This window comes from Sylvia atricapilla, chromosome Z (assembly GCF_009819655.1).
Source record: "Sylvia atricapilla isolate bSylAtr1 chromosome Z, bSylAtr1.pri, whole genome shotgun sequence".
NCBI classification, from domain to species: domain Eukaryota; kingdom Metazoa; phylum Chordata; class Aves; order Passeriformes; family Sylviidae; genus Sylvia; species Sylvia atricapilla.
Genome location: NC_089174.1, coordinates 36,026,397 through 36,148,292, shown reverse-complemented (window position 1 = coordinate 36,148,292; position 121,896 = coordinate 36,026,397). Strand labels below are relative to the sequence as shown.

Below are 121,896 nucleotides of genomic sequence, written 5' to 3'. Positions count from 1 at the left end.
ATGAATGATGTTCCTTTAAAGAAATACATGTCTTCACTACCTTAATAGGTTATATTTCATGAAAAGGCTTCTCTGTTTTGCAGGTAGCTTTCAGTGTGTATTTTGTGTGACACTGAGTGAGTGGATGTTGCTGATGAGATAGCCCCGCCTTTTGGTTAATTCTTCATTGAAATTATACTTACGACCATTTTTTCTGGAAATTACGCTCCATGCTGTGTGTTGTGAGTGCAAGTCTGTGTTGGAATATCTTTATGTCTTGGGCTTGGTGTGACAAGATGATCTCCTTTCCTATTGAATATCAAGATAATTTTAAGACATTGTTCCTGATGTTTCAGTTCACTACTGTGATTGTTTTTTATGCTAGTATAAATTAAGCAAAATACATTTTTTTAAGTTTCACTAAAAAAAAAAAATTTCTGTTCTACTTTTTAAAAAAAGTGTGGAAATTATCTCAAACCAAGGAGTAGTCCTGGTGAGTGAACCGACATCTGATACATGTTATGTGAAGCAATACCTGATCTCAGGCTTAGCTTTCAGTTCAGGTGTTGAAGGTGGCAGTACTTGTATTTTAATTCGCATGTTCAAGAAGTTCATAGATTATTTTCCAAACTGAAATTTTTGAGCTTGAAAAATATTCAGTTGTACTGGCAGAAGATTTATATTAGTTATTTTACTGCTGCTAGGAGCAACTTCCCTGAAACTGCGTGTAGTAAGAAGCTACATGTAGAGAGAAAAAGAAGGGCTTGCTGAAGTCCTTTTAGCTTACAGAACGAGTTTGCTATTTCACCCTGTGTTTAGGTTTTAGTTTAAGAAAGACATCCAGCATTTCACCCAGCAGCTTGTCAGCAGTGTGTCTCATGATTAGAAGCTTTGCAGTCTTTAAAATTCATGGTGATACTCTGACAGACATAGTTGGGGATCACCTGTTTTTTGCCTCTTGATATGTTACTTGAAACGTCTCTTTGAATTCCAGTATCTGTGAGCTGCGTGCTCTTAGGAGATTGCTCCTGTGAGACGAATTGCAAATGTCCAAAAGCACTGAGTGCTATTCAAGCCGCCCTGGCTCTGGAGTATACCTGTAGTAATTGAAGTACTGAAACTCCTTAAAGAACTTAGAGGGGAAGTTAGGTTTCTGGGAATGAGCGTCAGTGCCAAACAAGGCAGCTGCCTGTGTGAGTGCTTAGGAGAGATTGGTAACAGCAGTGTATCTCTGGGTATGCTTTCAGGCCCTACCACTATCCGCAGCTTAACTATGCTAAGCATCAGGAAGATTATGAACTATCCAGTTTGTGTGTCCTGGACACATGGATGATTCAGTATGGTTTACATTTGGAAATGCAGAAACCATAGAAAGACTGGAAGTAGCACAGAGGAGGGAGCACCTAAACATACTTCCTTTCTTTTGCGACTGCTGCAGAGGCAACAGTCCTGAAAACGTCACTCTTAAGATATTTAGTATGCTACAAGTCACATAAAAAATTCCACTACATCTTTTAGAAAAGTTAAAATTTCTGAGAGACAGGGTGTTCAGGGGTTTGCATACCTGAGGTACGTAATACTGTTTTAATTTTTCCAAGTGCAATTCATAAGCAAAATGGTATAAGTCAACATTTTGAAAGTGAGAACAGTTGCTGAGAGTATTCTGAGTGTTATGACTGTGTTTCTGCACACCGGTGAGGTTGAAGGGTTTGAAGTATTTTTGAGTGGATAAATCTTCAACATGGAGCCCACGGATCTTTTCCTTTTTTTAAATCTGGATTAAAACCAGGATTGAGGGTTTGCTTTACTCAGTTTGTGAAGTTTGTGAACTAGGAAGTGTAGATCTTTGCGTTGATTTTTTTACAGACCGACTTTTACTATCAAGGCAGTGTAACCCAGAGGAACAATCACTGGGCTAGGTGCTAGAAAGCACCTCTGGCATTGTTTATCTATATATACATATATTTCCGTGTTTTGCTTTGTATCCAAAGCTTGGTGCAGCCCAAAACATTTTCAAAGCCAAAGCTCAGACTTCACTTTTGATTATCACTAACATTGCTAACATTGACATTTACGACTGTATTAAGCTTTTCCAAGAGCTGGCAAAAGTTGCTAGGTTTCCAGTTCTTGTTAATTTCTTGGTGTAGGGAAATACTTCATTTCTGCTGTGGTTGTCCTTCTGGCTATTTTTATTGCTTCCTCCTCCCTCTGTGTGCCATTCACCTTCTATCTCATCAAAGGGTTATGCTGGCTGGGTAAGAAGTAGCTGACTTTTGCAGTATTTCTGGCAGCTTAAATCACACAAGTTTTGAAGGTGATACTATGTGACCCTGATGACAGCAAGTTTGTCATATCTTGAAGTAACCCTATGCTTGCAATGCCAGTAACTTTCTAGGAGCTTCCTTCCAGGCAAGAAATAAAGTATTGGTGTTTTATTCTGCTCCTTTCCCAACAAATGCTTTTCTTGCTTGCTTGCCTGGTTTTTTTGGTTGCTTTTGTCAGACTTTGTTTTTATAGTCAAGAAGACTGGTGGTAATGGCTGCATGACATAGTTGGCAGCCTGCTGTAAAAGACTTCGGTGCTTCAGTCATCTGTGAAGTTTTATAGATGTAATTTTGAATGTCTGATTATATGCTGCAGTTTATCTAGTCACATCAAAAAATTGGCACTTTGCTATAATGCAGCAATGCGTGAGCTAATCAGCTGACTTTTTTGTTCCCTACTATAAATATTTATAGCAAATGGCATAAGGGAAAGGCAAAATATTCTGATTATATATATATATATATATCAGCAAATAACTGATTTTCAAAAGTATTTCTTCTTTGTGAAAACCTTCCTCTCTAGTGAAGGTTGTTAGCCTTTTCATTTTGTTTTAGGTTTACAAATTACACTCTCTTTCACTAAAAACTTCTATTTTTTTTTTTTTCTTGGAGGAGTTGGGTAGTCATTAGGTAAGGGATTAGTTTTTGCATTTGCACATAAAGTTGTAAAATTACATCTGGAAGAAAAATATCTCTAGTTTTTCTACTACCTTGAACAAACCTTTTCTCATGGAAAAATACTGCTGAGGTACTTTAGGTGTATTATAATACTTTGATGGCACTACAGCATTTTTTACTGCTATATATTAAAGTCTTAGGAAGAGATAGCTGTTCGGTGTGTACTCAATGCCATTCCATCCTATTTTACAATTCAATTAAAAACCAGCTGGTCCTGATAATTGACTCTCTCGGGGCTATTGACTAAGACTGTAATTGCTATGAAACACAGTGTAAGATTCGGCGTGGAGAGGGAAGTCTCTGTTTTTGTTTTCTGGTGCTTGTAAAAGTTCAGGGCTAGAAACAGTCAACTTTAGGAAACACATTCTCACTACCACATTAATTATCATTCTTTATATATATGGTTCTGTTTACTGGATTGTGATTGAGTACAATGTAGTGTTTGCCATCTTAATTGTGAAGCTTGAAGGATTTCCCCAGAGTTTTAGGATGGTTTATAGGTAACCAAAGCTTTTATGGATTTTTCCATGGATTGAGCTTTTAGGATATAATGCAGTTTGTACAAATAACTCTGACATTTCCAAATAGTTTATGAGATTTTTTTTTTACCAAATATTAGGTGTCATGTTTTTTATTAAGGAAATTGTTCCCATGCAATAACTTTGCTAGTTTGTATGGCATTAAAATAGAGCTGCATTCTTGGGGGGAAAAAAAAATAAACAACCTGCAACCAACCATTTTTTCAAAAAGGTTGTTGTATAAGTTGTCATTTGAGACACAGAACTGGAAAACAATATGTTAGGTATGAAAGAGTAAAGGGTTAAGTAGACAAAGGAGCTATTTAAGGTATAATTGCTGAAACTTTTGCAAATGGGGGGTCCTCTTTATGGTGCAAGAGAATGAGATGGGGGAGACTGCACCACTGTATTAATAGCAGTGGCTATTTCTTACTGCTTTCGGGTATACTCTGTCTCTCTAGGTGTTCTAACGTCTCCCCAGAGCCTTCTCATCTCCAGGGTGAAGAATCCCAACTCTTGCAGCCTTTCTTTTTATAGGAGAATTGTTCCATCACTCCAGTCATTTTTATTGGCCCCTTCTTGACTTGCTTCAGCAAGTCCACATCCTTTTTACGTTGGGAGTCACAGAACTTGTGTCAATAAAATCTCCTCTGAATCCTGTTATGACATCTGACCAGAACTCTTGTTGCCTTGGAGAGGCTGAATATCTTGATATTCTTATAGTACATATGTATATATCAACTTAGTATTCAAGAGGATGGAGTTTGTACAAGTCCTCTGTGGGCACTCCCTTTAAAGCCTAATAGAAGTGCCTGAATATGACGTTTGAATGAAACAGTGTGAGTTCATTTCTTTAGCCCATTGTTTTGAATAAAGGAAAATTGCTTTGTGATTTGCCAAATCCTTGCCGCTTGGTAGAGTAGTTTTGTAATTAGAGTATTTATCCAAGAGCTAGGAGTTCAATGGATTACATGTTATTCTTAGATTTTGGCAAATGCCAAAATTTCATATGAAAGGTAAATACTTGGAGGGGATATGCTCTTCGCTTTTGCATGAACTTTGTCAGTGTCAAATTTTTAGGGTGTTGAAAAGCTGAATCAGCAAAGAAGGTGACTCAGTGGTTCAGTGACTAAGAGTTCACCAAGGAGTGAGGTAAATACGTGCTTTTCTGACAAGGAAGGAAAATGTGAAAATTTTATATAACTCCATACAGGCCATTTATTTTGTTGTATTGTTGATAGCCTTATTACAGCAGTTACTACAGTGCAGCTTTCTGATCTTGTGAAGACTTCCTGTTTCCCCTGTCCAAATGGGAGGATGGATGAGATAACATCTCACCAGCAAACACCAGCAAGGTGAAGAGGCAAAGGGAGATTGCAGAGAATCCATCATTTATTGGCTTGGAGTTTTACTTAGTCAGCACTTCTTGCTCTCCTCTGCTTCCCTTCAACTTGAAGTGTTTTCATTCAGTTGCTGTTGGTCCTTTACAAACAGAACTGATGCTAATTTTTTTGTCTGCTCTGCTATCACTGAAAGGCAACTGGTATTATTTAAAATGTGTGTAAATTCATTCACCTTCTGCCTTTAGCTTTCGATCAAGTGTTTATTCAAAATAAGGATACTATTAAAAGTTTAAAATCAAATTGGAAGTTGTTTTTTGCATTACATAGTCAAATGTTAAAGAGATTTTTTTTTTTTTAATTTTAGTATGTATAGATGACCCACCACAACTCTCTGGATTACTCTGTGAGCATTTCTATTTCCATTTTTTCCCTGTTCCTTCTTATCTGTTGTTAGTTTTGCTGGTTTTTTTGTTTTGTTTTGTTTTGCTTTGTTCTTGTGCTTTTTCCTTTTTACTTGACTTTTCCTCTTGACCTGGAGCATCAGCAAGCACTTTAGTGCTTACTGAAATACTTTGTGCTGAATTTAGGCAAACAAAGACTTTGCAGTTCAAGATGGTTCAGCTCAGTAGCTGTCTCCACTTGTACAGCAATTCAGTACACAATAATATACAGACAAGATTGGCGCTGGCAGACAGTTCATCATCTGCATGACAGCAGGTCCTACTTTTGCTGCAAGCAAAACAGCTCTTGGTTACTTGAATCCAAGGGTCTGATTTCCACCCAGTAAGACCTGCAACCTTGTTGAGATAATTCAGACTTTATAATTCATGAAGTTGTCAGTAATGTGGGGGACACAGCTCTTCTCTTGTAACTATTTACTTTGTTTAAAGGATTTCAAGATAGTTTACACCTGAAGGGCACTTGGACAAAGCTAGGACACATGTCAACTTGAGTCAAGCTGGAATTCTTGTTAAGTATTTTCTTCCTGGCTGCTGGGAGAAGACTCTGCTTTCAGGTAAGTCTGGAAATAAACCTATCTCATACTTCATCTGCTTTAGGCTTTTAGCAGTGGAGGGGAATTTACTTGTAATAAAAACCTGATTATTTTTTACATGTTTGAACAATAAGGATTTTTGAGAGGCTTTACACGTTTCTTTGGGGAGAAGAGGATGGGGAGGGGGGTGGGCAGCTATTCGTGTGTAGTTGGCTGAATTTCTTGCCTGTATTTCCCAAGAAGAGAGTGCTTTATCTTATTCGTTCTCAGCACCCATACCTTTGAACATCCATTTTGCTCTCTTCTCTTTGTCCTACCTTTAAATAAACCACGCTGCTCTTGGAAAATAGTTTTTTTTCATAGTAGGAGTATTAGTCTGTCATTCATAGTAGATCTCAGATGGAATACTGGTGTTCAGTTAATGGTCCTGTAGACTGCAACCTTAATTGCTTGGAGGCACCATTTGAGGAAGCGGTGTGCCCTGAGGACACTATGTCCTTAGATGGATAGGAAAATTGAGTCCTTGGCACGATATGGTTTCTGTCCAAGGAATGTATTGAGGTCTTGCTTAAATAAGAACACCAAATACTCCATGTTTCTCACTGTGCCTCTGGCCTTAGTTATTCTGTAGATTCGTAAAATAGTAGTCAGAAACCAGTATGTTGTGGCATCTCATGGTATTGTTAAGAAAGTTGAAAAAGTGTATTTACTGGCTTCAGCAAAAAACTTTCATTGATAAAATTCTGTCACTGACAGGAGAATAGTGTATAGTAAATGACTGGTACAAGTTTCTGTTTTATTGTAATCAGACTTTCTGAACTTTTATAGGCCTAAATTATAATGCAGAATCATACGCTGTACTAAAAATGCAATAGTTTATTTAAAAAGCTGGTTCAAATAGTGTGAAGGGAGAAGAGCTTGTGACAGTGTGGAAAAGTGCAATCAGTGTGAATTAACTTAATTTAGCATTTCTAGTGAAGGGACATTCGGTATGGTGGCAGCATTTCTTCTCTAAAGAACAAAAGATGTCAATAATATATTCCTGTTTAATATCTTCCAGGTTGTCAGAGATGGTGATTTGAAGAATCATATTTCCGATATGAACAAAGCAAAAACATCTTGTGAAAAAAGGTAAATTTAAAACTACAGTCACCTCTTGACATCAAGCTATTTGACATTTGTGAAAAAACAGTCTTTATCTTAGTAAGAATACCTTTATCTTCTTAGTAGGAATATCTTTATCTTAGTAAGACAATAAATAAAATACACATTGTGGGTCTTGAATAGGGGTGTGCAAGTTAGTGTCCTGGAACACTGAGGGAGTCAGTATTGATTAACACAAATTACCTTCATATTTAATAAATGTATTTTTAATCTAAATTTTCAGTTAGTGTTAGACATGTTCAAATATAAAATATATATTAAATTTAATGGAAAATTTAATTTATTTCATAATTTTATGCACGTATTGGCAAAACACAAAGTTATTTCTACAGAAGGAATTATAGAAGTTTATAATACTGCATAAGACGCCATTAATTTGTCATAAGATGTGTGTCATCCTGCAACAATCTTGCAATCCAACACATAGCTAGGACAAGCCAGATGTGGGATGCAGAGGATGTCAGGTTGAAAAGCTGTGTTTGTTATTATCATGTGAATTTGTCTTAGCTAGTATTTGAGAAATTTGTGAAAAAATCATCTGGAAGGCTGTTAAGCATCAGGAAACTATTTAAAGGCTTTCATTCTTACTTTTTTCTTAAGGTAGCACAGATTAAGCCACGTTAAATCAAACTATCTCATCAGATAAAAAAATTAAAGTCAGCAAAACTGGATATTTGGGCTTCAGTCTTAGTTTTCTGAACTACCAGTTATTTTCTGTGTGAGGAGGTTAATTTTCATGAAGAACATGCTCTACTATGAATTATCTTTGTATCTTGGTATCTAATTAAAATTGGACTTTGAATTCTTGTATGTAGAATCATCCTTACTTTTGCTGAACTTTTGTAGAACAGGGTTAGGGTTGATACCATACTGGTTTTTACTGGTTTTATGAGGGGTAGATCAAAAGAAATGGTAAAAAAGCTCTTTATGTTTTGTTCCTGTGGTAGACTAGGCCCTTAGGCATTATGAAAAGCAAAGCAAGCTCTCTATCAGGAATAAGTATTCATGAAAATACTACAAATATAATATAATGCATAAAATATACTGTCACAAAGAATATTAGCTGTTTGCAGAGTTGCTACTTAAGTGCCATTTATTCTTCTTTACTTAGAGACAAAATGAAAGTTTCCATCTCTGTAATTCAAAGCAGTTGTTCCCTAAGTCATAAGTTATAGTGTACAAGGATAGCTACAAACTAATCAGGAGTGTCAGCTCTCTAATGATTACTTGGTAACTGTGGTTGAGAAAAAAAAACATAGTTTGAAATTATTTGTGTTGGAATAAGATACGAACAAACTCATGAGAAACCTGCCTGTTTTAAAATAGGTTTAAAGACTCATGGTAACGTGCCAAAATACAGATCTGTTTACTGTGGGGGAAGAAGGAACTCCCTAATACTTCTGTGTGCTGGCTGACTGTAAACATGAGTTTCAGAGGAAATACGTACAATTGAGAAACTGATGACATTCTTCATTTGACTGTTATATTTTGTAAGGCTTCTTGCAAGGTGAATAGGCAGAAACCATTCTAAGATAGCCGAGTTTTTATGAGCAGCCGTGGCTTAGAGTTACCTTTCTTGTTGTGGGTAGATACATAGAAGCTACAGTGATGTGTTTTAGCATTTGGATGGTGAAGGTGGCATACAGTGAGTAATGGGGCATTAGGAATCTAGCACTTCTTCATGATCAGAGTTAAAATGCTTAAATCTTTTGAAAGTGAAGTATCCCTGTAGTGAGAGATCTTTCTTTGAGATGTTTTCTTGTTGAGGTAGTTCTCTTCCAAGTGTGAAGCCCCGAAGTCCTCTGTTCCTCACTGTCCAGGCATGCTGCCTTATTATCTACTTGTGGTTTTCCTGACCAGAGAAGGAGGAAATCTGCAAAGCCCTCTGGTTAGCTAGAGTCACGTTCTGAGTTTCGGTAACAGTTGACATAAGGACAAGGGCATTTCCTTAATGCAGACAAAGTGGTGGTGTGAGGGGCATTTTGAGCTATAGCATTTGAATGTGGGATAAAGAAAGAGTTTTCTGCCTGTGGAGACATGAACTGTACCGGATCAACTAAGCCTGGTAAACTTCACCTCAGGATGCTTAAAGAAAATGCAAATCTATCAAAGCAAAATAATTATTGGTTATCTTTGGACAGAGTGGAGCACTGACTGGATACCAGATCAGTGGTAGTTGCTGTCAGAAGGAAACGGAGCACAATTTACTTCTGGATGTGCTCTCCATCTTTCTGATTACAGCTAATGGTGAGAAATATTCTGTTTTTTTACTAATGAGCTATAAGAGAGGAAAGTTGTTAAAATTACAGATAACCTGAAGCTCAAAAGATCTGCGAAACTACTGGAGCACCAAATTATTTCAAAATATTCTTGTGGAATGCAGAAAATGGTTAAGAATATTTGATGGAAATATGTGCAAGGTACTGTGCTTAAAGAGGTCACTGGAACAGATAAAGGACAGTCATATTTATAGTAAAAAGTGCCTGAAATGACAATATTAAACTTCAGGGAGAATGCCTTTCAAATGAACGGATACAAAGAATGAGATTGCCTTTGGTTATCGAATGATTTTTGCAGATCATCACGGACTGGTTTGGCACATATATGTCATGAAGAGCAGCTCTGGTGTTTATCCATATCTGAAGAGAAGGGTTTTTATGGTGTTAAGAAGTTTCTTCTGGTGCTCTTCAGTCATGTTTTTTAATAACTAAAGGTAATAGAGACTCTCTGTAACACTCAGTGACAGACTGCTATTATGAGAAGGCTTTAGAATGGTTGGGGTGCAAAATGTCACTCCTAATAAAAAGAAGGTTCTTCACCGTATGGGAACATTAGTGTCTTACAGTTTCTGCTGCCCTCCAGCATCAGTGATGAGCTCAGGCACTCCCTGTAGCTGGAGACTCGCACAGCTGGATGTTGGTGTGTGAGGTCAGTCTGAGTCATCCCATTCCTTCTGATAGTGACTTTTGACTGAGTAGAAACCATATTTAATTGTCTTCTAGTTTGGTGGGTGATGACCCAAATCTATATTGGATACTCCAGTCAGAATTCTTGAGACTGGTCTGCGTTGCGTTTGTACCAGTTTGATCCCAGGTTTCCCTTTGCAATGTCTCGTTCTACAAACCAGTTTAGTCATGGTGCAGTGAAACAGAAACATCTCAAGTTGGTGCCTCCTAGGAGCAACCACCAACAAAAGAACCCCATGGCTGCTTTTATGCCTTCACAGTCCAAGCACGGGAAAGTCTCAGCTCTTCCTCCTGGGTCTTGGGCTCCTGCTGTTGTCTCTGTGTCTGGTCAGCATGAAAGTCTGGCCACAGCCTTCAGGGTATTCATTTGAGGTTCTGCAATGTTGGCAGCTTGAGAGAAAACATACCTTTGACAGGACAGAGTTCATTCTGTTTCTCGTTGTAGGATTGAAAATACTGAATTTCGTGGTGCTTCTCAGTTTTGGAGAACTGTCTTGTAGATTTGGGTGCTGAATGGTTTCAGTAGTCAAAACATACGTGTTTACATTACAAGTATGAGAGAGTTTCATTACAACTTGTGCTTTTGTTTTCTTCTGAGGTCAGATGGGGTGGTCACAGCAATATTAGTGACTGCTGCTGTATGTCTGGCTGGCTGCTGTAATTCTTGTCCTATGGTCTTTTTGATGTACTGTGCAGGCATTGAGAACTGTCAAATAGTTTTTTAACCACTATGCAGATTAGTGCAGAATATTGGTAAATAAAAGTGTAATTCTTGTTTTAAGAAGAAAACTCAGCCATAACTAAGAGGAAATCAGTATTTTATTTGTATTTCAGCATCGGCTTGTGTTATTTTTTTAAAATGATGCTTTATTGTGTATGCTGAAGACATGAGACATAGTTGTATTTATGTTGGAAAACTTTATACAAGATTAATAGCCTAAAATAATTTTAAAGATATCTCTGCTGTAATAAGCACTTATTGCTGTTGATAGAGACTCTGTGCCCAGGGGGAGATTATAACTCTAAATTTTAGAACTTAAGTTGTTATACTACTCAGTACTGAGAATTACTTACCCTACCTAAACATTTAAAGCTTTTATTAACTGTGGAGGAATTATGTTAGATGCCAGCTTCCTGTACATGGTAAATTGCTTCCATGTGTCAGTGTTGTGTGAATTTTCCGGGCTGCAGCAGTCAAAAATCAGGTTTGCTCTGACATTTTAATGCCTATGAATAAATTTTATTTTTGCAAAAACTTTTTTAAAAAATGTTGTTGTTAGTATTGTTATTGTTACTGCTATTATTACTAATCCTACTACTTCTACTACTACTACAATTATTATTCCTACTGAGCATCAGCTTTATTTTCTTGGCTTGTTTTCAGCTTCCAAACTACATTAATTTCATTGTGGGACCAGGGGTTTGCCTCAGTAGAGGTGATACACAGACACGGGAAGCAGCAGCACTCTTACACATTGGCTTTTATGTGGGCTGGCTGGACTCTTACTTGTTTTGGTTGTGGAGCTGAACATAACATCCTGAACAAGTTGGTCAGTTTGTGTATCGGATCAACAGAGCTTGTGGATTTCATTACAGTGTTGGGTCAATTCTGGAGCATTTCAAGTTCAGTGGATAAATAGAGAAGCAGAAATAAACAAAAGAAAGCTTATGCAAATAATAATGGCTTTGTACTATTCTCCATGATGTTAGATGATGAGAAAGGATTGGAGTGATTATGCTTTACTTACATGAGGAAATTAATGTTTCAGCACCCAAGACAGATTTAATTTAGATTTAAAAATGACTAAAGATTCTAAATTAAATTTTAATAATTAAAATTTTTATAATTAAATTTTTTTTTTTTTTTAAATCAAAGTCTGGCAAATGCCTGTGAAGGTGATAGGCTTACTTCACAATATAAAATTACTTTCATTTAAGAGCTATAATTCATATAAAAATTCATTGTTCCTTTTGTTATCAGCTTCTAAGTATCGTCTGTAATTCGAAATTAATTTTTGGTTATGCTTCTTATTTAGATGTCAGTGTGGAAAAGTGAGAGTGGTTGAAGCAGTTTCCTGTGCAACTCTTATATCAGTTTGCTTTCTTGGCTGTATAACTTTTGCCCTTGATTTTAACATTTTAGTAGCGTTAATCTAAGTGTGAAACCTTTACACAGATGTATGATATAAATCAAGGAGTAATAATTCCTCATTGTTGTAAACAAAACTGACTGTATTCAGAAAGCTAGTATTGTAGACTTTAGTTTTATTGTAGATAGAGTGATGTGTGTGTAGAATGAATTATTGTTGATTATTGTAGGATTCTAGTGTCATGAATGAAAAGCCAAGGTAGTTAATTCATGGAAGTCATAGTTTCTTGTAGTTAATTGCATGACTACAATGCAATTGAATGTTAAACATCTGTTTAAAAATTACTGTTATGTAGGAATGTGAATCTCAAAACTATTCTGAGTAATTGTTACAATCTAAAAGTATAGAACAAAGAAAACAGTTTATATACTGACTCTGTTTAAAATAAACACTTAGAGCAATTTTTTCTTTGTAATCTACTTATCTATATGAATGCCTGGACTGAAGTGGCATCTTACACTAAAATACATTTTCAAGGCAATGTTTTGTTTTTGGCAGGAGTGTTGGGTTTGCTGGTTTTGATAGCATAGGGGTGGCTGCAGGGCACCCCTTCTGTGAGAAGCTGCTGGAAGCTTCCTCCATGTCCAGCAGAGCAAATCCCTGGTGGCTCCAAGATGGACATACTGCTGGCCAAGGCTAGGAAGGTCAGAAGAAAGATAAGAAAGTGATTGTGCAGATGCAATTGTGGCTAGAGAAGAGTAGTGTGAGAATGTGTGAGAGGAGCAACTCTGCAGGCACTGGAGCTGAGATTCCCTTGCAGCCCATGGTGCAAACCATGGTGAGGCAGCTGTGCCCCTGCAGTCCATGGAGGTTCATGGGGGTGCAGAGATGGTGGAGGAGAGCTGCAGCTGGTGGAGAGACCCACACCAGAGCAGATGGATGCAGAAGGGAGTCTGTGAACCCAAGGGTGGCCCTGTGCTGGAGCAGTCTGTCCTTGAAGGACTGTACCCTGTGGAGCAGTGACCCAGGCTGCAGCAGTTTTGGGAGGACTGCTGCCCATGGGATGGACTCACACTGCAGCAGGTCACTGAGAGCTGTTCCAGTGAGATGGACCCACACTGGAGAAGTTCATGGAGAACTTTCTCCTGTGGGAGGGACCCCACAGTGCAGCAGGGAAACCCCTCCTCCCTGAACAGTGGGAGAAGCCTTGGGTGATGAGCTGACCATTACCCCACTCTCTGTCTCCCTGTGCTGCTGGGGTAGGAGGCAGAGTTGGAAGGAGACAGGGGTGGCAGGAAGCTGTTTTTAAGGGATTCTTTTACTTTTCATTGTCCTGCTCTGATTTTGTCAGTAATAAATTGGCTTTGTATCTCTAAGCTGAGCCTGATTTCCCCTAACAGTATTTGGTGGGTGATCTCTCCCAGTCCTTATCTCAACCCACAAACCTTTTGCTAAAATTTCTTTCCTCTGTCAGCTGCAGAGGGGAGTGAGTGAGTGAGTCAATGAGTGAGTGAGTGGCTTTGCTGGGTGCCTGGCCTGTGGCCAGCATAAACGCACAACAGCAGGCCTAAATACTCTTGTATTCAAAATTAATCCAAACTTGGGTGATAATTTTGGAAACCTTTCTAAGTTTTTTTCTTCAAAATGGTGTTCTTTTTCTTCAGCTGGTGTATGCTAGTTTGCTCACTTCATGAATGATATTATTTTCTTCCTTTTCTGAAATGCCATCCTGTGAGACAAGCAGTCTTTTGGACTGTTTGTAGCCAGTTTTTCCTTGATGGCAGGTTTGATAGGGTATCCTGTCACTTAACAGAAATTATTAAATATAAGTCACTCTGGATGACATAGATGAACAACATTTGTACCTATAACTGCATTTTGCTTGTTGCAAGTGATTTCCCTGTTCACAGTTGCTCTTGGAGATGCTGTTACATACAGTTTGTCTGTTGCAGTGCAGGCTTTGCAAAATCTGTAAATTTGCCAGAATTGAGAATTAAGACTGTTTTCCAATCCAGATAAAATTTGCCAGTGAATTAGCCACACTCATTATTCTGGTTGAGTTTCTGTTGTTAGAAGCTTTTTTGCGCTTTGATTTAGATGGAAAAATCCTGTCTTTCTTTTAGTGTTTCTGCCAATTCTCGAACTATAGCCCTGCTGTCACAGCTGGAGAAGATCAATTTGGACTCTGTAGTAGGAGAATCAGACCATGCCAGACATGTTACCTCAAAGATCCTTCATCTGGTGCAGAGTCAAGGTAATTATCTAAGCTTTGTGGTTTTACTAGTTTCCCTTTTGACCCTTGCTTCTTGTATGTCCTTGATTGACTTAAATTTATGTTTAGTGAATTTGATTGTCCATCTGTTTTTCTCACTTATTGTTGAAAACGTTTGTTTAAGACCATGTTTAATGTAACTAGTATAGTATTGGTAGTTCTGAGTCCATTTGGTGTTGCTAAATACCTGTAATTTAAATAATAATTCACTTCATATGTATAGATGTCTGTGTATATATGTATGAAAAGTAGAAGTATCTGGAAGGCAGCTTTGTTACTTTTCTTTACTTTTTTCCTAGACCATCACAATATTGTTGAACAATTGAAAACAAAAAATAGTTTTAAAATTCCTTAAGTCTTTTACCTAGTTCTATTTACATATATGCATTTTTAATAAGTTTTATTATTGGCAGTGTAAATTTTCATGTCAATTTGTAGAGGATAATATCTTTTTTTTCTGCAAGCCACTATTAATCTTTTTCTTTGACAGAAAAAACCAAGAAGGAGATGACTTCTAAGGGTTCCACTGGAATAGAAGTTATCCTGTCAACCCTAGAGGTAGTTTTTTTAGTTGTTGTGGTTGTGGGTTCATAGCAGTTTTGCATTTTATCATTATGAAATGTGTATTTATTATTGTATTTGTATTATGAAATATGCTGTGGAGTCTTCAAAACTTATGTTGGTCTGTAATGAATAAATACTGTCTTTAAGTAACCTACTTTTGAATTTCTCTCCCTTATATTTAGATATTCTAAGAAATTGCTTGTCACCTATCAATTCTAATTGATGTGCCATACTACAAAGTGTGTTTTAATTGGTTTTGTGGTTAATTTGGGCTGCATAGTGGGATAGTTGCTAACTGGGTACATCCAGAGCTCTACTTGATTTTGTGATGGCAATTCCTCCTAGCCTTAAGTATCCAAACTGTTTTATTAGACTGCTGTGTTAAACATAAAACTCTCTTTTTTGTTGCAGAATACAAGAGATCCTCAAACTATTCTAAATATATTGAATATTCTCATTGAGGTAGTCTCAGTTGGTAAGGTTTCATTAAGGAATAATATATGATTTTATTTATGCTTTATTTTTCAGATTTTTTTGTTTGTTTTGCCTAATTACTTTTTGTTGTTGTTGGGTTTTTGTAAATTATCATTATTTTGGTTTTCATTTTTTGTTGTTTGCTGAATCATATGCAGAATTGAAAGAATGTACCAACTGAAGTTACCTTTCCTTTCTAATAACCCTACACAATAGTTTATGTTGCTGAAAGTCTAGCATGTTCTTGCATAGTGCAGTCACATGTAAAGAAAATATTGCTGTTCTAAAGACTAACTTCACAATAACTGTATCTTAGATATTTAATTGTTCTTTGGCTTTAGATGTGTCAGTTCAATTTTAATTTCTAGGTGGTGGTCGGAGAGCAAGTGTGTTAGTCACCAAAGGAGGAACACAGATCTTGTTACAGCTGCTTTTGACTGCCAGTAAAGACTCTCCACCAAATGAAGAGCTAATGATGCTTCTTCATACTCTTCTTGCAAAAATTGGTCCAAAAGGTGATATTATGGCTTACTAATTACAGTTTTATAATTGAAACGTAATAATTTTTATTTGGTTATTGTGTAAGCGTCCACATACTCAGAATTGGTAGAGAAGGAAAAAAAAAGAGTAAATTAGAGGGGAGGAAAGAATGGTGGAAAGTAGATAAGCAAAGTTGACATTAGTAGAAAGAATTTAATTCTTTTATTTCTAATGAAAGTCATTTAACTTTAATTTTTTTAACAATTTCAAAATTAGTGTGATTGGTCTTGTATTTCTTTGATGTTAGACAAGAAGATTGGTATGAAAGCAAGAATAAATGGTGCCCTAAACATATCATTGAATTTAGTGAAGCATAATTTGCAGAACCACAGGCTAGTATTGCCATGTCTTCAAGTATTAAGAGTTTATTCAACCAACTGTAAGTATTGCAGACAATTATTTTCTTTCCTGTGTGAATAAAGCTTTTTATCTAGATAAGGTTAAAATATCAACTCTGAGTGCTTGTTTCATGTTAGTTATTTAAACTATGTTTTTTCTCTGAGAATTTTCTCTTTAGTCCTGAAAATGCTTAAATTCTAGAAAAGTAATTTTTTGATCAGTGCTATTGGATGTGTGGAATTTTGAGCCATTGGATTTGCATAAGTGCTGATGTTTAAAGCTATAAACAAGCGAGATATTTAAAGCTCTAAGCAAAGTTTTTGCTTGCAGAAGCACTAAGAGTTAAATAATTATTCTCTTTATTCATTTTCATGTTTTTTATTTCTGATATTTTATTAGTTTCTTTATTACCAATTTTAAACTGGGTTAACACAGAAAATATTTCAATTTAACCTAATTATTTTTTAATTTAACCTTTTTCTTACATTTTGTTCAAGAGCTCCACTATAGCACTAACATTCTTCCACAAGAGCCTAGTTGTTTGAGCAGGCAGCAGAAAGTTGATGAAAATAGTGTGGTTCTTTCTATATCTCTGCTGATAGTTAGATGCTCTTAATTTTTTTCACTTGAGCTTGTAATGCTTGTTAATCTTCTTATTTAAGTGCAAGAAATCAAAACTGTGGCCGTGTTCCCCCTAGAGAACTGACTTGATAATCTGTAAGATTATGTTTTCAGGTCATTCACATGAGCAGCTGTAATTCATAAAGCCATAATATTTTTAAAATGTGGAAGCTTTAGCTGTCTGTTTAGCTGTCTGACATTGAGGTAAAATGCTTTTAAAATGAGGTCTAATACAGATAGTTACATTTGTTACATTGCTTATCTGAAAACTTACTTCATCCTGAAAACGGGACTACTCTCTAATTTGACATCTTAAATCGGTTGTATTTTTCTATATTCCTCACTCTTTATGAAAAGAGAAATTAGTAGTTTGTAATATTCTGATGAGTAGTACTTCTACAAGTTTGTGTACAGTTACTATTAGAATAAGTCCTAACTTTACTTAGATTCTGGTATGATATTGCTGCTAATGATAATGAAATTTCCCCTTGGGTTCATGTGCTAAATTCTGCCATGATAACAGCATATATTGAAGTAAATTCTTAGCTGCTCTTTTCCTAGTTTGTTAGGAGAACAAACTAGGAAATTTTGCCGAACTCACTCAGGAATGGAATTTCTGCGCCTGTGTCAGCAGTTTGTATTTTCAGCTGGTTGTTGGACTTCATACATATACTTTAAGCACATATGTCTCCAGAATAGGTCTTAGCGTAATTTCTTTTCCTTTGCTCACTTCCAAATAGATTACTTTTATAATTTTTTTTCTGAGAACATATATTCATGACATGTATTTCAGGAAAGCTGTACCAATTGGCATTTTTAAGTTTTATAGTAGACTGTTTTATTTCAAATCCTGCTGAATATACCTGTTTGTCCAAATACTGAAGGGTAGAAGGAAATGATAGGACCTGAAATTTTAGAAAACCTGCTTTTTCAATAAACTGTGAATTTCTATAAAGAAATTTCTTTTAGTGTTGTATCTTACTAACAAAGAAAGCAGAATCCTGCATTGGAAGTAGTACCTAGTTTTATTTGTAAAGCAATAATTAATTTTTCTTCTTTTCCAAGTTTTATCAGGATTGGATCATCATGCTAATTATGTGCAGAGTAGTGTCCGCTTGTCACTGTCTTAAAGGCCAAAAACGTCCAGCATTTTCTGTACTTCAGAATTAACTTATGTGAATTTTAGTTTCGAGTATATTATCTTTTTCTTTTGCCTTTCTTACTACGTTATATTAAAATAGACTGCTTTTAACTTTCAGCTGTGAATGCAGTATCTCTGGGAAAGAATGGAGTAGTAGAACTGATGTTTAAGATCATTGGCCCTTTTAGTAAAAGGAACACTAGCCTTATGAAGTAAGTAAGATTTCTTTAATATACTGTATGGTAAAACCTTGTATGTTTTTTCAAAACTTACATGAAAATGAAAAACAATATTGGTGAACTCAAATACAATTAATATTTGAAGATTAAAGTGAAGGGAGATGGGATGGAGTATCACAAATATGAGACATTTTAATTTTCCCCAGTACAGTTACACAAAATACTTGAATGTCTAGTTGCAGTACGAGACATTCAATAATGTAGTAGACATTCAGTAATGAAGTAGAATAATATACATTGTGTTTTTATCTCTAACATTCCTGCATGGAAACTGTACAGTGGTTAACCCCAAGTCATAACAAGTAGATTGAGACAATCCCATCGTTTCCACAGCACCAAGCCTGTCAGTGTTCAGGAGCATTTGGACAATGCTCTGAGGCACAAGGTATGACTCTTGGTGGTGGTGCTGTGCAGGGCCAGGAATTGGACTTGATGATCCTTGTGTGCCTCTTCCAGTTCAGCTTATTCTGTGATCTGTTTTGTGCTTTTAGTGTGACACTGTCCCTTTTTATTTCCATTTTTCTGAAAAGCAAGTAGACATCTGGAACAAGAACAAGACATAGAATAGCAAGCTCCAGCAATATCTGCCTAGTGGGCTATTGGTTAAAAAAAAATTAAAAATCACTATGTAGGTGAATGAAGCGAGTTTAGATTCCTTCTCTAGTGGTGGTTGTAGATTTTGGGGTTTTTTGTTTAGTTGGGTTTTTCGATTTGGTGTGGAGGTTGTAGTGAATGTAGGGTTAAGAAAATAGCTAAATGGATGTAACTGAAGATAATCCTTTGTTTAGATACTCCACCTTTTTGAACTACATACTAGTGGAAAACTATATTTTTCATCTGATTAGCAAAGTATTAATCTCATATTCTGCATACTCTACTTTGTTACAAAAGAAATAGCGTTATGTGATCAAAATCTGGTATTCGTGGTCACAGAAGTAGTGTTCAAAACACATGTCCTGTTCTTTAAGGCTCAGCTAAAATTCCATGTATGAACATACTATTCTGTGGTGTGACTAATCATGATATCCTTGTTTATGGTGTAAGATCAGATGCATCAAGTCTGTCTTCACAAAGGGGGGAAAATAAGTATATACATTCTGTAGTTGCTCAGTTGAATTGAGAGAAGATGCTGGGGTACAAGAAAAATCTCATGCTAACCATCTTGTGTTGTAGTACAGATTGACGGGTATTGCTCCTGAGTATATTAACATATACTGCCAGTATTGACCTACAGTTTTCTAAAATCATATCCTTTACTTTGTCGAAGTACTTGTTCTGCTGCTAACAAAGACACAAATATCAGAATATCACAACCAGTGAGTGTCAGTCATAAGCATTATATTGTCACAATGTTTTTGCAAAAGCTAGAAGTTTGTATAGATATTGCGTTGATATTTTTAAGTTTTGTCATCAGACTTAAGATACAGCAGATACACATGATCTCCTAGTAAAGTAAAACATAAACATGAGGTCTGTGCTACAGTGCAGCCAGGAAAACATGAACTTAGACTCTTTATAAGTCTGTAAGTAGTAAATATTTTGTATAGTTTTACAGTGTTGTAGATTAAGCTTACTGGTTGGTTGCTGTTTTGACTTTTCTTGTTATGTTGACAGGGTTGCTTTAGACACACTTGCTGCATTGCTAAAATCAAGTAAGTGTTTGACTACAAGAAAATGTCTGCTTGAGCTGTAATGGGTGTGTGTGTATATATCAGCACAGCAAAACTAAACATTAAGTCAGTGGCGAGAAGAAAAATAAGGCTAGGAAACCTAGAAATCAGTTTCATCTTCAGTTTCTGGTGCTTTATTTATGTTGTATATACATGTATGTTTAATACTTGGTTACTGTTTCATCAGTTATGCAGCAAAAAGGCTGCACTGCTTCTGCAGAACTGATCTGGATTCCAAGGTGGACAAGTATTTTTTTACATTCACTCACTTCAGCCATTCAGTATTACGTATCTGTTGCTTAACTCCTGTGCCTCTTTTTTACACAAACATCTGAAAATATCTGTTGGATGGCTAGGGAAAATACAGGTATACTTCAGTAATTAGGACTTGGGTCCCAATAACAAATCTGTCAGTGATGCTCATGAAGTGGAATTAAAGGTAACAAAACCAATGGTGTGTTTCCAGACATCAACTGTCTCAGCCAGCAGCAATTGATCCTCATGAGTGTAATCTTTGCAGATTTTGAACTAGCATTGTAACTAGCAAGGAATTAAAAACTCATTTTCTCCAAAGAGTTGTGTTAAAGCAATAGCATTCATAGTAGTTTTAGTGGAGTTGAATAAGAATTGAGATGTGATGAGATTTGCAGAAAACCATTCCACACAAATGATGGGAAATTTCTGTACCGACTCTCACAGGGGTATTTTTATTGTTTATTCAGTGTGATACCTTGGTCTTACAGGTTTGTGTATTTATAAATCTTGCAATTTCTCCTTAGGAAATTCAGGGAAAGAAGTATTTCCAAATTGTTGCCAGTATTCTATTCTGTAAATTGGCAGTTAAAGTTTAATATTGGGGGGGCGGGGGGGCGATGAAGTGTCCAAAAGATGTGCCTTTAAAGCAGGAGGTCTTGTTCATTTGTTTAGAGATGTTTTCTCATTAGTGGTTTTAACTTGTAACTTCATAAACTTTATGTAAGTAAATCCTTTCATGATGACAGTAGTCTACTATGTATTCCTGCTGTCATACTGATTACCTAGTATTGGGGAGGAGTAGTTTCAGCTTATGAAACTTGAGTGATAGTTGTAAAACTGTATGGATTGAAAGTGAAGTTTGTTTCAAATCTTCCTATCTAGACAGTGTGGGTGGATAGTGATAGATATACTTCATAGAAACATTTCTTTTTTAATTTACTGGATGACAGGATCTTACAATAGCCTTTTAAGTGTAATGCATGCTGTTCTTCTAGTAAACCGTAAAAATTAGATGTAATGTTCTAATAGTGAAGTTTAGGCTACTGATCTCAGTTATCCAGTGATTTCTGTTTAGGTTGATGTCAAACTCTGCTAAGGTGGCTAAAATACAACTCAGATTGAAACAATTCAGTTACTTGGATAAAAAGAATTTTAATATTAAAAGTAAAATTAGAAAGTAATATTGAAGTCACTGCACAATTTTAATATTCTTTCCTAACTTTTTTTTGCAAAGAAACAAATGCCAGGAGAGCAGTAGACAGAGGATACGTGCAGGTGCTTTTAACGATTTATGTTGATTGGCACCGTCATGATAGTCGACACAGATACATGCTGATTCGTAAAGGAGTGTTACAGTGCATTAAAAATGTTACAAACATCAAACTGGGAAGAAAAGCGTTTATTGATGCCAATGGGATGAAAATTCTTTACAACACTTCACAGGTAAGTTTATCCTGATAGGGTTTTTTTATGTTGTTGTTTTTGCCTCTTTGGCTAATGACGTCAGATCTGTCATATTTCTTTTATGAGATTCATGGTCATTCCTCATTATGGGAGTAAGGATTATATTCTGTACCACACTGGAACAATGAAAGCATACAGAATTAAATTTGTACCAGCTGTTATTTTGCTGTGGCTGTCTCTAGGAGGAGTGGTTGAACTTAGTTTTAAAAAAGAGGAGGTGAAAATGCCTTTCTGTTTTGAAGTTTGGATTTTTAAAAAGATTCGAGTTGGTAGAAGTTTTTCTTTCTGTCAAAGAAGACATGAGCCAGTTTATTTGTAAATAGTATATAAATGTATCTCGTCTTTCAATTGGAGAAATATTTTTCTTCATTTTCCTGTTAACAGGAGTGCCTTGCAGTAAGAACTCTTGATCCCCTCGTCAATACATCCAGCCTAATAATGAGAAAATGTTTTCCCAAAAATCGCCTTCCTTTACCAACTATTAAAAGTGCTTTCCATTTCCAACTCCCAGTTATTCCTGCCAGTGGTCCTGTGGCTCAGCTGTACAATTTGCCTCCTGATGGTATGGTGATTTTGTAGTACTATGTCTTTGAGAATGTCTAATTTTGCTTTATGGAAGGTGGAATCAATTGCACTCTTTTGGGTTCTCTGCTGAAAGGACTCTGAGACACTTCTCAACAAGCAAAGGGTCCATGACTGTTAGTGTGAAGCACCAATTTCTGTTGTTAAGATTAAAGTGATAGAAATTTTGTCCAGACACATGTAGTTATGAAATAAAAGAGGAGACAAGGACTAAAAGGTGATGAAGGTGATGTTCATCAGACTCTGAAGTGTAAAGAATAGGCTGTATTCAAACATGAATGATCTCTCCTTTCAAGTCATATCCTGTATACATTCTATGTGAAATGTGTTGTAGTGTACATCCTGTTTTACAGGAGTGTGTATCCCTTTCTTTCTTTTTCTTACTCGGAGAAGTTAGACGTGATGAATTTAGATTAATGTGTGCCATTTGAAGCACTGGCCTTTTATATTTTTGTGGTTATTCCTTCATTTGCATGATGAGAAAGTAGAGCTACTTTCTTGGACTCTTGCAGTCTCTTAGAAGACTCTACTGCAGACCATTTATATGGTTTTTGGTAGGAAATCGACTCATCCCATTGTGAACATCTTTCATTATTTTCAGATAATTAATACATGTTCCAATAAGATGAAACGGCTTCAGACCTGGTAAGCAACTAATGAAGTTGCTGTCAGAGGGTTACTCTTAAAATGAAGGGTCGAAGTCAGCTTATTAGTATTTTTCATTCATGGTATCTCTTGAAACGAAATGTGATCATAGTCTGAAAGAAGTAAGCTATCCTATTGGGATTCATGAGGGTCAGACTCCAGTAGTTCAAAGATGTTTATGTTTTATCCTCAAGTAGAAAATAGATTTAGAAGTGCATTTCAATACCTACAGAAATTAAATCTTTGCTTAATATAGTAGATTGGTAGTATATAGTACTTGTTTAAAAGCATCCCAGTTTACTAAAGTGAACTTTTTTTTTTAATGGGTTTGTTATCTGCTATGAAAAGAAGTGAAAACCCTAAGGAAATAGGGTACATAGTACTTTAAAAGAAGAAAGTTCCCTAAAAGACATGGAATGTTGGGAGGTGGGTAGAGGTCTGGCTTCATTGAAAGTATAGTCTTTTATAGTCAATATTGTAAAAGCAGCACATGTAGTTATTCTGAGTACATTAGAAAATCAGCATAATTTGTAAACCTCTGAATGAGCCTTTTAATGACAAACAGCAAATTTCCTGCATGGGAAACAATATGAGAAAACTTAACAAAACCCCCTCGGCACTAGTTTACTAGTTGGTTTTCACTTCTTTTTTTTCAAGGAGTAAGCTAAGAGGAGGATAAACCTAGAATTGCAGAAAATCTTCTTTGAGCATGTATAATTTGACTGAATGTATAATCTGCCTTACAAAACCTTTTTGTGTTGTAGTGGATGATGTAGTAGATGAAAGTGATGATAACGATGATGTTGAAACAGAATCAGAAATTGAAACTGAAATTGACGATGACAAGGACCAACATTTTAAGGTTGGTAGAGACAAAATCAATAGGTAAAAGTCAGGTATAGCAATTTTTAATATCAGTTGCCATATAATATAACAATATTATATATATATATAAATATATCTGTAACCTATTATAATATATAATAATATATAATCTGGTATATAAATGCGTTTTAAGTTTTAGAAGCAGTTTGAGGAAGTTTTCAGGGCAATTTCTAGAATTAAAAAAGCTTCAGAAACCTAAAGAAGGATCTTGCTGCCTGAAAATAGCAACCATTCTTGTTCAGATTGCTTCAGGATTTTTACCAAAGTTTGTTTGCTTCACTTGATGTATCCAGAGTGCAGTAGAACAGAACCACAGACTCCTTTAGCAGTGTTCTCTTCCCAACTTGTACTTATCTCAGCCTGCTTTTTGCACATAAGCTTGTCCATACATAGGAGCTGCTCTAACCTTTTCCAGCATTCTGGACTGGGATTGACCAGTGTTTGAGCAAGGTAACTGAAGTTCAGCCAGCTGTAGAGGTAAACATCAATCCTCTCCCAGTTATTCCTGCCAGTGGTCCTGTGGCTCAGCTGTACAATTTGCCTCCTGATGGTATGGTGATTTTGTAGTACTATGTCTTTGAGAATGTCTAATTTTGCTTTATGGAAGGTGGAATCAATTGCACTCTTTTGGGTTCTCCGCTGAAAGGACTCTGAGACACTTCTCAACAAGCAAAGGGTCCATGACTGTTAGTGTGAAGCACCAATTTCTGTTGTTAAGATTAAAGTGATAGAAATTTTGTCCAGACACATGTAGTTATGAAATAAAAGAGGAGACAAGGACTAAAAGGTGATGAAGGTGATGTTCATCAGACTCTGAAGTGTAAAGAATAGGCTGTATTCAAACATGAATGATCTCTCCTTTCAAGTCATATCCTGTATACATTCTATGTGAAATGTGTTGTAGTGTACATCCTGTTTTACAGGAGTGTGTATCCCTTTCTTTCTTTTTCTTACTCGGAGAAGTTAGACGTGATGAATTTAGATTAATGTGTGCCACTTAGAGAAGGTATTCTCCTCTTCTCCAGCTGCCAGTTGGGACATGGATGGATATTTGGTCAGAACTGCCTTATTATGTATTTTTTTGTTACATGTATTAGTAGTAGTAATTAGTAGTTAATGGAATTGTCTGTCCATGAACTGGAAAGACATATTTTATTCAAGGATCTCATGAGCCCTGAGGGAGGGAGTATCTTCCATAGAAGCAGTATTGTGTTGTCACTGCTATCAAGTGAGCTCTTCATATTCCAAGTTCCAGTGCTGGGAACATGCATGGATTTCATGTAAAATCTGAGATCTGTGTATAATCAGTTTGGATGAAAGCAAGAAAATGTCGATGTCTGTAATATTGCTGTTGAAATGGAGGATTAGGCATACTAGTAATACTAAGCAGTCTAAATCTTCAAGGTGCAGTTTAGTTAATTTTGAAAAGTGATATTTTATCTTTTAAAGCATGGCTGTGTCAGGAGTGAAGGTGAATGTTTCAGATTAAAGTTGCGGAAGTTCATTAATTTTGGGTGCAAGATTAATTTGTTCTGGTGATCTTTCAGAATGATGATATTGAGACTGATATTAATAAACTGAAACCTAGACAGGAGTTGGGAAGACCCATGGATGAACTGAAAATGTATGAGCAATTTTTCCCAGAACTTTCAGAAAACTTTGAGGTAAAGTATATGATTTCCATGACATTTCTGGCTATGTCACGTTGACTCTGGAATATACTTTGATGTTCTGTTTTTGGTGGATAGTTCCTCTAGCCAAGAATCATGGGTCTGCAGTTCTGGACCTACTTTATCATATGTTATTTAGTTAGATGTTACGATTGCTTCAGTATTACTGAAAAGGGGGTGCTGTGGGTAGATGTAAAGGAAAACTGTTCTCTGATGTCTGATTATTGCATACAGCAGAAAGTAAAATAGTGAAGAAAGATGTGAGATTTCTGAGAGTGCTTCATTGTTTTAGGTATCTCCTTAAATGTTGTGCACCTGCTTAAAATAGGTAGTTAAAATATCTAGGCAATTGCTTTGACTTCATACTTAGTTATTAATGAACTAACTACTTGTTACTGCTTTAAGGCCTTCTTGTAGAAGATGAAACTTCATTGCTCTGATGGTTTATAACAGCTGTCACCTTTTAAATTACATTTAAAACAAGGGAAGAGAAATGTTTCTAATGTACATGAAACCTGAGGACTGTTTACTCTTTTGTTAACAATTCTAAAAATTATTCTTTCACCTTTGTTTTTTAAGGAATGGGACTTAGTTTCCAAGGAACCAAAGCCTTTAGTACCTGATGCAAATTTGAGTGGACCTATTGTTGTTCCTACAGCCAGTGTGGAGCACTCTGCTGAAGTAAACCCATCAACAAAAGGAGTTGCTTTAAAGGAATGCAGTACTTTATTGACAGAGGAATACAATAGAAGGCCAGTGTTTCTGGAACTACCAAAGAAAGATAACACAAAAGACAGTAGTTTACATCAGCAAAATGATCAAAGAAACATGCTTCCCTCATGCCAGTGTCTAAGCCAAGAAATTGTGAAAGGCTTGGACAGAATCAGTCTCCAGAGCAGTGCAAAAAATGATCAATATTATGGTACAGCTTGTGTAGTAAAGAAGGAAAGCAAAACTAGCCTCACCACACTTGCTTGTAGTAAACCCTCTGAGCATGTTTCACCCTGTGGAGGTAGTATTTTTGAAGGATCATCTGTCCAGCTGGGAAAACTCTGCTGCACTGGAGTGGATTCAGAGGAGGAGGAGGATTCCAGATCTAGTTCATCAGGGGAACATGCCATGCTTCAAGTTTCTGATGTATCACCAGTTCATGACTGTGATCTTTATCTTGAAATGGTGAAGAGCACAAAGTCTATTCCGGAATACTCAGAAGTAGCCTATCCAGATTATTTTGGACATATTCCACCCCCATTTAAGGAACCAATTCTGGAAAGGCCATATGGAGTGCAGAGGTGAGTTACCATATCCCTCTTTTTGTTGTTGTTTTCTTTCCCTTTGAGAAACAGCGTCTGGGATGAGATTAACTTCCTGATCTCCAGAGGTCCCACCCAGCCCTAACCATGCTGTGATTAACAAGCAATGTTACACTGATTGCTTATGGCATCTAAAACTGTTTCCAGCAGTTTGAAGGTGAGTAGGCACCAATCAGCACAGAGCCATAAAGAAGAACACAGTCTGGTTCTGTAATTGCTGATTCTGGAATTCAATTTCTAAATGCTAAATTCAGTTTATTTTCAATTTATATTCTCCCTTTCTGCCTTCCCACCATTTCCCATGTAAATTTTGTAGTTTGCAAAATAACAAACCAACCTACAAACACCACTACCAACTAAGCAAAAAAATCTTCACCTGAATGCTCCTTTCAGATCTTAGCCAAGATAGGACATTTAATAATTAAAAGATTCTTCACCTCTTTTCTCTGCTGAACTAAAAATCTGTCTTTCAGGGAAATATGGTGGAAAAAGTTAAAAAATCAATGCACTTAAGTGTTTGAGTTTAGTGTTCACAATATAAGAAAATTTAGAGGCAACAAATGCAGAGGATGCAGTTTGTGTTAGGTCCTGCAGAATAAAATGAAAAAAACCACATCAACACACCCTTTTATTTTTTCACTGAGAGATAATAGAAGATTATGAAGAGTGATGAAATTCTTAATAATAATTTGCAGAAGTGGTATGAAGAGCTGGCTAATATACATAGTGAATTACTGTAAAGACATGTGAGTACACTTGCAGAACATACGGTAGTAGTTATGAGACCTCATCACTTGCCTGATTTCGAGATTGAATGCCTTTGCCTTTATACTCATAACTATAACCAACTTTATATTTAGATATTAAAATGATTAAGAGATTGAGTGTCTTTACATGGTTGAATGAAAATCCTTCCGCTGATTCACACAAGTAATGAAATTACAAGTGCTGAGACACTAATGACATAATGACTGTATTGTTCTACGTTGAAGGAGGAGAATCTTCACTAGCAGGTTATTTATTCGATGGATTCAGCTGATTTAGAAGGAAGATAGTCTTGAGTCAGGAATCAGCTAAGAACTGCATTTAAGCAAGTCTTGCAAATCCTTATGTATGTTTTTATAGTAATTAATAATTCTGAATTTTCCTGAATAAAACTGAGTGAAGTCAGATACAATTTGTCATTCCAATGTTTGTTGATAGATATAAAGCTGTGGAGAAATAAACTTCGTAGGATTGTACGTAAGGCTGATTCCTAGACCGTGGAGATAATTTTAGGGTATATTTTAACTTTAAAATGTTTTATTTTTGTTGTATTTTTTATGTTGAAAGTAACTTTTTGAGGTCTTGTATGAACACGAATGAAATACAAGGTAATATGGCTAAACTTGAATCAAAAATTTTGCATCACATTTTTAAGGAGCACGGTTTTAAGAATTCTGTTTTCTACAAATGACTCAGTCATGTTACTGCAACGTAACAAACTCAAAAGGGAACTTGTTCAAAAATAGCGTAATCTTTTTATGATTTCGTAGTTTCTAGTGGATTGTAACAACTAGTTTGGTAGGGGACATGGAAAACCTTTAAAGTCTTTTACAAAGCTATGTCCAAACTCTCAACATTCAGTGTGACTTATGTTCTCTCTAATGTAAGCACTTAGATACTGCTCATTGTGTAAGTCTTATTTAGAAAATAAGTGGTCACTTTAATCCATCCATGTAATTTGAGAAAATATTGTGTGGGGTCTAAGAGTGTGATTTTATGGATTTTCTTCCTATTTTTATTAGAACTATGTAGGGTTTGGGGTTTTTTTTTTAGTCTTGCAGTGTGCCAGGAGATTAAATGTTTTTGAAATTCTGCTTTGGAGTCGTTTTTCTTTCCCTTTTGAATTTAGTAGCATGCAATTATAACTGAATATCTCACCAATATATTATTGCTTGGATAAATTAAATTGATAATAGCTGAAGTGTTTTATACCACTCTATCTTTTTAGGAAGAAAATTATTGTATAGTAAATTATCCTATAAATTTGGGGGTTAATTTCTACTCTTTTCTATTTCTTAAATATTTTGTTGGTTTGGGTTTTTTTTCTGTGCACTCTAGTGTTTTGTAATCATCAGGATCCATGAAGGAATAATCTCTTAAGCACAGGGCTCACATCAGCAGTGTTGGTTCTAGATTTTTTTTCCTTTAATTGTCTTTAGATAGCTTATCTTCATTTTTTGGAATGTGAAAATGTCAGTTACTACTTTTCCTTCTCATGAGCATCTTGAATACTATTTCTTCATTCATCTACGCTGGTTATTGTAATGGTATTTAAATGCCATTGCTATTTATAAAATACTGACTATGGATTTTCATTGCTGGATTTTGTTTTGGCAAAACTCCTGTGATATTAGGAAATGTTATGGCACTTTAGAGCTGAGGCATGCCAAGATCAAATGAGTTTTCTAAGATCAAGTGTAAGGTCGAAAATTCTGTAATTCTGTCCTGAGCTGAACCTATTCAGATGGGTTTTGTGGTGAGTCAGCCTTGTCACCATGTTCTCAGTACCTTGAACTTGTGACTTCAATTATTTTTCAGTTAATTTCAATATAATAAAATGTGCTGAAGTTGTGCACTTACCTTCTGTTTCTGATTTGTTAACAGTATTTATTTTAATTAAATTGGGAATTTCCAGCCTGAATGTACTTTAGTATTCAGTTTCTGTATTCTTCATTGTTAATCTGCCTCCTTTTCTTCTTATTGCAGGTGCTGTGCAAGCTTTTCCACACAGCTCTGCCACTATATTTCATTCTTGAACTGCAACACATTCTTACTTTTCCAAGACAGGATACTGCCAGATACTGCTAGATACTGCCAGTTGTGCAATGGTTTTATGATCTGGATAAGCACACACCTGACATTTGGCTGACATCACCAAATTCTTTTTTATTTGTTACATAATCGATAAATGAACCTAGATCTCCAGAGGTGAAAAGCTAGTTCACTAACACACTCACTGTACAACCTACTCCCTGAAACCCTTTAATTTTCAATAAAGTAGGATTCATGTAAGTTACTAATGTTATCAAGTGTTGTCATGGATTAAAGCATTAACATAAGTAATGTTTGAGTAATTTCTGCTTCTGTTATAAAGCATAAAACTGCATTTTTTTCCTGCAAATAAAGCCCAATTAGTTGTGTGCTTGAATGCTCAGTTCCTGGGTTCAGTCCGCTGTGAATACAGGTGTTGAAACTTAAGTACACATTGAGTTTGCCACATAAGTGGGGGTGAAGCTAAGGTCTGTCTGTAACATTGTCTTCATGTCAACTTCGTTAGTTTTCTTGTATGGGGCAATTCCTCTTTTGTGATTGGAAACAGTAAGTGACAATTTAAATGCAGACTCTGCTTTTCTTTCTTAGGACAAAAATATCTCAAGATATTGAAAGGCTGATTTATCAAAATGACATTATAGATAGAGTTGTGTATGACCTTGATAATTTGAGGTAAGTTTTTAACCTTTCTGTAAACAATATTCAAGTAATACTCTAAGACCATTCTAACTTCTCTGTGATGTGACTCATAATATTTACAGCAGATTTCATACAAAGTTTCGTCTAACATAACAATGTTTTTGCCATCCAGGCTGTATTGACTCAGAGGTGACCTTATCACTGTCTAAAACTTTCTGAAATGTGGCTGTAGCCTGGTGGGGTTGGTCTCTTTCTCCAGGCAGCAGCTGACAGAATGAGAGGACACAGTCTTAAGCTGCACCAAGAGAAATATAAGTTGGATATTAGGAAGAAGTTTTTCACTGAAAGAGTGATTAAATACTGGAATAGTCTGCCCAGGGGTGATGGAGTCACCATCCCTGGATGTGTTTAAAAAACAATTGGATGTAGCCCTTAGCCCCATGGTTTAGTTAAGGTGTTAGGGCTGGGTTGGACTTGATGATCTTGAAGGTCTCTTCCAGCCTACTCATTCTGTGATTCTGTGGAGGAAGGATCAAAATAGTTTCTGAATTGCCCAATGGGGACGGAAAGAAAGTTAATTGGTTTAGCTAAGATTGTTCTATTAATTTTGATCCCTTTTTCTACTCATAGTTGTTCTCTACCAGAGGAAGCAGATGTTTTGAAGTTTAATTCCAGATTTGAATCTGGAAACCTGCGCAAAGTTATCCAGATCAGAAAGTAAGATATTTCAACTCTACTTTTCATCTGACAGGTGGTTTAGTCTTTTAGTTCTGCTTCTTACAATCATTGACATGTTTTTGTTAATTTTCAGAAATGAGTATGATCTAATTCTGAACTCAGATATAAATAGCAATCATTATCATCAGTGGTTTTACTTTGAAGTCAGTGGAATGAAAACTGGCATTGGTTACCGGTTTAACATCATCAACTGTGAAAAGTCAAACAGTCAGTTCAACTACGGTAAGATATGCTTCCCATACTTAGAAAAGAAATATATAAAAAAAAACCTGTACTAGTCAACTTAGCTGTTTCCTTCCCTCCTCCACAGGATTAGCAGTATTCATATTGTCAGTTTAAATTCTTTATTCTAATAGTACTGCTGGAAAACATTTTGAGAGCTGTAGCTAAAAAGAAGAAATGCATCTTAAACCCAGGGCTGTCAGTTTTTAAAACGAAGTTTTATTGTGAGGCCAAAGCAGAAGAAATTTACTGGTAACTGCAACTACAATTGTCTTAGGACCATTGGGCAAGGGAAGATAACAACAAAACCTGTTGATTCACACTGATCAGGAAGGATGGCAGTTGTCATCATTAATCCATTTCTGCATAGGGCTAGATGTGCATGTAAGTGGAGGCATTCCAGAACAGTTTTGTCGTATTGATGGTAAGTCTACTTTGAAATGCTGGGATTCATTAGTGACCATTGCTGTCTCTAGTAAATAGCATTTGCAGTATGTGCCTCATTTAAAGATTTACAAATGGCTGACTGAAAATACCTTTCTTGCTCTTGTCTGGGAGTGTGCATGTAGTGTGTATGTCACTCAGCATAAAACTGTTCATTTTTTTCGTGCTGTATATTCTGAAATTTGTCTTATAAGAAGGAGGAAATCTCTCCTCCCACCTCCAGCTTCAAACTGTTGTTGCTGAGTAATATTGTATTCTCCTCTGTCTTACATTTTCATCCACATTGATAAAGTCACAGAACACAGGTAGTTTAGTCCAGTTTTAGACCAGTAATAAGATCCATTTAAGTGACTTACTAATCTTCATCAATCAACTTAGATTTTTTTCTATGTTATGCATACTTAATTAATAGTTTCTTTTGATTTTTTAAAAATACACTGAATCAGTCAGCGTGGTTGGCTAATTATCTAATCAATAAATGAAACTCAATTAGTATTACTCTAACTTCATATTAAGTATTCAACTTAAGTTTACTATCAAAAAACCAGACTTTAAAAAGTTAATTGTTTAAAAAAATGTCCACAAACATCAGTTATTTTTCAGTTATCTACACGAATAGATGATAGTATCAACTTTTTGTGTTCTCTGTGAAGCCTTTTTGTAGTGTGAGTTGGATGAGGTGGAACTGAAGACTGCTTGTAGTCTAGCATTCATGCAGACTTCAGCTTTCATTTAACCATTCCATTTTGGTCTTCCATAGGTCTTATTCTTTTCTTTAGTTGTTATTTTCTGAAAATCGTCAATCTTTTGTCACCTGGTTTAAAAAGCACACAGTACAATACCCCAACATTAATGAAAACCCAAATGCACTCTGATAGTAAATAAGTAGAGGTAATTTGTAGCCTTTTACGTAGGTGTTGATGTGGTCCATTACTGCTAATATGTTACTGTTTAAAGGTAAGCATTAAAGTGAGATTAATTTCTTTTTTCAGGTATGCAGCCCCTCATGTATTCTGTTCAGGAAGCACTACGTTCTCGACCATGTTGGACTCGTGTTGGGACAGATATTTGTTACTACAAGTAAGTACACACAAAACCCAAACATACAGCTAATCTTACACTGAAGATTAACATCAGGTACAATTTCTGATGAGAAGTACTTGTTTCTGCATTTGATAGTTCTGTGTTAATCTGTGTTAATCTGAAGAGGGCTTTTTTCTCAGTTACTACAGAGAGTAATATATGTGATTGAAATATATAGGGTCTCATTTTGTAAGCACACTACTAATATTTAGGCTGTTCATATGTTATGGTTTTCTAGAGATTGGACACTGTTTCTGGGAAGCTTCTAAGTGAACGTATATATGCATGCTTACTTGAAATCTTGCTAGTAACTTCCAGTAATACTGACCTTATGGTCTTTGTGATGAGCCTTTTGTAATCTGTGGTGGAATTGTTGTAGAGGATTCTGAAACACAGGATGAGAATGTGCAGCATATTGATATGTAATCCTTCTTGGTTGGTAGCTGTTTGCTTACCTTTTTTGTTTGTTTGATTTTGTTGCTTATTTTTGTTTGCTCACCTTTTATCAGTGTGTTCTATCAGTGTATGAGTGTGTCATAAAGTACTTCTAAAGCTGGTGGGAACCTGTATTTAACCTGTGTGTACATAGAAGAGAAATACAGTCACTAAAAGTCCTTCTGGCTCTTAGAATATGTGTTCAGAAATAATCAGTAGTATGAAAATAAGTACTCTAGTGTGTGTATTACCTTCATTTTTTGATTTAGGAATCACTTTTCAAGAAGTTCAATTGCTGCTGGGGGCCAGAAAGGAAAATCCTATTACACAATTACATTCACAGTGACTTTCCAACATAAAGATGATGTGTGCTACTTTGCTTACCATTATCCATATACGTACTCAACCTTAAAGGTGAGAAGCCTCTAATCTGTTACATAAATGAATATTTACAGTATTAGTATAATATATAGCATTTGTGACTGAATTAATTTTCTTTCTTCTCATGAAGTTCAAATTGTTCCTTACAAGGAAGGATTCTCATTATATTAGTGTTTAGACTGACAAAACGTGTAGGTTGTTCCAATGAACAGTCCCAGGAAAAATAAAATTGATGCTTACAGGCTAAATGGGTTTCCTAGGTATGAAAAAGATTAGTGTGTGACTGGAGCATCTCTCTTATGAGGAAAGACCTCGAGAAGGACCACTGAGAGGGTACCTCATCAATGTCTTGTATTTGTCAATGTATTTGAAGAGGGGGGTTAAGAGAATGGATCCAGGCTCTCCTTGGTGGTGCCAGGAACTGGGACTAGAGGGAACTGGCACAAACCGATGCACAGGAAGTTCCACCTGAACATGAGGAGGAACTTCTTTACTGTGCAGGTGACCAAGCCCTGGAACGGATTGCACAGAGAGGTTGGGGAATCTCCATCCCTGGGGAGTTGAAGCATTGTCTGGACATCTTTGCAATGTGCTATAAGATGACCCTGCTTGAAACAGAAGGTTGGACCAGATGGCCCGCTCTGTCCCTTTCAACCTTACACATTCTGTGATAATTGACTGGTATCAGTGCTTATTTCATGGAGTGTTTGTTTTTGAGGTAAATTACTTGTATCTTGTGGTTATACCTACACTTTTTGGTAATTAAAGCTGCTGTAACTAAGATAATTAGACATCTTCTTAGATTTATGATTTGTCTAAAGAATTCTTCTGAAGCTTTTAATACCAAGCAAAATTAATTTTGCTAGAATGTCTGTTTGCCTCTGTCACAGCCATAAAAACAAATTAGAGGATTTGGTGGCCAGTGTATAGCAGCTTTAAATGCAGCTTTTCACTAAACTGTGCTGGCTTTTTAAAGAAGTACCTGTTAAAAGATGTTATAATCACCTGCTCCTTTCAGTGACTCCTGGTCCTGGAGGTTCCTCCTGCCCAGCTGTTGGAGGCCAGCCAAGGCACCTGGGGGTCTCTGGCCTAGGCTGATGGATGTAGCTGCGGCTTTCCTGTTTGCTTATATATTCACTAGCAAGTCTGTGTCCCAGGGAGAGAAAGAGATCTACACACACTTGTGCATGCCCACTGCCCCCAGGGAGGGCTGGCCACATGGACTGGCACAGACAAGGTGCACCCCTGTGTAATACTACCAAGACTTGTGTAACAGTTACAGACGCCCCATCCTCCTCTGCAGTTGATATGGATTGCTGTTCACTTGTAAAAGTACAAGCCAGCCTACTCTCTGGAATCACAAGCATGTTTGTGGAACACTCATCCATGCCATAGCCCTGCCTTGACCTCAGGTCTCTCTTAGCTGCTCTGCAGGCCTTCATTTTGCAGTCTAGTCCAGCCTGGTGCTCACTGGCAAACAGATGTGTGCCCTTGCACACTTATCTCACAGGCACTCTGCACTTGTGGCTCTGCCCAGATGTCAGCATGGACTGTCTGCCTGCTAGATACCCCTCCCTCCATCTGGGGCCCATACTTGCTGGGTAGTTCACCCTAAAGCTTACTAGCAAGTTTCACATGTGCCCACAGACACACCAGCTGCAGGGAAGATGCATATGCTTGCCCCTGCCATCCCCAGCAGCTGTTACCAGGCACATGGTCTTGTAACCCATGTTCCTGCTTCAGGTGTTGTCACTGAGAAACTCAACCCTTATTGTCCCACCAGATGTGTTTTGGTGGACACACTGTCCTTGCAGTGACTGGACACCAACACCTTTACCCACAGCAGTCACTGGCAGTGAGACATTCCCTTGCTTCTTTGCTGACACCACTGACTGAAGATTATCTACAGTGCCTACAGCTCCAGCTGCTGGAGTCTGCTTTGATTCCATCAGTAGCTGCAACATAGTCTGTGGTACCCACAGAGATGCTCCCAAGAGGTTGGCTTCTCCAACTACTGATGCTGAGACCCTTGTGCATTCCAGCTGTTGACCTCAAATTTACTTACACCTGTCCTTTTAGTTGCACTAATCCAGACAGCACTTGGATGCACAGGGTAGAGAGTAAGGCTGCTCTGAGACATGGCTTGAGGGCATACTGTAGGAATAAGGTTGCTGGAATTCTGTATGGTACCACACCCCCCTCTTGAATGTCCCGAATTTATCCGATTCCTCTTGTTTATCAGGCAACTCTTTCCAAATCTTTGTCTGTAGATTCTCAGTGGCCTGTTCAGTGAGATACTGGTGGCTTTAGTCTTTGCCACGGGTTCCGTTACATCTCAGCTCTCTGTTCCTGTGTCTTGATTCTTCTTTCACTTATTACTTCTTTTTGTGGCAAAAGGTCCCTGATCAGATAAACCTAATGAAGAAGTGGTTTTTACCTTCTGTATAACCTTATAGTACCATCCATATACAATTATTTATCCTCTTTTCCTTCCTCTTTCTGAAAGCAGTTGGAAAACCAGACTCTGTAAAGAGAAGTATTCAATCAGTCAGAGATGTAAAAAATGGTATTTCAAGATCAAAAGTATCCTGGAAACTGGGACATTGTTTAGAACATCTAAAAGACAGATCTGTTAAATAGTACCTTTGAAATATGCTGTCATAAGTGACTGCAAAGGTTTTGAAGTATTTTTCATTATTTTTGGGATGAAGATGCATCTTAGAAAGCTGGAATCTATGCACAACCCTCAACAGATATATTTTCGGCAAGATGTTCTCTGTGAGACCTTGGCTGGCAACAGCTGTCCATTGGTCACAATTACAGCCATGCCAGAGTCCAATTACTATGAACATATCTGTCAGTTCAGTAAGTATAACTCCTCTTTCTTATCAACTGAAAATAATGTAAAATTAGGTATTTGTAGAAAAAAATGTAATCTTAACCACTATGAATGTAAAAATAGCAATGTAAAATAAGGTTAATGAATTTTGTGAAACTAAGAAGGATCAGTATTCAGAATTTGCTTTGTATTTAATAATACTTACTTGTGATAGTCAAACAAAGAAATCTGTATCTTAAAATGTGGAAGTATATATTAATGTATTTTAAATTTTTGCTGCTAGGTTTATACATTACATTTTGAAAACAGCACTTCTTGGAAAAGAATTCTGGAAAAGTAACTTTTTGCTTAAAAAGCTGAAGTTATTTGCTTGTCAAAAAATCTTTTAAAAAGCTAACATCTAGCTACTGTGATTTGAAGTGAGCTTTTTCTGTTTCCTGATTTGTTTGTCCACCTCGGTATTTTTCTTGGCTGTTGGGAAAAAAAGCAATGAAAGTCATATCATAACTGCTAGCTCAAATTATTTGTATAATTGTCTGATCAAATTTAAAGCTCCATTGTGATAGTTCTATAATTAGCAGTCCTTCCAAAAATATTGTGGCAAGCTCTATCAATAATACTCATACTCAGTAAACTCAACTTACAAATGTTTTCTGGAATTCTGGGCTATTGGCTCTTTTTCCAATCGGCTCTTTTTCCAATCAACAAACTGTTTACTTAGCTTAAATCATATTTTGCAATTTCTGTGGATATCTCTTTTAGGGAATCGTCCTTATATATTCCTGTCTGCTCGTGTACATCCTGGAGAGACTAATGCAAGTTGGGTTATGAAAGGAACACTGGAATACCTTATGAGCAATAGTCCAAATGCACAGTGTTTACGAGAATCCTACATTTTCAAAATTATTCCCATGCTCAATCCAGATGGTGTCGTCAATGGAAAGTAAGCATATAAATACTCACAAATATTTAACATGTACTCTAATTCTTTGCATCAAATTTAAAAATTAATAATCTGAAGTAATCATGCAAAGATATGAATGCAGTACTTAATATGATAAAAAGCAACGGACACTTGCAACATTTTTGGCTTCTTAAAAGACAGAGCATTATATTACTTCACAAATTTCAGTTTTACAAGAATAGTTTCAGTTGTTCATGGATGATAGTCATTCCTATGTGATTTGACATGAATTTTAATTGTCTCTCTGTCTTGGATTTGTGTAAGAGTGTTATATGAGACCACACCTGAATTTAGGAAAAGCTAAACAAGTTCATGGTCTACACAAAAAAGAAAAAAGCCTTACATTTGAGATAGCCTTTTAGGTGTGCAAGATAAAGGGTAAGAGAATATCCTGTTTTGATTTATGTTATTAATAGTTACTTCAATTGCTTCGCTTTTCTTAATAAATTTAAAGGGATATTTCACAACCTTTTGAAACTGCTTTGAGTAAACATTGAGCAGTCTACATTTACTTGGTTGCAGGAAATTCATGTGAAATGGAAATTTTGCTATGGTGACTCTACAGTTTCTATTCATCCATTATGGGTACTATTTTAAAAGGTTTTGTGAACAAAATAATAAAAAAACCTAATTAGAGATTTCAGTAGAACCTTGTTTCTATATATGTAAAAGAATGTGTATACTAGAACATGTGTAATTAAATGACTCAGGATACAGGGACAATTAAGAAAGCTGTCCCAGCAGACACAGTCTGAAGGCAGATGTAGTAAAGATCATGATCATGAAATTCTGCAAGTTTGAAAGTTCTTGCTGATAGCTGAGTGAATACAGAGATCATCTTTTTGTTTGCTGGGTTGTTTGGAGGCGTTTTTTGTCCTCGTTTTTCTCACAGCTACATGTGTCCTAACAGTTTCACATTTCAAGTATTAGATTTCTAGTTGACAGAATTTTTTAAATTACAGAAGACACCAAAATTGTAAATATACCATATATATGAAATTCCTGATTTTTTAACTAGAATCTGGATAGAATTGCAAGCCTTCCATTTCAACAGCAAATAAGTAATATTACTGTTGACTTCACATAAGAGGCAACTTCTAATTTACTTTCAGATTTTCTGTAACATAGCTTAAAACATCCCAAACATTTCTATTATTTGGCATGTTAGAAAATTGAAGTTTGTTTCTTGCCAGACTCCTTCCAAAGAAGCAGTAGTGATGAGGAAAACTTGAGGTTGGGGGGAGACTTATTTAAAAGTATAATAATACAGACTACATCATGCGTTTTTCCACCCCCCCCCACAATAGCCACCGTTGCTCTTTAAGTGGAGAAGATTTAAACAGACAGTGGCAAAATCCAAATCCAGATCTGCATCCCACTATTTACCATGCTAAAGGGTTACTGCAATATCTGGCTGCTATAAAACGTTTGCCTTTGGTAAGTATGTGTGTGTAAGCAATTCTGAATATTTTTAACTTTATTTATAGCTAGTCTATAAATTAAACATTTTGACATGGTCTTGTAAACCATGTCACACTTAAATTTAACTTGGAGAACTGGTCTTCTGCAAACCTGTAGATGTAAATCTGTTACACTGGCTAGGCTAGAAGGTTAAACCTTCCTTAGATGAATCACACACTTTTTATCTTAATGGACAAGTTAATTATATAAGGGATTGTGCTGCCTTAATTCTTTGGAACGTTCAACAGTACAAATAAAAAAAATTGTCTTTCTATTACTTTCATGAAGTACTAATTCCATATGTCTTGGGTTTATTTTACCAAATGATTTATTATAGGTCTACTGTGATTATCATGGTCATTCTCGTAAAAAGAATGTATTCATGTATGGCTGCAGCATCAAGGAGACAATGTGGCATACAAGTGTTAATGCTGCCTCTTGTGACCTAATGGAAGACCCTGGTTATAGGGTAAGTTTGACATTTGTACCTTATATTTGGTACGGGTTTGGAACATGGTTTTCAAATAGTATCCTGATCCTGTCCCATGCAAATAATAGCATAAGCAGACTTATTTAAAATTATCTCTTCAGTTTGTGAGTGTAATTCAAAGTACGCTTCATGAAGTGTACTTTGAGCTTTAAACATTGAGTGCTTTATTTTTTTTTTGTCTCTTTAAACCAGTTTTGACTTTTTTTGTGTTTAATATTACTTTTATAGAAAATAGAAAATATGCTTCTGTGAACTTATAATTAATTACCAGATTAAAAAGCAAGTCATTGAAGCGTGGCAATCAACATTTTAGTGACAAGGCAAAAAAGAAACTGAACTGTTCTGAGAATTACTTGTTTTTATACATGGAAGTAGGCATGATTCATTTTTATTTATTCCTTTATATAAAGATGTGTAGTTAAGACATATCCATCTAATTAGGTGTATTTATAATAAACTTGCACAAACACATTCTCTGCGTTCTATAAGCTTATGGTTAAATGTTAAATTTTTATTTAAAATGTTAAAAATTTAGAGAACTACTTGTTTCATGGAGTGTTATCTATTTCTTCTGTGTGTCTCCCTCCACTGCTGCCTCACTGCAAACCTGTGAGACCTATAGACATCCAGGCCCCGTGTTTTTTTGAAAAGATTGAGTTAAGCTTCGAAGGCATATGAATGCGTGTTAAAACATTTGTTATGCATCTTTGAGTGTAAATGAGTACAGATGCTTTCTGATTTCTTTTCCTCTTTAAATCATCCCTCACAAAAAAAAAAAAAAAATCTTGATTACTTTGATAATATTGTGCAGGCTTCTTGATTTTCTTGTATGAGTTCCTGGATGTTGAGCCAGATGCCAATCGTGTCTGCTGCTCTAACACGTTTATGTGTGGTTTTGCCACTTCAGCCTGCACAACTGTAGTGCACAAAAGATAGTAGTCATTAAGGGCTGTTGGAAAAAGCCTTTCATTTTTGAAAAGGTAGAAATGTTTGGGCAAGCTTACACTAATGGGTTATGTATTACTAACTGAAATAATAAATTTGAAGTAGTTGTATTTCGTCTTAACTGGCACAAATAAAAACTGGAAAGAACAGTCATTTAGCATTGGTCAAATATATATTTGTATGATGTTTTCACTGAAGCTGTCAGGTGAACAGTTATACTGAACTTTGATTCATATGCTTGAAGTAAAATATGCACCTAGTAATTTGCGGAATACAAATGAATTTTATGTGTTAAAAAAATAAAACCTGCTTTTATTAGGTCTGTAAATGGGATTTCTGAAAGAGTCTGAAGTTGAATTAAATACTTATGTGGGATGTGTGGTACACTTAATTTCAGCAAACTTAGCTTGATGAGTTAGGAGGGAGGGTGATCAGCTGAAGAATTCTCTTGTATCCTGATCCTTATTCACATAACTAACAATTTTAGTGACTGAACCTGAAACAAAAGGATTTTGAAAACTAGGAAAAGGTCTGAAGACACTCACTTGAACACACAGAGTTTTGAAAACACAAGATGGAGAATTCTTTCTATTTTTTTTTTAATTCAAAATACACCAAATTTTCTGGTAACAGTTTGTGATTACATGGTCCCTTCCATACGGGAACTAAAAGAATCTGTATTTTTCAAATTGCTGTCCTGCAGGCACTCCCTAAGATCCTGAGTCAGACTGCCCCCGCATTCTGCATGGGCAGCTGCAGCTTTGTTGTGGAAAAGTCCAAGGAATCTACAGCACGGGTTGTTGTCTGGAGAGAGATAGGAGTACAAAGGAGCTACACAATGGAAAGCACATTATGTGGATGTGACCAGGGCAAGTATAAAGTAAGAGTATACATCAGTTAAATATTTCTTTCTTTTCAATTTCTTCCCTTTGCATTGGTATCCTATTCTGTAACCCTGCTTGCTCAATTCTTGCTTGCTTTATGCTTCTGAAACCTTTTAAGGTCTGAGTACACTAATGTTAGGATGAAATAATACAATTTTCAATTTTGTAGGTTGCATAGCAATTATGCTTGTGGGCTGTTTTAACAAGATTAACATTAATCATTGCTTGTAACACATGTATACGCATGTAGTTAAAAAAACCCATAACGGTTCTGCCCAACAGATTATTACAGTTGGGTAGTAGTAAATGTGAATACTATAATAAAACTTTCCTTTATATATGGCAGTTTCAGACTTCACCATGGCAGATCATGGTTCTTCAACAGATATTTAGCAGTGTCCCTTACAGAATTTTCCCATACAGCTGGGGAAACAGGCTTATAAATCAAAATACTTTCATATTGGTTTACCAGCACTACAAATTACACATCATCTCTGAACTCACATAGTTGGGTGGCTTCTTGACTTAAAACTTGTTTTCATTTTCTCTGTGTGAAAAGTATTAAAGGGGCTGCATATCTGAAAACAAAAGATAACCCTTTGGTCACGTCTCACTAATAAGACAGCATGCATGGAAGAAGTGGAATTCCTCTGTGTGAAAGTTGAGTTTAGGAATGCTAATCAAGAAAATGATCACAAACCTCAAATAAGGTGCTTGACAGAAAGAGGATCAGAAGGCTGAGTGGGGCATGAACTGAGAGTTGAAACAAGATATATTTAGTATATTATTGTATGCTTCAACTTATATCCCTAGACAGTAGGAAGACAGGTATTTTGTCCAGAATTTCAGTAGGTCTGTAAGTACTACATTTTCTCAATTAACAACAGGTGCATTCCTGCTGTTGTCAAAACATTCCTCAGATGACATCATTATAGAGCTTTAAAAAAGGATAACTCATCCAATTTGCTATTTTTGAAATTTTGAAAATATTCTTAAACATGGACTCTCATGGCTTTAGCAGGGTTGCTTCAGGGAGTGCTTAGGAAAAGTGAATTGAAAACGCTTTGTGAACAAACTTTCAAGATGCTTAAACATCCAAAGCTGTTCTTCAGTAATGAAAGAAAAGAATGGGTGAACTTTGTGGAAGAATCATTTACTCAAGGGAAGAGCACTCTTTTATGTCATATAAACCAGCTGATGAGACTAAATTACTGTTCCACCATTCATTTTATGGAGTAAAGCAGTTTGTGAGCTCTTAGTCATCCTCTGAACATACAGGAAGATTCTTAATTTTTTTCTTCACTATGATAATACTCAGGCTTATTAAGACTCTATATCTAAAAAGTCGAGGACATTTTAGACTGGACTTAAGCAAATAGCTTCATTTCTCCAGTGAGAAGATGAAAGAGATGAAAAGGCTTAAGCTCAGGGGTTTTGGGGGGGCTTCTTTTGTTATGTTTTGTTTATTTTTGGGATTTATTTTGTGGAAGTAGTAGGGTCAGTAAGTCTGTCAATAAACTTGTGGTATAAATTAGATTACATATGCCATAATAAGCTATTTCAAAACACAGAGAAGTTGAGCTATAAAAATTCCCTTCCCTCCTATTTCCCATCTTAAAGGACATGAGAGTTCAGGTCTGAGGGATGGAAACATAAGGATCAGAAACACTTTGCTAGTCTTACTCTGGTTTGACAACCTTGCTGAATTTTATTCAAAGCATGAAGAGGATTACTTAACAATTTGGTTCTTCGTGGAAGGAATACCAAGTCTTTGCCAAAGCTGAACATCATTTTTCTTTTTATTCTAATTTTTTTTTTTTTTTTACTCAGACAATGATGAATCTAGACTATTTCCAGCCAGGAAGCTGTTGAGCTGAAGTTAGCTTATTCTTACCTGAATTTAGGATCTCTGGTGACAGAGTTGTCTCTGGAAGCAATTTTTTTTTTGAGCTGGTCACATGGAATCTTTGTAGTCTGTTCAGAATAAGTGCTGCAAATATAGGTCAATATCTGTGATTCAAGATGTGGAAAAACAAATTTTCAAGTGAAAGGATTCTCCAGGATGTATTATGGAGCATAGTTAAGATGCCAGACAAAAGAAGAATATCTTTCACGCAATCTGAAAACAGAAATCAGTATCTTTCTTGATTAGTGATTAATACATTTGGAAGCATTGCTTGACTTTTAAGTTAATCAAAGAGATTTTGCTGTCTGGCAATCTTACGATGCATATAAAGAGAAGATTTGAGGAAATAAAGATTTGTTAATAAATTTCTTAGTAACCGTGATTTTTCAGTCTCTAGAATGTGAGTTCTCAAAAATTATTATGTCTTTACAACTTCTGCTGAATAAGAAGTCAAAGGACCAGCATGATATTTTACTGTCTAGTTGACTTCCCCGAATCTTTATATGGCTGTTTTCCTTTTATTAAGTACATACTAGTATATCATAAAAATATTTTTCTCCACTCAAGGTCACAGTCTGCTGTGCCTTTGTTTTGTATCTTTGCTTTCAAGTAGCAAATTTAATCAGTGAGATACTCAATTCATATGAAGGTACCTTCATGACATTTAGTTAGGAAGACTTCAGCCCTCCATCTAAAATTTTACTGTCTAGAAGGAAGACAGTTGTATAAGATGAAGAGAAAAATTAAATTTAGTTTTTTAAAAAAGAAGCTACATTAACATGGCTTGAGCTTAAAAGCAATGCCTGTAGCATGTAAGTAACTTTAATGGACCTTAGTTAAAGGTACTAGAACAACAGTTGAAGATCATTAGAAGATAAAGTGTGTAATCAAGGCTTCAGTGAAAATGAAGTTGACCTCAGATCCCTTATTAAGGGCAACTCATGATGATGATGATGATGATGATGATCTCCTGAACCAGACTCTGGATCTTTTTTCATGTGAAAATTTCACTTTCTTCAAGTGAAGATACTTGGCATTTGGCATTTGTGTGATGTTACGTTGTCCCTTATGATTAAAAGATATGAAAGAAGCAAGTAAAGATTTAGCATGAGGCTTTTACCACAATTTTGTAGACCCTTCAGTTTAGTAAGTTCAAAATTTATCCTTCAGGTGTTTCCCAGTTATCCACCTCTAGTCTGATCCATTTACGTCTCTCTTTAGTTACATCCTCTTTCTGCTGTGCTAAAAGTAGCAGCTGCGGAACATGAGCATGCTATTTATCTTTGTAACAATTGTCTTTGCACTTTCCTTCATGCTGTACTCTTGTCCGTTTTCAACTTAGAGACACTCGTGTATAGCCTGACTATAAGGAGCCTGCCAACTAACGATAAATTCTTTAGCAACAAATGCAGATGATAACTGGAAAAGTTTCTCAACCATCGAGTGTTACACATTAGTAATCTGTGTAACAGTGAGATTACTGTTGCCTTTCTCCTTCCTCTTCTACATACTTGTTGCCTCTTGACCTTAATGTTATTTTAATCTCTTTGGGGCAGGGACTGTGTCTTCCTGTGATTAGCGTAGTGGAGCCCCAGCTATGATTGGGGTCTTCGAAAGTTAATGATATGCAAACAAATACAAAACAAAGCCAAAAAATTGGCCTCTGTGGATAAGGTACTGCACTGAGTGAGGAGAACTGATTTCTGTTCCCAGCGGGGTCAGTGACATGCTGTGAGACACTGTGCAAATCGCTTCAACCCTCTCTGCCTCCATTTCTCCATCAGTACAGTGAGGATATTTCTTCCCTTATTAATAGAGTGCTTTGAAACCTACAGCTCAAAAGCATTATAAAAGAGGTAAGTAGTATTACTATTAAGAATAATACTCAAATATTCAACTCTTGTTCACTGCTAACAGGTTTCCGTATCATTTGCCCAGAGCACGGCGCTGTTCAGAATCATGGATATAGCTTTATCTTTCTTGTTACTAAAAAGCACCTTGTTCATGAGTACTACCAAGGCAAAAAACTCAGAAGAAAATCAAACTTTTCTTCTATTAAATATGTTCAGAACAGCATATGGAGAATGTGTGGGCTCTACCATTTCTGGACCAACATACTTTCTTTTCAACCTTGCATTTTAAAGTACAGTGTCAGTGTGGCAACACATACAAAGCTTGTGTGGTTTTCCCCTAGTTTTTGGTAAAAAAAATCCTGCTTCATTCTATTTGCTTCTTTCATACTTGATGACTTATCTTACCTCCAATTCTTATCTCTTCTGTTTCCCTGTTTGTTTTGTCAAAGCTTCATTCTAACTAATCTATGTGTTAATGGCTTAGACCATCCAAGCTAAAATCCTTGTAAATTCTCCAGAGATAGAAAAATTGCAAAGTAGGAAGTTGAGTTGTACCACTGAATTTGCTAGTATACGTGCAATTAGTATTTGCCAATTATGTAACTGTTGGGGCTCGGTCTAGATTACTCTCTTTTCAGGAAGTAGTAGTGGTCAGAGTTAATGTCCCTGTATACTGCACTTCTGGCTAAATTAAAAGTGTAGAATTACCTGATGGGAGGTATATCAGGTATGTAAACTTGGAGAGCATTATGTAAGTTCTACCTTCTAAATAGTCTTTGCACAGGAAAAAGCCTGGCTATAGAAAAGAGCTATGGCGTTTGAGAACTTGTTTGTTAATTTTAATTACTAAATATGTAAATAAATGCTTTCAGAATTAACACATGTAGCCTCTAACTTGTAGGCATGGAAGAGACATCTGTGGTGCAGTAACTGTTGCCTTAGACAGTCTTACCTGTGTGTCAAAATATAGCAGTGAACTTGATCACAGCTATGATAAAAGTTCTCTCCTTTTTTAAATTTTGATTAATGGAATTTATGTTGAGAAATCTTGTATTTTAAATTATTTGTATAAATCTTGTCTGAAGTTTTAAAAAACAATGTATACTTACGAATCTAGGCATTGTCTCTTTTCCAATGCTAATGGGAAAAGATTTATTGATATTGGGGTGCTAGAAGCATAAACTAGGAAGCTCCAGAAAATGTGGATGTATCTGTTCAGCCTTGGAGAAATCATGTAGGTATTCCTGAGTCTTCTCTGATACTCTTTCTAAGTGTTCATTCACCAATTCTGATTTTTTCTGTCTTGAAAGCAAGATAATGTATTAAATAAAGTAAGAAAATACTAACCTAGAGAGTTACTTTGCAGTATGTGTGGGTCCATCTGCATGTACCTATTTTGTATTTTTAAATCTTTTTTTCAAATTAGGGCTTGCAGATAGGTACAAGAGAACTGGAGGAGATGGGAGCAAAGTTCTGTGTTGGCTTGCTGCGTTTAAAAAGAATGTCCTCACCTTTGGAATACAATCTGCCTTCTAGTCTGTTGGATATTGAAAGCGAGCTGATTGAGTCGAGCTGTAAGGTGACAAGGTAGTGCACTTTTATTATATTCACTTTTTCTTAAGGGGAAAAAAATTACAGTTTCTCAAGTGGTGTAAAGATTCTTTTAAAAATATTTTTCCACTCCTCAAAAATGATGCTGGTGTGTTGTGATCTGTTACTGTAACAATAATCTGAATATGTTGGAGACATATTGTGTTAATTCAGTTGCTTCAAGCTTTGAAAGAAAACAATACAGACAGAGTTAGACTATGTGCTGCATTTGTGGCTGTCATGAACACTAGCAATTTTAGTGTCATTTGGGAGTTATTACAAGCCATAAAATTCAGTAATACATCTTAGATCTCAATTATCTCCTTCAAAGTGGTGTTGTTGTTGTTGTTGATGTGTTGGATTTTTTTTTTAACTTGCTGTGATACCAAAATGTGTTTGAAAAGACTTAAAGTATGTGAGTTAAAGCACTATGAACTGTAAGTATTTCTTCCAAACTTTCTTCTTCTTGTTTCTCCTCTGGTGGAGATATATAACAAGACCCGAAGAATTTAAAACATATGAAATAGTTTGGGTCATAAAAGAAATCAGTATGCTCAGTGGCCAGATGACTAAGTTGCCAGTTCTCAAATCTGTGTATAGGCTTGCAAAGGTATGCATACTTTGCATCTTTCCATTCATATAATTCATCACTGAAGTATCCGCATGTGCATGGTAACAAAGGATGAACAGCAAATAAGTTGTTTCAAATGTACAAGCATATTTTTCTGAAAAATGTGGTTGACATACTAATAAAGCTGAGTTCAAGACTTGAAAAAATATTTCATTGGAAAGGAGTAAGATTTACATAGTATAATATTTCTAGTAATGTTGGCTGTAGCTCTGGTTTAGCTAAGGCAATAAAGTGGAATTTGAAGACAAAATGAAATTTGTTACTGCTTTTGGACAGCTGCAACAAGGAAGTACTTGACACTTAGACTTACACTGGATGTAAGATTAATAAGCAATTTGTCTGTAGGCCATGAAAACCTGGCAGAGCTATGGGAGGGCATCTGTGACACCCTGTGACAGAGTAATAGTGTTTATTTCCCTCATTCAGACCCATCAATGTTACTGGAATGTTGAGTATTGAGAGAAATTGGAGCTTGTTCATGCTTACCATATACAGATATTAATGAAAAGTAAAGTACAAGCTAAAAGGTGATAAAAACAATAGAAGTAACAACAGGATGTCTTAGGAAAGTAGTTAGACGTGTATGAATAGTAGCTGTGATATGCTGGCTGCAGTGACGGTTGTATCCCCCCGCTATCATTTGCTCACTAGTTGAACCTCAGGATGTTTGTGATGACTGAATTTTTACTGTCAGAACAAGTTTTGTGCGTGGTTGAAGCTGAGTTAGTGATTCCTGGAAAAGATAGTGTCAGAAAGTGGGTTTGGGGTATTCAAAGAAGAACTTCTGTAAGTGTGTAAGTAATAAAAGAAATTTTATGGCAAATATGAGCCCACAGTTGAATAGGGCAGGAGCCCAGGTGACTCAGGGCATGTAAAAGGCTGAGGTACTGACTGCCTTCATCATCTTAGTTTACTAGAAAGATCGGCTCTTGGTGTGCTAAGGACCCAGACTCAGACAAAGGAAGGATTGGAGCAAGGAAGGCTTAGCTGTGGTGGGAGAGGAACGGGTTGGAGAATACTCAAGCAAGCTGGTCTTACCTAAGTCTGTAGGGTCCTGATGATAAGATGCATCCACAAGTACTAAGGGAGCTCACTGATGTCACTGTGAGGCCGCTCAATAATTTTTGATGAATCATAGTGGCTGGGACAGGTGCTTTTGAAGACTGAAAGAAATCAGATGTCCTACCTGTTTTCAGGAAGAACAAGGAGGAGGATCCAGGGAATTACAGGCTGGTCAGTCTCACTGTGATCCCTGATAAGCTGATCGAACAACTAATCCTGGAAATTATTTCCAGCTGCTTGAAGAGGAGGTGTTCATGAGTAGTCTAGACATGATCATTCCCTCTTCTTAGCACTGGTGAGGCCTGCATACATGGAGGATTCTGTTGTTCAGCACAAGAGTGTCATGGACATGCTGGAGACAGTCCAGTGATGAGCTCCTAAGATGGTAAAGGGACTGATGTGCAGGAGGGAATGCTGGGAGAGTGGGGACTGTTAGTCTGGAGTAGAGAAGGCTCAAGAGGCATATTATCAATGTATACAAATACTTGAACGGAGGTTGTAAGGAAGGTAGAGCCAAGCTCTTTCCAGTGGCAGCTGCTGACAGGTAAGAGCACAAACTATAGAGGAAATGGCATTAACCTTTATATACATAGAAAGGTGTCCTAGTTTTGGCCAGGACAGGCCAAATTAATTTTTTACTGTGAACAGAAAGGGAAGGTTCTAGCCAGAACCTACTGTCATTTGATACATCTCACATCACTTGTCAGGGACCAGAGTAAGAGACTCCCTCATTTTTGGTCAGGCTGTGGGGAGAAAAACTGTGGCAGGTGAAGAGTCTGGTATTGTTGCACTTTCTATGTAAATCATTCCGTTGTTATTAATTTACCTTTTGTTATTAATGTTGTTGCTGTTACTTTTCCTTTCTTTTCTCATTGCTACTTCCATTAAAATTGTTGTTATCTCAACTTGTAATTTTTACCTTTGTCCCTCCAGTTCTTAACTTCGTTCCCGAAGGGGGAAGGAGAAGGGGGTGGAACACGCAGCATCTTATTCAGGAGTGTCTTGAGTGGGGGCACAAAGCCATGACAAATGGTTATATAAATGGTTGTTGTGAGGATGCTCAAACAGTGGAACAGGCTTCACGTAGAGGATATAGAGTCTTACCCCAGGGGATATTTGAAAGCTGTCTTGATGACGTCCTCAGCAAACTGCTATAGGTGGCCCACTAGAACAGGGGTACCAGACAAAATGACCTCCTTAGGTCTCTTCCATGCTCAACCATTCTTTGAAAAGCGGGGAAAATCTTCAAGTCTTTTCTCAATAAGTACTGAATGCTGGTGTTTTGGGCACTTCAGATTTGGGTGCCGGTGTAGGTAATTAGAATACATGGTTCTAGAAATCACAGTTAGTTTCATTTGTCTCTCTCAGAACTTAAGCAGCAAAGATCCTGTTCCCTTGGCATTTTTGTTTACCATTTACCATCCTTGTTCCATCCCGGAAAAGGTTAATTTTTGCAGTAGCTAGGAGTATAGTAGGTCTATACCACTTTACATCATTGTTGGGTGCAGAGGAAAGAGACTCTGTTATGAGGGGCTCCTCACAGTGGAGCCCCTCATAATATGGCAGACAGAGTAGTCTGGTATTGTTTATTTTGGGGGGGCTTTCTCTGTGGATCATTTATTTTCTTACACCTTTTGTTATTAATATTGTTGCTGTTACTCTTTATTTTCTTATCTCATTGCTGTTTCCAGTAAATTGTTCTGATTTCAACTTTTTGTGATCTTTACCTTTTGTCCCTCCAACTGGCAGGGAGGGGAAGTGGCACAGGGTTTTGTGGGGGTACTGCATTGGAGAATACTGTTCCTAGGCTACAACATATGCTGTAATAATTTTGTAAATAGTAAATCATCCATGAATAAAGGCTGGCTGTTAAGCAGTTTCACTAGATAGGTATTGCGGATGGCCTCTAAATGAGAGCCTTTCAGCCACCACATATTTCTTGAGTTCCTCATGTGCAGCCTGTTTAACTTGGAAATTGTGTCTACACATTACATCTATTCATCATGCTTTTTTTTTTCATTTGCTGTTACAGTTATATATTAATGAGACTGTAATAGTATTTTTCCCGTTCTTAAGTGTTATACCACTGTCAATTTTATTAGAACTAAAGCTTTGGCGTAAATTTGTCTCTTTGAAATACTAGACTTCAGTCACAGCATTTTGAATCAAGATGTGGCTGTGAGCAATTAATCCATGATGGTGGCATTGAAAAACAGCCCCAGTAATATCAAGTTCCATGGAACTTGATATTACTGCTTGATATCCCATGCTGCCTCAAGCATGGGATCTCAATCTTCCATTGTGTCTTGGGAGAAAGTTAGTATTCTAGTTCACAGGTAGCTAGTGGCTATTCTTCGGGGAAAAAGTTAATGCTGGATTTCTGTTTGTTAGCATTTGTTACTTATGGTGGATTTTTCTTACAAGAATATCTACTGAATTGAGGAATGTCATATCATAAACAAGTCACTCCCCTTAGTATCTGCTAGAAAGCTAAAGACACATCAAAAACAGTTTAGTGTCAGAGTGGGATAAAAAAGGGTGAGATGTCATGTTTGCTTTCTGCTTGATAGCAAACTTTTGTAATGCTAGATGAGAAAAGGAACAAATGGAATCACATAGCTTGTTTTAATGTTATGAAATAAAGCAAATCCTGGTATATAAATAGATGCATATAATTTGATCTTCCTTTACCAGCTAAAATACTTCATTGATCCAGCTATCTCTAGAAAATTAATTGCATGTGAAGTACAGCCATGCTGGGGGCAAGAGAAATTTGTCTCTGACTTAATTTATATTTCATTGCCTGGAGTGAGTGGCACAGGAACTGTTTTAGCCTGGATTTTCAGAAAGCACTGATAAAAGACTTAGTCCTGTATAAACACGGTGTTGCTGGCTACATATGAGCACAGTTAAATACTACATTAGGCTCATGAAAACCTTACTATTATTGAGACTCTATGTGGAAATATTTATAATCCTATTTGTGAAAAAGCAACTAGTACTCTGGAACTTAAAAAAACCCAGCAGGTTCAGTTCCATCCAAAAGACTTGGTTTTAAAAATCACAAAAATTATTGTACTGGAAGATAATACTTTAAATTGGATAGTTAAATAACTCCATTCAGTGTATTAAAAGTGAATTTATACCCAGATTTTTTTTTTAAAAAATGGTTTCCCCTAATATGACCTGTGGGTGTTACACAGCTACAGATGGTGAACGGTGATAACTAAGTGCTCCTGCACTAAAGAAATTAGGAGAGAAATCAGGGAAAAAAAAAAAAAAAAACAGATTCTGCATGTAAGAGTTAATATTTTTAATCAATATGGAACAATAACATAAGAAATGTTTTAATTTATTGGAGGGATCTGTTAACTTCTGTTTAAGGTTTTTTAAGTCCTGATGGCTTTATTTCTTAAAGTCATTAAATGAAAATCTAAAAACACTAAAATGTAAAACAGAAAAATATGCAACATGAAGTGAGAAAATAGGTACATTGCTCTCAGTATTCACCTAGCAGTACTGTATAACTATGTGAGAATCTGTGATGGAAAAACTGAATGTATGAAATCCAACGACCTAATTTAAAATATGGCGTTAAGGCTAAAATGTGCTGTGTATTGTACCTGTGTTTTTAAGCAATCTGGTGTCCCTGCCCACAGCAGGGGGGTTGGAACTAGATGATTATTGTCTGTTAGTCTATAATAAACAAGGGACTACAATTTTGTTCACAGAACCTCCAGTATTAGCAATAGAACTGCCATATAATATTTATGTTTGCACATTATCTTCTTTTATTCTTTGCCAAAGAGATCAATACTGCCATAGGTGGAATTAAGAGGTGGTCCCATTCTTTTGTTGCCGGAGGCTCAGAAGCAGAGTTTTGCTATATACCTTACTCAATATTAAAAAAATTTTGTCAGCCAAGTTGTGTGTTTATTATTCACTTCAGTGGTGGAAATATACACAGAGCCTCTGTCGAGCAAAGTTTATAAAGCTGATCTCTATTCCTCTTCTGAGACAGACTTGGGTCAGAATACAGTCACACAATTTCTTGTTTTATATGTCCAAACTTCAACTCTCACTGTCCCATTACAATGAAAGAACTCCTTATACTTTTTTTATACTCACATGATTTGCTGCTTTTTACTTCCCATTACAGACAAATGAGAACTACCAACAGAAAAATCAGGTGAAAAGTTCATCAATAGGAAGTATAAAACAGAATATTTTTATACAGCTGTCGCATTCCTGTAAAGTTAGAATAGAGCAATTACTAAGATGGTGGTTATTTGCTTTATTTTTGGATATTACTGGTTCTAATTTTTACCAAAATATAGTTTTAATGCTTTAGAGACTAAGCAGGCAAGTTTAAACACAGAAGCACTGACTTTATTTTTTTGCAAATAATTTTGAGGGTTTCACAAATTTTTTTTTCATTTTTCCAGGTTGTAATTTCAGTGACCAAGTACATGTTAATATTTTAAAATATATTGCCAGTATTTCATTACACATGGGCTGAATTTGCATGAGCTCATTTTGAACCATGTCTGAAACAAGAAAATATAGCAATAAGTAGATTTATTTTATTTAAAAAGCAATAAGTAGATTTATTCACCTCTGGCAGTGAACTTTAACATTTTATGTGATGTATTAAACAATTTATTTTTCTTTAATTATTTCCAAGCCATATCACAGTGTTTTCATCTCAGTTCCAAATGGAAAAAAATTAGACTAAATGTAATACTGGTCTTGTATTGAGAATTATAGTTGTTGGGCTGACAGGTTTGATAGGGTCTAAGTGCAATGAAACAAAAACATATGAGTGCAGTCATAACTGTTAAGATTTACTAGACTTATCCTCTGCTCAAAAACTTGACCATTTTTTGGAAACTCTAGTTCATTTGAGTGATTCTTTTGAGGCTTGTTGTGTTCTAGAACATGCTGTAGTTGTGTTTGTTAATTTGAATTAATTATAGCAGAGAAGCAGACTGAGCTTTGGGATCCAGCATGTCTAGAAAATGGTAGAAAAAGCAGACAGCCAAAAAGGAGCTGTGGGAAGGGGAAAACTTGATGAAAAATCCGTTTCCTGCACTTAGTCTTGCACTTCAGAAAAAACATCAGACTGGTGATGCAAGCAGTGAGGGGTGTATAGGAACTGGGTGTGTGTACGACATCTTGCAAGGGATTTCTGTGTAGCCTGTTATTGCCCTCTTTTATTTCCCTCCCTCGTAATAACCCTTAAACTTTGCCCAAACATTTGTATACTCCTAATCTTCTTCACCTGGGAATAAAGGTGTTTTTCTTCTTACTCTCCTGCAGGGTTGGAGCTTTTCTTGGCCTTTCTTCCAGTACCTTAGGAGTACAGCTTAACAGTTGTTAAAAAAGAAGGCATCTTATACTGCAGCTTTTGTCCAGTCTGTCCCATTCTGAATGCTGGAAGAAAAAGCTATTAAAAATCAGATTCAGAATTCCACTTGGGGACCTAGCAGTAGTGCCCATGCACCAGGTCCCTCCTCTGGCCTCAGTGAAAGTGATTGCTTTTAATTCTGTGTAGACTGTAGCATCAGACTACTGTTTGTCTTCTCTGGGGCAAAATAAGAAAACTAGAAACCAAGGGGAAAAAAGCCCAAACAAAAACAAACCCAAACAACACGCACACATACACACACACACACACACACACACACACAAAAAAAAAAAAAAAAAAAAAAAAAAAAAAAAAAAAAAGTGTGATGAACAGATTATATATTCTTCATACCATTCTTTAAGTTTTCTCCTACTCCTGATGTATGATCCAAATACTACTACTAGTACGGGCTACTGTTAAGGATTGATGAATCTCAATTGACTTGATTCAGTTTTGAATTTCATAAAAATTATTTCAGGGTGGGAACACATAGGAGGTGTGGAAGTTGCTTGTAATTAAGCTGTGGAGTAAAATTTTGTACTCTAAATGTGAAGATATTTAAAAATAATAATTAAAGAGGATCAGGATGTCCTTATGGCTTAGAAAAGAGTTGAATACATTCTCCCTTTTAACCTTGGAAATTCCTTTGAGAAAATATCCTTATTACTTACAAAAAACACATAGGTTAAGAGCAGCTGAACTGCACTTGTAGTTGCATGTGTGATGTTGCTTCCTGCAGTAGGATTGCTAATCTCCAGAAGAGAATATAGACACTAAAGAGATATTAGAAGGGAAAGTATGGAGAAACAATTCCTTTGTGACACTGTCATTCTCATCTAAGATTTTTTTTCCTCTCATGACAATGCAGTTTTAAAAGAAATCATTAGTACTTTAGAATTCTCTCCTTCCTTTCCCAACTCCCCATGTAGCTGCAATTCTCCGTACTTTTACAGGGAATATTTCTTAATTTTTTTTCCAAAGTTGTAAAAGGTATACATATCTCCTGTAGTGTCAAAAAACCTGCTAATCTCCATGGGGTTGAAATTAGTAATGGTTACATCTGCCTTGTAGGTTAATTTTTCCGTAATTGAGTCATGTGCATAATGAAAAACCCAAGGATATGTTTTATGGGACAATTAAAATATTATTTTTAAAATTATATACCATGTTAGTGAAAAGGCTTATTAAATTTTAATATGTTTGGAGCATTAATGTAAATGAAAACCACATAGTAAGGTATTATCCTTTTAAAAATTAAGAGAGTCATATCATGGCTTGGATGGGAAGGGACATTAAAAGATCATCTAGTTCCAACCTCCTGGCATGGACAAGGATGCAGCCCATGAGATGAAGTTTCTCACACCCCCATCCAGCAGTTCAACACTTCCAGGGATGGGGCATCCACAAGTTCTTTGGTCAGTCTGTTCCAGTGCCTCACCACTCTCACAGTAAACAATTTCTTTGTAGTATCTAATCTAAATGTCTTCTGTTTTAGTTTAATAACATTCCTTCTTGTCATATTCATTTCTTACTGTGTAAAAGGTAATCCTTCCTTTCTCTTGTAAGTCCTGCTTAGGTACTGGAAAACCACAGTGAGGTATCTCTGGAGCCTTCTGTTCTTCAAGCTAAAGGACTCTAGCTCTTTCAGCCTGTCCTCATAGGAGAGATGCTCCAGCCCTCTGAACAGCTTAGTGGCCTCCTCAAAACTCACTCCAATGGGTCCATGTCTTTCTTATGCTGGGACCCAGAGCTGGATGCAGCATTCCAGTTGGGATTTCACCAGAGCAGAGCAGAGGAGCAGAATCCCCTCCCTCACTTTGCTGGCCACGCTGCTTTGGATGCAGCTCAGGACACAGCTGGTTTTCTGGGCTGCAAGCTCACACTACTGACTCATGTCCAGCTTTTCATCCACATGGCTTTGCAGAGTTGCTCTCAATGATTCATTCTCCCAGTCTGTGCTTATGTTTGGGATTGCCCTGATTCAATTACAGAACCTTGCACTTGAACTTCATGAGGTTCTCTTGGGCCCAGTACTTAAGCTTGTCCCTTTGGATGGCATCCTGTCCTTCTGTTGTGTCAACTGCACTGCTCACTTTTGTTTCATCTATAAACTTGTTGCAGGAGCACTTGACCTCCCTGTCTGTGTCATTGAGGAAGATCTTAAGATCAGGCACTGGTCTCAAGACAGAGCCCTGAGGAACCCCACTTGTCAGCAGCCTCCATGTGGACATGGAGCTTTTGACCAAAACTCCCTGGCTGCATCCATCCAGGTGGATGGACCTTTGCATCCTTGTCTATCAAACAGTCCACTCATCAAATCCATCTCTCTCCAATTTGGAGATAAGCGTGTCGTGTGGGACCACGCTGAAGACTTTACAGAAGTCTAGGCTGATGACATAGACTAATCATCCCATGTTGATGGTTGCAGTCATTCCATCATAGAAGGCCATCATATGGGTAAAGTATGATTTGCACTTAGTCTCCAGGTGTGGAGAGAACACTGTCTGTGCTCCTGATCCCTGCAGTGTCCTTCCAAGAGACATGAAATCCCTTTTGATATTTACAGTCTCATTGTTGCAGCCTTATTCAACTCTACATGAAAGAGTAGGAGTGGTTGATAATCCTCTCATTTTACCAGTGTTGGTGAACTCTTTGTAACGTGATGAATGTGGCCCTGATAGGCAGCAAATCTTGCTAGAGCGGTTGAATGGTAAATGGCTGCTTCCATGCATCTCAGTGAGGATTCTCCAGTACTTACCATGCTTCATGCATTTTTGGTTGCACTCATTCCCATGTGATTGTACTGGTTTTATAACACTGTCCTTTTCTTGTTCTTGACTACTTATTGTGGAGTTTTCTCCTTCCAGTCTCATAGTGTCTTATTTTTCAGTAGCAGGAGGAGACTCTTCCTTTTGCTCCAAGCAGAGATGAGAGTCCTGTCTCCCTTGCCTTACAAATCAGCCAAGCCTATCTCAGGGTTGGATGCTAATGTACATTTTGTTTACAAGGTCTTAAAGCAGCACTGTATCTCTGCCTGTGTCAGTGCATAATCCCTTCAGTCTCCTGCTTGGATTCCCAGAAAGTATGCTGCCTGATGAGCTCCTAACACAACATGGCAACCTGCACAAAAGGCAGATATCTGTCCGGGCACACTTGCACCCATAATACCTACCTCTGCCTTCAGGGCCCAGGGGGACTTTCAGATTATGGAATTTCCTGCAGCTGAGTGTCCGTTTTGTTCTTTCAGTCTTCAACAAGTATGTTTGGGTCTAGATGTATACCCAAGGTGGCTGTGGTTTCTCTTGCTTTTAGCTTGACAGCTGCAATGTCTAGATGCCATTTCGTTACAGAAGAAGACAGCTTCCTCTTCCTCCCCAAGTAGAATTAAGTGGTCTTTTCTGTGTGCCCTTCCTGGCAAACTGCTGTTCCATGACCTGACCACAGCACCACACCCTGGTCACTCACTGTCCAGGGCTTTTTAAATCTGCTGACAACACTGACACCATGTCAGCCTCACTCATGAGACGTGATGGTTCCTGGCAGGTCTCTCAGATCTTAGTAATTGCTCTGAATGTGGAGGTCCTGCCCAGCTTCTTCTAGTGCTCAGCCCCTAGAACTTGCCGTGGCTGCTGCTGCTGTTGCCTCTATCACTGCTGTGTTTGCCTGACTGACCTTAATAATTAAAGTATGTTTCAATTAATAATTAAAATACATTTTAGAAAACTATTGTATTAATTCCTAGATTCAGTGTATTCCATGGCAGGTGATGAAGAAAATGCTCTTTTGAATGAAAGAGATATTCTAAAAGTTCTTCATAAACTTGAAGACCATAGTATTATATCAGGTATATTAATCAGGAGGAGTTAATCTTTTTACCCATAAAATATTGTTTAGGTAAGACACAGAACTTGACAATTTCATGTAGTATTCTCATTTAACAGCCATGACTTCAAAGAAGATTGTGGCATCCCTTACATTACAATACTGTAGGTGTGGGATAAACGACCTCGGCTAACCTGAGAAAAATAATGGTTTCCTTTTAAAAGAAAAAGCAGAAGGTGTAGGAGTAAAAGAAGAAGGATTATTGAGTAAGTTAATTAGAAAGAGCCCAAGGGAAAAGTTAGGAAATTAAAACCCATATAATCAGCAGCTAAAAATATATTGTTACAAGATACACTCAGGGTAGAGAGCAGCAGGGAGGCAAATAAAAATTTTGATTAAACAGTAAGACAGTTTTTCAGGGATTTGATTTCTATATTTCTTGTGATCAAGCCGCAATAAAACAGTGGAGTAATAATTACACTTCTCAAGTTCATGCTAACCTTCAGAACAGAGATTACGTGAAGTTGAATATTCAAGGCTAACATTTGCTATGCCTAAAGACAACATGTCACAAATATCTGAGTGGTATGTGACACAGTTTGGGTACAATTTGAAGAGGAAAGAAAGCTTAAGAAAAGGAAAGTGGAAAAAATAACCTTAGTACGTATTATAGTAATATTTCTTTTGAGTAATAAACAGTTGAGAAGTTGTGATGTGTTGCTGTGGATGGTAGTAGAAAGCTAAGACTATTACGAAGCAGAATTCGGAGACAGTTTTTATTTTAAAGGTTTATGTAGCTTTCTGAGTAAGATCTATTGTAATCTTTGATCTATTCTAATGGTACTTGCTTGAATAGAGAAAATAACACATAATGTTGATTTTTGCTTTATTAAATGGGAAATGTATCCCTCAGTTCAGGATATACATGTGCCAGAGCAAATGTCTAAAATGTGTTAGAGGAAACAGGTTTTTTATGACTGTTGATACTGCCTGAATTTTCAGAAGTTAGGGGCATGCCAACATATTTACACATACATGAGTAGGTAAAATAAATTTACCTAAATTTAAAATAAATTTAAACTAGTATTAAAAAAAAGTACATGGTGGTTTCCTTGTACGTGTGGTTTCCTTGTGTGTCCAGTTCTGTGTTTTATTCCTTAAGGTAGGCTTCTTTGGTTGCTTTCTCTTAAAAGGACCAAGCATGTTAGTTTAGTATTCAAATAATGACATTTACTGAAAAAAGTGAGTATAATTTTTGAGAACTTTACTATTCTTTATTATAATACCTCACTAAGATGAATTTTTATAAATGATTACTGTAATGCCTTAAACATCCCATTGTCACTGGTTGAATATTTCTCGTGACATAGTTCATTGTAGTTTTCGGTCAATCTTCAGAATTATTACATAATATTGGGTCAGCATTCATATTTAATGGCTCCTAATTAGGCTCCTCCTAATTTTCTTTGAATTGCACAATCTTCTCCAACTGAAATGTGGATTCCTTGCATGTGGAAATTAAATCAGTACCTGTGTTAAGTGATTAGAAGCACAAATTGAAAAAAATCTGTGGAACTTGTCAGAATGTGATATATCTGGTGAAGTCCCTTTCATTTGTTTGTTTATATAACTGAAACATTTGAACTTTTTATTTCCACAACTTCCTTTATCCTTAGAGAAATTGTTGGTAGGTGGCAACTTCCTAGGGCAGAAAGCACCACAGGATGAAAGCACAAAAAACTTGTATTCCTTGCTGCTTCTCCCACAGGTGCTCCATGCAAAGCACATATCCTTATTGTATGTTGGATTCCCCATCTGTCAAATGAAAGAGACTTCTTAGCAATAATCCTGGCTATTTCCTTCACTCTTTTTCTCCTCTAAATGGAAATGATTTTGTTTTGAACACCCCATTCATTAACCAACAGCAGGTTATTGACCTAATTACATGTTAAATAACCTATGACGTTTTTTGTTTTGTGGAGCTTTCTGTTTCACATAGTTGATTGAGTAACAGGTTTGTTTAGTGAACCATGTTACAGATAGTTTTGAATGCAAGTATTTTCACCCCTAACCTAGGGAACAATTTTTTTCTCAGTATTTGAATTAACTGTCAGCAATACAAAATATTACAGTGTGGCTTGTCATTGAGGTTACAGGTAGAAGAGGAATACTGTGATATTTATTTATATTGAATAGAGATTTCAGATTTCAAGTGGCTGAGCTCCTAAAAGGTCTTTAGAAAGAAGCAGTGATTTTAATTATAAAGCCACAACTAAAATACGTTTTGTGTATCTTCAGAGAAAATTTACAAAAATAAATATGCAAATATTTCCACAAGTTCTGTATGATGTTTCTCAATAAGAACATTCTCACTGTTTTGTGCGAGTTCTGTATGGTTTGATTATTAGGTAAAATGCATTTTAAAACCTTCTTAGGGCTTAAAATAAATGTAAAAATACTTTAAAAATATTTAGGAGTACTTAGTGCTTTAATGCAGATAGCTTTTTATGTCCCAAGTGAGTCAAACAGGGTCAGGAAAACACTTTCCTGCCTCCGCCCCTCACCGCTTCCTCTCATCTAGGGAGGAGGGAAGATCATAAAGTTGTATTTTAACCTTTTTCCAGTTAACACTGAAGGTGTTAATCTTCTTGTTCTTCAAGGCCATTAGTTAAGGGCATAGACCATTCTGTGGGCAGTTCACTAAATGCATTGCCTGAGAGTTGCAATGCTTGACAAATTTTAAATGTTACCCAGATGCAAATGTGTGAGAATCTCATAGGAGTTGAATTATTTAGTGTGGGAACTTAATTGTAGGTGTAATATTACCCCTTGTTGTGTCATCTCTGACATGTATGAAGTAATTGCTTACAATGCTTTTTAGTAGAGTCTAAGTTTCTGTTAAATGCAATAGTTTGTTTATACCTTACCGCACAGGCTGTGTCCTTAGGTAGTTGGATTCTGCTTCAGCAACTTCTGATACTGCTGTATTTCCATTAGGTTCTTACGGGCCATTAGTGTAGCAGATTTGTCATGCCACATTTGGATAATGAGTTGTATATAGCTGACTAATTAGTTCAAGGTGTTACGAACGCAGGTTTTGTTTCTCAGTTGTTTTACATGCAACTAAAAAGCCAGTCCCATTTCACGTGATCTGCTCTTTTCCTGAGGTAATTTTTGGATTGCTGTATGTCAGGAAAGGGACAGAGTATATGGTCTGAATGATTTGTCCAAATAATACTTTTAATATGATTCATGGAGCTTCTTGTTTGTTATAGCCCCACTACATACGTTTTGGATGAAGATGAGCCTCGCTTCATTGAAGAAGTTGATTACAGCGCGGAGAGTAATGATGACCAAGACATTGAATTAGCTGATAATGTGGCTGATTATGAGGCAGCTAATCAAGATGATGGGCTTTCAGACTCAGATACAACAAGGACACTTGTTTCTTGAACCAGCTTTGCTGCCAGTAACAGAAAATAAAGTATCCTGGGTTTCCAGTCATATACTTCCTTGATGTTTTCTAGAAAGGGGATAAGCTTCAGTTAACACAAATAACTGGGGCCTGCATAGCTCAAGGACAGTAAATATTTCTGATAAATTTGCATTTGTTTTATTTAAGGAGTTCTGTGTATTCTTTAAACTCTAAATAGATAAATTTATTTACCAGTTCATTTTCTACAAAATAGTACTGCATGGCATTTTATGTCCTTAAACCCTTTCTTCAGAAAAATGGATTACAATTTTTAGTGTGTCAGAGTACAGAAACTAATTTTTGTGGTACATTTCTTTGAGTTGCTTCCTGAAAAATACATATGTACAGGTTTTCTAAATTAATTTATGTCTATGTATATGCGTGTGTGTATACTGAGGTGAAAAGGTTATTTTTTAGCATTATTAAAATGATACTTGATTGTGTTGGAAGCAATGTAGTGCCTGCTCTGAAACCATTCAGTAATTACTAAACTAAAAATGAGAACAATGACGTATGAATTTTTGCACTTGTTTCTTGCTTCTTACGATTATGTGATTTTGCCACAGTATTAAGTGAAAATTCTTACTAATGTCTGTTCAGAGTTCAGGAATTTTGCACAGTGACCAATGCAGCCTGTGCTTAGAAGAACTAGACTCTTGTATGAAACTCACCCATAAAATAGGCATGATTTAATTTGAAGAAGTTTTCTTGTTACGTGTACATGTCTACAGGAAGAGGTCAGGTACATACATGTACTCTATGTATGTTCAGCTACACAGCTGTTCTGTTCTTCTTGAATATGCACGTAGTTAAAAATGTTCACTTTGCCGGAGGCACATTACCTATATACCCAATTCAACTGCTTTAAAGGGGGATGGTGCATTTTGGTTTAAACATTTTTTGCCTGATTGTGACCTATTACTAACTCTGCTCTGATAAGGAGATTGGTCTGTAACTTGCTGAGGTCTCTTCCAGGCTGAATAATTACTCTGTGATTCTGTATTCTTCATGCTTAAAGTCAAGCTGTCAAGTATGGGATTAACAGTTTTCATCTGTTATCATCTAATTCTTATTGCCTCTTAAAATAAGATATAATAGAGAAATTAAGAGAATTGTCATCTGTGGTTTACAGAATTGACGTGTTTTGCAATGAAAAATACTTTCCAAAAACTGCTTTTACTTTATGTTACGCAGTTGTGGCATTCATTTTCTTCTGCATGTGCAAGGGCTTTAAGAACATGAAGAATAATATTTTTAAGTTATAGCAGGTTTTTAACTGATGTATTTTCTGTATGTTTGTTGTTCCAAATAAAACTGTGTTTTGGAGGGGAAGGGTGTCTTCAGTAGAGGAATTAAAAAGAATAAAATTTATGAGAATTAAGTTCTCATATTGCTGTTTCTCATTTTCTAATATGTCTCTGTTTTTCAGCCAGGAGGTGGATTTGCACCAGGATCTGTTCTTTCAAATGCAGCATTATTTGGTAATGCCTGTCCATCCTACCCTGATTCTGGAACTGGGGAAGGGGTTTTGATCCCTTGTTATATGCAACTGTATTTTTTTTAAAGGCTTAAATTTATATTAATAAACATGCAAAGAGGTGTGGGGATGGAAAACATGGAAATATTGGAAACATTTAAGAATCCTGTTCCTTTGTAAGTTTTTCTCTATTGTGAAAATTACCTTTTGTTGAGTTCTGTGAACTACATACTGTAAATAAGAAAATTAATTTATTACCCTGTTGAAGAGGAGCCTTCTGCTTTGAAAGTAGAGGAGTTTGGGAATCTGTCAAATGGAAGAATTAATCTTGCCACAGACTTTGAATTACTTTTCAGTCCAATGACAGCAGTTCAGAATGCTCATATTGCCCTGTTAGTCTTATACAACTTACCTGCATAGATTTTCATCCTTAATGGCTCCTACTTCAGTGGGAGTAGTATTCATAAATAAACTTATTGATAAACAATTTCACTTAAATTTCAGAGAATGCAGGATGCCACCTTTGTTAACTCCAGTGTGCATATCTTCTTAGGTTTCATTTGAATTTGTATTAATCTTGGAACGCCGTTTTTATACTACTGGCAAGACTAAAAATATGCTTCATCCATTTAGAAAGAATTGTGGCCTAGTAGTACAAAATTGTCTTTTCCTGCTGAGTATGTATGTATATTTGTTCTTCTCATGACTCCTACAGCTTTTAATCTGTGCAAAAAGAGTTATCAGCTATATAATGTCTCAGGATAACATGTTTTAACGTTAGATTGTAATGCAGTTATGCATTAGATATCACTTAGATGTTAGATGTCGTTCTGGCAGCTGTTGGTCTGAGCTTCTACCAGTGTAATTCTAATGCAAGAGGTGAAACTTCATCCCTATCTTACGCTGTGGAAAATGCAAAGGTTGTTACCACAAACATTTTTCAATACTTGCCTTTTAAAAGGTAAAGTCTCCATTCGTGCTCACAGGGATTCCAGTTCATGGGAGGAGCTGCTGCAGTGAGAACTACTTAATACTGCTTGTCCCTTCTCCAATACCTGTTGCCATTGTTGCAGTGGTGATGATGTACAGATGCTGGTGCCCCCATTTATGTGTTTTGGTGTGAAATCTGGTGTTTAGCTGAAAAAGAAACACCTAACACTTGAGCACACATTCCATTCTGTTACTGTGGCATTCACCCTGAAGAAATGGGCAGAACAATAGCAGAGAATGGCAGCATCTTGGAATGTCATAAATCAGTCATTGAATGCAGTCAGTCCCAGACAATTGACTGTTGTTATTCTATGCATTGGCATTTCAGTATGGCTTGGATTTTAAATGATGGTGTTTGCTATAAGCATGACTGGTTCTGTACAGGCAAAGAACATATCCCTAGATCTTCCTCCAGACATAACAACAAATAAGACTATAAATATTAATTATGTCTGTGCTATTTACTGCCTTGCTTCTGAGTAATCGCTAGACAATAAATTGCTCTATTCCCTTTCCAGAAACAATTCAAGTGGCATCAAAATTTTGGTACTATTTCATCACTGATGACATCCCCTAGTGTAATATAGCTTAAAGCAGTTTGTGCCAAAATCTTGCCTGGTCAGTCTTCGAGGTGCATATCTTTATCAGCCTGCCTTACCAGGAAGTTTGGTTTGAATCTCAAATAAGACTGCAGAAACACTAAACACTGTTCACAAAATGCAAAAATACAAGGTTTCAGATAATTTCTGCTGTAATGCTGTTGTGATAGATATAATTGTTGCAGTGTTATTATGCATGCCCCAAATACCAATACTTATTAATAAAAATGCATAATAAAGAATTAATTGCAATCTTCTGCTTCCCTATTATTGGTTAGTGATGATTAAGGATTCCTCATCCTAGCATTTGCAGCAATGTTTTTACCTGCAAGGACAGCAGTGTGCATAGCATTAAAAAAACCCCACCAACTTGTTTTCTGTGAAATTAAACTCAGTGTGCTACAGGATTAGAGTAACATTTGCATAGTAATTGACTGAATTGTAACTACTAAAAATTTTTGAGATTCAGCAGTATTTGTAAAACTTAGGAAGACTGGGTGAACCACAGTGAAAGTCTTTGGAGCACATACAAGAGCCTTCTGGTAAAACTCTTTCCCTCCATACAGTTAATAGGATTTTAATCTGATCTGGGAAAGGCACAAGATTATTCCTCAATATGTCATCCCTTTATATTTTAATTCAGACTGCAGTTGAGGATTTATTTTTACTTTATTTTGTAGTAGCAATTTTAAGATTTTAGCAATTTTGGGGGGAGAGTTCAAGATAGAATTAGATCATCTAGTTTTATGCAACTGTCTGAAAAGAGCAAGTGATTACTAGGAATCATCAGTGTAACTTTTGTAAAGGCATGTGCAGTTTATTTAACTACTGTCATGTTAGTTTAAGTTGAACAGCTTCACAGACTTTGTTGTTGAAATTATTTTAAGGATCTGAAATAGTCACCGTGTCAAATTAGTCTTAAGATACCTTTCTTTTATCAATGTTTCTAAGGTCACCAGGATGCAAGTCATTTGAGATGTGAGCTTACATCTTGTTTGCTTAAGAAAACTAAATTGCTTTGAAAGATGGGCTTTAAATACCAAGTGCCAAACAGCAGTGATACCTAGTAAGGAATACATTGTCTTGGCTATTTTTAACACTATCATATAAAGAATTAATCTAGTCCCAAACAATGTGAACTTCAGATGTATGAAAGACACCCCCTTATTTCTTGTTATTAGGAAAAGTTAGGTGCTGTATTTTTAGGTGCTACATTTTTTTGCCTTTTTTAAAAAACAAAACAAAAAAACCCCGCCACCAACAAAAAAAGTCCCTCAAACAAACGAAAAAAGAAACAAAAAGCCCACCAAAATACCGTAGTGTACACTCAGCATAGCTCTTATTAGCGCTCTTGTATAGCTTTTGAAGCAGTTGAGAAGGAGTCATTGGTGCAAAATACAGATTTATCATCAAAGAAAATTATTTTCCATGGATTTGTTGATACAAATTATGTGGTTATGAAATGTCAACCAGGTGCTGCCTCTTGTTGCCCCTGCAAAATTCTTTCTGCAAGATGTTTGTGCTTAGAGTGTGCCCTTCTTTCTGGCATGGGGTTATTTCTCATGCAGCTTTTTTCGTGGTAGAACAGAAGAATATATACGAGCAGCACCTCATTATTAAATAACTACTGTCAATTTTCATTGGGCTGAATGATAACAAAATAATCTGACTAACAAATTCCACAATAGTGGAATTCCATACTTCATACATTAAATGCTGCTGTGAACATGGAGAGGGGATGTTGACTTTAAATTACCTGAGACAAGACTTTTCTTTAACTGTCCCTCCAGACATATAAAGATAATAAATTACTATGGTAGTATAAAATGCTCTTAGCTGATAGCATTGCATTCATGCTCATCTTGTTCCCAAAAGAAAATGGACATGAACAGATTTCAGTACAAACAAGACATGAATCACAGACAAATTATCTTCAATATTTTGAATAGTATTTACATAATGGTACAGTATTTACATAAACCTTAATGATAGTCCAGCTGACCTCTCAGATTAAAATGGTTTGGTTGTACTTTTTATGAACATTTTATTTGTGAAATAAGATGTCCTGTACAAACATTCAACCAACAGGCTGTTTTAATACTTAGCCTTTATCATCATCTCACACAATTTAGTACTTTATACTATACCAAATGAAAAGTCCTAAACTGGGTCAGACAGTAGTCCAAAATAAATGCCTTGGATTTTTGTCCCGTGAAGATTGTTGCAAAATTTTCAGATTCTCTTTAACAATCAACCTCCTCCTGTTCTGGCTTTTGTGTAATCACAAAAGACACAAGTCCAGTTTGAAAGGACATTGTGCTTTCTTCTACACCAGTTCTACACCAGTTCAGTTTAATCCATGTCTGCTGTAGATACTTTGCTCTTTTAAAGTCTCCAGTCTAGATAAGTCAGTCTTTAAGTGATGAGCCACTGATGTCCTCCTTTTTCGGGTCTGTTGATAAAAGCTTTCTCTTAGGGATCCCATCAAGTCAGTAATGTTTGAAAATGGTGCTGTTATCAAATGTGTATCTGATTGTGTTCAGAATGAAAGGAGACTCCCCAAATCATCTGTTTAAGTACAGTAGCTCATTCATCAGTATATGAGGTACTTGTTCTTTTGTCCAAAGACAAAATGTTTAGAACATAAATTAGACCATATTTTAGAAGAATAATTTGTCGGGTCTGTGAGTGGATTCAGAGACGTATTAACTTTAAAAATGCCTTTTTGCTAAGCACCTGACCCCAAAATCTAATAGGGAGATGGATCAAATCTGATATACTCATGCAGGGGGCCTCGTGGTCAGCTAATTCTATAAGGAAGCCAAGTCACTCGGTGTTCCTTCTCATACAGCTTCCTGTGTTGAGGAGAAAATGCTGTCAGTCACAGCAGAGGAAAAAAGTCTTCATGTTGCCATTGTTCACCTCGCACAAACTCTAAAGATTGGAGGGCACATTTTCCTTTGCTTTCAGATGTGGTCTGTTGTACAGTTAGAGGGATAGAAAAGATAAATGACAACTTGTGATTATTAAAGGTCACATACACTAGTGCTTAAGAAGATCTGTGCTCCTCCATGACTTGTCCACCAGGACAAGGTGGCTATGGGCAAAGTCACCCTGTCAATGAAAGAAAATGCAATAAGATAAACACAGTATCCTTTGGTTTGTAGATGTGAACAGTGAAGGCAGATGAATCCTGAGCAGTGACTTTGTCAGATGTGAAACTCCCTTTCTACAATGCCATAGCTGGAGGCCCTGATGGGACACTGCTTGCTGACCTAGGACCTGGCTACTGGCACAGATGTGGGAACATCCCCACAGTGGTATGAAAGGTAATGCTGGAGGTGTGAGCAGGGCTGTTGAGATGTGATCGTTGACCAATCAAGGATTCAAGAAAGAAAACACCAGCACAGAAATCTTAGAGAATACCAGGGAGCAGCAAGGTAGGAGTCACTGGCCGAGCCATTGGTGCCAGTGGATACTAGTGGGTGGCAGGTGTCTCTCTGCGGGGCTGAACATTGCATGGAAGCCCACCCTGCATGTAGGACTAATGCCTACCTGAACACCAAAGCTTTCTTGGAGTGATCAACAGACTTGGACTTTGAATAGCAGATCACTAAATCCCAGCTGCTTTTTGTCCATGATAGTCCAGGCAATAGTGAGTAAAACCACAAAATCATAGAATTGTTTCACTGGTAAAAGACATCGATGACCTTTGAATCCAACTATTAAGCTAACAGTGCCAAGTCTGCCACTAGACCGTGTCTCTAAGCACCACATCTGAACACCTTTTAAATAGCTCGGAGGATAGTGACTCAAAGACCTTTCTGGGCACACTGTTCCCATACTTGATAACCCTCTCAGTGAAGAAATCTCTCCTAGTATCCTGTCTAAAAACTCCTGGTGTAACTGGAGGTCATGTCCTCGTGTCTTGTCACTTGTAACTTACAAAAAGACGCTGACCCCCACCTGGCTACAACTCCTTTCAGGTATTTGAAACCAGGATCGAACTACAACATCATCCCTGTCAAATTTAGTGATTTACATCGCAAGGATTTATGTTCGCCCTTAGCTGATGCTCATACAAATGTAATAACATAATTGGAGTCCAACAACAAAACTTTAGAAGTATTTTCCAGTTTAAGGGTGGAAAGAATGTGTCTGAGGTCCCAGCTTTATGTGTGTGGAAAGCCTTGTGTGTTGATTGAGTTCTGGGGTTTGCAGGAAGAGACTTTTAAGCCAAATGTGTCTGCCTGGAGTCTGATTAACTCTCAGAAAATTTGAAAAGACATTTTCTTGTCCGTGGCTGAAAGGTTTGATATGTTTCTAAGTGCTAACAATCTAAATTATTCTAAAAGAGGAAGAGAAGGGGTTATGATATGTCAAAGTAAGGATATGGAAAAGGGATTTCAGAAGCTTAAATGTACTTACTTTTAATGCATGAAAACAAGAATGATAGGGGGACATGACACAGTTCAGGTAAACCAAATTCAGTACAATTTCTGCGATCACTAAAGCTCTTGAGTTTCTAAAATTTAGTTATTCAGTGAATTTTTAAGCTAATTAAATTTTAGTATTGTCTTGACTGGAAAAAAGAAATTTCCTGGTATACAGGGAGAAGAAGCAGTACAGTACTGTTTCCTGCAAAAGACCACTTACCACTTCAAGGCTACAGCCATGTACAGCATGAACCCTAGCCTGTTTTCTCCTCTACTTTTTAGTGGCATCCTTGAAAGCTTTTGTAATGTAGGTCAATGCACTTTCCAGATCAAGTTTGTAAGATGGAATGGGCATTTATATTACATCATTCAAGGATAACAAATATTGATTGCTATAATAAAAGCTATGATGACTGGTAGTACTCTTAGAATGTGTTGCCTGATAGTATTACATATGTAAAATATCCACATGCCCACATGATCCCAGTTATTAAAATAATCCCTTTGGGAATTATAAAACTGTGAAAAAGCAATCCACATGGCATTCTGTGAATTGTAGCATGTTACAAAGTTGCAAGCCTGTTCTGAGGAGAATCTGTGTCTTTTTTTTTTTATACAGAGTTCCTGTTTATACATCTGAAATTTCTCTATTTTCACCATATACCTGGTAAATATGTTATAACAAAATAAACAATAAATAAAGTCGGCGGTTGCACACCAGTGCTGTGAAAGTGCTGGAGGAGAAAGCCATTTTTGTGGATGGGAGACTTTCCAAGCAGCAGTGACTGTCAACTAAAGGTTGTATTTATATTGTATTTCCCTGGCCACTCTCCTTTTGAATGGGTGTCATTAATGATGAGTCAAGCCTTGGCCTAATGGAGTGGTGAAGGAGGTATCTTTTAACAAATATTGACCATGAAATGCTAGCAGGCATCATTAAATAATACTTAACCTTCTTTCTCTGGTTTGTTTTAATTTACTCTGTTGTATTGAATAGTCAAATACAATTCTGTTGTATTTAATAGCGATCAACCCATAAATGAGGTGATACGAGAGTTATCTGTATGATAGTGAAAATATCCACTGTGTTTCTTTATACTGACACAATTTCCATATGAATATATTTCTTTTCTCACAGTCTGGAAAAGGTATAGGACCTGCACTACTGAGCCAGGGAAAGGGTTTGTAACCTCACTCTCATTAGCAAGTGTTGACAGATCTAGGAGAGATATGAGGAGCTATTTAACCTAGTGATGGCATAACTGCCCCTAGCAGAAACAGATGATTTAACACCCTTCACCAAAAGAAGCTTGTTTTGTTTCCCTTCATTAATTGACCATATTAATTCAGTGTATGCAGATGTTGCTGTTTTCAGTATTGTTTAATATCTTCAGTTTAATGAAGTGCTGTGGCAGTTTTATCCCTATGAAAGTCCTGTGCTGCAGTTTTTCTGTCCTATTAAATATTCTGTTTGCTGTGTCTGAGATTATAGATGACCACAGTCCTCTTGTATTTTTAGGTGGAAAGGTCTGCAGACACAAGCCAGTGAAAACCACGATGCCTGTTAAGATATAATCGATGTGAATAATGATGCGTTAAACTATTATTGTGAGTTCAACATGAACAGGTAGGAATCTAAACAAAGGAAGGGCAGCATTGAAGCCCTCTCTTACTTTGACTTTGTGAAATAAAAATACAGTGGTGAACATCACTGTATTAAAAAAAAAAAAAAAAAAAAAAAAAAAAAAAAAAAAAAAAAAAAAAAGTTTCTAAGAGTCCTGCAGGGAACTGGAGGATTTTGGTTTCAGAATAACTTGAATAGTGTGGAGTTAATAAGTTTTGTACCTACACTGAACAGTAGGTACAAAACAGCATACTGAATACCTGAATACACTCATTAAGTATACAGAGAGTCTTCCATGCAGTAAAAAAGGCACAGATGTAAGGGAAAAAAAATTATGCCTGAAGATTGCATCATACTTTATAAGCACATGAGACCTGAAGAGAGTCTGTACAGGCAACAAATTGTTGAATGCAGCTTTATTACTACACTAATGCAATTTTTTTATGGAGCACACAGTTGGATTCCAGGAACCAGTAAATCCTGTTTCAGTCTCACCTAGCTTCAAATGATTTCATCAAGTTATATGTGTTGAAAAAAGAAAATATTTGACAAAAGCTTTTTAATCTCTGTACTAACATATGTAGAGCACACAAACATTTTGACAGGGTAGCTGTAAAATACTATTAATTTATTTACATAGCATTCCCTAAAATATCCCCATATGAGAATTCAAATTCCTTTTTTTATCTTGTGCTTATTTTGAAAGGAGAGAATGCAAAACAATAATGTTTAAAGCAGAATGAGAAATAGTAACTTGCAAAAAACAAACATCTCCAGTGTTAGATCCTCCACTTCTTTGGGATATAAGTTGCTTTTATTTTAAAGTTTTTTAAGAGGGCTGTTATTCATGCTTCTGTTAGCTCTTTGTGTCAATGCAGAAAGGGATAATTGCTCTTCTGTTCCACAGACCTTGGTAGAAACAAAGTTCCAAAAAAACAGAAGGAGGATTGCAAACTTGAAGTTCGTGTTTGATGTTTGGGATCATAATTGAAATTATGAAAGTAACTCTCTTTAATGTCACAAAGAGATTAAAAGAAGATGTCATGCATGTCCTCATTAGCCTAGAAATGGACCACAGAAAGAATTAATTTGGGGATGTTTGTAATGTAAATATGCAAAAGAAAATTCCTGTCTGCCATTTATTTTTTTTTCCTACAGCAACTGCTAAAAATACCAGAGAAATACAAAAGATATAAGAATATGAAAAAGAGCATTTTGGTGATTCAGCATGGCAACAAATAAAGACTGAGATTATTAGTAGTTTTATAACAAGAGGCCACAATATTGCTGTCTTCAACTTTCCTCAGTTTTGCCAGGGGTACAACATCCTGTTAAATGTGTTCTGAGTGGAAACAGAATAAACTGTTTCCCCTAAGTTTAGGTCCTGGCCAGAACATTAAAAAAATCTGTTTTAAAAAATAGCTCTTGCTTTATTTATGCTGTCTTCCAAGACCTAATGGATTTTAATAAGGGATTAAACTAAAAGAGAGGAAAATTTAGAATAGATGTTAGGAGGAAATACTTTACTGTGAGGGTGGTGAGGCACTGGAACAGGAGGCTGAGAGAGGATGGGGCTTTGAGCAATCTGGTCTAGTGGGATGTGAACCTGCCCATGGCAGGGGGTTTGAAATTACATGATCTGTAAGGGCTTTTCCAAAACAAACCATGCCATGGTAATACCAACAATCTAATATACAAGGTGAGAATTGAAATAATGGAATTTGTGAAATTTTTGGCCTGCTTTGCAGATACTCACTTGGTCAAGTTCCCTCCTTTAAGATACTTCATTTAGTTCTCCTTTTTATTAAACAACAACAAAAAAAAAGAGGCAGAAAGAAAGGACATTGCCTTGGTTGAAAGATGACAGTCACACTGGTGAGCTTATTTTCACAGCCTTTCTCTCCCCTGCAGACCTTGAAGACATGTCCTGTGCCATGCCATCCCTCCTTGTAGAGGACACAGCAGCTGTGGGGCTGTGATGTGCAGGACATGGCACAGCAGGCAAATGCTGTCTGCCCATAGACAGGTACCATGCCCAGCAAACTGGATGTGTGGAGAGAGAGAAGTAGTAGGAAAGCATATCCTGGGGTCTGGGAAGGATAGGAACTTTGGACAAGCCAAGGTCCTCTTGGCAACACCAGAGATGGTCCCAGATGGCCCCAGGCATGCACCTGGAATGGGTGGAAGACTGGAATGAGGTGAGGCTTTGTGGGCAGGCAGAAAGCAGCGAGGGTGAGCCAGACACGGGATCTTTCTGGAGACTCCCAGCCTCACTCCAGGGATCTCATGAGTTCATACCACACTCCTCAGGCTCAGGAAGAATTAATATTCACTCTCATGCAATCTGCTGCAGCATTCTGACACAAAAATTACTTATCTGGAGGGATTCTTGTGTCTTCTCTTTCCTTTGTGCTTGTGTAATATGAGAAGACAATGTTCCCTGACACACACACACCTTTCCAAAAGTACTGAGCTCTTGAGACCTTATTGTAGAGAAGTATGGGGAGAAGACAGAAGCAGATTGAGGCATATTCTAAGCCTGTAACAACTATTTTTAATCTTTGTTCTATCTTTGTTTGCTCTGTTCTCATTTGGCTCACTACCATGGGGCAAGAGGGGTAAGATTTAAAGTTCATATGATGTTTAGCTCTACGTTTCTTTTTCTCTTTCTTTGAGATTAGAGGATTCTCATTAAACAAATTAACTAATTTTCATCTGAGAGAAGTCCAGAATGATGCCGTGGTTTGGGAGCATAACCCCACTGATGATTCTGATTAGCCCCAAGAAACCTCCCCTAGAAGGGGCAAAGTCTGAACTTTTGTTTCTGTAGTAGTTTAGCAGACATTGTTGTCCTCTTCTAATTCAGTTTTGTGTTTATGTTACAAAACCATGAGCTGCACTAAGAGATTTCACAACTGTTTGCTTCAAGGTCTGTTGTGCTTAGCATTGGTGCTAAGGAGCTGGCAGGAAAATAGATATGGTCTCAAACTCTTTGATAAGACCCTGAATTTTAATCTGCTGGGGAGAATATAGTTTATAGAGCTGAAGCAGTTTGTCCTAGGGTGATGGTTTTAACCCCAATCGCCTGTAGGGTTTGTGTTGGATGTGGGAGCAGGGGTAAGGGAGAGGCAGTTTGTTTTCAGAAATGCTCCTCTGCTGGCTGGCCTTGAGAGTTGGAGTCAGAGACACATGGTGTGGGACAGAGAGTTCGTCTTTTTTTTTTTTCTTCATCCTTTTTGTTCTTTAGTAGTTAGTTAGTTGGTGTGCAGAGAGCAGAGGGGAGGGGTGAGAAGCTTCGTTTTTTTATTCTTCTCTTCCTTCTGTTGTTTTTTTTTTTTTTTCCCTTTCTTTTTTTTCCCTTTTTTTTGCCTTCCCTCGGAACTGTTAAAATCTCTCTGGACTGAGGATCTGGGGCAGTGCCGTGGGGGGCTTGCACCTGGAACCCACCAAGATCCATCCTGCGCAACAGTTCTCAGCGCCAGAGGGACCGAGACAGAGCAACCACCTCCAGGAAAGACTTCTTTTCCAAATCTGCCATCTCTCCAGAGCAGCACAAAGTTCTTGTCATCGGATATTGTCCAATTTATCGTGCTGGAGAGTGCCTTGCCAGTTTAATAAACAGAGTTCTTTCCACTACTCTCTGAGGAAGGGTTTTGTTGCCGAACCGGTTGGGGGAGGGGAGGGAGGGCCCCTTAGGACATTTCCTCACAAATCTGCATTAAACTACTACACAATTTTACCTTTAAATTAGGTAAAGCATATGAAAAATATTTTCTCTTTGCTTTAAACAGTTCCTAGAAATTATTTCTATTATAACAACTTTGTGAGGAACAGTATCACGATGTGATTGCATTTTGTGAGAGTTAACAATTCAGCCTAGACTTTGCTAGAAAGTTTGCTATATAATCACTTCTCTCCTGTGACATGAGATATGCTTTTTTCTTTGACATTTACAAGCTATGACATAAACACTTAAAAAAGCAATTGTTATTAATTATTGATTCTATTTTTTATTATTGCTGAAGTCTTTAATTTTGTAGTTTCATAATCTAAGTTTATACAATTTCTTCTAACTTTTTAACTGCAGGTTTTATTGCAATAGCAGAAGAAGGGAAGCAATGATAAATTTTGTCATACTACACTAGATATGAAATACAAGGAAAGGGAGCAGCTAAAAACCTGTGTATTAAATATTACTTAAGCTTTTTTTCAGGCAGGTTCCTTTTGTACTTGATTCAGGACAACAGTGCTGCTGAACTTAGCATTGTTAATGGGCAGAAAAGCACAGTGAAACCTGTGCAAAGCTAATGCCTGAACAATACCATGACCAGCAACAAAGGCAGATGATAAAAGCTTCAGTTCCTCTAATTGACCAGAAAGGACACTGAAAGATTTTGCTTAATGTCGTAAACTGCCAGACCTACCAACAGAGAAATAAGCCCTATTTCAAATGCTTGATAATAGAGCATATGACGAAAATTGAGGGGTTTGAAGATTACTATATTGCAGAGGAAGATGCCCTGGGCCTTAGCAGTAGCCTGTAACCCTGCTGTGTTACATTAAGCTTTGTCATGGGAGAAAAACTTACTTTAATGAGTTAACAGGCATTATACCACCGCAGTAACAATTCATGAAACAACTCCATACATCAAGGAAAACAGCATCAGTTATTTGCAATGTACTCCAAATAAAGAATCACTTCATTTTGCTCCAGAGTCACTAAGAAAATATTTTTTTCAGGACTTGCTGCAAGTATTTTTATTTTGAAAAAGATTATCAAGGTTCCCACAGCTTTTGTAGGTCTGTGGAATCTTATTTCCTCTATTTCACACACTTTCATAAACAATACATATATAGTTTGTAACATCGAGGATATGTATCTTTTCATTAACTTCTCTGTATTTGCTTTCTTGTAATTCTGGCTGTATTTGTTTAGTAGTCTTTTTAATAATATTTCTCCTTCTGACTGACTGGTGCCTAAATATAAGAAAGTCATAGATGCAGGTTGAGATGTTGCAGCTGTAATGCATTTGGATGAAAAATGAAAAAGAGAAAAATCTTATTCATTTACAGACAACATTGTAGTTGTCTGTGGTATAATGTGAGTGGATGAAAAGGCTCTGTCCCTCATTTACCAACTACTTGAATATGGCCATGGGATAGGGAATTACAGAACAAACTACATCTGATGCCAGGAAGGAGAGACTCATAATATAGTTTGGAAGCAGAGACTGGCTTTTGCACCAAACCACTTGCAGGATATCAGTACATAGGTGCAGTACATATCAATAAAGCAATCCATTCTGTCTAAGACTGGCTGTACAATTACAGTGTTGATTGCCATCTGATATTTAGGCAAATCACTATCCCTTTTCAGTGTTTCCCTGTCAGCTCATTAACTGAACCCAATGATTCACTCTTCTTAGCTATGCAAATCCAATTGAAAAAACTGCAAGACTGAGGAGCAGGTTAAAATTTGCGTGATGATAGTTATAGCCTCTAAGTTAAAATTTATCCCTTGAACTATTTTGTTTATTTTACAGCAGATGAAAGCCAAACATTCTCTCAAATGCTTGGGAAAAAATGCCTATGGCTTGCATATGTGTGATGATTAACTACATCTTCAGAGACCAACAGGAGCTCTTCCCTTTTCCCATGTTTACAAAGGCAAGTCAAGAGTCAGCAGCTTTTAAATTTTCCTAAAAGCAGTGCCTTGATCTGTCTATGGCATATGCTTGTCCACCTGAGGCCAGGCAACATCTGTTATGAGTTACTTTCTTTCTGTTGGGCTTTTATGAAAACCATGGAATGAACAACAGTAGCCAAATGCTCATCTTTTGCTGTGGTTATGATTCTGACACGTTTCCCAAACCAAAGAATCATTAGTGTTGGTTATTGTTGGGTTCAAATGCCAGTATTAACCTTGCTCTGCTTCAAGGCTGCCAATCTTGGCAATCAAGAATATTTGAAAAATGTCTGCAGACTCTTTTTTTTTTTGTGTGGGTGAGTTTGGACATGAACATGGGGGGAGGGGAGAGAAAATAAAAAGAGCACCTGGACAATAAAGCAAATTTGGAGTTTTGAGATCCCAGGTGCAGCTGGCTATCAATCTACCTGACACATTCGCCAGCACAAAACCATGAGCTCTTGTCACATAATCTTTTCTGTCAGATTCCTGTCCTTTTTTCTTTCCTTTCAGTTAATATTGTGCATTCATCACTGCCTATTTTAAATAAATAGAAGCAAGCAGTGGGGCATGTATTTACTTAGGAAAGCAAATACACCTAGTTTAAGACTTACAACTGTATATACAAGAGAAAGTAGAAAGAAAATTAAGTCATAACTGCAAAGAGAAGCTGACACCCCTTTAACTGCAGCTGTGTGACTTTTTTCACCATATTCTTTGGAGATTATTTAGTCTGTTTTACCAAATCAATGAATAAAACCACCTTCTGTGCAAGTACTGTTTGAAAATGTTGCTGAGAAGTATCTAAAGATATGCCAAGCAGTACGTTTCTTTGACTTCACAATTTTTATGGATATCAAGTTTCTATGCAGGGTCCTATTACTTTGTTCTTCAAGAACATTCACAAGCAGCATTTTAACTTACTGGGATGGCTCACAGGCACAGACTAACATACTAATTTGATTCAATGAGATACAGCCACAAATAACATCTTTGCAGAATTTTCTAATAAAGCAGAAAAAGTTAAAATAACAGGCATTTGCACCTAACATAAAAGTAATCATGTAACACAGTAATATATTAACACAGTATTTGTAGAATATCTATATTCCTTTAGCTATGTTTTTCCAGCCATGGATTGAAATCCAGTTCACTCCTTCATAGGACAGATACCTTAAACAGCAGAAAAAGGATTTGGTGTACAGGACAAGTGTATAGGACAGTGTACAGGAACCAGAGTTTCTATTTGGCAGCAAATGTTACAAGTTTAACAGCTAATGTTGAAAATAATCCTCATGAAAAAATTTTTGTTGTAATCAAAATGAGAAGCTAGCAATCTAGAAAACAATTTTAAAGTTAGGCTAAAACTAAATGACCTTTCCTTGTTCAACAGGTTAATGGAAATTCTTTCCCTTTCTTTTCTTCATGAGAACTGGTGTTAGTACTGAGTATTTCTGTAAACTATTGTTTCTGTATTTCTATTGTTGTTTTAACAATTGACAACTTCAGGGTGGGGAAACACAGTTGGTAAATTTCTGATCATTTCTGAACAGCTGGATCTGCACATGAGAAGTAGCACCGTGTGCGATGCCATGTAAGTCTGTATCAGCTAAAAGAAGAATTTTGATTCAGCTGTATTTTGAAGAGAAGATGTGATCCAGCTTTTATTTTACAAATTATTTTACTGAATTGATAGTTAATTCACGTTGATTTTCTACTCAGTCTTCTCTGATGTAATACTTAGTAGCTTTGAAGGCCAAGGAAAATTTTGCTTGCCGATGCCATAAAACAGCTACTTTTTTCCTATGCAAGTGAGCTGTATCTGTGCCAGGAAGCATTACAACATCCTTCATTACAAATCAACAATGTCACACTGTTGTGGGAGCTGTGTCACTTTTCCACAAGCTCCAGCAAACCAAAGTAAGCTGTATGAGTAATTCAAGGATTTGTTAATGGACTAAACCCCTTCTCATACAGTTCATTGGTTTGGACAGCTGGCTCTTTTCTCGAATTATACATAATAGGTTGATATGACACTTGGCTTGTTTGTAATCCCTTTCTGGGAAGCAAATTTGTGGTCTCAAGTCAAAGGCCGGTTTGAATGGCTGCAGTAACAAAATCCATCAGACAAACAGCTATACCCTGGCACCTGCAGGTAGGAGAGTTGCAAGCAGGCCAGAGGATCTGAATGAGCTGTGTGAGCTGCTATTAATGAGTCTGTTCTGGTAGGTGCACTTGCTGCATGGCAGCACTGCTATTACAGGGCTGTCTATAGGAAAGGAAAGTCCAGAAGTCCTCCAGGAAGATGCTGTGGCAGCTGCCCCCTGGGAGATTGAGAGAGAGGCATGTGAAGTATCCCTGGGGTCAGCTTGGGTGGTCTAGGAAGCTGAAAGGGTTGGTAGCTGTTCTGCCTTGTTCTCATAAAAATTGATAGGAGAAGCAGAGAAACATCCCATGCCTGAAATATGGGGCTCCAGAGGAAGTTTGAGGGTTTGTTTTTTCCATAAAACTGAACTAATGTTCATGCAGACATGGTACCATTTATTTAACTTCCTGCCCTTTTAAACTACTTTGTTTTTCTTTTTCTTTTTAATCCTTCTCAGTCAGAAGTTGTGCAAAATGAATCTGTGACTATTGCATGGCATTGAGGCAAATGCATAGTTTTCTACTTCCCTTTTGTTCTAAAGCAGGTAGGAGGAATTTTTTGTATTCATGTCCTCCAACAAATTTTCGAAGCATGTAGTACTAATCCAAAAGGCTAGCTTGGAAAATTTCTGACTGAAAGTCAAAAACTGTAGAATGCTCTGTATAGCTGAAAGTTTTATAACAGAAATAGATCGGTAAGCTTAATTCTCTATTTTGTGGTTCTTAGAGGTTCTTGCAGTACTGGTACTTGCAGTAATGCAGTCCTCATACAGTACTCCATCCCATTCCTGGGAAACCTGGAGAAGAAATCATAAAGTTACAGTAGTCAGAATATCACTTGAAACAGCCACAAATTAATCCCTAGGATTATGACTGGGAATTAAACAAGGTAATTAGTTCTGATATCCATCTCCACTGGAAGTTGCATGTTCTTAAGCACATAATTTATCCTCCTGTTTATCACCCACTGCACTCTGAGTGCTGTGTGGATGTTATCTTCACATGGCAGAAGGAGAATGGGACCCTTGTGTCTGCCACAGAGACCTGCACATGATCCTTCTTGTTTATGGGCTAGGTGTATGGAAGACGAGTTGCAGCCTGGTTTCAGATGCCTTAAGGGAAAAACCTGGTATTGGAATCTAAAGCAGACATTCAGGAAAAAATGCATCTTAAGGATCTTGTTGCCAGGCAAAACTGTTTAAATTAGAATTTGGAGTTTTAATGAGGTTTGCAACAGTGTAGTCAATGAACTAGCCTTCACAAAGGAGGCAATAAACTTCTTGGACTGCTTAACTGCAATATATCTCTAGTGAACATATGGCTGCAATACTTATTCTACCCTTTATTAACCTAGAGATGAGTGAGAAGTATTTAGTGGGTTCTTTACTGGGGCTGCTTTTCCCCAGAACTCAGATAAAATTACTTTTGTTTTTGTCCTGAACGAGATGCACCACAGTTTTCCAAATGTTTGACCATTTTCTTCTGTCAAATAATCGTTATTTAAGTTGTTCCAGCCATGAAGGGAACAGCTGACAATAAAAAACTTCTCACTGAAAACTGTCCATCAAAGCAGATCCTACATCCTTATCCATTTATCCTGTAGTTTGTACTGACAAACGGGGCTTAACTGGGCCCAAATTCCCTAATGCAACCCATATATCTCTAGGCTTTTTGAAAAAGTTGTTATTTGCAAACTTATTCTTCAAGGTATATTTCTATAGTGCTACACACATGAGAACTTCCTATTTCATTTTCTGTGTCATGTGGCTAATTTACTAGGAGAAATGTGACAGTAACTGTATTACATGCTTGGTTTTTATATTCCTGCTAGTGATATTGGAGTAAAAATCCCTGTGTATGTGTTGGGAGAAGGAATGCAAGGAAGCTGTGCTTGCATTTTGACCTATTGATTTGCCAGGAATTGAAGTTTCTAGAAGACCAGATGAACAAGCTGGATCTGCTTTAGGAAAAATAAAAATTTTTAATTGACATTTTCTTTGTTTTCTTGCACCCCAAATTCAAAAGGATGGTTTCCAAATTAGTACATGGAAAGAAAATACTTAAATGTTTCTTGTCAAATGATTCCTTGAAGAAAAGGTTTCTTAGGCCTTGCAATCTCAAAACCACCCACAGGGAGAAGTAAAACCTTTGTGAAAGAAAGCAGTGCATCAGAGCTGAGTTAAAGAGAAAGAGCCTAAAAAGAAAAGATAATTTAAAAACTTACTGCAAAATGCCACTAGCTCATTTGCCTTCAAATGAAAATGTTTTGCAAAATCAAAATGTTTTATTTGCTTACTGTTTATAGAAAATTACTTAAAAGGCAAAGTAAAACAAAATAAGCTAAATTAGCAAATCACACAAAAGGTAATCCAAGACGTGGAGAACAAAGTTTCACCCCTTTTTTGTAGGCTGATTGATGTAGCTTCTGATGATCTGTATGAAAAACAATTGGAAACACGACTTTCATTACTGCATTGTGCCTTTGATTTCTCTGAACTGTTACTTGTTTACTTGTTCAAGCTATCATGACTCTGAGTCACTTGTGATGTGTGGAGGAACACAGCTGAGCTGACTGGAAACAGTTCCTAAGAGGTTCCCTCTGGATGAAATTAGAATATGTCTTGCCTGACCACAGTGTTCCTTGTGTGGGATCAGCAGAAAAAAATCTACATTTTAGAGGACATGTTTTTTATCATATCAATTACCACAGCGAGCCAGCTAAACAGGCAGATCAGATTGCTCCAGGGGAAATATTAGTTTCTATTGTTTTGGCCCTGTGGGCTTTTCTGCTTAGCAAGGATGATGATTTCCTGCTTTCCCTCCTTCTTCTGTCTGATCATCCATCTTTCACTTCTTTCTCCTTTTTCCACTACAGCTTCTCTCAGTATACTTGGACTTTCTCTACAAGTAGGATACCTGTCCTCTGCAAGCTTCACTTTGAAAAGGGTGTCTTTGTCCTAATTTCTTTGATATTCTGTGTTCTGAGTAAGGGGTGTCTATCACTGAACTTTTTAATAACAAATTCATAAAAAAACCTGATTATGCACACTTAATATAGAAAGGACATGAAATATTATAAAATCAGGAAACTTTGCTGTTGGAAAAAAATTTATAGTTGGCAACCCTCAGATTATTGCTTCCAGCAGGTGGAGGATGATAGCTCGTATGGTACCAGGTCTGTTTTTCCCTCTGACTGCAGAGAACAGAAGTAATCCTTCCTATCTTCCTTATTGATCCCTCCAAAGGCTGGCTGCTGGCAGTCAAGTCATGGTTACTACTACCAGCAATCTTGCCTTTGGACATGGTAACAGCAATCACGGAAGGAGAAGATAAGGCAATTTCAGATTCTAAATTTGTAAATCAGTGAAATATTTGAAGTTATGGTGGTAGTTAAAAACTAAGGGGAATGAGAACTACTGGAAAGTAGGTTTCTTTTTCTGTAGTTTTTTTTTTTTTTTCTGGCTGCAGTATGTGCAGGGTGTAAGAAATTTTCTTCTCTGCTCCTTCGTTCTTCTTTTGGAGGTGGTTTCTGCCAGAAAGATTGGACAGACTGGAGATGAGGGGAAAAAGGTGTTCCTCTGGGTGCTTTGGAAATAGCAGAAGTCTGACATCTGCTGGTAAAAGAGAATTCTGTATCAACTTCTATCTTTCCACTCTGAATTTTTTGCTATTTTAAAGAAGTTTTTGACCCTTTTGGTTCTTTAAAGTCTGAATTTCGTTTTGGTTTTGCAAATCCTACGGAATAAGAGGTGGGAGGCTTCTCACTTAGTAAAAGCTATGAATGCCTGGCAGCTAAAGAAGTGGCATTCGCAGAGAGAGACCACTCTCTTGTAGAAAATACCCCAGATTTTTCCATCTAGAGAGTTCATCTGACTAAGCAGCAACTGGAGTTATCCTTGTGAAATCCTCTTTGACTTGTTCTTTGGGAGAAAGAGCTGGTGCATCTCCTTGATAACTGCTCCATAAGAACTACACTGAAGAAGGATCTGCTTGGCTACATGTGGCTCGACTGCGGTGGAGGAAAGTTCTGTCTCCCTCCTCTCTTCCAGTTAAAGTCTGAAGGACAGCCACGCTCCAGGAAAACGAGAAGCATGTTCTTATGCGGATAGCAGAGCCCACCCTTTTCACTGGGTAAGTGTGTGATCCTTGCAATGACGTCTTAAAACATATGTGAACATTTAATAGCAAGGGTTAGTAGTGCATACTTAGCTCATGTAACTGTTGCTATTAGAGATGGTCTAAAAAAATTCTTCATATTTATTTATGCTCCTATATGCAAAGGAATAAAAAACATCTGCTCCAGACAAGCAAATCTGGATACTGTGTTTGCTACGGGATTCCTTAGCACCAACAAGGTCTAAATTCTGGAGCCAGACCTCTTCATCATTTAATGTGAAATGCTATCCATTCCATGATGATAGATACAAGTTTACTCTGTATTGTTTTATGATAGTATTGTTAGTGGCAAGTTCAGAGACTTATCATTTTCCCAAAGATTTTTAACAATTTCCTGCTTTTTGGGGACTAGTGCCTTATTACTGCATACATTAAAACATCAGAGAGCCTAGCATTTGAGAATAGATGTTTAATAGAAACAAAGCCAACATTGTGATCATCTCTTGTTTCAGTCTCTGAAAATGGGTGACAGACAAATTGAGATAAAAAAATTAAATTATGACATGTTTTTTTGCATTTGGAAATATGGACTTCAACGCATTGCTGGATGTCTGTGAGTAATGACATAAAGTGGAATACAAACTGCATATCTAAAAGGAAAAGTTGACAATGAAAATAAGGTAAAAGTAAGTCAGATTATTCTTTTTTCAAAATTGCTTTTAGGATAACTTTTGTATTAAATGCATGATCATTCACTCATTTGGTTAAGAAAATAAAACTTGTTCTGAAATTTTAAGCTGTGATTTTATCTTTTGGCTTGTAGAGAAAAACAATTATCTTAAAATGATTGAACTTAAAAAGTCATAAGCTGAATACATTGAAAACAATGTGAAGCTTTCTTGATTTTCGTTGTGTACCTATTTCTTTAATTTGATTCTCTCTCTCTCTTTTTTTTTTTTTTTTTCCCTCTCCTTCATCCTACTTTCAGTATACAAGTAGGAATAGAAGGAGAAATAGCAGGAAGTCTTAGGAGGTATGGTATGGCTACTGCATGGTTTCCCATGCCCTACTTCCTTCTGAAATATGAATTTCTGTTCAGATTCCTCATATAAAAAATAATGTTGGGTTATGGTACTTCTGATTTTGCATCTAAACAGTAACATACAGATATTTATGTCTTTCAGACACAATATGTTGTCTCTAATAACAGAGAGGGATAGCTGACCACATTTCAAAATCCAGTATTCATGGTTTTGTACACAAAAAAGTACCTCTTGGCTTCTCACAGCAATTTAAAAATAGCTGATTCTCTATATACAGACAGAGAAATAGAAACACAGGAGTACTGAAGGATCTCTCGGAAAGATTTCTATCCACAGCAGATCTGAAAATACAATACTTCCTGACTGAGCATTCTGTTATAACAAAAAAGTATAACTTCTCCCATTTTTAAATGTAATTCTTCTGAACTGACACACAAAAATCACCATCAGAGAACTTTGAAATACATAGATAAGGGTTAATGGTGAAGGCCATGCCCTTTTGAAAAAAGGATTCACCAAATTAAAGTAACTGGAATGAATTTTGACTTCTAATGCAGTACTTGGGAATGTATCTGAACAGTTTTTTAATGGATTTCTCACAAAATAACATAATTTCTCCCGTTTCCTCCACACCCAAACAATAATTTTGCATACCAATGGGAGCAGTATACCACATTTATGTATATAGATTTAGCTATTCATTAGTAAAATAAATGCAGAGATCATCTTCCCTAGTAGGATGTGCTGTCTACTTAGTGCTTTTTCTGATGACTGGGCTTTTTCTTTTATTGTTTCTGTTTCCTCAACTTTTATTTTTCATAATTACAAGAATAGCTGTTCTGTTTTCTCAGCTGAGAAGCAGACTTGCTTGTCTCAGCTGCAAAACAGCAAATTGAGGGTAGGACGTTTCTTGCAGACTTAACATGGTCACTGCATTGAATGTGATTTCCTGTTGGCTGATCTCCTCCCCAGGCATGGGAATCTCTCCGGGTTAGCTGCAAAGACAGAATGCTGATGAGTGGCAGGGGTCTGAGTGCTGGGTCAGTGGTGGGGAACAACAGGCCTTCACAACCAGCAGTCACAAACAGGAGGGAGGCCCATTTTAGGAAGATACCTGCAGTAAGAGGAAGTCCATCTGTTTGGAAAGCTGTTATACAGAAGGTTTTCCACAAGAGGCAGAAGAGACAAAAAGGATTGCTGATCCTTTCCCAGGTAGTGACTGGGCAAGACACAAAATGCATCCCAGCATTCTTTATCCCTTTTCCACATCCTCGATTGCAGCTCTGAGTGTGTGCCTGTGCCTCTGGGGTGAGATGAGGCACCAAGGCACAAGCACCTGCCTCACGTGGATGCAGCCAGTGCAATGTAAGTGTTGCTTATAAATCCAGAGTTGCTTGTACCATGGCAAGAGCAAAACAAAAAAATAGGATGTAAGGCAGAAGTAGCAGGCCATTGGAAGACAAGAAAATCATCCCTTGGGACCTGGTTTTGCAAATGGACTGGGAGATGCCCAAACACATGTGGGCTGTCTACATGGGTGCCTAGTTCTTGTGCTTTGCATGCAGGTATATAGAGTCTATAAAATAAGCCTTACTTTACACTATTTTTTTTTAACTTAGAATATTGGAGTTTTTATCATTAGTATTTTTCTTTAATTACTCAAAAGAAATTCGTTAAATATTAGACAGAAACGTGTTTAATTTCATTTTTGTCAGTACATGTGCATTCCTGCTCTCGTGTGCTCTCTCTTCCTCTCTCCCTTTTGTGTTTACATCCTCCCAGACATTTCTTGTGCTCACAGCTTTCTTTAACAGGACTGGTCTATTCTTTGTAAAATTGAGACTTATAAAAGAAATAAATCTTGCTATTGTTCTCTTGGGGTGCAGCTGTGCTAAACTGCAATCATGGGAGTTGAAACAGGTTTCCTCTCACAATAACACTTATATTCGTTTCCTGACACTCTTAATAACATGAGTGTCTTCAGCTGACCAAGGGGAGCAAGAGCCCTCTGCTCACCACTTCTGAAGCTAGAGTAACACTTGTATAGCATAGAACAGTTACTCTTATATTACAGTATTTTAAAATATTTTTGCATTAGACAAAGATCCACTAGATCTCTAATTTCTGAGCTAATACTTCCATTTCCCCCTGTTCCTTCTCTGTCTGAAATTTCTCCCACTACTGAGACATGCTTTTGCATGGACAGCTAATTAATCCAGGCCTTACCACTTACTTTACCTGCTTCTCTTTGTGTTTTTCCTCAAGGATGAGCATAAAAAAGTAGATGAAAACATCTGAGAAAGATGCAAAATACGCTTATCAAGTCTCACAAGGATGGAAAGATATGACTCTTCCAGCATATTAAGGCACTTCCTTCTGACTTGTGCAAGAGTAAAATCTTTGCACTTCAGATTCTTCACTTGTTAGTTATTAGAATAGTAGAATGGTGTTAAGCATATCTCCTCTTTATGTCCAGACCTTTAGATAAAACATGTGGCTAGGTATTAATCTGATTTTTATCAGTGATATATACACAAATGTGATACTCTAACTTTGGAGGACAGATCTTAGCAATTGATACTTAATCGCTGACAAAAAGATGTCTTTTCCTCTTTTTTTTTCCTGACATGAATAAATGATGTTTACAGAGCAGCCAAGATATTATAAATGTTGTTGAAAACAGGAAGGAGTGAGTTCTTCTCAGTTTTATTTCAGAAGATGTTGCTATGGAAAGCAATATTTGCTTTAGATAAGTGTGAAAAGCTGTACAGGAAACTAATCTTTTTTTATGTTAATATTTTTAACCAGTAAATTGTCTTTCTTTGTATGTAACAAGGACTTCCAAGTCCTTCAGGAAAACCTTCTTAAGTATATATAAACACAAAACTGCCTCATGTTGTGTTTTCATCTTCCATGTCTGCTCTGCAGCTGACACATTCCTCTGTATCTTTTAATGAAGATGAAAAGCACTGCAAGACATTATTATTATAACCTTTCCTTTAACACAGGGGAGAGCCTGGATCCGGTACTAAGAAAACATGAAAAGATGCCTTTTTTTTTTTTTTCCCCTTTTTCCAGGGGAACAAGGTCATGAAAATGACAATCTGCAGGATGCAATGCCTGGGTAAACTGCTGGTGTGGAAGGATCTGCCAATAGGAAGAACACCTGTAAAGGGCTCTGTACTATCTCATCCTCACTATGTTTCTCTTATTAGACACCAAGAGCACTTTTTGCAGAGTGCTGTCACAAACCTTTGCTGCATGTAATTCTTAAGGGCAACATGACAGATCTAGGCAGAGAGAGTGGGAAGACTGTTCCACTTGTGTCTGTGGCAATATTTGCCTGCTCTAGAGTATTCACAAGTGTTGCTATTTATTTAAGCATAGCATTACACGGATTTCAGAGGCTGACTTCAGGGGGCTTGAATGTCACACTCCTTGATACACAAAATTTATCCTGCTCAAAACCAATAATCAACAGTGTTTTGAAGGGCTATGACATACTGGAGAAATATACCTGGCACTGGAAATCATATGGCCTGACTTCAACTCTTTGTAAAGCTTACTATGAGGTCTTGGGAAAGACATCTAATGTACATTAAATGTGTATCAAATTTCTCAATAGAATTTTTTTTAACATCTGTGAAATTCTATGAGATCTACAGTGGAAAAGCACTAGGGAAGCTTGATCTATAACCCTATTCAGAACCCTCCCGCCAGTCATCCACATGTTTCTGTCATGATTCATTCCTAGCTTTGTCCTTCTTCTACCAGCCTTAAACAAAGCTGTGTGCATGGGTTTTGCCTGAGGTTGAATTGCTTGTGAAAGGTTGAGGAGAAAAAAGCACAGTTATCCTGTGCTGAAATGTGAGATGAGAGGAAGGAGGAAGAGCCCTAAACAAATAAAAATGAGCAAATGAGTCCTGAGGTTTTTATGTGAACATATGGTAGTACCAAAGCCACATGAGGCCAAAGGCTGAATTTCTGATTCTAAGAAAGGACATAATGAATATAATAAGCACTACTAATAGTTTCAATGAAAGGTGGCTGTGATTTAGCAAAAATGAACACTTGAAAATTGTCAATTTAGTAGTTCCGACTATAGCAATGTTTTCAGTCATGATTTGCCAACTTTCCAGCAGAAGTTCATATGCTTTGTCATTGTCTGGTTGGCTGATTAGCCTCCTTATTAAGAATACACAAAGTTAAAACTCCTGCCAATGGTCCTACAAACCCTCTGGCTGCTATTTTAACTTTGTCCCTGACCTTTACCGAAACGTAAGCACAAGGTCACTTATATTACAATTTCCTGAATCAAAGTAAGAAGGTGTTTGTATGTTTACAGGAAAGTTTGAATCAATTACTTGTTAATAACTGATTACTTAATGATAGAAAGTTCACTCTCTAGCTATGATACACAAAGGAAAAGTCTAATTTTTAGGATAAAGGTGATGTAATACTTTCTCTCCCCTCAAACCACAAAACACAGTTTATCAGATTTGGATTTAAAATGAAAACAAAAAAAAATCTAGAAGTCAAAACCTGCCCTTGGATGCAAGCACAATCCCTGAAGTAACTTGGAGACCAATGCCTGTATCTAAAAATAGAATATAGCCCCCAGTTTGGGCTAAAATTCAGCATTGCTATGCCACATTTTAAGGTGCTATCATAGGTTAAACGAGTGATGATCTCCTTCCTCAGCACTGATTCAAAAGGCTGAAACCACCCCCATCCCCCACACCTGAAATTCATATGGAAAACTGTGTATTCTGGGCAGTACAGTAAGTTTGGACTTAGTAAACCAAACTTCAAAGGAAGTATTTCTTATGCTAGTTACAGCATATTTAATAATAAATACTTCTCTGGTTAGAGGAGTAGAGAGAAAGTTATCACATTAGTATTAATACAAACAGATTTCCTGAACACTCCAAAAACTGTATCTTGGTGGTTTTTCCCTGTCTATGCACTCATCCTGCAAAGCATCAATATAAATTATACCTCCTTAATTTGAACCTATCTATCTGGATTGATACCTACCATCAGCTCTTTTGATGATTATCCATTTTGTGTCAGGGAATTTTCCAAATAAAGAAAAAATAATCTAAAACAAAATAAAAGGTACCTTTCTTTTTGGTGCTTATGCTAAAAATAAATGGGCAACAGTTAAATATTTCCAGAGAACTCTGCTGAGTATGCTGTCAACATTTTTCTGAAATAAAAATGTAGACTCCAGTGTTGTTTCCTTCTTAAAACATTTTTTTCCTTTTACAGCTTTTCTATGAGTGCAAAATTGAGCTCCAAAGATATAAAATATTCACATCTGCTGGTGGGTTTTGTTTGTTTGTTTGTTTGTTTTAATATGCACACTGGCAACTTAGTTGAAAAGCAATATATATAGAATGTATAGTTGCAGAAGAAAGGTTCATTTTCTGAAATTTTTTTTCAAGCTTTGTACAGTTAAAATACTCATGTGATATATATGCTAGTGCATATGGATATGCACATGGATAATCTGATAATTAAGTAAGTAGCTTCTCTAATTGAATTCTTCTGTGGACTTATATTGATCTAACAAAAGGTGAAAGTTTCTTAAGTATTGAATGTATACTTGAGACATGTTTATTTGATACAGTGTGGTAAGTATGGCTGTCTTGGAAATAGTTTGGACAGAATTACAGGGTCTCTTAGTAAACAGTATCAGAAGGCCACATTTTGGTCCAGAAAGCATCATTCACGGGGAAAATTCTGGAACTGAGAACTTCACTTTTGCCAGTGTGCTTCTCCAGTAGATATCCTACCTCCCAAATATTTACAGAGTATAATTCTATGTGATCTATTGAATTTTTTTCATATTCAGCAGCTTAGAATCAAGATAATAAACAGAAAAAAAAAAACAAACCCCAAACAAAACACCACCAACAACCCAGCACAGAATCCCCCCAAAAACCAAAGCCCGAAAAAATCAACACACAAATGTTCTTTCAACACTAGTTTTCAAGAGTTTTGATATGCTTAGCAAAAAAGCCACTGCACAACAAAAGTTTTCAATAATGTTTCTAATCATACTATTTATGGGCATTACGGGCATATAAACTGATTAAATGATTGGCCTTTAACATGACACTTGTGTTCTTTGCAGCTGTTCAGTGGTATATACACAGACAAAAAGATACAGATATATACTTAGATATTATTGACAGCTGGAGAGGGCCTGTCCACAGCAAGCTAATCCCACACTAGCTAAATAAATGCAATCTTTAATTTTCTATCTGGTTTTCTTTCATTTTATTCTGGTGTCCCACTACACAAAAAATAGAGATTGAAGGATGTTTATTTGTCTATTAATTGTTTTTGTTGAGGCACAACATAGAACACAAGAAGGTGATCAGGAGTAGCCAGCATGCTAAAGCCACTAGAGATAAAATATAGAGATAGAGCAACCTGATTGTCTTGTGTAATGAAACAGCAACTAGTATGACTGAAGAGAGAGCAGTGGATATTATTTACCTTGACTTCAGCAATTCTTTAGATGCTGTTTCTCACATCTTCATAGACAAACTCAGGATGTGTGAATTAAATGACTGGACAATGATATGGATTGAGAACTGGCTGAACAGCAGATCTGAGGGTTGTAGTGAGTTGCACAGAGTCTGGTAGGAGGCCTGTCTGTAGCGATGTCCCCCAAGGGTCACTACTGGGCTCAGTGTTGTTCATCGGTGATTTGGACAAAGATGCCTCCTCAGCAGGTCACTGACAGCGCAAAGATGGTAGTGAAAAAAGGTGGCAGTGGCCAATACTCCAAAGTGCTGTGCAGCCCTGTGCAGCCTTTCTGAAGAAAGGCCTCAATAGGGTGGAGAGCTGAGCGGACATGAACCGTCTGAAATTCAGGGACCTGAACTGGGGAGGAATAACCCCAGGCACCAGCACAGGATGAAGCTGATCTGTTAGAAAGCAGCCCTGTGGAGAAGAACCTTGAGGTCCTGGGGGACAACAAGTTGTCCATGAGCCAGCAGTGTGTCCTGGTGGCCAACAAGGCCTGTTGTGCTTTGGGGTGCATTAGGAAAAGCACTGCAGCAGGGCAACACAAGTGATCCTGCCCCTCTACTTAGCCCAGGCGAGGTGCATCTGGAGTGCTGCGTCCATTTCTGGGCTCCTCAGTACAAGAGAGAGTCCAGTGGACAAAGATGACTAAGGGACTGGAATAACTCTCTTATAAGGAAAGGCTGAGGGAGCTGTGCCTGTTCAGCCTTGAGCAGAGATGACTGACAGAGGACCTCATCAATGTCTAAAAGTATCTGAAGGGAGGGTGTAAAGAGGATGGAGCCAGGCTCTTCTTTGTGGTGCTGAGCAATAGGACAAAAGGCAATAGGTAGAAGCTGACACAAAGGAAGCTCCACCAGAATATGAGGAAGAACTTTACCATGTGGGTGACAGAGCACTAGAACAGATTCTCCAGAGAGTCTGGGGAGTCTCCTTCCCTGGAAAAATTCAAGAATTGTGCGGACACAATTTTGTGCCACATCTCACATGACCCTGCTTGAGTCGAGAGGTTGGATCAGATGACCCACTGTGCTCCCTTCCCTTCCCTTCCCTTCCCTTCCCTTCCCTTCCCTTCCCTTCCCTTCCCTTCCCTTCCCTTCCCTTCCCTTCCCTTCCCTTCCCTTCCCTTCCCTTCCCTTCCCTTCCCTTCCCTTCCCTTCCCTTCCCTTCCCTTCCCTTCCCTTCCCTTCCCTTCCCTTCCCTTCCCTTCCCTTCCCTTCCCTTCCCTTCCCTTCCCTTCCCTTCCCTTCCCTTCCCTTCCCTTCCCTTCCCTTCCCTTCCCTTCCCTTCCCTTCCCTTCCCTTCCCTTCCCTTCCCTTCCCTTCCCTTCCCTTCCCTTCCCTTCCCTTCCCTTCCCTTCCCTTCCCTTCCCTTCCCTTCCCTTCCCTTCCCTTCCCTTCCCTTCCCTTCCCTTCCCTTCCCTTCCCTTCCCCCCAGTTCTATGGTTCTCTGAAACCCTAAGCCTCAGTCTTTAGTAAATGCTTTGTTATAATGCAAAAACCCTATTTGAATTAGAAAGGAAAGACTGCAGCCAAAACTATCAAAACTATTACTAAAAGCTACCACCTGGACTACAATGCAAACCTAGCCCCGTGTTACCAGCAATCCAAACAGGCAACTCTGTGAAGGAAGCAACTTTAGAAGGAAAAGGTGACTTTTCCTCTGATGCTCATAACAAAGCCCTAGCCCCCAGACTTCAACAGAACAGTTATATTCCTGCTGACATCTGCCTGGACAAAAATAATTTTGATTTTCTGCCAGATTTGAAGCTAGAATGGATATGTCTGAGACAACACACAGCCTGTATGTTTCACAGCAGTGAAACTAGTTTCACTGCTGTGAAACTTAGTATGCACCATCTCATATTATCAGTAATGTGTATGTTTCCTTGCATAGTGCTAGAATAGTGACTCTCAAGCCCTTTTTCATTAGGCATGCACCGAACCCTCCATCCTACTGCTGACCAGCTGTTGAGGAGCAACTGAAGTGGTTCAAACACTTTTAAGCAGATAAACACTATCATTCCTCATGTGTTACAATACAATTACATTGTAATTGTAAGTATTGATGTTACTTGTTTCTGGATCCCAAACACTGATATGATTGCAAATCTTAGTGCTCTTCTTGTTCTTTATTTTAAGTAGCCATCACCTCTCCATTAGACCAGGAGATGGCTCTTTGTGATAGGCAATGTATAATTTTTATATAAGCTTATTTAAGAAGCTTAAAAACATTTATAAAATTTGTATATACTCTGACTTCTCACTGGCATATGTTTCTCAGAAAGGTGGTAGAATCTTCTTCCTTGGAGATCTTCAGAAGGAAGCTCTCTGGATATTGGACCTGGAAACGTGCTGTAGTATCCTGCAGGATACTCTGTTTGAGTATCAGTGTTGGACCTCCAGTGGTTCCTTCCAAACTTAACCTTTCTGTGATTCTCTGAAACTTCTGAGAAAAAGATATTAGCTTTGTAATTCCTCAGAAGCATATGATACACAGAAGCAAGACAGGCAAGAAGGCAAGGCAGAAAAAAGGTGAAGAAAGAAATTTCATTTCTCTTATGTTTACAGAATAATTATTCATTTAAGGTGGCTATGCAACACCCAAGCAATTATAAGATGTCAAGTCAGATTTCTTGAAATGTTATGACAGAGATCAGTCTCATTTTGTTTTCCTGAGCTGGAGATTTTGTTTTCTGTCAAAGCGGAACTTTTACCATCCAACTTACAGTTTTGGTTTCCTATCAAAATGCATCTCTGCCTATATGACCAAGAAAATATTTGATCTCACAGCGTGCTGGACTCCTAATCAGCCACTGAAACTGAACCGAACTCAGCAGTGGTGCAAACATTAATGAATGGGGAAAGACTCTTACCTGTCTCACAGAACCAGACCAAATTATTAAAACCAAATCACTAATTAATAATAAAATTAAACAACTTTAAGATCTTAATTTTTCATTCCTTCTGCTGCATTTGTTTCAGCTGTATTTGGACATTAAATAAGTGATTCATGTGAAGTGGTAATTTCTTTTACAGGAGGTGAAGAATAACAAGGAGACCAACAGTAGCTGAAGGAATTAGAACTGGAATCTGGAAACCATAAAATGTAGTTTGTATAAACCTGATGGGAACAGATCCTTTAATCAGAACTAGAGCATGAAGAATTCTGTTGGAAGCAGACACAAGGAAGCAATGTTAAAACAATGTTTGAATGCTCCTGAAAATTTTTCCCTGAAGCAGATTGAAAAAGGAAGAGGAGAGAATGGCAAGTGATTCCATATGATTTTTTTGGAAATTACTTTTTTTTCCAAGATCATCTCTGCTGAAATCAATTTCCCTTAATGGAGCTGACCCAACTACTATTCTATATTAAGAAGCCAGGTGTTCTCCTTGGTCTGTTTTGAATAAATGGCAGAGTGTATCTAAAAGACAATTTTTCATTTGGCTTGGTCCTGTTTTAAATTGATGACTTGGTTAATCTAGAATAAAAAGGCCTACGCTAAGCACTCTCAGCTCATTTGCTTTAATTAGAATTTCAGCGTGATGTTGCCTTCCAAGTAAAAGCTGATGTTTATAGCATTTGAAATATAGGCAAGAGCAAGAAAAGGACTGACTCTTCTTGGTCAAAGAAGCTAATCAGGGTTTTTAAAATGGTTTTACAATATGAAGTGTAGTTTTGAAGAAATTACATTGCATCAGGAAGTTTTCCATTTGTCTCAGATATGACATGTTAATATTTCACATAAGGTGGCCCTAGTGGCTTTGAAATATTTTGTTTTGTTCAAACAACCTCAAATATTTTCAGTCTTATTCTGTAAATTAGGATGAACCTCCCTGCTATGGCAAGATGCTGCTAGGGAATATTGTTCTGTTCAGCTCTCTTGATGCAGTGTCTTCCTTCCCCAAGCTTACAGCCCACTGCTGTCTGACTGCTGACTTCATGGGAGATTTAATCTGGCCCATAAGAGCCTTTGGTAGAATCTAATAAGCCACAATTCATATGGTCAATGATACAACACATCTACCACATGAGCATCTACATAAGTCTCTGATCATGTAAGTGTCCAAATTAGAACTGGATGAGGTAAATATTTTTGGCATTAGCAGGACTTCTGCATTTCTACAGCAACATGTACACTGACATGGGTTTGCAGAACACACTGGAAACAGAGGGCTAGTGTCTGAACTAATTGTCATGCTGCCTGATGCTGATTTGTTAGCACTGTGCTCTTGCTGAGATAATTGCTGTAGTAATTTCAGTGCATCTTTTTTTTTTTTTTTTTTTTTTTTTTTTTTTTTTTTTTTTTTAAAGAAATGGATATAAACTGCTACCACTAAGGACATTTTCTAGTGTTTTGGGGGAAAAAAAAAAAAAAAAGGATTATTTTCTCTAAAATCAAATTTATGCTGACCACTTAAGTGGTCTATCTTAATGTTATTCAGATGAGCAGTAGAAAAACAGAAGCATTTGCTTTTCATCACTGTATAACATAAAATCCACACTCTTTCAGTATAATATGGACCTGGATTCCTGCTGTGGCAAAGGAAGTAGGAAGTTACTCTAGGTGAGAAATTACTCTGCAAAGGAAAAAGTAGGAAATTACTCTGGAGTATAAAGTACAAGCCAATCTAGAGCCTAGTACAGGACATTGCAGGTCTAGCCAAGTTAGAATCTTTCCAAGCTGCCACTTTTTCAAGTTATTTCTCAAAGACAGTTGGAAGATGTACACGGACTTCTCTGAACAAAGAAAATAGGTATTTTCACCCCCCTGTATCTAAACACCAACAGGATTTTTCTAGTGGCTCAGGCAAGGAGTAAATATTTGCTGTAATGGGTTCTCCATGATCTTCACCCAGGGTACCCTCTGCTCCATCATCTGGACGACTCCCTCCCTATACTTCTGCACTGACCTTTGACCTTTGGTGTCTGCAGGGCTGTTGCTGTCACATTTTTTTCACTCTCCTCTCTCAAAACTAGCATGAAATTCTTTTTACCCTTTCTTACATATATTTTTCCAGAGGCATTGCCTGCTGGATTAATGGACTGCTTACCTCTGGCCAACTGGGGGGCCATTTTAACACTGACTGGAAGAGTCCATGTCGGGCATGGGACAGTCCCTGAGCTCTCCTCATGGAAACCACTCCCGAATTTCTTGCTGCCTGGCAACACTTCACCACAGCTCATTTTGTAGAGAGGCTCTTCCTTTGTGTTGGCTGTAGCAGTGAATACCCAAAATCGTCCTTGAGTGCAAACTCCCTTGACTCTTCCACAGAGAATTTCTCTGTAGACCCAAAGAATGCTAGACCCCAACAACTCAGGTCATACCTGCTTTGCTCCCCATGTGAAAGTGCTGGAGATCTTTCTGGGACTCCCTGGTTCTCCATGTCATGACCCATGCTATGTGTCCAAACCCTACAGCTGTGATTAGCACTGTGCTAATTGCTTTGTTCCATGTAGCAGTGACAAGGTGCATGGGGGCAAATGCCCTGTTGCTTTTCTGTGTTCCCAGTAAGCAAAGAAGCTGCAGCACCACTTCTGCCTTTTCCAGCCCTGGAAGACATTCTGATACAGTTGGAGTTTTCCTGTGTCTGCAGCAGCAGGAACAAAAGCCTTGCTGCCTAGTTGCTTGTTTTCCATGTCGGAGCTGTCAGAGCTGTTTTGGGTGGCAGGCACAGATTAGATGGCATGGTTCTGAGATATTCTAAGGTTGAAGGGATTCAGTGAGTGCTTAACTTTTTAAGGTAGAGAAGACAGATCCAGAAAGAGTGTGAGAGAAGGTATTTGTGAGGGCATTGCAACAGTCTGACAATGAGCTCTCACATCTTGAAATAAGGACACTCAACCTGTGGTTCACACTTTTTAGAAAACTATCCAGCCCTGTTTTCTGGGCAAGTTTTATGTAAGAAAGAGAGGAGCTTGTTCATTGGGATAACATGGATAAATGGCTCACTGCTACCTGCCCATTCCACAGCAGTAGAAACCTAAAAGTATTGCACTGGGCTGCAGAGCAGTGGCTGGGGGTAACTGAAAGGGAGACTTCCTTGTGGAGAGCAAACCTATTATGGAATGACTATATCAGTGGGTAAGGGAAAAGCCATGAATATCATCCATCTGGATTTCTGTATTGCTTTTTGTTGGAAAGAGCCGTGGGAGACGAGTCTCATGCTATCATGGTCAACAAGTCTCAGTTTATTGCTTCCAAAGTTATCATACTTATACAGACAGTAATTAGCTCATGCATATTGCAAAAATACAGCTCATTATTGGTTATACTTTCTATGACGCATATAGCTTTTGTGTTTAGCCTTGCTGTTGCAACTTCTTTGGCTTTATGTATCTTTCTGCATACTATGTATTTTCAACATCCCTGTTGTTAACTAACATCCGTTCTCAAGGGTAATGTATACTTGCCACCAGTCATGTAGCTGATGGCTGCACTTTAACCAGCTTGATTTTATCGTGGCCCCTGCTATGCAGCCATTCCTCTGACAAACTCTCCACACTTCCCCCGTTTTCTTTTTGCTCTAGCAGAGAGGTGTTCCACTTGTCAGTGACCATCTTCATCAACGCATTCTGCAGGCACTTAAAAAGGCAAGGTAACAATAGCAATACTACAAAAATCACAATACCCACTGTAATCAAATGTTGTAGCAAAGTTGTTAGCCAAGGCCCTAATCCTAACCCCTTCAGCCAATTATCAAGTCCAAAGCCATTGTCTTGTTGCAAATGTGTGGTTAACGTGTGTAGGGTTTGTATTTGTGCATGTATAGAGCTAGAGTGATCTGACAGGTTCATACAACACATCCCTTCAAATTCCTCACAGCCATGTCCCTGTGCCAACAATAAAAAATCGACTGCAGCCCTGTTTTGGAGCGTGGCATGTCTTACAGAGTCTACATCCATCAATAATTGAGATAATGCTGTTGAGGCAGCATTTGTCTGTTTTGCTAGCCAACAGCCTAATCTATTTAGCGTAGACAGTGCATGCGCTGTACCAATCGATGAGAGAAGGGATCCCATTATCCTTTCTCCTGTCGACCAAAAATCTACCTTATCATTACAGTTCAATGCAAAAGCATGCACCATTCTCCTCACTCTGTGATGCCTTTTGTGTACTTGAAGAATCATAGAAGTGTTTGGTGTAAGCAGTGTTAAGTGGCCCAAAGTACATGGTCCTCCCAACAATTTAGAGGGAATTCCAGCCCAAGCTCGATCACCACAGATGAGGAATTCCCCGTAAGGTAATGCTATGGGACTATTAGATGATCTCAATATTTTGGTACTCGTATAGTTACACCATTGAATGTCATTCCTGTATATTAACAATGTAGAGTTGACATTTATCGGGTGTAATAGATTGACACCTGATCTCCCTGGTCCGGCACGGTATACACTTGTCCAATTGAAATATATACACCAATCTACCTTCAAGGATCCCAATATCTCAATTTCCTGAGGCTCTAAGGGGGCTGCAGGGAAGTAGGGTATCACTTTGTCCCATTGATCAGCATAAGATTTTGTGTTATTCGGCTGACAAATTGGCACTGATGGACAGGGCAGTTCATCCAAGGGCACTCCTACCAAACAAGTAGAAAATGGGTTACCTGGTGAGGACAGCGCCAAACATATGGCCTCTTGTCCTGTTTTATTTGCCAAAGTCACCCAAACATTTTCCTTTGGCTGTGGGGGTATCCAAAAGGCACTAGCGAGACTACAATATTGTAATATCATAATAAGCAGTATCAGGTTACCCAGTGTGATTTTCATTGTTGCTCATTTCCATTGTTACGCCTTTGCCTGTGCCTCTTGGCTGCCAATTGTCTAAATCTATGGCAAAGGCGCTCCCAATCCTCAGGTTCCACCATCCACTGTCGGGGGATTTTACAGGTGTTATCACACTGCTTCTGCAACACTTGGGACTTACTAAGGGCCTTAGCTTTCCTTATCAAATGACTAAGTTCCCAACGAGCATGTGCCAAGGCTTGTTGCTCTGGGCTCTCAAATAACTGGACTGCTGCAGCAAACAATAACCCAGTACTCAATTCAAGTGCTCGTCGAGCAGTGTTACGTCTCCATTGCTCTCTACGCACAGCACACCATGTCTCTCCAACAGTCACTCTTTGGTGAACCCACAGCTTCTGATTACACCCCCCGCAATATATTAGCAACCAAGCACAATGACTTTGCTCCCAACAGTTCAAGCACGCATGACAACTTAGCTCTCGAATACGATAGTTAGCCAAGCAAGTAATAAAGTAATCCAGCTGATCCGGTGTCTGCATGTCCACCAAGCTGGGCTAAAAATGGTTTGTAGAAAGGGTTGATGTGGCTGGATCAGAAGCTTCAGATGCAGCTGTATGTTCCTGATGGTGTCCACTTTGCAGTGGCTTTGCTGGCTTGACCCAGCATGCAGGGATCCACTCAGTACCTGTAGGGGTGGAAACACAAAAATCACCTCTACCCAAATAGAGTACTTTAGCTGGGCGTTTCCATAGTCCTGTCTTAAGACACTTGTAATTGACCCACATCTCTGCCTGATCATCTTTACCACTGATAGAATTGTCCGCTCAATGAGCCACAGCGGCTGGAACTTCCGGTGCCCCAAAAATGCAAAGGTAGTTCAATATGAACAATGTTCTAGACAATCTTTCCTGCACATCCGAGATATCCTTAAATTTTTAAAAATATCTCTTGATAGTGCCATTAGCCCGTTCCACTATTGCTTGCCCTCGTGGATTGTGGGGTATTCCCGTCAAATGTTTAATTCCTCATTGACCTAAAAATCTCTGAACTCTCTAACCAATATAGGAGGGCCCATTGTCTGTTTTTATTTGCTTACATACTCCCATTACACCAAAGCAGCTAGTTAAGTGTCTGACTACATGAAGTCCCTTTTTCTCTGGTTGTCAATTACCAAAATATTATCTCGTTGTCCCAGATTCTGCAACAGCTGAAAAACTCTTTTTCAGGCAGGGCTTAGGTAGCCTCCTCGAGTAAGGCTCTCCAAGTTTACCTTAAAAGTCTGTTCAGCTGTCATATATATAAGGTCAAATTGTCAAGTCAAAGTGACTTGTATTTAGCTTTTGTTGTGCAGAAAACATCTGAGTTTGCTGATGAAAACATCTTCTCTAGTTAAAGTCAAAGTGTGGCCAGGACTTTGGCTTTATCTTAGTGATATCTCTTAAAACATTTTTAAAACAAAACTCTTAACAATAGCAACAATAAAATACTCAATCAATCAATGTCATGTCTTTTAAATACCCATTTCAAACTTAACTTACTTAACTTACTTATCTTATTTATCCTAACTTACTTTTTATTTTAAAACACAAAAACTTTATAATTAACTAAAAATCTCAATTTCAGGTTATACTTATCAAAGCTTAAATTTCTATTATTACTTAAACTTTAAAAACCTTAATCTTAAGTTATACTTATGAAAGCCTAAACTTAAAATCAGTTTTATTATTACTTAAACTTCATAAATCTTAAATGTAACTTATACTTAACAAGTCTGAAACTTAAAACCTTTAAACCTTAAACTTAAAAGCCTTAAACCTAAAACAAACCACATAAAAATAATTTTTAATACTAATAAAATACTAAAACACAATCTAACTTGGATTTAAGTACATCAAATCATTACAATTAAAAATTTACTTTTATTTCAACAAAAATAAATTATTACTGCATTTTCTTTTGTGTACTTTGCTTGTGATCATGGCACCTGCATTGCAAGCATGTAGTGGTTTTCACATTTCTCCCTCTCCTATATGAGGAGTGGGGGCTCAACTCTTGTGTTGAAACTGAAAAGCTGGAACTTTTCCATTCCTCGCTGATCATGGTGGGGGGAGGGGACACCGTTTACTGTCGCCTCTCTCGCCGCCGCCTCTCTCCCCCGCTTTTGTTGTGGTGCCGGGCTGTGCTGTAATGTGCTGTGCTGTGCTGTGCTGCAGGAGGGGGTTGCGCCGCCACCTCTCTCACCGCCGCCGCTGCGGGAGATGCAGCCGCTGCTTCCCTCGCCGCCGCCTTCCCCCCTCCTGCCTTCGCCGCATCCCGGTTGCCGGGAGAGGGGAGGGGGACGGGCCCCTCGCTCGCCGCTGGCTCACACTCCGCCTCCTGTGTCGTCCCCGCTGCCAGCCCCCCTTGTCGCTCTTCGCTCTGCCTGACCTCTCGTGTTTCACCACGCCTTCAGGGTCTGGCGGCTGCGCCACTTCCTGATCGGTCAGTTCGTTCTCGGAGCTGGCGAGAGAACTTCCGCTCCTAAAGCCACGCGGTCTATTGGGACAGGGGTTACAAAGACTGAAAAAATTTGCAGTTTTGGAGGACTTTTGCATCTCTCTGCGTCATTCCTCGTCCCGTTAAAAACCTGAATGGCGATTTTTTCAGTCTCGGCAGCCTTTGTTTTCGGCCGAGAAAGTCCCCAGGTAATTAAACTTTTTTCCCAAACCACACTGAACTCCCGAGCCGTTTTTCTGTCTTTTCCGCCTCCAAATTATACAGTCCCAAAGTATTTCTCCTATATTCTCCACTCTGTTTCACTAAACACGAGCGATGGTTTTATTAGCCCATAGGGCAGTCATTAATTGTTTCATCTCTCTTAGAGAGAATATTTGAGATGAGCTAGGTAGCTATCTGAAACTTTTTACCCATAGCTTTTCCCTTTTATTTCTTTGTTTCGCAAGTTCATCTTACCGCAGCCGTCTTCTCCCCTCAATGGAACTTTTGCGGCTCCACTTTGCAAAGCGGGCGGTCCCGCCTCCAGGCTCCCAGCTGTCTGCTATTCTTGTGTCAGCTGGACGGTGCTGGGCTTCCCGTAACTTATCACCGAACCTGCGCCAGTCTCTTAGTTCATGGATTGTATAGGGATTTAGAAAGAACCTATAAGAAGCGGCATACTGCAGGAGGGAGGGGAGTTCTTTGTCTAAATCTATTCCTTTAATCTGCCTTTTCCTCAAAAAGGCTGTGAATAAATTATATGCCGCTTGCTTGTCCATACGTCAGCGCTGTTGCAGCCTCTCCAAGCTTCGGCGGCACGTATCAGCCGAGCCCACCGCTGTGGTCACTCAGGACGCGGAGCTCCCTTTTTTAATGCTCTTTCGTCGTCCTTCTGGCTGCAGAGAAGAACCTGAACCCAACGCAGCCTCCAACCGTGGTAGCGCGTCCTCCCCCGTTTTCTTTGGACGTCGCCGGGGTCACCATTTGTTGGAAAGAGCCGTGGGAGACGAGTCTCATGCTATCATGGTCAACAAGTCTCAGTTTATTGCTTCCAAAGTAATACTTATACAGACAGTATTTCATACTTATACAGACAGTAATTAGCTCATGCATATTGCAAAAATACAGCTCATTATTGGTTATACTTTCTATGACGCATATAGCTTTTGTGTTTAGCCTTGCTGTTGCAACTTCTTTGGCTTTATGTATCTTTCTGCATACTATGTATTTTCAACATCCCTGTTGTTAACTAACATCCGTTCTCAAGGGTAATGTATACTTGCCACCAGTCATGTAGCTGATGGCTGCACTTTAACCAGCTTGATTTTATCGTGGCCCTTGCTATGCAGCCATTCCTCTGACAAATTCTCCACAGCTTTTAACCTGGTTTTCCATAATACCCTTCTCCCTAAATTGAGGAGATATGGATTTGATGGGTAGCCTATTCAGTGAATGAGGAATTGTTGGATGGTTGCATATAGACGTCAGTAGCTCAACGGATGGAGATATGTGGTAAGTGGGGACCCTCAGGGATTTGTATTTGGAATAGTGTTGTTTAATGTTTTTGTCAATGACACAGACAAAGGGATCAAGTGCACTCTTAGCAAATTTGCAGATGACATCAAGCAGAGTGCTGCAGTTGACATTGCTGGGGACTGGATGCCATCCACAAGGACTTGGCCAAGTTCAAGGAGTGAGCCCATGAGACTGTCCTGAGATTTATCAGGGCCAAGTGTAAGGGATTGTCTTGGTTTGAAAAGACAGGTGTCTGCCAGAGAAAGCTGGAGCTTCCTTTGGAATGGAGAAGGCGAAACTCATCCCTCCAAATTATTATATTTTTGCAATTAAGGGGGCTTTCAGGAAAATATATGGGAATAGGAATAACAGTTCTTTACTAGGAATATTAAAAATACAAATGTAATGTACAAAAAAACCAAGCAAACAAAACGAACAAAAAAATCCTAGAAACACAGACAGAGTCAGAATACAACCAGACACACTGGTCAGGGTGTTGGTAGCAGTCCAAGTAAGTCCTTCTGGAGTGGCAGATGTGATTCTGATGGAATAGAGATGATCCTGTAGAAGGGTCCAGTGGTGGTGATATGGGTGTGGTCTTTCTTCTGGGAATCCAGTGGAAAACAGACTGTTCTGCTGTGCTGAATTTCAGCCTTTATCTAGGTAGGAATGCTTGGCTCCTCCCACTGGGTGGAGCATCTCACAATGGGATAATGTAATTTTATCAGTCATGTGGTGAGCCTTAAAATGGCCCATTAACAGAAGATATCCCCCTGGAGGGAGAATGAGTCATGGAAGGAATAAAGAACATTGCTCCACCGGGTTTTAACAGCTGGCCCATTAACAGAAGACACTCACCCTCTCTCTCCTGGAGTTATAAGGAATTGGTTATACAAGAGACAAAGACATCTCCAATTGGTTTCAAAAGATGACAAATAGAATACATGTTTTTGGTTACATACTGCAACCCGAGACAGGGATGCACTTGGGATGGGGTGACACTAGATGTAAATATAGACTGGGAGAAGAACTCCTTGAGAGCAGCTCTGCAAAAAAGGACACGGGTGCACTGGTGAGTGAAAAGCTGGACATGACCTGACAATGTGCACCTTTAGCCCAGAAAACCAATTGTATCCTGGGCTCCATCAAAAGAGGAGTGGGAAGAAGGTTGTGTTATTCTGCCTTTCTGATCCAGTGTGATGAAACCCGTCCTGCATGCTTGTCCAGCTCTGGAGTCCTCAGCATGGGAAAGACATGAACCTGCTGGATCAGGTCCATAGCAGATCTATCAAGAGTATGGAGGGCTGCAGCACTTCTATGAAGACAGACTAAGAGAGCTCAGGTTGTTCAGCCAGGGGAGGAGACAGTTCCAGAGGGACCTTGTTGCAGTCTGCCAATAACTAAAGGAGGACAATAACAAATAATATGAGGACAAAGCTTCTAGGGGAATCTGTTGTGATAGGACAAGGGGTGATAGTTTTAAACAGAAAGAGGGTCAGTTTACATTAGATATATGAAATTTTTACAATGAGGATGATAAAACACTGCACAGGTTGTCGAGAGAGCTAATAGATATGCCATGCCTGGCAACATTCAAGGTCAGGTTGGCCAGCTGTCTGACCAACCTGATCTAGATGAAAATGTCCCTGCTAGCTGTAGAAGTGTTGGACTTTGTAATCTCTTGAGGTCCATTCCAGGATAAACAATTCTATGATTATGAGATTTATTTGTCTACCTATAGGTATATGCAGACACCACATTGGTAAAATCAAGGGTATGTTAAATCAAGTTATTTTCAGGTAATATGCTTTCTTGACATTATGCCATAGTAAATCAAAGGGCCTAGATTGTTGAGATCATATCCATGGATGCCAGCATGCATTAAAAAAGATTGGGGTGGCTGGATTATAACGACAAATCCTATTTAACATTTCCAAAAGACGGGAGGGTGTTGGGATTTAGGGTTTTTCCTCTTGCTTCTTTCAGTCATTGACTTTTGTTCCATCTGTCTCTAAGAAACAATAACGACTGGTAATTAGGAGAAACAAAAGAAGCTGCCAAGCTCAGGAGAGGAGGGTACCTGGCTGCACTTCTCTTATCTGTGGGGTTTCTGTTGGAGCAGCAGAGATACCTCGAGATTTGGGCTGGGGGAAGGGGCTGGGCATATCTCCCAGCTCTCTTCCCTGTTTGCTTCAGAGGAGGGAAACAGGCTGCAGTTGCTATGGGGAGAATTCACCACCACTGTGGGACTCCGTCTCCTAATGTTTTCTTCTACCGTCAGTGGAGCTCTGCTTGTAAGAGCTGCCATTACACTGGGATTTATTAGCACACTACCTCACTAAAGGACGAACTTCCACCATCTGCTCCCGTGCCTCAGCGAAAACCCCAGGACCCCGAGCCCCTTCCGCCTCCGAAGGAGCCTCTCCCGGCTGTGTTTGGGAGCTGGGCTGCCACTGCCCAGCCCCAATTCCTCTGCCACAGCTCGGGGGTTTTGACACACTGTAGCTCCATCCCCCCCCCCGCCCCCCCCCCCCCCTTTCCCCCAAGTCTGCTAGGACACTGTGTGGTTCCAGCTACAGCTGCAGAGTTTCTGCTGCCTCTTGCTTGCTGCTCCGGGCGAGCCTACGCTGACGTTCCGGCCGCTGCTCCAAGGTTCCCTCCGGGGCCCATTTCTGCAGCCCGTCCGCCATTGCCGCGTGAGGGCGCCGCGCCACAGCGCCCCCTGCCGGCTGCGGCCGTACCCGCCCCAACGGGGACAGCGCGGACAGAGCGGGAACAGACTCCTGTGGGATTTCTGCCCTTTCCTTGTGTCGGCACGGCCGTCGTGTGCTTGACTGCTTGTACACACACACAGTAGCAAAGAACTGGTATTCCCTTTCCCAAATCTTTGCCTGAAAGGCCCTTATTTCAAAGTTCTAATGATTTGGAGGGAAGAGGGTCATACTCTCCATTCCAAAGGAGGCTCTTGCTCTCCTTAGATGACACCTGTCTTTCAAACCAAGGCATCAACACTCTTAATAAGGAAAACCCAGGGCAGTGAGAGGTAATTTCTTAACCTTGGCTTACTCAGTTGATATCTTTGGTGAATTTAGGTCATGCCATTTACTTTTTTGTATTTATCACTCCCCTGATTTCCCGTCTGCTTGTGCTTCTTTTATAACACTTATTTCATTCATTGTTTGTGCTATGCTAGAGACTGAACTTCAAAACAGAAAAATTATTTGTAAGGAATGGGCAAGTGTTGCATTTGTAAAAAAGTGTATCTAATAATTCCTAATATTTATCAGTTCACAGCTGTTCACTTTCACATACTGTCTTAAAAGCTAGTTGCAATGAATTAGCTATCACAAAGCAGAAATTCACTTTGTACTTTACAAAACTGCAGGCTACCATTTATTAAGAGAAAATAAATTCAAATCTATATGGGTATAACCCATCTCAGTAGCCTTTATACCCCTCTAACAGAAACACAGGACACACAGCTTTGGTGTCTCCATTACCAGAAGTCAAATAATGACCATTTAGTGGGATTCTATCATATTACGGGAAAACGCTCCACAGTAACTTGAACCCACACAGTCATTAAAAAAAAAAAAAAAAATCCTTGAAATATTACTCCATTTTTATTGTTTGTGTGTTGACTTAACTTGGCTTAGAAGGTCAGATTGCCCAGATTGCTTTCCACTTCTGTCTTAGTGAAAGATAAATAGTTTAATTTTCTCACTAATATTTTCAGTTGCATGATGTGATGTATGAGCAGCAGGCTGTCCAGCTCTCTCCTTAGCACTGTCTCTATGTTATGTTAATTTCCTGGTCATTTCCTGGTGACCATTTACTATGTCACTTAACCCTCCTGTCTTTTCAGTTTCTCAGGCATAGTCTTTTTTAAATGAAGGATGGTCATAAGTTTTTTGGCTAAATGGTGGGTGATAGTGGATCTTTCCCATCCCCCAATTACAGCAGTGAGACCAAGAATGCTAGGCTGTGTTCAAGGTTTGTCATTTCAGCTGTAAACTCCTTCTGAAAGTCAAGCAGTTTAAAGACTACTGGGATAAAGAAAAAGAGCTTGGATTTCTAATACACTGTAGCAAAAAATCTTTGGGTTTTTTTGTATCTATTTGAGGCATTTCTGTAGTGCTTCTTTCTGCTCTGTACAATATACATGTCACAGAGAAACTGCATATATTAGTACCACAGAAGCAGGCCTTTTAGTTATACACAGCCATAAAAAACAGGCACGGTTGCAGGGACTTAATTTCTGATATACATAACAAACATTAGAGAGTTTGGCTAAAGATGTTAATTTCTTACCAATAACAATCCCCTTGAAGATATGAGCACAGTGGAAAATGTAAGGTAAAAAGCATGCCATATGTCTGTTCATTTACCAGAATATAATAAAGCCTTTTCCTTTTTTTTGTCTTTTGTATGCAGTGTTTTTCTTTGGGGCTTGCTAGGTTCTTTGGACAGTTTTACTAGCACTTACTAATCCAAGTGCACATCAGTGTTTTGTGAGGCTACCTACAGCATCCACACAGAATGTTTGGAGTTAACAAGGATTCTGTGCATGTAATACTGCATTGTATATTTCAAGGTATCTCTTCTCCTGTATGCTTCTTAGATGGCAAAGGATGAGTTAAAAAAAAGAACAGCTGAAAAGTGAAAGAATCAAATCCAAACTATCTTTTCTCACCTAGAAAAATGTTTGCAAGGAAGAAGAGATTTATTTCTAGGCTGAAATGACATTCACACCATGTTTGCTTGAAAACATCTTACTCTTTCAATGGCATGCTTTGGTTGATAAACAACCATTAAAATTCTGAGCAGATCTGCATAGCTTGCAGGAAAACCTCTCAAAGCAGCTGCAGCCTCCTTTCAACAGACAGGAATTAATAATAGCCTTTGTTCTCCAGGCTCTTCAATTTTACCCACAAAATGGGGTGAAAGTTGCTTTTCCTAAACCACTGGTGGCCACAGGAGAGTGACCACTCCTAGGGTGGGAGCTGTGGGTTATGGATGAGTACAGGATGGTGTGCACGGCACCAACCTCTCTTCCCCCTCCTTCTTGGTTGCTTCTGCAGATAACAACGCTGAATCCAGATGATACAGTAAGATTTAGATCTGGTCTCACACCTCACCTCCTCTAGTTTCTCCTCTCAGGGTGGGCGAACCCATTAAGGATGTTTTTTGGTGCCTGCTGTGTCTCCAGGAAATGTGTTTGGGACTAAGAGTACAGCTTGACACATGGTAGAAGTGCCACAACAGGCTTTGGGATTTCCAGCAATGACGATGGTGTATCACCACAATGGATGAAAGGCTCACCTCTGCTGGCAGAGAGAAGCTGACAAGTGGTGTGAGGCATTCCTGAGTCGGGGCATGGAGTCAACCCCTGGCCACTGGAGGTGCCTCATTGAAGAGGGATGTTGGCCTGTGCCAGTAGGTGAGTGTAACCTAGCTTCTCTTTGTTGACCCACAATGTATTGTTTTGAAGGACAGAGTTACAAATTTCTGCTAAAACGTCTGGCTGGGCCCTTTTCCCTCTGCTTGATAGCTCTGCACTGGAACTTTCGTCTCTTATTGTGGAGCAATTGCCAGGTATGTCTCTTGCTTCCCAAAAGTCGTTTTCATAAGGCCTAGAGGCTGAGCTGGGTAAAAGTCTCAAACACCTGGAGTCACCCCCATCCATCCCTGCTGCGTGTACCCTTTGTGCAGGACTCGTGTAAGGACTTTTGTCCTTACACTTCTGGTGGGTTGGGACCTGAGCGCCGTAGAAGCCGCCAGCCCCTCTGAGATGTCTCCAGGCAGCGCTGCCCCTCGAGACCGCACAGCATCGAAGGCAAGAGGGAAGCATGTGAGATGCAGAAACAAAATGTTCTTGGCTCCCCGAGGAAATGAGAACCTGCCAAAAATCCCTGGGAGACCACAGCATGCTGCAAAATCTTCCCGTTCAGTGGCACTTTCCCACCCTCCCTCCTTGTACGAGAGGATAAACAAGACCGCTCTAAAAAGGCTGGGGCGAGATGAGGCCTCGAGGGCTCTCCTGCTGGCGGGGCGGGGACAGAGAGGGGCAGGGGAGTGTATCTCGGCAACAGTGCTCGCAGAGCCCGCACAGCCCGCACAGCCCGCACGGCCCGCACAGCCCGCACAGCCCGCACAGCCCGCAGGGCCCGCACAGCCCGCAGAGCCCGCACAGCCCGCACAGCCCGCACGGCCCGCAGAGCCCGCAGAGCCCGCACGGCCCGCACAGCCCGCACAGCCCGCACAGCCTGCACAGCCCGCAGAGCCCGCAGGGCCCGCACAGCCTGCACAGCCCGCAGAGTCCGCACAGCCCGCACAGCCTGCACAGCCTGCACAGCCCGCACAGCCCGCACGGCCCGCACAGCCTGCACAGCCCGCAGAGTCCGCACAGCCCGCAGAGCCCGCACAGCCCGCACAGCCCGCAGGGCCCGCAGAGCCCGCACAGCCCGCACGGCCCGCACAGCCCGCACAGCCTGCACAGCCCGCACAGCCCGCACAGCCCGCACAGCCCGCAGGGCCCGCACGGCCCGCAGGGCCCGCACAGCCCACACGGCCCGCACAGCCCGCAGGGCCCGCACGGCCCGCACAGCCCGCACAGCCCGCACAGCCCGCACAGCCCGCAGGGCCCGCACAGCCCGCAGAGCCCGCACAGCCCGCACGGCCCGCACAGCCCGCACAGCCCGCACAGCCCGCACAGCCCGCACAGCCCACACGGCCCGCACAGCCCGCACAGCCCGCACAGCCCGCAGGGCCCGCAGAGCCCGCACAGCCCGCACAGCCCGCACAGCCCGCACAGCCCGCAGGGCCCGCAGGGCCCGCACAGCCCGCAGCCCCCGCCGCGCCGCCGCTCGCCGTTAGAGGGCGCTCCGCCGCCGCCTGTGGCGGGGCGCGGCCGAGAGGCGTCCTTAGCTCCGGACGCTGCCGGGTCCCGGGCCCGGTCCCGGGCCGCTGCCGCGGAGCCGCCTGCGCCCGGTCGGGTAACCGGCTCAGCCAATTGCTCGGTTAGGTGGGTTAAATATTGTTAATTCGCCTCTACTGCTGTGTTTAACTTCCATTTGGGAACCTAAAAGCGGTGCTTCACTATTGTGATTCCCCCTTCTCTCTGCTTTAATACAGAGCAAACAAATCTTTACTGCTGACTAGTAGAATCTGCAGAATACATCCGTGAACGACAATTTTCCTGTAGTATAAGCTGCAGAGGTCTGCTGAATTTCTTTCACAAGGGCATTTGTTTCAAGAAGGAGAACATATTTCTCAATCCTTTTTAATTTCGGTAATTCGCTTATATTGTTTGGGATTGTTTAGGCCTTGTAATTTTTTTATGTACGTGTTGATGATGTATGCCTCAAAATCTTTTTAGTCCAACTACTGTCAGAAGTCAAACCACACAAGGTTATGAGGTTCTAACTCAGATGTAAGTATTAGGAGTGTTGCAGAGAAACAAGAAGAAATTTTCTGCATAGTAAAGTCTCAGACACTAAGTTTTCTTTTCTTCTTCTCTTTGCCTACTGTTGCTCTGATAGTATGCTATTCTTCATTAAAAAAGTGCCATTGTTTGTAAGAATTAATGCCACATATATGTGCTGTTTTTTCCTTTTCATAATGAGATGAAAACAGTAAGGCTACTTTAACTGTTTGATTACAAGTGGATTGAACTATTGATTTAAGTACACTAGGAAACATTTTCATGTGGCAGCATGACATCTCTTAACATCTAGCAAAGTTAAGTGTATTCTGGACCAGCTAGGGATGCATACTGTATCATACTTAGAAGGCAACTATCTCCACTTTTTGTTACTAGCGTTTGATGTTTTGCGGTCAGCTAAGAAAAGTCTACAGTGTTAGACTTGCAATGTTTTGGGAATGCAAACCTAGTTCTCAGGTAAAACTGGTTTTGCTTATTATCTTATGGGCAGCAAGGCACCAAGTTGCCCAAGAAAGTAAAATCCCGTTATCCTCCAAATGCAAAAGTTTCTAAGAGATTGGTAAGGGGGCAGTAAGCAATTCAGACTGATCACCATCAACAACCATGTAGGACTGCTGCTGCTCTTTTCTGATGACTCACATAATAGCATTGTTTGGTTCCATTTTATAAAGTGAACAAGCATTGCCTCAGTGAAAGGAAAAAGGAAACAGAAGCAAACTGATAATGATTGTACTTTCTGAAGGAAAAAAAGTCAAGATGTCTTTCAAGGATGACTTCTCCTGGGTACACTGGTTGAGATGCAATCAGTTAGTGCATCTGAAGTGCACTCAAGATAAATTTAATATATGTTCATATCAGACCTCAATTTTTTTCCAATTTGTAAACATTTAGTCAGAGTTTAGACACATCATGTAGCTACCTGAGTCATAAATTAGGCAGACGTTAAAGAAATAAAACTAAAATATCTGCAAATTCTATCACAAATTCACATCACTAAGTATGCATATGGTTTCCTTGTAATTGGTTTACCACGGGGAGAAATATATATATGGAAATACAAAGAGAAGTTAATTTTTTCCCAAACAAGAAGAAGATTAGTTTACTGTGGTACATATTCATATTAATTTTATTGCAACTCATTAAATGTAAAGGTATTAATACAATGGTTTCTGCACAGACACATCTGTATATAGCTTGTCAGGGCCTTACAGTTGTGAAAACTGTTGCCCAGCATCTGCTTTGCTGTATGGGAAAAGTCTGTTCACATTTCAGCGAAAAGTCCCAGAAAAACTGGTGAAAGAAGGAAAATGTGCATTTTTTTTGTGTTTTCTCTTCTACCTTAAAACTAAAGAGAATAGCAAAACATATCCAAAAAGTTACTGCAAAGAATTTTGTCATAAAATGGAAAGTCTTGAGTCTTGTGTTTCAGGATCAAGAATAAAAAAAAAAAAAATCAAATAACCTGAACCAGTGAATGGTTTGAGGCAATACAGAAATCCATGTGTATAGAGTAATTATGCAGCTGATGATTTCAGAGAAAAGAAGACAGAGCAAAGTGGATTGCCTCTCTCAGAATATGAGAACAAATAGGAACATTTTTTCATTATGCCAGGGAAAGAGAATTATTGGTAGGAAGTCCATCTGTTAATAAATTGAGAGGGAGATTATATTAAAAAAGGCTTGGCATGGTTGAAACACTGAAGTTGCTTTGCTTTCATCTGAAAGAAATATATATACAAAGTACTTAAAAAAAACCAGCAAATGCAAAAAGGAATAAACTGAAAAAAAAAATCTAGACATATACAGGTCACCTGGATGACACACATCTTTAGATGTTACAGATAGTGTTTTCCACTTACAACTATTTGAAAACAGTGGGCAACTGTGGAAGTGCTGAAAGATGGAAGGAAAGGAAATATCACATTTCCTTTCTAAAACAAGAAGCAAACCAATTTCAGAATTGTACCCAGATCTACAAATCCCAGCTCTTCCCAAAAGGTAAAGCCCATAGGAACACCCTCTCCATCCTTTACCCTATTATGTCTCTCTCAGCTGCTCAAGGGTGTGCCTCAGCTTCTCAAGTCCGAATTTTTCTTAAATTATACATAAGTTTAGGTGTAAGTGCTTACTTGGATCTGCACCCCTGAGAAACAAATTTCTGAATATTTCTGAATATTCAGATTCTTGGCAATGGGAAATGAACATGCAGATACACAGGAGATGCAGGAGAAATAGATGAATGAGATATAAATACTATTTTCTGTGATATTAAGCATTCAGGATTAGCGCAGCAAAATGCAGATGATTTGAAATCTCATAGAGCAAAAATATATTGCTGCAGCACATCACAGTTTCAAGAGTAAAGCCAAAAATCTGTCACAGTATTAAAAAAATACAAAAATAACCCTATTCCTTGGGCAGGATGCTATTGATTTTGTCTTTTGTATGTTGAATAAACTGAGGAGGTACAAAAGAAATAATGAGATTCATTTGCTATTTTTAATATGCAGCAATGAATTTTAGTCCCTAAAGTGTCCCAGCGGGTGTAGATGTGATTGTGGAATAAAGAGATGCATGGAAATTCAAAATGATGAACAGCTCAACAAAAACTTGCAATCTACTGGCATTATGAAGAATATCAGTATATTATTAATTGTGGTAATTTTTTTCATTTCGAGAGAGAGCTTCTCTCTTTTGGGAATGTAAATATACTCACTGCAGCTTTATGAAAGGGTTTTCATAAACTAAGTTTCATTAAAGGGAAGATCTGCAGCATTTCATCATGCCTCTAATGTCTGATTTGGACAGATCAGCTCCTTGATCTAAGCTTCTGATGCTTGTGTAGCCCTGATTCAGGGAAGCATTTATATTCAGAAGCAGTCCTTAGTATCAAACACAGGCACAAGTGATTTTCTAAATGGGAAAGGCCTCAAAGACATATTTAAATTCTTGCTTGGCTCAAGAGTTGCTTGCTGTCTTTTATGATGCTGTGAAACAGAAACAAATGGGACGATTACTGAAGTATGAGCTGTGAATGGCGGCAGCAGTTCCAGCTGGAGAGCCCTCCTCTACCAGCTTCTGATTACCCTTGCATAGCCTGATCCTAAAGTAACTGGGACCATGCTTTTACTAGGTTAATTTCTTTTTCTTCCTTGAGGATCTGGCAGTATATATAAAAAAAAAACCCAAATCAAACCAAATCCAAACAAAAAACTCACCAAAACGAAGGCCATATAAACACATTTTGAGTTCTTGAGTAAAAAGGAGTATCTGTGTGTCTGACCTGGGAGAAATTATGTCATGTGGGAATAACACTGTTTTGTGTGAGGGGGCTTTAATTTGTTAGTGCTTTACTCGCATGGAATAACTCATATGATTATTTGCAGAGCAAGATTTTCCTGTGTGGAAATTCAAAACTCCCTTCCTTCACTGCAGACTAGGGTGAGACAAACAGGGGCCTTTCTGGGAATCAGGCTGGAGTGGCTAAGGAGCACCCCAAAGCAGGGAGGTTTGACCAGTTTTAGGACATGGGGCAGTACGGGGCCGTCCATGTGTGGTGCATAGAGTTGCCCCACTGCTAAAGGCTCACAGGGGAGGGATGCAGGGAAGGGACGAACTTCTGTTTCTGCCTCTCCATTTTCCCTTATCTTGTCATCTCCTTTTCTCCTCAAAATGTTTCTCCCTCAGCCCCCACAGCGCCACAGGAAACCTCACCCACTCTACTTATTTTTGCTTGTTGACATGTAGGAAGGTATACCTGCCCTGTGTGCTTTAGCTCAGCACTGCATCATGGAGCAAGCACTTTTGTTCAGAGCTCTTTTTAAAGCTATTAAAATTAAAAAAAAAAAAGAAAAAAAAAAAAGAGAGAAAAAAAAAGAAAAAAAAAAAAAAAAAAAGAAAAACACGTACCCTGAAGCCTGAATAGCAGCATTTCTATCATCTGTTGTCATGACACACAGCTGACGTGGGAACACGGCAATAAGGCTGACTGCTATATGAGTTTAATTTTGGTGCAGAAATTTGCTAGAAGAAGCTTTCAAAAATATCTCTGGGTGGGAGGAAAACAGGTGGGTGCTGGTTATGTGTATGAAGCAGGAGGAAATAGTTGTCAATCTTACCTAAGCATTACTCTGCATCCATCAGCCCTTTGGTACCCTCATACTCAACAGGGGAAATAAATGATACTGTCTCTCTCTGCTCCTCTCTCCTTTTACTTTTGGAGAGGGTTTTGGTGAGCCATAAAGTGGAGGGAAATTGAGCATGGGATGACAAAACAGAACCATGGTTGTCTTGGTCATGCAATTTTGGTAAAGATATCTATTCAGGAAGGGGATCACATATCAACCATTGGAGGCAAGCAACAGTGAGATCCACTCAGGACAGACTTCTGGGCTAGTATCATCTAAAAAGACAACTGACATTGGAGATGGGTGGTGAGTATTTTATGGTCTGTAGAGACTCCTAGGCTAAACCCATTTTCTGTGGTTGTCCATGTAGGTGAGTGAGTGGACTCGGTTAAGCCTGTTGTTCAAGGGGTACATTCAGCACTGTGTTCTATGCCACATACACACTTTCTTTTCAAAAAAAGTGAGCGTGTAGGTGTTCAGAACTATTCTCTAAAAATTGCTCTTCTAACCTGTTTCTAGCTCTTTTTCTTTTACTGTGATTACCCTTTAATAGTACATTTCTCATCTGTTAGTCATCTTGACTAATGACTTTACTCATCTATACTAGTTTACTCACCCATTTCAATACTTTCCTAGATCACAGGAACATTCTGTGTCTTAATTAAATAATCAAATGGAAGCTCAGAGGTCTTTGAATGAAAAACATTATGTTTTGTAAGAGCAAAATACTATGATTACATGACTGAAGAACATAATTTATTGTAGGGACTTCTTCACATTTGGTGTTTGGACATCCATTATAACCATGGTGACAAAACTGGAACCCCCAGCACTGAGAAGTTTGAAAGAGGACATCCACACTGTCGTGAGTTGGTGGCCTGTACCAAGATTGAGGCAGAGGAAGAAAAGGAAGAGAGAAGGTATGCTGAATGGAAGGACATTTAGGCCTGTATAAGCAGAGTAATTCAGAGTATCAATTGCAGAGAAAAGCTTGCACTTGATGTAGTTGTAAAGCCAAGGGAACCATAGCATTTTATTTTATCCCCTTTTATTGTGTTTCAGCACAGTTTGAAAATCTGGCTTTTCCCATACCATGCCTCTGTTTACCCAAAGTGTGAAATTCTCCCTTCTACAGTCCCAAAGTAGAAGCCTTGTTGAGTTGAAAATTTGATAGCAATGTGCCTTTTGCATATTTACTTAGCTTTTTGGGTTTGATTCTGTCTCTTTGTACTCCTCTGATTCTCCTGCAGCTTTTACTTTCATGTCTCTGCACTGAATATCTCATCATGTGCTCAATAAAAATTGAATAGTTTTCACTTAGAATTCTAAAAATGGTTTGCCATTTCCAGAAAGTGACAGTATCAATATTATTGTCAGTCTCTTATGCAAATTGCCTCCCCTTTGCTACTCACCAAAGTATCTCCTTTTTTCTGAAACCAGGCTCCACATTCATCCACTCGGATTCTCTGAAACTTCTGAAACTTCTGACCTTTCTTCTGGAGATGCTCAAACCACTGGAAGTCACCTTGCTGCTGGCAAGAATAGATCTAAATAAATTGAATGGTATGTACAGTCACCAGCTGGAAAACTGTTCTTGATACTCTCGCTTTACACATGAAGAGAAACAAAGAGAATCTAGATGGCTTCTCTGAATTCTTAGATTGTCCCTTTCCCTTTCTCTTTCTCTAAAATCTAGAGGGCTGGAAAAAATCAATTCTGAGTTTGTCTTTGAGGAAACATAACCATCTGGGAAGAATATAAGCTCTTGCTGTAGGGTCGATCTAGCTTCCCATGCTAAACAAAGACATTGATTTTTCTTTTCTTTTTAGTTATTGTATAATTTTTTCAAGCCACCTTGAAAAGACAGCCTGGAATATCATTCTTATATAAACAACTCTGTTTTTAGTTGCTTTTCTTTGCATGAGTAGCAGCCATGTGCACTCAGTCAGAATACCCTAAATGAGAGAGGACTCAATTACATTTTTAAGAAGCACATTTTCTTTGTAGACTCTCCACTGCCTGTTCCAGTCTGAAGACAAAATGACTGCCTGTCTGAAGACGGCAGATGTCTCAGAGATGTAAATTCTCACCAACCCTGAATCAAAGCCCCAGCATAGCTGAATATCACGCTGTATAGGGACAATATTGACTATCTTTGTGTTGTTAGCTTTCTGTGTTGAAAAAGGGGGTTGAAAATGCTTGTGGTGTTTAAGCACTTCGTTAGAGTCATTACAAGATACAGTGCAAATACAGTTATTTTTCCCTGGTAAGCAGCATGAAATGCACATTTGCTTATCAGAATGAAATAGTTCCTGGGGAGACCCTGATATCTGTCAGGTGAATCATTGCATCTCTGGATTCAATGTATTGAACAGGGTAAATAAGTCACTTTTTGGAGATGTATAAATATACATTTTCGCGAGAGCTTTTTGAGTCTCTAAGGTAAAGAAATCATTCTTACATAATGACTGAGGGTTTTTTTGAAGGTGATTACTTGAAAAAAAAAAGAAAGGTGATATAGCTACGTAGTACACACACTAAACAGACTTATTTCCAACATTCATTCCCGTAAAAGGGCTTATTGCCAAGCTGCATCAGCCACTTATGATTTAATAATCTGTCATAAGATATTTTCCCCCTCCTACTTAGGAGAAAAAGAAAGGCAAAAATAAAACAGCTACAAATTTTGCAGTCAACAAAATTGCCATACCTCTTAGGAATGTTTAAGTTATAATATAACCTGACAAAAATAATGAAATTAAAATGCAACCAACCCTCTGTCCTTAATTCACCCCTTTGTGTGTTTCCTTATTATCATGCAGAAGAACTGTGCCATTTCTGCTGCAAATCTTTGCGACACTAAGCTTCCTTACTGCATGTTCAAGGTGACTTATTCTGGCTGTTAGCTACCTCCAGAGCTGTTACAGTAAGTCATCTAGTCCATCTCTGCCATAGTGCAATTAATTCCTATTGCACATTTGCAAAGACTTATCCCACCTAATGTAAATGTCCTGTATGAGCTGGCTTTATCTTTATCTATCTTTATCTATCTTTATCTATCTTTATCTTTATCTTTATCTTTATCTTTATCTTTATCTTTATCTTTATCTTTATCTTTACCTTTACCTTTACCTTTATCTTTATCTTTATCTTTATCATCTTTATCATCTTTATCTTTACTACTGCAATATTTTTCAGCCTTGCAATATGTTAAAAAATAGATTTAATCAGGATCTTTTCGCTGATTTCAATAATTTTGTACTAAAACAAGTGTTTGGTATATCTCTGCAGCTGGACACTGTTCTTCACTGTACTTTCCTTCCCAAAAGCTGATGTCTGGAAGTATTGTCCTGGAAGGAGTGCCCAGCCTTTGACCTCACATTTGGGAGGAGTTTTTATTCCCACTTACCCATTGCAAGGTTGCACTTGCCATCTGCTTGGGAATACCATGTCTTCAGTTTGTCTGTCTGGCTGGGCTCCTTGACTTCACAGCACCAAAAGGCTTAGTGTCAAAATCCAGCCAAGGTTTATTCTGAAAATGTTTTAAGATCAGTCACTGTCCATCTCTTTCTGTTCTTATTTGCAGCTCCTATCTTGAAGATCCTGACTGGATTTGAAAACCCTGTGGATGACTTGACCTGAAAGCACCTGCCTTGGGTGCACATGGTTTTCTCTGAAAATAACATTCAGGCTATATTACCTTTCCAATCTCTCTCTGGGAGATAGAGCATCTAAAGACCCAAACCAACTCTCTCCGCTGTGCCTCCTCAGCCCCAACTGCCTCCAGCAGTACTGTCCCTCCCTGACCTCGGTTCTTCCCATGAAGCACCCAAGACAGAACTTGGTTGTGATTAATGCTGGCAGGGTCTCCACAACAGGCTGGTGCCATGCTTTACAGGCTCTCAGTGAGGCACAGATGCTCAGCAAAGATTATGTATGGCAGAATCACAAGCAGCCATGTCAGAGCAAGACTATGAGAAACTTCCTGCCTTTCCCATTTTGGTGTATAGCCACTTGTCCAGGCCACTTGTTTTTCAATAAACAAGGGATTTGTCTGCTGGCTCTCTGTGTTCTCAGTGATTTTTCCAGTCTACATTTAATTTCCCCCAAGGCTGGGCAGGAAAATTGAAGGAAGAAGCAGAGAAAGTTTTTTCAGAACTTTTATTTTCATTGATGTATGATATGTAAATTATGAAAAACACTAGTGGGAATATAGTTACTAAAAGTAGGTAGCAGTATCACTTAATACAAACAATCATCAAGAAAGAGATTATAGGGCATCACTGTAGAGTCCACTCTACTGTTATGAAGCTGGGAATAAAATGCAATATTTTAGTAACAGCCTTTAACATTTCCTTTACCTTATTTCCTTAACCTTTAACTGTAATGTGAAACTGAGCTAGGAAGGAACTGCTTATTAGCCTTGCTAAGTATATTGTTCATGGCAATTGTGAACAATTTTGCTGGCATCCAGATGACAGAACAAGGCACAAACTGATTTTAAATACTGTGATGGAGCAGAGTCAAGCCGAAGATCCTAAATATTATCTGATTCTGAAAACAAGTGTCTGGAGCTCAAATTTTCCATTGTTTATATTTATAGGGAATCTTGCTTGATTTCATTGATAGTATAAATATTTAAATGCTATGCAGAAACATTTATATTGTTATTAATTGTATAGTGAGGAAAGACAAATAAAAGAACTAGCCTTTCTGTCCTTACTTAGACAACCGAGTATGTTTTTTTTTTCTTTTTATTCTTATATCTTTTGATGCTGAACAGACAAGACTATTTCATAAATATTTTCTTCATCAATTATCCTTTCTAGGAAAAGTATCCTACTCATTCTGTAGGTGGCTGAACTAGAGACAGAATCATTGCATGTTTACCTAGCATTCAGACAATGGAAGCAGGATTCAGGCTGCTTTCTATGACACAGATGTGGAGCAGAACAAAATTAATTTCAGAAAAGCAGTGCCAGAGAGCACGACAGGAGGGAATATCACCATTTTCCAGCCACTTCTGTTTGCACTTGCATTGTGATCTGGGGCTGGTCTATGCCTAGACAGGACTTGTCGGAAAGTTAATAAAATTTTATTTTAAATGTATTGGTAAAATTGCATTACCTCACTCAGGCAACTTTTAAAAACATTTAAAACAGGCCCTAATTCAGTTTCTTTTAATTCTCTTTGCAATATAATGTGGTTTGTCTCATCCAATTTAAATCTACACCTTAAATTAGCTCAGCTTACCTTTCCTCAGCATCCCCACATAGCCAGGACCTAATTTTTTTTTCTAAGTCTTGAAGCCAAATTCCCCATGTAGGAAGGACTTAATCTTGTCCTCTAAATCTTGAAGCCATGTTCTACCATTTCTTCCCAGTGCAGCTGGGAGATTTCTTATTTCTGCACTTTGCAGATTGCTACCTGCCCTGCCATCACGCAGTTAATATAACAAGTTCTTAGAAAGGTCAATGATATTAACAGTTTTTGTTGATACAGAGTTACTTAAAAAAACTGATGATTGAAAAGAAGGTGTGAAAGAACAGACTGAGATAATAGTTCACAGAGTTAAAATGATGAAATGATGGAGTAATTACAGCCTGCAAAATAAAAAAGAAAGCCAGTATGACCAGCTCTGGGACTTATGACGATTTTATTAAGGTGAGGGACTGAAGAGAGAGTGAATAGGAGCTTTTAAAAACTGTTTTCCTGTCACGAGGATGCGGAGGACTTGGGTTTGCACTTGGTGGCAGTGCTCTCCTGCCCTGTCAGCAGCCCTGCTGCCCATGCTGTGCTGCTGCCTGCAGAAGACACAGAGAGAGAGTGATATCTCTGCACAACCTAGGGCTTGTAACTTGCCTAATATTGTTTCCTTAATTAATTTCAAATACTGCTCCTTTACTCTGATAGAGCTCTGCTGCTCTTAGGGTTTTCCTTGCCGTCTTTTCCCTAAAGAGAAAGCGAGGAAAGAAATTTCTGGAAATGAGTGAAAATGTTTGTAAGTATTCTAGGAACATTATCTCTGTTATCAAGAATTCGTTGAGAGTAAGGATATATGGCAGAAGGAAAACAATTGGCAGGTCTTGGGGCCATACTTGGTACTTAATTTTTGTCTGGGAATGCACTGACCTTCATGGACTGGCCACATTTCTAGCTTTCCTTCCTCCCCTTTCTTTCTCCTTCTTTTTTCCTTCTTTCACTTCCTTTCTTCTTCTTCTTCCCAAGCAGGCTGTACTCCTGTAAGGGAAATTCTGTACTTTCCACACTCCTAGCTGGGACACATTGAAAGTAAGGAAACACACCAGCCTACAGGAAACATCCTTTGCCAAGGCATTTATTGACTGTCCCTCATCTCTCCAAGAGGACAGCAGAACTGGTGGTGAAAGTCAGGTTCCATTGCAAGGTTAGCTGTCAGTGACAGCACCAGAAACCACAGATCACTCTCAAATGAAGCTCTGGTCCTTCTGGGATTCATGAAATTATGAGGCTTGAGTGGACTAGACCTGAGCTGTTGCCTCTCCTACAACTAGACATTCATAGCACCACAGGTGCTGAAGGGGAAATAAAGTGTCCTTCAAATGCCCTGTGCCTTTTGTAATGGGAACCTTGCATTTATGTAAGACTCTGCTGGTAACAGATGGGAGTCCTCTAGAACTTATTTAGGGTGGGCTCACAGATGACCTTGCAGCGCATGATGACACAGACCTACTGACCTCTCTGATCTACTCAAATAAAGTAGAATTAATGTGGTGTGGTCAAGTCTCACAATTTTATTATTAATTTCATAGCATTAGATGTTCTTTTTAGTGTTTCAGTTGTCATTCACATGACATGCAGAGGAGCTAATTTCTCTTTTTTAAAGGGAATGTGTGGTTTTCCTCTTTGTGTGGAACAGATCAAAAATGTGAAAAGCAGTGGCTTTGATTGTAAGAAACAAACTCCCTCCATTTTCCCAGGAAAATGCAAGGCAATTATGTGTCATGATTTTTGCAGGCCTCAGATGACCAGTAGTCAAGATTAATGGAGTGGCCTCTGCTTCAGCGTTACGGACGCATTTTTTGCACAACAAAATGAAATGTCTGAGACTCTGCAGTTGTTCCCTCAAGGTACATAGCTTGGTAACCCACTGTGGTGAAAAGAACTGTGTAATCAGAGAGTAACAATGCTGACACCAAAAAAGAAAAGGTGAATCAAATCCAACCATGCATAAATAAAGGAATTAATAGGAAGCTTTGTAAAAGTTAGAGAGAACCTGGAGATGTCCTTATCAAAGCAGCAGGAGAGGGAAATCAAATGGATTTTTAAATCAACTTGTCCCTGAGAAGAAGGTGAAGTTCACCAATCCAGACACAGTGACAAAGGAAACCTCTTTATTTACTCAAATTTGGAGGTTGTTTATGCACCATGTAAGTTCATAGTCCATTCTAGGTGCAGAGTTTAAATACTTGATGTTCAAATGGGCCCAAAGCACAGAAATCATCTCTACCATGACACAAAGTGAAAGGTATGGCTAATGTGGTTTCTGTGGCTGTCTGGGACAGGTTGTTCAGCAGCAACCATTGTTCATGGATTTATCTATCAGCTGAGATGAGCCTCGTTGCTTTTAACGTTCAGTGGAGGTCCTGATCAGCGCAATCTCAGTAACGAACAAAGGCTGTGAAATAATTTGTATCCTCTATTAGAGACAAACAAGCAAGAACACCACTTAGAGGAGCAACATAAATAATGAATGAGTAGAGAAATATGGCCCTTTCTGACAGAAATGATGCTGGTTTTAATTTGTGTTTATGGCACCTAAAGTAATGGGCACATGAAATATGCATGGAGAGAAAAAAACCACAAAAAAATCCCTGCAGAAGCTGACCACAATCCCCTGGACTCTGACCAAAACTTGCAATGGGAAAAATGCAATGAGACGAAAGGAATTCTCCAGTAGGAAGAGAAAATAATAAATGCAGGAAAAATACAGGGCATATCTTTCTCTGATGCCTGCTACACTACTAGGAATTCAAAACACTTTTTAAGAAATGAGCTCAAAATGTAAGATTGCCTAGTGAGACTGTCTTTAGCATTTGGTATAATGAAATCAAATCTTTATGGAGGGAAAAATAGTATTTCAGCGTTGCTTGTGTATAGAAAGTCTGTTAAAAATATATGAATCCCTTTTTCAGGAGTCATTCAGAGTGGTTTTCTTCTAAATTGCCATTCAAATTTTCCTCATATGCCATGACTCAGAATAAAATAAGAATGTAGCCCATCATTGTAAATCTTCCTCTGGAAAAACAGGTTAAGTTTAGTTAATTTTTTTCTTGAAGAACATTTTAGAAATTTGTAAATACAGACTAAAATAGTTTTAGATTTTTATAATTGAAAGTACTTGTTCCTGAACTTTTTAAAACCTAAAGAGTTTATAGAGGTGTTAATATATATGAATATAATGAGGGCCCTATGTTTTTTTAATTGAGGTGGTGAACAATCATGTCCCAAACCTGCAGTGATCAGAGTGATTACAGGATATTGGTTTTTGTCCTAGAACAAGAGTGCAAACGTTTTATTTGAGCTTGACCACAGAATCTAGTTTCCTAAAGTAGCACATCATGTTTTCATCTCAGGAAACAACAGGCCAGCCCTTTCAGCAGTGCTTAGAATGGAATGGGATACAGGTGTTATATACAGGAATTTTAAATGTGGATTTTTCTAATTTAATTTTATCACAAAAGTGAAATGGTACCATATATTTCATAACGGGACTTCTGCGTGTTATAACAAGACTCCTGTACTTTGTCTTCACAATTGCCTAAAGTCATGTGGCTAGAACACTCCTGTACACATGTAGCCTACATGTCAAAATCACATCTCCACAGACGGTGTATTGTCCATCGAAATGTTTGTACTAGGTATGCATGACTTGGTTTTGCTAGCAGTGGGGCTGCAGGGCTTCTGCAAGAAGCTTCTGGAAGCTTCCTCCATGTCCAGCAGAGCCAATCTCTGGTAGCTCCAAAGACAGAAGTTCTGCCAGCCAAGGCTGGGCCAGTTAGAAATGCTGCTAACGCCTCTGTTAACAGATTTACCAGATTTAAGACGAAAAAAAAACTTATTGTGCAGATGTAAT

The 121,896-nt window shown here is 38.2% G+C and overlaps 1 protein-coding gene across 5 annotated transcripts; it reads left to right on the top strand.

Annotated features, from left to right (window-relative positions):
• The first annotated feature begins 5,286 nt into the window (after window positions 1-5,286).
• Window positions 5,287-63,029, top strand: AGTPBP1 (ATP/GTP binding carboxypeptidase 1). 5 transcript variants are annotated; one of them, XM_066339298.1, is made up of 26 exons: window positions 5,287-5,857; window positions 6,897-6,967; window positions 14,180-14,310; window positions 14,819-14,886; window positions 15,304-15,367; window positions 15,735-15,881; window positions 16,154-16,285; window positions 18,126-18,219; window positions 19,861-19,898; window positions 21,406-21,614; window positions 22,020-22,197; window positions 23,627-23,724; window positions 25,295-25,411; window positions 25,997-26,709; window positions 30,136-30,219; window positions 30,817-30,903; window positions 30,998-31,146; window positions 32,583-32,670; window positions 33,378-33,522; window positions 36,201-36,354; window positions 37,091-37,271; window positions 38,600-38,729; window positions 39,091-39,222; window positions 40,892-41,068; window positions 46,258-46,418; window positions 60,619-63,029. In XM_066339298.1, exons 2-26 carry the CDS (start codon window positions 6,936-6,938, stop codon window positions 60,794-60,796), a joined length of 3,687 nt encoding a protein of 1,228 aa, XP_066195395.1. In that variant the 5' UTR covers window positions 5,287-5,857; window positions 6,897-6,935; the 3' UTR covers window positions 60,797-63,029. The 5 variants fall into 5 exon arrangements, 4 of the variants coding, with proteins under 4 accessions (XP_066195395.1, XP_066195397.1, XP_066195396.1 ...); XR_010745832.1 differs by lacking the exons at window positions 5,287-5,857; window positions 60,619-63,029 and adding an exon at window positions 44,692-44,834 and having other exon boundaries at window positions 6,862-6,967; window positions 46,258-46,334; XM_066339300.1 differs by lacking the exons at window positions 5,287-5,857; window positions 46,258-46,418 and having other exon boundaries at window positions 6,862-6,967; window positions 60,619-60,741.
• Window positions 63,030-121,896: the final 58,867 nt, after the last annotated feature.

Bases quoted from the DNA above. Each gene is read 5' to 3' on its own strand.
- AGTPBP1 (XM_066339298.1), top strand. From the start codon at position 6,936: ATGAACAAAGCAAAAACATCTTGTGAAAAAAG. The intron at 15,368-15,734 runs GTAAGGTTTCAT...TTTAATTTCTAG, and splicing joins CATTGAGGTAGTCTCAGTTG to GTGGTGGTCGGAGAGCAAGT. The intron at 21,615-22,019 runs GTAAGTTTATCC...TCCTGTTAACAG, and splicing joins TTCTTTACAACACTTCACAG to GAGTGCCTTGCAGTAAGAAC.